This window comes from Tachyglossus aculeatus, chromosome 11 (assembly GCF_015852505.1).
Source record: "Tachyglossus aculeatus isolate mTacAcu1 chromosome 11, mTacAcu1.pri, whole genome shotgun sequence".
NCBI classification, from domain to species: domain Eukaryota; kingdom Metazoa; phylum Chordata; class Mammalia; order Monotremata; family Tachyglossidae; genus Tachyglossus; species Tachyglossus aculeatus.
This window is the reverse complement of record NC_052076.1, coordinates 60764759-60908937: the sequence shown is the minus strand read 5'-3', so window position 1 is coordinate 60908937 and position 144179 is coordinate 60764759. Positions and strand designations below refer to the sequence as shown.

The 144179-nt window shown below is 41.9% G+C and overlaps 2 protein-coding genes, 2 long non-coding RNA genes and 1 other non-coding gene across 9 annotated transcripts; 2 read left to right on the top strand and 3 right to left on the bottom strand.

Moving 5' to 3' along the window:
• Window positions 1-3972: 3972 nt before the first annotated feature.
• ZNF507 (zinc finger protein 507) lies at window positions 3973-27367 on the top strand. The gene is made up of 5 exons (XM_038753596.1): window positions 3973-6097; window positions 9750-9867; window positions 13648-13762; window positions 23245-23379; window positions 23501-27367. Exons 1-5 carry the CDS (start codon window positions 3974-3976, stop codon window positions 23859-23861), a joined length of 2853 nt encoding a protein of 950 aa, XP_038609524.1. The 5' UTR covers window position 3973; the 3' UTR covers window positions 23862-27367.
• Window positions 27368-45721: 18354 nt separating this feature from the next.
• On the top strand, window positions 45722-128679 carry DPY19L3 (dpy-19 like C-mannosyltransferase 3). Its single transcript, XM_038753347.1, has 19 exons — window positions 45722-45823; window positions 53193-53335; window positions 59425-59564; window positions 75026-75116; window positions 79211-79332; window positions 83599-83744; window positions 85990-86113; window positions 86713-86847; window positions 92729-92860; window positions 94143-94244; window positions 95736-95809; window positions 96120-96278; window positions 98228-98350; window positions 98693-98804; window positions 99210-99266; window positions 101883-101965; window positions 122821-122953; window positions 124320-124478; window positions 125673-128679. The coding sequence occupies exons 2-19, from the start codon at window positions 53233-53235 to the stop codon at window positions 125832-125834; spliced, it is 2157 nt and encodes a 718-aa protein (XP_038609275.1). The 5' UTR covers window positions 45722-45823; window positions 53193-53232; the 3' UTR covers window positions 125835-128679.
• Window positions 56241-56379, bottom strand: LOC119935342. Its single transcript, XR_005453228.1, has one exon. It is a non-coding gene; the product is annotated as a small nucleolar RNA SNORA7 (small nucleolar RNA).
• On the bottom strand, window positions 127251-134188 carry LOC119934004. Of its 5 annotated transcripts, XR_005452834.1 has the most exons (4): window positions 134141-134188; window positions 130634-130772; window positions 128463-128788; window positions 127251-127539 (listed from the first exon to the last, which is right to left on the bottom strand). It is a non-coding gene; the product is annotated as an uncharacterized LOC119934004 (long non-coding RNA). The 5 variants fall into 5 exon arrangements; XR_005452833.1 differs by lacking the exon at window positions 134141-134188 and having other exon boundaries at window positions 130634-130901; XR_005452836.1 differs by lacking the exon at window positions 134141-134188 and having other exon boundaries at window positions 128463-128785; window positions 130634-130901.
• Window positions 134189-134404: 216 nt separating this feature from the next.
• Window positions 134405-140343, bottom strand: LOC119935097. Its single transcript, XR_005453077.1, has 4 exons — window positions 140085-140343; window positions 138066-138124; window positions 137436-137592; window positions 134405-134493 (listed from the first exon to the last, which is right to left on the bottom strand). It is a non-coding gene; the product is annotated as an uncharacterized LOC119935097 (long non-coding RNA).
• Window positions 140344-144179: the final 3836 nt, after the last annotated feature.

The following is a 144179-nucleotide window of genomic DNA, read 5'->3' as shown; positions in this document are numbered from 1 at the left end:
GTTAATTATGAAAAAGGGTGCCAGTTTCTGGTTGTCTATTAGGCCCTGGCAACCATTCTGAAACGTGCGGGTCACCTGCGTAGCCACTCCTGACTATCACCTCAATGCCCTTCATCAATCATCAATCGTATTTATTGAGCGCTTACTATGTGCAGAGCACTGTAACTAAGCGCTTGGGAAGTACAAATTGGCAACATATAGAGACAGTCCCTACCCAACAGTGGGCTCACAGTCCCTTCTCTGTCCCTACCTCTTCCTAGGTAGCAGGGGCAATATTGGAGATCCAGAATAATAGAATAGGTGGCAGCTGTGTGGAACCTAACTGCCCTGATCGCACCGCCACAGCAAACCCCAAAAGCTTCCCATGTATTCCCCTAAAATTAGCACAGAGAAATAAAAATGTTGCCAAATACTTGGAGTAATGATGTGTTGAAATGAGATGGATTGATTTATTTTTATTTATTTATCGTCCCATGACTTCAACTACCATTTCTATGCAGATGGTTCCCAAATCTGCATCTCCAGTCGTGATCTTTCTCCTTCTGTCGTGGCTCAGTGGAAGGAGCACGGGCTTGGGAGTCGGAGGTCATGGGTTCAAATCCCTGCTCCGTCGCTTGTCAGCTGTGCGACTTTGGGCAAGTCACTTAACTTCCCTGTCCCTGTTACCGCATCTGTAAAATGGGGATTAAGATTGTGAGCCCCACATGGGACAACCTGATCACCTTGTATCCTCCCCAGTGCTTAGAACAGTGCTTTGCACTTAGTAAGTGCTTAACAAATACCAAAATTATTATTATTATTATTCTCTGCCATCCGGTATTTTCTCTTGCCTTCAGAACACATCTACTTGGATGTCCTGCCAGCACTTCAAATGGAACATGTCCAAAACAGAACTCCTCATCTTCCCACCCAAATCCTGCCCTCCCCTTGATTTTCCCAGCACTGTAGACAACATCCCCCATCCCATCTTCCCTGTCTCAGAAGCCCATAACCTTGCTGTTATACTCGATTCATCCCACATAGTCAATCTTGTCGGTTCAACCTCCACAACATCACTCTAATCCACCCTTTCCTCTCTATCCCAACTGCTACCACATTAATCCAAACACTTATCATCATCATCAATCGTATTTATTGAGCGCTTACTGTGTGCAGAGCACTGTACTAAGCGCTTGGGAAGTACAAGTTGGCAACATATAGAGACAGTCCCTACCCAATAGTGGGCTCACAGTCTAAAAGGAGGGAGACAGAGAACAAAACCAAACATACTAATAAATAGAATAGATGTGTACAAGTAAAATAAATAAATAAATGGAGTAATAAATATGTACAAACATATATACATATATACTTATCCTATAGACTGTAAGCTTATTATGAGCAGGAAACTGTCTGCTAATTCTGTTGTACTTAGTGCCACTGATTGATTCTGCCTTGATTACTGCATCAGCCTCCTTGCCGACCTCCCTACCTCCTGTCTCTCCCCACTTCAGTCCGTACTTCACTCTGCTGCCCAGATCGTTTTTATTCAAAACCATTCAGTCTGTGTTTCCCCACTTCTCAGGAACCTCCAGTGGTTGCCCTTCTACCTCTACCTCAAACTGAAATGCCTTACCATTGGTTATAAAGCACTCAATCATCTTAGCCCCTCGTACCGTGTCTCTCTGATTTCCTCCCATAACCCAGCCCGCACACTTCACTCCTCTAATTACCAACCCACCCACTGTACCTCAATCTCATCTGTCTCGCCACTGACCTCTCAACCACATCCTGCTTCTGGCCTGGAACTCCCTCCCCTTTCATATCCGACAGGCAATCCCTCTTCTCCCCCCCACCCCTTTTAATATGGTATTTATTAAGCGCTTACTATGTACCAGGCACTGTACTAATAAAAGTACATCTCTTCCAAGAGGTCTTCTCTGACTAAACCCTCTTTTCCTCTTCTCCCACTCCCTTCTGCATCACCCTTGCACTTGGATTTGCATCCTTTATTCACCTCTCCTTCAGCACTTATGTACATACCCATAATTTATTTATACCAATGTGTGTCTCCCCCAGTACACTTCAAGTTTGTGATGGGCAGGGAATGTTTCTGCTAATTCTCTTGTACTCTCTAAAGCACCTAGTACAGTCCTCTGCACATAGTAAGTGCTCAATAAATACCACTGATTGGTTGATAGACTGTAAGCTCCTTGTGGGTAGGGAGCATGTTCACCAGTCTTTTATACTGTATTCTCCCAAGTGCTTAATACAATGCTCTGCATACAATAAGCACTCCTGCTGTTGGGTAGGGACCATCTCTGCATGTTGCCGATTTGTACTAAGATAGGGTATGAGGGGCTAAGTCTTTTAGACTGTGAGCCCACTGTTGGGTAGGGACTGTCTCTATATGTTGCCAACTTGTACTTCCCAAGCGCTTACTTCAGTACTCTGCACACAGTAAGTGCTTAATAAATACGATTGATTGATTGATTGTACTTCCCAAGCACTTAGTATAATGCTCTGCACACAGTAAGCACTCAATAAATATGATTGAACGACTGTGAGCCTGCTGTTGGGTAGGGACCGTCTCTATATGTTGCCAACTTGTTCTTCCCAAGCACTTAGTGCAGTGCTCTGCACACAGTAAGCGCTCAATAAATACGATTGAATGAATGAATAAATATGATTGATTTGGAAAGGAGCAAAAGTGAGGGCCAATAAAGGCAGATGGGTCTTTGTCAATCAGCCACTAGTACTTATTGAACATCTAATGTGTGCAGAACATTTGGGAGAGACACGAGATTCTTGCCCTCCAGGAGTGTAAACTCTAGTTGAGAAAGAGGCACTAATATAGTTTACGTATAGGAAGGAGAGTTTGGCTTTAAAGCACTCAAAAACCTCGCCCCCTCCCACCTTACCTCACCTCCTCCAGGAGGCCTTCCCAGACTGAGCCCCTTCCTTCCTCTCCCCCTCATCCCCCTCTCCATCCCCCCCGTCTTACCTCCTTCCCTTCCCCACAGCACCTGTTTGTACATATTTATTACTCTATGTATTTATTTATTTATTTTACTTGTACATATCCTATTTTATTTTGTTAGTATGTTTGGTTTTGTTCTCTGTCTCCCCCTTTTAGACTGTGAGCCCACTGTTGGGTAGGGACTGTCTCTTTTATGTTGCCAACTTGTACTTCCCAAGCGCTTAGTACAGTGCTCTGCACACAGTAAGTGCTCAATAAATATGATTGATTGATTGATTACCTGTTTAATCTACTACGGCCCAGCCCACACATTTTGCTCCTTTAGTGCCAGCTTACTCACTGTGACCCAATCTTGTCTCTCCACCAACCCTTTCCCATGATCTCCCCCAAGCCTGTAACTCCCTCCCCCTGCATATACACCAGACCACCACTCTCCCCACCTTCAAAATCTTATTAAGATCACTTCTCCACCATGAGGCCTTTCCCAATTAAGCCCTCTTTTCCTCAGCTCCCTCTTTCTTCTGTGTCATCTGTGACCTTTGGACATCTGATATATACCCCACCCTCAACCCCACAGTGCTTATGTACATATCTATAAATCATAGATTATAAATTATTTTTTATTAATGTCTGTCTCCCTCTGTAGAGTGTAAGCTTGTTGTGGGCCAGGAACATGTCTACCAACTCTGTTGTACTCTCAAAAGTGCTTAGTACAGTGCTCTACACATAAGTGCTCAATAAATACCATTGTTATTGTTGAAATTATTTATATTGATGCCTGTCTCCTCTGAACTGTAAGCTCATTGTGGACAGGGAATGTATCTACTAACTCTGTTATACTCTCCCAGGCGCTTAGTAAAGTGCCCTTCACACAGTAAGCACTCAATAAATACCATTGATGATTATCAACATCAGCTTGCCACAAGTACTATTTTCTCTTGGGTGCAGACATACTACCGAATACTTTGTAAGTCATAATTTCATGCTAATACTTTCTTTTTCATTTTAGATATTATGGAAGAGAGCAGCAGCATTGCAGTATTAATGCCAAGTATCGGGGAGCAAGAAGCTGTCTTGATTTCCGAAACTGTCATCAACCCATCATTGGAAATTGGCGAAGCACAGAGAAAATTTAAAACAGATCCACTAATCCACGTTATCCAGAAGCTAAGCAAGATAGTAGAAAGTGAAAAGTCACAAAGATGCCTTCTAATTGGGAAAAGGCACTCACTATCCCTTGAGACACAAGACCTCTATGAGATTCCGGCCAAAACAATCAAGCTACCTGCTACTGGCACCGGAAAGATTGAGGCTTTGCAAGCAGATTATTATATTACTGACTGTCTAACACAGAGTCATAGAAAGGCCATGTGTTACCAGTGTAGCCTTTGCAAGTTTTTATCTCCCTCTTTTTCTGTGTTAAAAGACCATATCAAACAGCATGGTCAGCAGAATGAGGTGATATTAATGTGCTCTGAGTGCCATTTTGCATGTAAAAATCAAGAGGATCTTGAAGCCCATATTGGAAATTTTCATGAAAGTGATGCCAAAATCCCCATCCAGTCCAAAGTCCAACAGGGTATAAACCTTTCCAACGGTTCCGTGAATGGACAAGTGGAAGGGAATGTCAAAGCCATCCCTGAGCCCGCAGTAAGCCCAGACTGTAAAGACACACCCGTAATCCAACCTGCTTCTGTGGCAGAGATGGGTCAGAGGAAATGGTATACATATGAACAGTATGGTATGTACAGATGTCTGATCTGCAGCTATACTTGCGGCCAGCAAAGAATGTTGAAAACACACGCCTGGAAGCACGCGGGTGAGGTCGACTGCTCTTATCCGATCTTTGAAGAGGAAAATGACCCTGCCGGATTTTCAGACCCTGCTGTAACTCCCGCACCTCAAGGAGTTGAAGCCGTAGTACTCGCGATAGAAAATGGTGACCTGGGTATCCCCAGTGGGCAGTCCGTTCAAGTTCATATTTGTAGTTCCGAGCAGCTGCCGTGCAAAGTTTTTCCACTTGAACAGAATATCAGGGAGAAAGAAGATCCAGGTCATTCGGCCACTCTCAGTCCCAGTGGAGAAGACGTGCAGGAAGCGGTGTCGGATACAGACGATAGTATGACCGCCGATAGCCTCCTGTCGTCGGCGCAGAAAATCATTAGCTGCAGCCCAAATAAAAAAGGTCACGTAAATGTAATAGTGGAACGGATGCCCAGCGCTGAAGAGAGCGTTTTGCCGAAACCTTTCCTCATGAACGCCGACATCAAGGAGGAAAAAAAGCCGATCTCTGCCGACACCCAGATTGCCTGTGAAGGAGCAGGTGAGGTTTATCGAGCTGATAAGAGGGCTGTTGAAATCGAAGAAGTGATCATAGGATGGAGCAATCCTGAGAAGAAAGACTGCGAGTTGATCTCTAACAAAGGTCTGGCTGCTGATGAAAACGCCCCCCCAACCCGGAGAAGAACAAACTCAGAGTCTCTGAGGCTTCATTCGCTGGCTGCAGAAGCTCTGGTCACGATGCCCATAAGGGCTGCGGAACTGACACGAACCAGCCTGGGGACTTTCAGTGACGCGAATCCTTTAGATCCAGATACTGGTCAGAGACAAGCCGATGGTACTTTGGTAGCACATTCTAAAATGGCATCTCCACTTAAAAGCCCTTCAGAGGAGTTACCGAACTTCAACCAAAGTGACTCTGCCTTGGTAAAACTTGAGGACGAACAGCAGATCTCAGAAGTGCCAGTAAAAATGGGCATCAGCATGTCGCTGCTCACCGTTATTGAAAAGTTGAGGGAAAGGACAGACCAGAATGCTTCTGACGATGATATTTTGAAAGAGTTGCAGGATAACGCCCAGTGCCAAGCTACCGATGAAGCAAGTTGGTCCGGGAGCAACTTGGTAGAGTACATCCCCAGTGCGGAGCGACCCTATCGATGCCGCTTGTGTCACTATAGCAGTGGCAACAAGGGCTACATCAAACAGCATTTGCGAGTCCATCGTCAGAGGCAGCCCTATCAGTGTCCCATCTGTGAACATTTAGCTGACAGCAGTAAGGACTTAGAAAGTCACATGATCAACCACTGTAAAACCAGAATGTACCAGTGCAAACAGTGCGAAGTGTCTTTTCATTATAAGGTAAAGATTTCTGTTCTAGAAACCTGATTTTTCCCTGTCACCCTTCCCATTTAGTTATTGCAATATAGACATAGCCCTGGTTCCGAACGACTCCCAGTATGTAAAATCTGGCGATAGGTCTTGCATCAGTTGCGGTTGTATCCTGATATCTGAAAGCCCAGCCTGACGTTACTATCAGTCACTGCAGGGAAGTCAAGACGCTCCCCACCCTTTCTCCATAGACTCGAACCCCAGCTTGTCCATTTTGGCCCGGGTCTTCTGAGGGAGGAAACTTAGATGGGGCCGGATGGAAGGGGTAGAAGGGATAGTTGTTGTGGTTGGTTTAGGCAGATTTTGCTGCCTTCGGTTTAGGAGGCATTAACCCTGCTCAGGGCCAGGAATAGGACCTTCGGTGCACCATCCCCAGTTCCCACTTGTAAGCCCTCCCCTTCCCAGGCTGGGATGCGGGCACTGACCCTCCCCTTTCCTTTCCCCTGACCGGTTGGGATTGGGAGGTGGGGAGGAGCAGGGCAGCAAAGTTAATGAAGCATGGAGAATATAGGCGAGGAGGGGGCCGAATTTGGGATGCATGGAGTCAGGAAAACAATCGCATATGTGTGCATAGGAAAATATTCCCCACAATCCAGCAGAACATACTACATCTGTGTTTTCAAGAAATACATCCTGGCTATATCATGGGGATTGCCTGTACATAAAAATCGTATTTTTTTAAAAAAAACCAACCTACTTCTTTGGGTGAAATTGGGAAAATCATTCATCTCTCCCACTTTCCATATTCCAAGATGGAGGTATCACTGCCTTCTTACTGTACAAGCGTGTGGGAAATAAATGAGTTATAACTTCCTTCCCCAACACCAGTGACCTGCCACATCAACGATACAGAAGTCCCCAGATTTGTCTTCCTCTCGATTATCAAGATCTTGGGATCTGGATCTCAAGAGCTGAGATAGGAAGAATCCAAGAGGTAGAAGTAGATCCCTGCATGGGCTAAGAACCAAAATTGGGGGATCCGGCCCACCCCAGGCCAAGCACGCCAGACCCAGAACAGGCTTCCATAATGAGGCTTCTGAATCAAAACCGGAGGGAGACCAAAAGTCGTTCTGACTTGATTTCCAGTTCTTATGAGTTCACCAAGTCCATGTGATTGACCCCAGGGTTATTGGGAGTGGTGGTCTCAGCAGACGTTCCACAAATACAGAACTTTTTTACCCCCTCCCCTTGTCCGACCTCACCCTTACTCCTCCATCTTAAAACTCCCAAAAAGTTGGGTGAGGTGGAGGGCGTGGAGAAGCCAGAGAGAGCACATAAACCAGGGCTTCAGTGTACTATGGGATTTGACTTGGGGTTGGCCCGATTCAACCCCTCAAACTCTAGGGAGAGAAATCCAACATATTCCATTCATTTAGCCCTTATAAACTGCTCCTGCCACCAATCAGCTTGCTGTTCAGCTCCAGATTGGACATCCTTGATGCTTTCCATTACCTTGACTGACTAGATAAGTCATCACTTATGCCCCTTGGACTATGGAAGGATGACCGTAAGCACTGTAAATACGAATTATAATTACTTGTAGGGTTACAAGCTCCTCTAACCCTCTGCTATGTTCTTTTTGAGGAGTAGGGGAATAGGTTGACCCTCTTAAATGACCTCTCTACTGAAATAACTTGCCTTATCACTGCCTCCCACCCCTCAGTTGCTCTGTGGTATGGGCTACAACTTCTCCATTATCTCCTATATAACTGGATGTATTGCCTTTCCCTAGTATTAACTCTTGGCTGGAAAAAAAAATCATAAATGGGAGTAGTAGGAAGTAGCATGATTTCCTAGCCCTGGTTTCTGTTTCTGATTCTTAGAGACAAGGAGGGATAGAAGAAAACAGCATCACACACGACAAACATTTGGCATAACAACACAAGGGACAGCCTTTTTGTATGCACAGTGGGACTGTGTGTTCTCCTTTGGCTTTTTCAGTCAATAATAGTTGTGGTATTTAAGTGCTTACTATGTGCCAGGCTTTGTACTAAACACTGAGGGAAATATAATAATAATGCTGGTATTTGTTAAGTGCTTACTATAATATAAGTTGAACAAGGTCACCATTATACTCACAGGCCAACTTCCCCCATCAGTGCCATCTTAATATACGAAGGACAGCTATTCTTATTAACAGTTTCTGTAATTGAGGTACACCTGTATGAGGAAACTTTCTTTTGAATATCAGTTAATGCATTTTAGAATTAGATTTGTCCCCATTGGTTAGTACTTTTTAGAAGACAAGCCACCTTTTAAAAAGGTGAAAAGAACTACAAAGAAAACAGCAATGACACAAAACTTTTCCCCGCCAGTGACCTAAATAGGCTGTAGACCACTATCTCTTACTGTGGGAAGACAGGTGATGCTTCATTTGAGAAATATATAAAGAACTAAGCCTAAAATTTGCTACTTCTTGTAACGTCTCTGAGACAACCCTATTATTGTGACCCTGGTTAGGAAAGAGACCCTGCCCACTGTAACTGAGCTTATATCTGCACCAGTACCCTGCCCCATCGGGAAGTAGCATGGCATAGTGGAGAGACCACAGGCCTGGGAGTGTGAAGGTCATGAGTTCTGACCCCAGCCCCACCACTTGTCTGCTATGACCTTTGGCAAGTCACTTCACTTCTCTGCACCTCAATTACCTCATCTGTAAAATGGGGATTGAGCCTGTGAACCCCACATGGGACAGGGACTGTGTCCAACCGGATTTGCATGCATCCACCCCAGCGCTTAGTACAGTACCTGGCACATAGTACGTGCTTAAATGCCATCATCATTATTATTACTTAACACATAGCATGTGCATAACAAATACTGTAACTTTTGCAGCCTACAATTTCTTATTATGTGGCCTAGATGAATAAGTTTGCCCTGTCCCTGTAAAGAAAATCAGATGTGAATTTCCAAAGCTTCTGCATTCTGCCAGTGGACCAGTCCTGGACCTACTGCCAGAGGGGATCCAAGTATTAACAGATCTCAAAATTGATTTGTTCCATTTTAATTTTCTAAAACTATAAATGAAGAGTGTGCCTGGATACTTGTCTGCGTTGGCACTTTCCTTACAATGGAAATTCCTATAATCAAAATATTTCTTTTAATGGCATTTATTAAGCGCTTACTATGTGTCAGGCAGTGTACTAAGAACGGGGTAGATTCAAGCTAATAAGGTAGGACACAGTCCATGTCACACATGGGGCTCGCAGTTTTTAATCCCCATTTTACAGATGAGGTAACTGAGGCATGGAGAAGTTTTTTTAGTTTGTTTTTTTGGGGTTTTTTTTTTGGCATTTATTAAGCACTTACTATGTGCAAAGCACTGTTCTATGACTTGCCCAAGGCCACACAGCAGACAAGTCGTGGAGCGGGATTAGAACCCCTCTACTAAAAAGATCTAAGTAGAGTTCTAGATCCTTGCTCCCTTTTTATTCTACCAGTAACTTTTTCGTGGGATCTTTCATGTGTGTTTATAAGGACAGTAGCGTTCACCTTTAGGAGGACAGAGAGAAAATCTTTATAGACTATTAATGAATTATATATCAAAGCAGTATTTGAAAACTAGCTGCCATTACTATTAAAATACCTTCTGATAATTAAATCATTCCTCTTAACTTTTTAGAGTCAGCTGAGGAATCATGACAGAGAGCAACACAGTCTTCCAGATATCTTGTCAGCAGCAACGCCGCATGAACCAGTAGTTTCTAGTGATTCAGTGGAAGGAAAATGTACTCAGGAAGGTACTGTATGTAGTTTTCACATTAAGGTACACACGATGTCACACGGCATTTGCTAACGTTGTAGGAAAGTGCAAAAAGAGGAGGGTGGGCTAGCTCACCCCTAATTTAAAACATTTCATTTTATCATTCTCTGAGGGAGGAAGTGGAAGGATAACTTTCAGATCCCAGGCTGCCTTCTGTTTCTCTACTCATCATAACTAGAGAATCAAGCAAATGTGGCTACTGCCTGTTTCCTAGAGGAAAATGGAAATTGGTTCCTCACCAAAAGTGAAACAGTTCCGTACTGTGCTACTGACTTTGTGTCGTCTCACCCAGGTTTTTGGGTCACAAAGCAAGTACCAAAAGACAAGGACCAAGTCGAGTGAGGCAGGAGCCGTAAATCTAAAGCTTTTCCTCCTTTGCCGACCCATTACAAAGTCTCTCATTGAACTCTGATGTTGTAGGTGATAATGCAAGAACATTAACTGAAGCTATCTGTTCCTTATTGTACACTAATAGGGAAGTCAAATTTCATATGCATTGTTTACAAAAAGTCTAAGGATTTTTGGCAATTGTGGAGTAGTTGCCCATCAAACTAAGCGTCTGGAGTATGGCTCAGAACCAAAAAGCAAATGTAGGTTTCCGTGAAAAGATGGGTGCCATATTCAGGGAAATTAGGCTAAACTCTCATGAAGGAATGTTTTCTTTCATCAGATCGATTTCACTGATGTGCTCTAAATGTTTCAAAAAGAGTGGTACATGGTGCTTATCTGAAATGAAACGTATTAGGAAAAATGATCAAGAACTGAAATTAGAAACATTACCTCAGAGTTAAAATGCTCTATTAAAATGCTCCATTGTTATACCCTAGAAAACCTAATGGTTCTTTCGAAAGCATTTAAGATTCAAATTGTGGCACTACTGTAGTACCAAAATCCTCTCGTCGACAGATGTCATTCTTATAAAAACTACCCAAAACAAAAGGGTTTATGACATAACATCTGTTCCTGGGCTAGATGCTGGAGTTAAAACCATTTTATTTCTTGTTTATGACCTAGTCCTAAACATTTGCTTTGTTATTAATTCCCGTGGTTTGCACACCTCTTGCCTAAGAAGCCTTGGATATGATTGGACGATAAATGCCTAATGAAGGAGTAAAGTAGGATCCCACATGATAGGCCACATCTAGAGTAAAGTCTATTAACCCTAATTGTTAATTCTAGAGGGCGGGTTTGTACAGCACAACTTCTTTAAGGTACAGAAAAACAATGAATGTATAAAAACAAAATCAGATGAAATTAAAATGTTATAACTCACAGTTGAATTCAAAGGAGAAAGCAAAAATGCAAGCCCCTAGTGTAAATAATTGCTTTTAAACCTTTATGATAATGGCTTCTACTCTTCTGCAAGGCATAATTTCTTGCATTCTTTTTGCATGCTGTTTTCTTTGAAACTTACTGGGTAAATTTCCAATACCCCTTTTCTCAAAAGTAATGCCGTTTATTCTACCATATTGTAGGAAGAGGTCTGATTTTAGTTATCTAAAGCAGTCTCTGTGATAGTTTTCAATCAACCAGTGGTATTTATTGAGCGCTTACTTTGTGCAGAGCACTCTTGTGCTTAATCTACGGATTCCATACTTTCTGAAATTTAGCTGTAATACTGCAGGGCAGATCTTTCAATATGATAAAAAGATAAAAGAGTATTTATTAAAATTCTTGGTGGGCTCTTTCTGAGGACTGAAAAACTAGGCAAAATCAGTCTTTTATGGTGGTGAATCTAAAGAGAATGGCATTATAAATATTCTTATAAATTAGTTTTGAATCGTGTAAAAATAAAAAAAACTCTAGGAAATTGTGTTTAGTTACAAACACATAAACTTTTAGGCAAGAACACAGATGTTTAAATGGGCATGGACTGCTTTTAAACTTGACCCCTTAAAACAGATCTAATGGAGAAATTTGTGTTGGAGTTATTTTAACAAAGTGTATTATGGATAGAATCCCACCTGGGGAAATCTTTACAGCTTAATGACATTTTAGGGGGTTAAAGTCCCCTAAATTGGTGTTGGGGAATGAGGTAGAAATGGAAGAAAAGAAACAGAAGCTTGAATGAGCAGTCGGGTCAGCTTCTTTGTTCAGGACTGTGCACTAAGTAGATCCTCAGTAAATACCACTGATTTAGTTAAAGCAGTTGCTTAAAAGTGACACACGTTCCTTCTCTGCTATTGTAACTTTTCTCTCTGGACTGTCACTTTTATTTCTAGCTAATATCCAGCTGAAATATTCCTTATAAAGAAATCATCAGACCCTCACAATTGGTTTTTTCCTTGTACTGTACTGTATCTGAAACTGCCACTCCTAATCATGTCAAGTTTTTAACCTATAATTAAAAGCATATCTGAATAGCTATAATTATTATTACTAATAATATGAATGCTAAATTCATTCACTCATTCAATCGTATTGAACGCTTACTGTGTGCAGAGCACTGTACTACGTGCTTGGAAAGTACAATTCGGCAACAGAGACAGTCCCTACCCAACAACGGGCTCACAATCTAGAAGGGGGGACAGACAACAAAACAAAACAAGTAGACAGGCATCAGTAGCATCAAGAGATTGTTTCAGGTCAGTATGCTCAAATTAATAGTGATTATTAGCAAAAGAAAATGTAACATTTGAAATCTTAATTTTGACAAATATTTTCTCTGTCCTTTTGAAATTTCAATATGTGGATTCTTTTGTGTAATCAATTCTATTTTCACAAATCTTGTAGTAGTCTTTGACTCTAAGCCTTTTCTTTCTAAAGAGGGGTGCAGCTTTCTCTACTCTGCCCAATCGTTTTTCTTCATTCATTCATTCATTCAATCGCATTTATTGAGCGCTTACTGTGTGCAGAGCACTGTACTAAGCGCTTGGGAAGTACAAGTTGGCAACATCAGCATTCACAAAGATCGCTTCTAGAGTTGAAACAGTAATTCAGTCATTGAGCAATCTTTGGTTTCTTTGCCGAGGGTGCTAATTGTCTTGGAGAGGCATTTTAGTGTAAGGGCAAGGAACCAAAGTGAGATCAAGTCATTCAGTAAAACCATTGAATTACTTTCTGTGTGTAAAGCGATTTTCTTGGTTCTGGCTATGCTCAGTTCGAATTAGCTGATTTCTAAACTGCCTAGAGCCCTGCCTTACCATATTCAGTGAATAGTTATATTTTTTTTTATTATGTATGACCTTTGTCCCTTTACCTGTCAATTTTTTTTTTACTTGGTCTTATAAGAGGGACTGTTACTTGAAAAGAAAACCCATAGGCTGAGGAGGCTTCAGATGTCTTCATTCTGAATTTGACAGACCTGGTGTGTCCTGCCCTGGCTTAGTTGTAGTTTTTATTGGATGAATATTTTCCAGCTTTACAGAATGTGCAAGATATTTCGGTGCACTTCTGAAACTGCCTCCTCCTGTCAGATTGTGTAGTGGTAGCCATGGCCTGTCCCATTTTGAAATTCTAAATCATGCAAAGAAGCCGCGTAATGCATCTGCCCAAGCGGGTCAGGTTTTAAGTTTTATCCATAGTTTAGCTTGTGAAGACATTATCTGGATGCAGCACTATTAGCTAAACTCCCTTTTAGGATTTGAATTAAATGTTCCTTCCTGTTTTTATTCCATGATAATGAACTGCTTAAAATGTTAATTCTGTGTATTATGAATTTTCATTTGAAAATTAATATGCGCTCTCATGTTAGAAATTAGCAGTTGCCATAGATATTTCTCCAAATATGTCTCTGAAATGAAAATGTCTTGTGTAGGGACTAAGTCTTCAGTCCAGAAACTCTATAGATGTGACGTGTGTGATTATACAAGCACGACGTATGTGGGTGTCCGAAATCATAGACGGATACACAACTCAGATAAACCATACAGGTGAGTGTAAGGGTTTTTTTTTTGGGGGGGGGGGGTTACTTCAGAGGGTTGGTCATCTATTTTGAACACCGTAGTTATTCAGGTGGACAGTAGGAATTCAGAGCTCCCAGTTCTCCAAATGCATTAAGTTGGTTTAATGGTGTGCTGCATAAATTGTTTTTCTTTTTTTATGTAGTTTGTTAAGTGCTTACTGTGCTCCAGGCCCTGTACTAAGTTCTGTGGTGGGTACAAACTGGTCACATTGGACTCCATTCGTGTCCCACATAGGGCTCTCAGTCTTAATCCCCATTTTACAGATGAGGTAGCTGAGGCACAGTTAAGTGACTTGCACAAGGTCACACAGCAAACTAGTGGGAAGTAGGGAGGCCTACAGGCCTGAGAGTCAGAAGGGCCTGGGTTCTAATCTCGGTTCTGCCCTTTGTCGGCTGCGTGACCTTGGGCAAGTCACTGAACTGCTTTGTGCCTCAGTTACCTCATCTGAAAAATGGAAATTAAGACTCTGAGCCGTAGGTGGGACATGGACTGTGTCCCACCTGATTATCTTGTAGCTGCCCCAGTGCTTAGTACAGTCCCTGTCATATAGTGGTTACAAATACCATAAAAAAAATGGCAGAGCCAAGATTAGAACCCAGGTCCTTTCTCTGCTTTAAGGAGGGGGCGGGTTTGTGTGTGGGTGGGTGGGTGGGTGGGTGTAGTGTTTGTACACGTATAAAAACAGTTTAGGAAACTAAGTATTTTTTGTTCATTTTACATAGATAACGGAGTTTATGCATATGCCGTTGACTCTGGATTTGGGTTTTAAAACTGAAATATTTTCTAAATGAAATCTTGATTCCAAATATCTCAATATTTGCAGTTATGTATTAACCTTGTTCTGTTGTAAATACCATTTTTGTTGACTTTCAATGATTTTTAATCACAGGCTAGGGTATTATAATAGTAATAATAGTGGTATTTGTTAAGCGCTTACTATGTGCCAAGCACTGTTCTAAGCGCTGGGGTAGCTATAAGGTTATCAGGTTGTCCCGTGTGGGGCGCTCAGTCGTAATCTCCATTTTACAGATGAGGTAACTGAGGTACAGAGAAGTTAAGTGACTTGCCCAAAGTCACAGAGCTGACAAGTGGCAGAGCCGGGATTAGAACCCACGACCTCTGACTCCCAAGCCCGTGCTCTTTCCACTAAGCCATGCTGCTTCTCTGTATCACATCAACAGTAGAAATCTATGCATTCAGTGGACATTTTATCATTTTCATTGATTTCCCTCATTTTTACTGACCCTGTGAATCATTTTCAAAAAGCAGTTAGCTTGGGAAAGAGGGTGTCCTCCTGGAAATAGGTGACCTCAGTATATAGTGAAAGCTCTTTTTCTCATATAAACAGTGAAAGGGTATTGAACATTATTGCAAGAAACTTTGGCCAAGCCAATGGTAAGTGTATAATAACCAATAAGTCCATTATTTAGGTTACAATTTTATACAGCCTTTTTTTAGACAACAACCAAAAATTATTTGGACCACAATTAGAGATTTAGCCATTAGTTCACATGTAGGAGTGCCAAACCAACTGGTATTTATTCTTAAGGTGTGCGTCTGTGCTCATTAAGGTTAACCAGAAAGTCGTCTTAAGTTTTTAATTGCTCACAGCGGTCCAGTCATCAGTCTAACTGGAATTGAGAAGTTACCTTGTCGCTGTTAAATTCTTAGTGAAAGCCATCTGTCTTGCCAGTAAAACACATCTCATGTCCTCAGTTTGAGTCACTGCTCAAATACTTTAAGGTTTTATTTTGTAATTGCCGCCAAACAGTCTCAAGGATGGATATATATATATATATATAGCTATATATCTTGATATGTAGATATATATGTATAGATATATGTATATAGGTATAGATGTAAAGAGTGAGTAAAACCTCTTTAATTTGGAGCCCTATGTTCCAGAAATCGCCATAATTCAGACCATTCATTCATTCAGTCATATTTATTGAGCGTTTACTTTGTGCAGAGCACTGTAGTAAGCGCTTGGAAAGTACAATTCGGCAACGCATAGAGACAATCCCTACCCAACAACAAGCTCACTGTTTCCTCTCTGCAGTTGCCAAAGACAGGCTTTGATTTAAAGAACGAAGTGTTTGCTCTACCCTGTGGTTTAACAAGCTTCAGTTAAGCTGCATACAGCAGGAAATCCGCAGCACCGGAGTAGTGGGAGCGGAAAAACACCAATATCTAGCCACCTTTAGCAAAAAGAGCTGGAAAAAGAGGCATACCAGTACAAACATTGGAAACTCCATCTTAGTGGATATGCTAGAGATATGCCCACACAGTCACCCACAAATTCAAGTGAAACTGTCCCAAATTCAGACTTTTCACCAATTCCTTCCTATCATTTCCTTCCTATCCTATCATTTCCCGTCCTTCATATCGTTTCCCTTTTATCCCTTCCCCCTCCAATTTTAATTGAAATTTAGGTGGTTTTATTGTAATGCGGAATTTACTGTATCCAAAGTTGAGACATCCTGGGTGACAGTGCACCCAGGGAGTGTTCTGCACTATCTGTTCATTTATGTTGGCATGTGTACACCCAGAACCTACATTAAGTTCAGTCATGGCAGGTAAACCAATATCTTCTTTGCCCTCCCCCGTTCCCAGTGGCTTTCCTGATCTCCAGACTTGCCCTCTACCACCATTTTCCTGAATTCCCCTCCCCTCCAAACTTCAGTTTTGTATATATTTTGTTTGAACGGCATTTGAAAAGCTGTTTCCTTTATTAAAAATAAAGTAAAAAGACACACTTCTCCCTACCCCTGTGCTGGGGTAGGGAGAAGTGCCTGGGAATGCGGGGAGGGTGGAGCAAAGGGAGAAAAGTGTGGGAGAGATTTATGGCCATTACATCAGGCTGGTTCTGGAACAGATTCTAACTCATTACATGAAAATATAAGGGAAAATATTTCATGGGATATGCCTATATCTCAGTGGAGTATATATATGTATTTACACAGTCAGTAATACGAATAGTTTTCAGACCAACGCCAATCATTCTTGAAAAGTGGATAACCTGACAGGCTTATTTATTGTCTGTTGTTTTAGGGTAGGAACTTGTCTCCTGGAGGGCAACTTTTGTAGGATAATCCACCAGAGATTTGGTTTTGTGTATTCATTGTGATTTCATTAATTTTGGCTTTCCAGTTCTAACTTTAAACATTGTCTTTTCATTCAAAATAATCCACTTATAAACTGTAAACTCCATGTGGGCAGGGATCTTATCTACAGACTCTGTTTTTTCCCAAGCACTTAGTACAGTGCTCCACACACAGTAAGTGCTCAATAAATACCGTAGATTGAGGAGCAGCAGGGCATAGTGGAAAGAGCCCAGGCCTGGGGGTCAGAGGACTTAGGTTCTAATTCCAGCTCTGCCGCATGCCTGCTGTGTGACCTTAGGCAGGTTAGTTAATTTCTCTGTGCCTCAGTTACCTTCTGTAAAATAGAAGTCAGTACCTCATCTCCCTCCTACTTACTGCTTTGGAGTCAGAGGTCATGGGTTCAAATTCCGGCTCTGCCACTTGTCAGGTGTGTGACTTTGGGTCAGTCACTTCACTTCTCTGGGCCTCAGTTCCCTCATCTGTAAAATGGGGATTAAGACTGTGAGCCCCCCATGGGACAACCTCATCACCTTGCAGCCTCCCCAGCGCTTAGAACACTGCTGTGCACTTAGTAAGCGCTTACAATAATAATAATGTTGACATTTATTAAGCACTTACTATGTGCAAAGCACTGTTCTAAGCGCTGGGGAGGTTACAAGGTGGTCAGGTTGTCCCACAGGGGGCTCACAGTCTTAATCCCCATTTTACAGATGAGGTAACTGAGGCACAGGGAAGTTAAGTGACTTGCTCCAAGTCACACAGTTGACAATTGGTGGAGCCGGGACTTGAACCCATGACCTCTGACTCCAAAGCCCGTGCTCTTTCCACTGAGCCACACTGCTTCTCAAATGCTATCATTATTATTATTATTAGATTGTGGGCCCTGTTTGGGACAGGAACTGGGTCTGACCTGATTGTCTTGTAACTTCCACAATGCTTGACACATAGTAAGTGCTTAACAAATACCATTGTTATTGTGGATTGATTCCAGACAGATTAGACTGTTACACATTTTTAGAACATTCAGAAAACAAGACCCATAACTTTTTTCAGTCATCCACTACAATATTTAACAGTTATTGTCAGAAAATATTTCTGTCTCGATTCTTCATGTTTCAGTTTAATTCCTGTCTCCTTGTTTTGTCCTTTGTGACACAGAACAGCTGGTTACCATCTTTTAGAGAATGTGCTTTCCCTTCACATATTTGGAGAAGGATCAGTCCAATCAGTAATTTTTAACGAGTGCCTCCTTTTTGTCAAATACTGATCTCAGCTCTTGGAAGGGTACAAATAAATTGACAGATGTGATCCCTACCCTCAAAGCGGTTACCAAGCACTATTGGGGAAGAGTCACTAAAATAAGTTACAAGTAGGAGGAAGTAATAGAATATAAAGATAGGTATATAGTTGCTATTGGGGGTGTTGTTGGGGATGAATGAGAGAGTATGGGTACAGAGTTCGGGTACCAACTGCTCAGAAGTGAAGACGTGGCATTTGGGGGAATATAGAGTGGACAGATGAGAAATCTATCAGGGTTATGGCCTTTTGGAGAAGATGTAACTTCAGAAGGACTTTGAAGGTGAGGCGTGCAAAGATCTGCCAGCTTTGAAGGGAGACGGAGAGTTAGGTAGATGGGAGGGCGTGAACAGGAGGTGTACAGCATAGGAATTGAGAGTGAGGCCCAGGTAGTAGGTTTACTGTAAGCTCCTTTGAGGGAACCTACCAATTCTGTTGGATTGTACTCTCCCAGGTGCATAGCACAGTGCCCTGCACAAAATAAATGATCAATAAATGCCACTGATTGATTAGAAATGGAGTAGGCAAGTTGGGATTTGGTTGAGAGACGAGAGCAGATGTGCAGGAAAGAGAGAGGTGATTGAAGACTTTAAAGCCAACTGACAGGAATTTCTGCTTGATGTAGAGAAGAGTGGGCCAACCATTGGAGGTTTTTGAAGAGTGGGAAAACAGTTATTTCCAGCCTTTACTTCTCCAAGCAAACTAATCATAAGTCTTTTCATCTTTTAGGCTAGATCACATTAAAGGATAAACAATCACCTTCATTGCTGTCTCTGAAACCTAATCAAGTCATACACATTCCTCTTAAATTCTGAAATCTGGATAAAGATGCGGCACAAAGTACAAGTACACTAAGATGACTTTTAGCTGTGTAAAAAAAAACTTTAGCTAAATTAGTTGCTGCTGGAGACTCATAAATCCAGTGGGGGGTAGTTTTAATTCTGAGAGCTGAGCCAGAAGAGCACAGGGGTTTACTGCAGTCTACAGCACCAGCCCCTAGGTCTTTTATTTCTTTGTCAAGCTTGGCTTATGAAGATGACATGAGCCGAAACTTTTTTGCCTAAGGCCGGGGCACAAATCAGTTCTTGAAAGAATTTGTGCTTCACTTGTTGCTCAATTCAATCTGCGGTATCACAGCATTTTTTTCTGCATCATTTCAACCATGCTTTAGGCAGAATTGCTATCTAGCACTCTTCACAATGCCGGAGTTTGAGCTTGTTTTGACAGAATCCATTAGGCCAGTGTTTTTATTTATTTCCCCTCTTCCCAGAAAACAGCAATTATGACTTTGGGTGTCAAAATTGCCTGTCAAGGGACAATATAAGACCATATATATGTCTTAGATGACTCCAACTTCTTGAACTGGGAGTAATAGATACCTGAGGTTCATTATGAATTTGACCATGTGTGGACTTTTGTGTGGCAGAGATTGATCTGCGAGGTAAGTGATGAAATCGATGGTCTCTCTCTTCCCCTGTTAGTTTTCATTGTTCCATCAATCTTGCCCTCTTCCTAGTCTTCTTTCGACATTTGAATCTAGGTGAACCCAGTTCTCCCCTCTTGCACAGGCAGGAAGCTTGAGAAGCAGTGTGGCCTTGTGGATAGAGCACGGGCTTGGGAGTCAGAAGGATCTGGGTTCTGATCCTGGTGGCCCCACCTCTTTTCTGCTCTGTGACCTTAGGCAAATCACTTAACTTCTCTGTGCCTCATCTGTAAAAGGGGAGATAAGACTGAGCCCCATGTGGGTCACGACTGTGTCCAGCCTAATTATTGGGTATCTACCCAACACTTAGTACAGTGCCTGGCACATGGTGAGTGTTGAACAAATACCATTTAAAAAAATTATTCAACCTTGCCACCAATAAGAGCCTATAACATAATACCTAAGTGAATGATGACCACTAGGAGAAAGTATCCCTCTCCCTATTGAAATAAATCTCCTTATGGAGCCAGGGGCAAGGAGACTTGCTGTGATTGTTCACCCTTTCAGGACAGTTTAACCTCTCCCTGCCACCTTTAGGATTCTTGCCAGGCTGCACAGAATGACTACATCGTGCAGTGGGGAATGAGAGGTTCTCCACCTCTGTAGATGAGGGTCCGTTAGGAATTATTCTCTCACGCTACAGACAACACCGAAGACATTTTTTCTAACACTACAACATTAAGAAAAATCCAGAGAAGGTTCGTTCTCTGAGTTTTGTAAGTTTCCCCTTCTTAGCATAGTATTCCAGTATTTTGAGTAGAGTTAAATATTTGAACCAAGTGTTGCAATAAAGTTTAGAAGCTAGACATCCCATCAGTGGTATTTATTGAACACTTACTGTGTGCAGAGCACTGAACTAAGCACCAGGGAGAGTACAGTAAGAGAGTAGACATGATCCTTGTCCTTAAAGACCTGAGAATTTCAAGCTTATACATTACCCTGAGGGTACTTTACTAAAAATTCATTTGTCAAACGTGTGCAGGTTTTCAGGGCAGCCTCAAACCTTTGAAATTTGGAGGCTTAAGGCAATTATCTTTGATTCTGACCAGCGTTAACATTTTATAGAAATATATTTTCTCTGAGACTTAATTTATGGAACAGCTGTTGCCTCTTTCAGTGTAGCATCTCTCACTTGTTTCTTTAGATGACAAGTAATGTGACACAACAAATACAAGTAGTTTGAAATGCCATATGAACACACCAGGCAGTTCAAGAATCTTATGGAGAAATCTGGGCTATGTTTGGAGCACTAGTACAGTGCTCTGCACACCGTAAGCGCTCAATAAATATGATTGAATGAGTAGTGGTTTTCATTGTAAAAGAGCAACTCACATTGTTAGAATCCCATATTTGTATTTGTTGAGAGAGTCAGAAGTAGCCCGATTGGAAAGGCATAGCCTTGTTTATTAAAACTTTTCCCGTCAGGTATCTCTACCTCGTGTCTGTAAAGTGGGCCTTTAATTCAGAGTTAAAAGAGGTGGAATTTTCCTGCAATTTGGTATTGGTGCTGTCCTAGATTTAAAGTATTCAGAAAATTGCTTTGTGGAAGCTACAGGAAAAAATATGCTCTATATCTTCACCATTTACTAACGGGAAATAATAATAGAATGATTTCCAGACTGTGAAAATTCAAGTTTTTATCCCAAAACGTAGAAGAGGAAATAGAGAATTAAGTCCGGATTGACACAGACGTTTCACTTTAAATTGAAAGTGATTTCAGTGCTTTTAAATGAGTTTGCAACTACACTTGATCTTTACAGTTTGTGTCATAATAGCTGCCAGTCTAAAAGTACATTTTCCGTAGAAATTTGTGTATGGTTAAGTCTAGTCATTGTAAAGCTCAGTGCTAATTCTTTCTCTCTTCTACCTTACCCTTTAAGGAACATAAAGAGCTTCTTCAGGTCAAAAGAAGTTTGTTTATTAGCAGATTCAACACCTACCTGTAATTTCCTGCAAGTAGGGGATAAGGAAGGAATTGGGCAATTAAACTAGAAGATAAAAAGGCTTTATCTGTGTGAATTATTTACCCAAGTGAGCTAATGAAGAAAGTGATAGATACTGGGTCAAATTCCCACTTGTTCCAGGGTTATCTCAGTTTGAATTGCTTAGAAAGAGGCCTGTGTCTCAGATGCTACTGAATTGAAACTGTCAATCTTAGCTACTTTACTGGTCTTTAAAATGTAATTAATCTTAAATCAGTGAGGTTTGCAGAAAAGACTAAGTTGAGCATTAGGGTTTTTTTGGGAGGGGGTTTTCCCAGGAATAAACCGTACTTAACTGCACTCTTCCACTGGATTATTAGGGAGCGGCAAGGTCTAGTAGAAAGATCGAGAGCCCGGGAGTCAGTTAATCTGGGTTCTAATCCCAGGTCTGCCAGTTGATTGCTGTGTGACCTTGGGAAGATACTTAACTTGTCTGGGCCTCAATTTCCTTATCTATGAAATGAGGATTCAATCCCTGTTCTCCCTCCTAATTAACCCAGGTCCTCTGACTCACAGTCCAGTGCACTTTCCACTAGGCCAATGTGCTTACATTTGGGGGCATGAATTCTGAGTGTAATCTCTAATATAAAGAAGATAGGGTGATGAGGTGGGGTGTGATGTGTTGAGAAAGATAGATGGGGTCGAGAGCGGAGGCCTCTTTGGGGTAGCAGTATAGATTTACAGGGGGGAGAAGTGTGAGTGAGGAGGCAGGTGAGAAGGTTATGATCAGAGAGAGGGATTTCAGGAGTTGGTGAGGGTAGAGATAGTGCAGCGGTAGGAGATGATGAGGTCTAGGGTATGACCAAGTTGGTGAGTGGTCGAGGTGGGGTGGAGCAGGAGGTTGGCAGCATCAAGAAGAGATAGAGGGCGGGTGGCAGAGGAGCCACCAGGGACATCCATGTGGATGTTGAAGTCTCCGAGGATCAGAGTGGGCATGGAAAAGGAGAGAAGGAAGGTGAGAAAGGGGTCAAAATCGTTAAAAGTTGGAGGTGGGGATGGGGGGGCAGTAGATGACGGCTACTAGAATCTGGAGGAGGTGGTAGAGGCGAATGCTCTGCACACAGTAAGCACTCAATAAATACGATTGAATGAATTACAAAAGGCTTATTTATCAGTTTTCACAAGAAGCTATGGATTCATATGTATCTCTTCCATCAGCACAGTTGTAAATGTCAAGGCAAGCTTTTAAAACCGATATAAAACTACTTTTTCTGTTGTTTGAACTCAAGGAAATCTTTGTTGAAGGGAATTTATAAACTTCCTTGGAGGTTTCTTTGAAAAGTTGGAATGTAAGCCCAGGGTTCATTAGATCCTCTGAAAATCTGCCGAATGGAAATCTCAGTAGTATGAAATTTCTAGTGTGCTCTGATTCAGAACTGCTGTGCTGAATCAACAACGTGAAAAAAGCTTTGCAACACTTCCAGTCTTGAGGGATGACGGTAACTGTGTTGTCACAGAAGAAGGTAAATATGTTGTTGCAGAAGTTAAGTAGCTGTACTATATTGTTCCAGCCTGTCTCTTTTCAAAAGAGAAGCTCTAATTCAAGCTTCATGACAGTGGCTTTTTGTCAACTTCTCTTTCCAGATGTTCACTCTGTGGCTACGTGTGCAGTCATCCTCCTTCTCTAAAGTCCCATATGTGGAAACATGCAAGTGACCAAAATTACAACTATGAGCAAGTGAATAAAGCGATTAATGATGCAATTTCACAAAGTGGCAGGTAAGTGATTTTGAAAAAAGTACCCATTTCATCATTATGAGTTCCAAGCAGTTCCATTGCAGTTGAAGACTCTTGAAAATGACTGAAAATTTTCTGGTCTGTTGTCTGTTTTGGTCTCTAGATTTCAAGGACAGCTCCCCGGAAAGAGTTTATTAGAGAACACTGACGAAAGGGCAGAGCCTGTTGGGAGTTCGGAGAACTTGGGATTTTCAGAGATGGTCAGCCAGACTCCCAAAGAAGTGGTCGGTTTCAGTGAAAACCAAAAACTTAGCCCAATAAGGAATACCTCAGGCACTTCTGAAAAGAACTATAGTCAAGCTCCACCCAGTATGGAATACTGTCTTTTACTTTTCTGTTGTTGCATTTGTGGTTTTGAGTCCACCAGCAAAGACAATCTCTTGGATCATATGAAAGAGCACGAGGGTGAAATCATAAACATCATCCTAAATAAAGACCACACCTCAACTCTAAGCACAAATTAAAGAAAATTGTAATCCCTCTAGCAAAAACAATTGACGAGGATTCCTTTAGACAGGGTTCTTTGTTGTCAGCTGAGATTTTAGATGAAGAGGGAGTGGCAGGAAGAATTCTGTAGTTTTGTAAACTGAATCCCTGCTGCGACTCGTGAAAGCAGTGGAAATGAGAGATTGATCATTGGGATTAAATACTCTTATCTCGGGATATGAGGGAGGGGAAACAGTGGAGTAATCCATATTAAAACTTTGTACTTCCTTAGTGTCAAGGGTTTGGACTTCCAAATGCCCACTCACATCTGACAGCAATTTTTCAGAAAGTATTACTGTAGAAGAGTCTCATTAATTTCAAGCCAGGATTGCTTGTCTCCTTTCTTATGATGACCAAGTATAAGGTGATAGGACTCTGTACCAGAAATAGGCAAATTTGATGTAGGATGTTTTCAGTGTTAGTTGATAGGCAGTGCTGATATAAGGAAGCAAAAAAAAAAAAAACCCAACAGGTTCATTGAAAGTAGGAGTTAACTATAAGTGAAATACCTCACTTGATGGAAACCATTATCTAATCAAGCCTTATTATCAATATGGCCCTTTGCTTCTTATCACATAGAACCCTCTTGAGTTTGAGTGAAAGTTGACTTTATTTCAGGTTACAGTAAATTTGGAAGAGGGAAAATCAGGTTATCACCAGAACACATAGTTTATGAACAAGATCTCAAGTTTGCCATAAAAGTAACTACTTGAAGTTTAGTAATCTGGCTCAATTCTAAAATGGGAAAGTGCTTTTGAATGATTTTTTAAGGGGGCACTTCAAATTTGCCAGGTAACATTTTGTCCTCTTAACTTTTGTCACCAAAATAAAGCTGAACTTCTTGAATAGCAGAGTTTCAAGTTCTACTATTTACAAATAGCCTGGGTAATACAAACTAAATTTTGTTCTTTTCAGGACTTATTTAAAATATGTATTCATGGTTTAAAATGTTTTTTACGTCCAAAACAAAAGTCTGAGACAAATCCTATCATGCTTAGAATGAGCACTGATGTCAAGTTTTTTTATGATTGCAGTTTGCAAATGGATACGTTGCTACATTTGCTTGCAGAGGTAATGCAGACTGATACATTTGAGGATTGTGTCTTGAAAGGAAACAAAATTTCCTATATAAGGTTTTTAAAAAAGAACACTAGTAAGTCTTCAGTGAGATCTGATCCAAAGCAAACTATGGAAGTTTGAGAGTGTTCCATTGGGGGTGGAGTGAAAGGCTGATTCCAAATGCATTTGCACTGAACCTGTCACTGTTTCCCTACATCATTTTTCATTGATTTCAGATTTGTGTATCATGCTTGTGGTGTATTATAAGAGTGGTGGAGAAAGAGTTTCTTTGGTATTTATTATCATGTATTTATGCCTAATTTCTGATGACAGAAATCATTTTAACTATTTTGAAAGACTGAGGCGTGCCTAAAGCATTATACCATTTCTGTGCTTGTTTCCTGACATCTTCTTCAGACTGTGAAGCTGGTCAGCAGGGGGAAAAAGAGAAAACATAACACCTCTCATTTTACAAAGCAGATTAAAGCAAGATGTAGTCACACCTTTAATTACATGAAAGGGTTTATTGGACTATCTTAATGCACTGTCTGGTTCATATTCTGATAATTTGGTGGTAAGTTAGGGTGCACATGTAGAAATGTTAAAGCAAGCAAAAGACACTGTAGCAGTGTCTTCATGAAATGGAGGTGACTTCAGTACACATTTTTAGATTTAAAGTAGCATTTGTACTCAACATGAGGTTTGCTCAGTCTAGTAGTGGGGAATTTTACATATTCATAGGCTCCTATTTTAGAATCAAAATGTATTTATAACTAATTTTGAATGAGAGCGAAATATTTAAGTGGAACCATTGTCTTCCCAGGATTTGTTGCTACCAACATTGTAGGCTCGTTTTCAGAGTGAAAGGATAAGAATGTGTCTGGAGCTTTCTGGGTTTTTTGTTTTTTTCTGACTTGTGTTGAAAATATCTACAGAGGACCCTTGTGGTATTTATAATGTGGAAATTCTTGTTCATGGTTCTCGATTATTGAAATAATTATTTAAAAAACTAGCAGCCAAAAATGGTTAAATAATTCATTGTAATCTGGATTTTAAATTGCCCGTCTTCTTTCTCAAAACTCATTTCAATGATTTTCATTTAACTTCCCCAGAGGAGATCATGTATTTAAAAAGTCAGCCTAGAAGTAAAAAGATATTAAACTTCTACCTAGGTCGACAGTTGTGTCCTGCAAAAGTAAAATAACGTTGCCTGTTTTCTTGATTCAAATAGAGACTAAGTATGAGTGCTCTTTATCATCCTATAATTATATTCTGATATGCTTTAGGTTAACCATGTTCCTACCATGAAAAATTGGGGAACTTCTAAGGATGAAATTTGGGCCACACATAATTAATGGCCAAGAAATTAGAGCTTAAATGTAATCAAGCTGAGAAGATATTAGAATTCTTTTGTAAGAAGAAATTCAAAATAGGATGTTTTGGGCTTTTTGTTCCTCTACAAGGGTAAAGTAAAAGGGTGTATGTTTTGGGGCTAATAAATTGCCCTTTTCAGAGCTCCATCATTTTAGTCTTTTCCATTTTTTTTTTTTGAAAATCCAAAATGCAGTTTATATTCTAATGCCCCAAAGATACCTTCCAAAAATCTCATACTTACATTATTTGATGTGTTTTGTGCAGTCACTACAGTGACTTGAACTATGTGATATGTAAACTTTGTTCTAATCTCATTTTGTTTATCAATATGCCCAGCTCTCCTAAAAAGTGAGGATTGCATTCTTATAAGATCTCGCGTGAAAGAGAACACGCTGTACTTCTCACCCGATCTGGTGCCTCAGACATGCACACCCACCTTTCAATCTGATAACACATAATAATGCACAGCAACAACAAGATTTATGGTGGAAAGAACTATACAGAAAGCATCCATTCCAGACCATTAACATTCATTTGTGCTAGTAGCTTTACAATGTTTACATTTCCGCTTCCCCCAGGGAACTTGGTCTGAGGAGAGACTGATATCTGAAGACTTTATTGTATCTTCGATTTTCACAAGCACTTATTTAATCATTTTTTTAAATGTACAGCAGGTGCTCTGAGTGATATTCTATAAAATATATTTAATAGAAATTTGCATTTGAGTTTGATATTCATTGACATGGATACATGTATTTTTTTAAGACAGAGGTATTGTGTAACACTGACACTGCTCTTTTATAGCCAAAGTATAAAACCTTTAGAAGACTGACATGTAAAGACTCCAGTTAATTCCAACCCTTATTAAAATAGGATAAATTACATTTTATAAACTATCCAGCACATTAAGCTGCATGCCTTAAAGCCTAAAGTCCTAGGATTGTGTTCATGGTGGAACAGATCATCTGTTCCAAACAATGAAGCAAAGTCTGTAGTACTTCTTTAACTACCTTCTGAAATACTGTATGTTAGATAATTTATTTTGCTTTACAGGAGTTTGTCATGCATTGACTTTAATATTGTATTTTGGTAATAAACTTTTTGTTAAAAACATTTGCCTGTCGATCTTGCTTTTGGTCATGGAATGAAAAAGCAACCCCTGCCTCTGGGAACTTATCATTCAAATGTACAATAGGTAAGCGAGCATATTCAGTCACTCAGTAATATTTGGACATCTGCTGTGTGCAGAGCACTGAAGTGCTACTCCAGCTAGGAAGATAGATAGAAAATAATTTACAAATAAGAGAGTGAAGTGCTCAAATAGTAGACAGATGAGACAGCGAGGCTGAGGGCTTCTGGAAGAGGGTATTGTAAACTGTGATGGGAAAGTTAGGTAGGAGTGAGTTCAGGAGAGGAAGGTGAGTTCAGTTCTAGACATGCTGAATGGTGGTGGTGGGCCATCCGTGCAGAAATACCCTGGGGACAAGAGGAATAGCATCTCCCTTAAAATGCTACCTTGCACTTAGTTTGCATTTGCAGAAAACTGTGTCAGTCTATACAGCCAAAGTGAGGTGGAGGAATGACTGAGCCAGTGATTGGATTCAGGTACAGACAAATAAATCAGCCCCCAAACTGATTTTCTGTGTGCTGTCTACGTAATCGCATGTTTACTTCATTTTCCACTTCCCTCAAGAGCCATTTAAGATATGTGTGCTGGAAAGCAGGGATCATCATCTTCTAACTTAATGGATCGTACCCAAGGAGGATGGGTGCGGGAATGTCCATGTGTATGGGTGTTCGGAGGAGAAAGACTGCCTTTCCCCAAATTCCTTGCATACTAGAGATTTCACCTAAACTGCAAGAAAGAGCGGCTCCTAGAAGAAAGAGTGTGGGCCTGAGAGAGGACCTGGGTTTCAATCCCAGGTTTGCCATTTGTCTGCTGTGTTACTGGGCAACTCACTTCACTTTCCTGTGCCTCAGTTCCCTCACCAGTGTAATGGGGATTCAATACCTGTTCTCCTTCCTTGAGCCCCAAGTAGGTCAGAGACTGTGTTCGGCCTGCTTACCTTGTATCTAGCTCAGCATTTAGAACAGTGCTTGGCACATGGTAAGCACTCAACGAATTTCCTAGACTGTGAGCCTGTCACGCGGGGACGAGTTCGAGGATTGGCGCGGCGAGAGTGAAAGACCGGGATCATGCAAGATTTATTCCTGTGAGGAGGAATACACTTATTTAGTTCTTCGCACGTGGTGACTCACCTAGCTCTGCCCCACGAGCGCTACCCACTCGGGAGGAATATACTTATACGGCCAGCACAGTCCCCATCTTCAAGCAGTTGGTGGAATGGGAAGAAGCCACCGGTTGTCTCCATGGGCTACCTTTCAAATCACCCAGAGATTATTTTTCCAATCACCCAGCAATTGAGCTCCATCCCCAAGGGCATACTCACTTCTTACTCCAGTGAGGTGGTCCGTTCGGTCACTCGGCTCCACACAGTCCAACGGAGTTAGCATCCCCGACTTTGGATGTCGTCGTGACAGAGTTCCAACTTCCTACCAAGAGTTTACGGAGACCCCTCCCCGTACGTTGCTACTTCCCGATCCTCTTCCCTTCGTTTGGCCATATGTCAAAGGATCGTGTGACAAGACTCATTCTGGTCTAACCGTTAGGCCTCATTGCTCACCCGGCCCCTCCGGGGTCTGCGGCGCTGGGAGATGTGGGTTGTGTTTATTTAGCCAACTTCCTATAATAATAATGACAATAACAACTATGGTATTTGTTGAGCACTGCTTATGTGCCAAGCACTGTTCTACAACCTGATACAAGGTAAGCAGGTTGTTCCACTTAGGGCTCACGGTCTTAGTCCCCATTTTACAGATAACTGAGGCCCAGAGAAGTTAAGTGGCTTGGCAGACAAGTGGAGGAGCTGGGATTAGAACCCACAACCTCTGACTCCCAAGCCCGAGCTCTTTCCACTAAGCCACGATAGCTCCCAACCAGCCCCTCTGGCATTAGTGGACTTAAGCTTGTTAGCCTGCCCAAAGTCTTACTGGTCACAGAGCCCCATGTGGGCCAGGGACTGTGTCCAACTTATTTTGTAGCTACAGTCTAATTAAGAGGGGGAAACAGGTATTTACTTTCCAGTACAGATGAGGAAACGGGCACAGAGAAGTTAGGTGGCTTGCCCAAAGTATCACAGCGGGCTGTTGGCAAAACTGAGATTAGAATCCCGATCCCCTGGATCCAGATCCGGAGAAGCAGCGTGGCTCAGTGGAAAGAGCATGGGCTTTGGAGTCAGAGGTCAGGGGTTCAAATTCCGGCTCCACCACTTGTCAGCTGTGTGACTTCGGGCAAGTCACTTCACTTCTCTGGGCCTCAGTTCCCTCATCTGTAAAATGGGGATGAAGACTGTGAGCCCCCCGTGGGACAACCTGATCACCTTGTAACCTCCCTAGCGCTTAGAACAGTGCTTTGCACGTAGTAAGCGCTCAATAAATGCTATCATTATTATTATTATCCCCTAACTTCCAGATCCGTATTCTTTCCATTAGATCCATTGCTTCTCCTGGCAGCCGCGACCTTAAATGCCTCTTGCCACCTATGGGACGTGAGGGAGGTGGGAACAGGTGTGCGATATCTTGGGACAGGGAGACCTGCTTCTCCTGGAGGGAACACTGTTAAACAACAACCCTAGCATATACTCCTTTTCTCTGGGATTTTATAATACCGATAATAATAATTGTGGTATTTGTTAAATGCTCACTGGGTGCCAGGTGTTGTACTAAGCACTGGGATGGACACAAGCAAATCGGGTTAGACACAGTCCCTGTCCTACAAGGGGCTCATAGTCTCAATCCCCATTTTACCGATGAGGTGACTGAGGCACACAGCAGAGGAGTGGCAGGGTCAGGATTAGAACCCAGCTCCTTCTGATTTCCAGGCTTCTTAATAATTGTGGTATTAAGCACTTATTCCGGACCAGGCACTCACCACACTAAGCAATGGAGGTAGATACAGGATAATCAGTTCCCGCATGGAGCGCACAATTTGGGGAGGTGGAAAACAGGTACCGAATCCCCATTTTGCAGACGAGGGAACTGAGGCACAGAGAAGTTAAGTGATTTGCCCAAGGTTACACAGCTGGTATGTGGCAGAGCAGAGATTAGAACCCAGGTCCCCTGAGTCAGATGAGTGTGCTCTTTCCATTAGGGCATGCTGCCTCTTGACTGGGTATCAGCGATTAAAAATAAGATAATATTTGTTAAGCGCTTACTGTGTTTCAAGCACCATTCTAAGTGCTGGCGTAGTAACAAGCTAGTCAGGTTGGACACAGTCCCTGACCTACGTGGAGCTGATGGTCTTACAGATGAGGTAACTGAGGCACAGAGAAGTTAAGTGACTTGCCCAAGGTCACACAGCAGCCAAGGGTAGAATGCAGGTCCTTCGGACTCTCGGGCCCATGCTCTATCTACTAGGCCAAGCTGCTTCTAAAGTAAAGTGGGTGTTCCCAATCCCTCTTCCTTTGCCCATATGGAGCTCATTAAAAACCAAAGAGTGACCTGCGAGCTTCTGCCCATTTCAAACTTTTTGCCATTTCTTACAGATCTACCGCTATATATTTAGCAGTCAGTTATCATCAGTGGTCGTTATTGAGCACTCATTATGTGCACAGAACTCTACTAAGTGCTTGAGAGAGTACAACAGAGTAGGTAGACACGTTTCCCACCCACAAGTCTCCTACCTCTCGAGGACTGTGTTCCTGAAGAGCCTAATGTTAAAGACAAGTTATGCTGAGTCCATTTTCACAGGCTTATATTAGAGCCACCTCTTCCAGCAGCACATTGCTTCGTATCCAGACGATGATCATTGTTGGAAGAGCGTTCCCTCATTCCACAACAGCATTCTGCCTGGAAAATGCAAGGAAGCATGTGTTACGGCAGAACTGATGGTATTTGAGGTCTTTCCAGCAGCATGGCGAAGTGGATGGAGCACAGGCCTGGGAATCAGAAGGTCACGGGTTCTAATCCCAGCTCCACCACCTGTCTGCTACGTGGCCTTGGGCATTTCCCTTCACCTCTCTGTGCCTCAGTTACCTCATCTATAAAGTGGGGGTTGAAACCGTGAACCCTTCCTGGGACAGTGACTGTGTCCAATCCAATTTACTTGTATCCACCGCAGCGCACAGAACAGTTCCTGGAACGTCGCAAGTGCTTACCAGTACCACAATTACGATTATTAGCCCTGTAATTCGGGTTTCCGTCTGGAATTTAGAAACTGAATCCTAAGAAAGGCTCTGCCCTTGACTGCAAAGGGAGCTAGAAACAGCTATTTCATCTAACTAAGCTTAGGGGTTTTTACGCAGTAGGCTCACCTTCGCATAAATAATCCCGTCTCCATATTTGTTTCATCAACCGATAAACAAAGTTATTTATATATTTCTCCTACTCCAAATGGAACATGTGATCTTGTGGATTTGCAAGAAGGCAGCAGCAGTGGACTATAGTAACCAGCCTTTAACAAGGGATTTCCAAAATACTGCTAGGGCTGTTCACTTTTGCCTTTTTACGAACACTTGGTGTCCAGTAACGTAAGAAAGCAACGAATTCTATAAACCGTGTCAATGCATTGTCAGCTGCCCTATCCTCCCTCCTGCTTTTAGGGTGATTATTCTCTGCATGTGGTAGTCATTTTCATTACTTTTAGCTTTGAAGTTTCATAAATACACCATCTGCAGTTTTCTGTAATTAGTTCTGTCAATCTACAGCTTGTTCTGTTTATTAATAAAAGGCGCAGAAAAGTCTTTTTCAAGTCCATAAGGAAGCCTCAATACGGACCTAAAATCAGGACAGGGGCGGGGTTCGGGTTTTGTGTCACTTTTGTTGTGATCCTCCGGTTATTATTTTTTCACTATAGAAAGGTAACTGCAACATTATACAGTAATGAAAAATGTTAAAAGGGAGCTCTGTTAAAAAAGAGAGCTCAAAAGAGAGCTCTCATACGGTCATTGGGTCACATCCCGGCGTGGCTCAGTGGAAAGAGCACGGGCTCCGGAGTCAGAGGTCATGGGTTCAAATCCCGGCTCCGCCAATTGTCAGCTGTGTGACTCTGGGCAAGTCACTTAACTTCTCTGGGCTTCAGTTACCTCATCTGTAAAAACGGGGATTAAGACTGTGAACCCCCTGTGGGACAACCTGATCACCTTGTAACCTCCCCAGCGCTTAGAACAGGGCTTTGCACATAGTAAGCGCTTAATAAATGCCATCGTTATTATTATCATTATTATTATTATCCCCTAGGTCCGACACTGGCCAGCAAAAGAAGCTGTATTTAAAGATTCCACCTTCATAACAAATAATAATAATAATAGTGGTATTTGTTAAGTGCTTACCGTGTGCCAGGCAATTGATTTATTTGTGTATATTAAATTCTGTCTAACTCTGTTTAACTGTAAACTCTAACCGTAAGCTCGTAGGTGGCAATCTGTTTATTGTTATACGTACTCTCCCAAGTGCTTAGTACAGTGCTCTGAACACAGGAAGTGCTCAATAAATGATTGGATGAATGATGAATGAATGAAAGTACTAAGCGCTGGGGTGAATACAAGCAAATCGGATTGGACACGGTCCCTGTCCCACATGGCGCTCACAGCCTCAATCCCCGTTTTACAGATGGGCGCTGCGGCACCCGAGAAGTGAAGTGACTTACCCAAGGTCACCAAGCGGACAAGTGGTAGATCCGGGATTAGAACCCAAGTCTTTCTGACCCCCAGGCCCGTGCTCTAGCCACCAGGCAGTACTCCTTCTCAATACACTGCACCCAATAAGCGCACAAATAAATACAATTGAATGGGTACAACTGAATTATCAGTTACTGAATAGCAAAGGTTTTAGTAGGTTAGTTTTAGTCTTTGTATTTTATCCTTTTTTTTCTTCTTGGCACTCCCCAGTAACTTTTGACTTTCTATTGGATGGGCTATCTATTTTCAGGAGAGAGTAGAGTGGTGGTAAAGAGTTCTAACCCCCCACTTTAGCCACCACTTTGTAACGCTTCCATGCTTTGGAATTAGACATCCCATTCCACTTATCTTTGGACTGCTGTGTTCAGCATACAGAAAATCAATCAATCAATCAATCAATCAATCGTATTTATTGAGCGCTTACTATGTGCAGAGGACTGTACTAAGCGCTTGGGAAGTACAAATTGGCATCACATAGAGACAGTCCCTACCCACCAGTGGGCTCACAGTCTAAAAGGGGGAGACAGAGAACAGAACCAAACATACCAACAAAATAAAATAAGTAGGATAGAAATGTACAGGTAAAATAAATAAATAAATAGAGTAAATAAATAAGTAGAGAAAAGATTAGGACTGCCATACTACAACTGCAAGATCGGCTATCATGCCAACCCCAAATATGTCACCCTTCCTCTCTCATCACATTCAGTAAAAGTTTTGTTTTTTTTTGCTTTGGTGGGTTTTTTAAATTTCTGTGGCATTTTTTAAGCACTGACTATGTGCCCGGCAATATACTAAGCACTGGGGTAGACACAAGCTAATCAGGCTGGACATAGTCCCTGTCCCACTTGGGGCTCACAGTCTTAATCCCCATTTTACAGAGGAGGTAACTGAGGCCCAGAGAAGTGAAGTGACTTAGCCAAGGTCACAGAGCAGACAAGTGGCAGGGCCAGGATTAGAACCCACGTCTTTCTGACTCCTTGCTTTAACCATTAGGAAATGTTGCTTCTCGGGGGGGTGGTATTGGTTCTTTCTATTATTAGCACTTAATACAGTATTCTGCACACATTAAGTGCTCAATAAATACCATTGATTGATTATCATCACTGGGGTAATCACTGTTATCATCACTGGAGTAATCACTATTTAAAGGAAACTAGCACGTTATCTTTTGAAGACCTAGGGGTAGTCCCCTGTAAATCAAATCAAATAAAATTACATCAGATAAAATGGCATCACCCCCACGCCAGCTTCAAAATAGCCAGTATTATTGAGAGCACACTGTGTAAAATACACTGTACCAGGTACTTGATGAACATTTTAAAAAGTAGATGTCATTCCTGCCCTCAAGCATCTTACATGTTAATGGAGGAATATAAACAGAAATTACTTACAAATAGGGCGATCAGGAGGAAAAATAAGGATTTAATGGGTAGGAGTATAAGTATGTCAGTATGAAATAGCTGAGTAACTGAACAACACACGCACACTGAAATAGCTTTTGGAAAGGAAAGATTTTTTGAGGAAAGCTTTTCAGAGCAGGGCATTCCAGGCAGAGGATAGATGAGACTGTTTTTGGGTAGGGACTGTCTCTATATGTTGCCAACTTGTACTTCCCAAGTGCTTAGTACAGTGCTCTGCACACAGTAAACGCTCAATAAATACGATCGAATGAATGAGTCAAGAGCTCACATTCTGGAGACTTTTTTCAATATAAATTTAAAGAGGTGGGTTATAAATTGTGCGGCTAGCCGCTTCCAAAAATTAGTTTAACATTAGTAAGGTGTGAGAGAGAAAATGGACTCGCAGCATTATCTCTCCACCAATAGAGATCTTTGTTTTTAAAACTTAAGGAGTCACCAAGCTTGGAGCCGACATTGTAATTCGCATTTACGTAGCACCTTCCAGCTGATTTTCTCAAACGCCTTACACACATTTACTAATTAAGTCCCGGAGATGTTCTAGAGATGGCTCATGGTGAAACTCCTTCCAATGAAATTGTATTTGTGAAAAAACAGTGTTTCAATTCTTCCAGAAGGCCCATCTAGATGAGCCCACTGTTGGGTAGGGACTGTATACGTTGCCAATTTGTACTTCCCAAGTGCTTAGTACAGTGCTCTGCACACAGTAAGCGCTCAATAAATACGATTGATGATGATGATCAATATACACAGAACATAAAACTGGGAGGCTCTCCAGTCAAAGAAGCTTGGATTTGGGGGCGCCTTACAGATTAGTAGCGTTCTCCCAACTCTCCTTTCTTCACATCGACCATCTCTTGGTGAGAGTAACTTTATAACAATACTTACTGGGCTCTCGGCAACCCGGCTACCATGCCCAGGCGCTCCGGACTAGAAGCACAGCAAAGGAACGAGGCAGAAGGAAGTTTGCCTTTTTACTTTCTCTAGTCTGCTTTCTTCCAAATTTCTTCTTCCTCAGGTTTCTGTCCCTTCCAAGCCTTCCCAGGGTAAGGGAAAACAACACAGCAACAGAAGCAACGTGGAGTAATGCGGTAATGAGAAGCAGCGTGGCTCAGCGGAAAAAGCCCGGCCTTGGCAGTCAGAGGTCGTGGGTTCAAATCCCGGCTCCGCCAGTTGGCAGCTGGGTGACTTCGGGCAAGTCACTTAACTTCTCTGGGCCTCAGTTCCCTCATCTGATGGGGATTAAGACTGGGAGCCCCCCGTGGGACAACCTGATGACCTTGCAACCTCCCCAGCGCTTAGAACAGTGCTTTGCACATAGCAAGCGCTTAATAAATGCCATTATAAAAAAATGATAATGGATAGAGCACGGGCCTGCGAGTCAGAAGGTCATGAGTTCTAATGCCGCTCCACCACTTGTCTGCTATGTGGCCTTGGGCTACTCACTTCACTTCTCTGGACCTCAGTTACCCCATCTGCAAAATGGGGATTAAGACTGTGAGCCTCAAGAGGGACGGGGACTGTGTCCAACCCGATTTGCTTGTATCCACCCCAGCACTTAGTACAGTGCTTGGCACACAGTAAGAGCTTAACAAATACCACAATTATTATTATTACTTGTTTGCATCCACCCGTGTTTAATACAGTGGCTGGCACATAGTAAGCACTTAATATCATTATTATTATCATTAGAAAAATCTGGGTCTTGAACCACCCAAGATGAACTTTGATTGGGCCCAGATTCCTCTTTCCTTCCATTTGTTTTATACACTTTTCCCCCAGCTCCCTTCTCATGAATTTGTACTCAATAAAAAATGAGCTTTCAATGAAGTGAAGCACTATGTTAATATAACTGGCACTGCAAACAGTATCTAGATAACTGTGATCTTGCCCATTTTACGAAGATTGAAATGTGGCCAAGATCATACGGCGAGATTGAAACTTTCTCTTTCAGATCGTCAGCTCCTTGGGAGTAGGGAACATATGTTGGACTCCTCCAATCAATCAATCAAAGGCATTTTCCAAGTGCCTACTTAATGCTAGGTGCTGTACTAAGCATTTGGAAGTATGCAATAGCAGCAAAACCCGTCTAATGGGCAGAACAAAAATATTTTAGAAATAAGTGCATCACATTCAGTGGAGTAATTACTTCAAGTAGTCACTCCAAGTGCTCCATTCATCAGATAATACTGTCCCTCTGAAATTTTTTACCCTCCTGGGTAGTGTGGGTGAATTTATAATACCAGAAGCCCCAGGGTTTGAGTTTTTTATCACCTGATTTACATTAGTTTAAAAGATACCAAACTATCCTTCCTCAAAATTAGTGGAAGGAGTCCAAACTCGCAACAAACATGAAAAATTGATTTCCACATCAATTTTTATTGCTGACAATTACTGGGCAAACAACTGTACTAAGTGCTCCTGGTATTTTGTTGCTAAGGCTGTCTCAGAGTCCTTCTGCTCCATGACTCTAAATGGTACCTGATAACAATCGATGGACTTTATTGAGCGCTTACTGTGAGTGGAGCACTATCCTACGTGCTTCTCCTGACAGCTGCTTTGCAATGCATGCTGTGAGGCAGTTGGGTGGAGGAAAGAGATATTGGGGGTGGTGGGAATTTGAATGAAACAGAGAGAGTCAGAAAGAGGTTAGTACAAAGCATCGCCACCACTACAAAGAAACTCAAGCGTACGTCCTGCAGCTGCTAGTCTATACCTTTCCCCTCTTCATCCTTGGAATCTGAGCAAAGATCCCTCCAAATACAGAGCCTGAAAAAGTACAACATTGCATGGACACATGCTTCTCATGTGTTTGCAACACACTTAGTAGCACGTTCTTGAACTTCCTAACCACAGCAATGTCTTCTTACCAAAGGACAACTCTACGCTAAGGGAACCAGGCACAATCGTTGGCCCGCAGGATGCTCACGTCGTAAAAGGTGGAGGATGGAAGACAGACCCAAGAAGAAGGAACTAGAAAGATGCACCCTAAACAATTCAATAATGACGACAAGAAGAGAAGCACTGCAGAACTATATATAGGGTTGTGATTTTGTTTTTGTTTTATGATATTTGTTAAGCACTTGCTAGACGTCAGGCCCTATTCTAAGCGCCGGGGAAGATGCAAGTTCATCAGGCCGGATACGGTGTTCTTGAAGAACCCCAGTCATGAAATGTCATATTATACTACTCACACTGAGACTGATGCCGTGTGTGTAATAATAATCCTTATCATAATAATGGCATTTGTTAAATGCTTACTATGTAGCAAGCACTGAACTAAACACTGGATTAGGAACAACATAATCAGATTGGACCTAGTCCCCATCCCCCATGGGCTCACAGTCTAAGTAGAAGGAAAAACAGGTATTTGAGCCCCGTTTTACAGATGAGTAAACTGAGGTGCAGAGAAGTCACGAGACCCAAAGTCACACAGCAGGCAAGTGGGGGGGGGCCACGATTAGAACTCAGGGCCTCTGACAACCATGCCTGTGGTCTTTCCACTAGGTCATACTGCTTCACATTCACTAAACCATTTCCAGGCATCATCATCATCATAATAGTTGTTATTATTATGATATTTGTTAAGCGCTTACTATGTGCCAAGCACTGGGTTAGATACAAGATAATCAGGTTGGACATAGTCTCTGTCCCACATGGGGCTCACAGTCTTAATTAATCCCCATTTTACAGATGAGGTAACTGAGGCACAGAGAATAATAATTGTGGGACTGTTGAGTGCTTACTCTGTGCCGGGTACTGTACGAAGCACTGGAAAAGTGAAGAGAAGTGAAGTGACCTGCCCAAGTTTACACAGCAACTCCGCCACATGTCTGCTGTGTGACCTTGGGCAAGTCACTTAACTTCTCTGAGCCTCAGTTACCTCATCTGTAAAACGGGGATTAAGACTGTGAGCCCCATGTGGGACAACTTGATCACCTTGTATCCCCACCAGCGCTTAGAACAGTGCTCTGCACATAGTAAGCGCTTAACAAATGCCATTATTATTATTATTATTAAGTGGTGAAGCAGGATTAGAACCCATGACCTTCGGACTCCCAGCTCCATGCTCTAGCCACAAGGCCAAGCTGCTTCGAATTCCTCAACATTGTGCTCTCCAAACATGACGAGTAACAATACAGAACTGACTGTGTATCACAGAGCTACTCGTTGCTCCAGTCAGGGCCATCCCTGGTCAAAACAGTCACAAAATCATCATCATCAATCGTATTTATTGAGCGCTTACTATGTGCAGAGCACTGTACTAAGCGCTTGGGAAGTACAAATTGGCAACATATAGAGACAGTCCCTACTCAACAGTGGGCTCACAGTCTAAAAGGGGGAGACAGAGAACAAAACCAAACATACTAACAAAATAAAATAAATAGAATAGATATGTACAAGTAAAATAAATAAATAAATAAAAAATCTTCCCAGTGCCTACCCATTTAGCAGCAAATGGCAAGTGGGGAGAAGGAGGGAATTTGCAGTTTGGGGGTGGGGGAGACTTAATTCACCTTCATTTCAACAAACTCTAAACTTGACAGTAGATCTCAAATAAAACATAGTCTGCCCATTTTGAAAAGCAAAAACTAGAAGCCAAAAGTTTTCTATCAATTCACCGGGAAAATACACTGTAAGCATTCAACCGTTAACTACGCGGAGGAGTTCTGAGGAGTAAAAGGGGAAATTCCAACTTCACCCTCCCACCCCAATCTCTGATCTTTTTAACTGTTGCTGTGACAAAGGCATCAATTTATGTTGATGAAGGTAAGTATTAAAAGAAGGGTGGATTGCCTATTTCTAGGACTCCTGCTGGGTTTACAGTGCAAACATCCAACCAGAGAGCCACAGTGATAACTTTCAGGTCCAGGCACCCTGTTCAGACTTAAGAAACAAGATTTAAAGACTCACTGTCCCATCATTAATCCCCTAAGCAAGCTGATCACTTGTTATTAGCTGAAACAGGGCTATTTTAGTCAAATCATTTTACAAATCATCATCATCAATCGTATTTATTGAGCACTTACTATGTGCAGAGCACTGTACTAAGCGCTTGGGAAGTACAAATTGGCAACATATAGAGACAGTCCCTACCCAACAGTGGGCTCACAGTCTAAAAGGACTGATTACAAATATGATTAAAAGCTAATCCAGCTCAGCAGTAGATTAGCAGTAATAGCCACAATAAATGACTGGATTCTAGGGAGTTAGCAGCACAGGTATTCCTGACTGAAAGTCTCATTTCTTTTCCCATAAATGATTCTAAAAACAGGCAAGGATCCCGCTTCCAGATTGGTCAGACACCTGTTGTGTTCACGCCAGATTTATAAGGAAGAAAAATCACATTAGGAAAATCAATCTAGTTTTTCCTGACCAGTCGGAGACTTCCTGGCTGGAGAATTCAGAATTCTTGGACTGTAAGTAAATGTGTCAAGATCTCAGAATTAGGACAGTTGGCAGTGATCCAATGGCAGTGTAATTACAATCCACTTTAATTCAATCACTTATCAATCATTACTGCATTCATTCAAAAGTATAATGTGAAGCAATTAGAACATTGGCAGTGTAAGAGAGTGGTGTAGGTGGGAATTATACAAGAAGAGGTGAGAAGGGCAAAAAGATTCAAGGGAGAAGACAGACAGGTTAGTCACAATTAAATGAGGGGGAAGCAATGGGGCCTAGCAGATAAAGCACAGGCCCGGGAGCCCGAGGAGCTGGGTTCTAATTTCAGCTCCCCGACTTGCCTGCTGTGTGACCTTGGGCAAGTCATTTCAATTTTCTGTGCCTCCGTTTCCCCAACTGTTAAATGGGGATTCAATACCTGTTCCCTCTCCTACTTGACTGATTAACTTGCATCTACACCAGTGCTTAAAACAGTCCCCGGCACCTAATAAGTGCTTAACAAATTCCATGACGACATTTATATTAAGATTTCTTTTCACAGTGTCCTGGAACAGCTGATGTAATACACAGTTTAATTGGGAGGTTCCTGTTGGAATGTGTCAGCTTTGACCCCGAAGGAAAATCCACTAATAGAGACTGGAGAGTCATTGTCCTCAAAAAAGTGGGGGGAAAAGAAGCCCTGCTTGTAGTCACCTGTACCCTTTCTTGGGTAAAGATAGGAAGACCTTTTTTCTTCTTTCAGACACCCAGATGATACTGAAAAAAAAAAAACAAACCCAAATGCATTCTAGAAATCTTTCATGGGGTTTTTTCATATAACTCTCCATGTTTCATTAGTCTGACCAAACCTTCATTCATTCATTCATTCATCCAATCGTATTTATTGAGTGCCTACTGTGTGCAGAGCACTGTACTAAGTGCTTAGGAAGTACACGTTGGCAACATATAGAGACGGTCCCTACCCAACAACGGGCTCACAGTCTAGAAGAAAGCAAGTAAATGCCAGATATCCCCACTTTGTATATGGAAAAAGCAAGATACACAGGTGAAAATAACTCACTCCCAATCACCCTGAAAATCTCTATAAGCTGGCACCGCAGAGAATGAAAACTATGATAGTTACTAGACCCTACTTCTTATGCAGCTTTCAAGTCCCATGCAGGCATCTCGCTGATGCAGGGCTATATTTCAACATACAATACTGCAAAATGCAGAGTCCAACCAAATAAAGAGAACCTTCTCAGGGAGAAAAAAAATAAATCAGACCGGTCCCAAAGGATTTGCTGAACCAGTTCCTCCTGCATTCTCCTAACACTCCTTTACTCAGATGTTCTTAGTTTGTTCAGCTACACCAGGACATGAAAACTCGGCATTTTTTCCACATTCATTCACTGTTGATCAATTGATCATATTTATTAAGCACTTATCATGTGCGGAGCACTGTACTAAGCACTTGGAGGAGTACGATACAAATGAATTAGCTTACGTGTTCCCCGCCCATAAAAAGTTTACAGTCTAGATGGCAAGACGGATATTACCCTGATACAGGGAACCTGAGCCTAGACAGTAGCCCAACACCCACTCCAAAAAACACTGCCCATGATGGAAATATGTCTGCACTCTCCTTCCAATTATACCTTAGAGTGGCCTGTTTTTGCCCCAATAAATACCATTTTCTGAGCTCATGTTGTGAGGTCCATGCTAAGGTCTTGGTAGCTCATTATGGCAGGGAATATATCTGTTTATTGTTATAGTATACTCTCCCGAGAACTTAGTACAGTGCTCAATACTTAGTACTGTACTTAATACTTAATACTGTACTTAGTACAGTAAGCACTCAATAAATACAACTGAATGAATCCTATAGAATTAGCAGACATGAGTGTCTGTTATACTGTTGTATCTTAGTCTCCCAAGTGCTTAGTACAGTGCTCTGCACATAGTAAGTGCTCAATAAATATCGCTGACTACTTATCTAATGGGGGATATGTAATGGGGGATATTGTAAGTGCTCAATAAATACAATTGAATGAATCCTATGGAATTAGTAGACATGAGTGTCTGTTATACTGTTGTATCTTAGTCTCCGAAGTGCTCTGCACATAGTAAGTGCTCAATAAATATCACTGACTACTTATAATCTAACGGGGGATATGTAATGGGGGATATTGTAAGCGCTCAATAAATACAATTGAATGAATCCTATAGAATTAGTAGACATGAGTGTCTGTTATACTGTTGTATCTTAGTCTCCCAAGTGCTTAGTACAGTGCTCTGCACATAGTAAGTGCTCAATAAATATCACTGACTACTTATAATCTAATGGGGGATATTGTAAACGCTCAATAAATACAATTGAATGAATCCTATAGAATTAGTAGACATGAGTGTCTGTTATACTGTTGTATCTTAGTCTCCCAAGTGCTTAGTACAGTGCTCTGCACATAGTAAATGCTCAATAAATATCACCAACTACTCATAATCTGATGGGGGATACGTAATGGGGGATATTGTAAATGCTCAATAAATACAGTTGAGTGAATCCTATAGAATTAGTAGACATGAGTGTCTATTATATTGTTTTATTGTAGTCTCTCAGGTGCTTAGAGTGAACACAGTACTTAGTACAGTGCTCTGCACACAGTAAGCGCTCAACAAATATGAGGGAATGAAAGAATAAGCTACTTAACATTCTTCTCATTCATTCAATCGTATTTATTGAGCGCTTACTGTGTGCAAAGCACTGTACTAAGCGCTTAGCACAAACCAAGCATCCACAGGCCTACATAATCCATCCAGATTTTCCTAATATACCTAATTTTACCCCAGTAACCTATTCCACGCTAAACAACAGTCACAACAGCATGCTACGTTGAGAAGCAGCATGGCATAGCGGATTGAATGTGGGCCTGGGAGTCGGGTCATGGGTTCCAATTCCAGCTCCACCACCTGTCTGCTGTGTGACTCTGGGTAAGTCATTTAACTTCTCTGTGCCTCAGTTACCTCATCTGTAAACCGGGGATTGAAATTGTGAGCCCCATTTGCGACAAGGGCTGTGTCCAACCCGATTTGCTGGTATCCATCCCAGCGCTTAGAGCTGGGCCTGGCACATAGTAAGCGCTTAACAAATACCATAATTATTATTATTATACCCCTCTACTCTCCCATTTCCCCTCTCTGTCATTTATTTTAGCGAACCGGGATCACATTTACCAACTTTATTGTATTCTCCCAAGTGTTTAGTACAGTAAGTGCTCAATAAATACTGACTGATTTAGTACCGAGAGGAGATTGCACCTCTCCCCTTCTTCAACCCATACATACCTACACTGTGTGGCTATATTTATAGCCTGGAAAGGAATCAGCTTCTGTGGAAATTTAGCCTAAAGTTTCCCACTGCCAAGCTACTTTCCGAGGTAGATCTAGAACTTTATGCTTTTAAATGATTTTCCTTCTCTCCAGGTGCTCCCAAGACGTACCTACCTAAACCTCTTCCATCACCACTCCCTCTTCCCCTCTGTGGCTCCTGCCTGGAGGAGAAGGAGAGGCAGGGTGGATGGGGCAGTCTCAATCTCCGTCTTCTCTCCTCCCTTCTTCTCTCCCCTCCACCTTCTTCTCTCCACCTCCCCTCCTTCTTTCTCTACCCCCTTCTTCTCCCTTCCTCTCTCCTCCTTTCCCTTCTTCACTCCCCCTTCCCCTCCTTCTCTCCCTCTCCTTTCTCCCTCTCCCCGCTACTTCTCTTCCCCTCTCCCCTCCTTCTCTCCCCCTCCTTCTCTACTTCTTCCCCTCCTTCTCTACTTCTTCCCCTTCTTCTCTCCCCCTCCTTCTCTCCCCCTCCCCACTCCTTCTCTCTTCTTCTCTCCCCCTCCTTCTCTCCCTCTCCCCCCTCCTTCTCTCTTCTTCTCTCCCCCTCCTCTCTTCTTCTCTCCCTCTCCCCCCTCCTTCTCTCTTCTTCTCTCCCTCTCCCCCCTCCTTCTCTCTTCTTCTCTCCCCCCTCCTTCTCTCTTCTTCTCTCCCCCTCCCCCCTCCTTCTCTACCTCTTCCCCTCCTTAATAATAAAATAATGATGGCATTTATTAAGCACTTACTATGTGCAAATCACTGTTCTAAGCGCCGATCTCTCTCCCTCTCCCCCTTCTCCTCTCTCCCCCTCCCCCCTTCTCTATTTCTTCCCCTTCTTCTCTCCCTCTCCCTTCTTCTCTACCTCTTCCCCTTTTTCTCTCTCTCCCATCTTCTCTCCCCCTCCCCCCTCCTTCCCTACTTCTTCCCCTTCTTCCTCCTTCTCTCCCTCTCCCCCCTCCTTCTCTCCCTCTTCCCCTCCTTAATAATAAAATAACGATGGCATTTATTAAGCACTTACTACGTGCAAAGCACTGTTCTAAGCACTGATCTCTCCCCCTCTCCCCCCTCCTTCTCTACTTCTTCCCTCCGTCTCCCTTCTTCTCTACCTCTTCCCCTTTTTCTCTCTCTCCCTTCTTCTCTCCCCCTCTCCCTTCTTCTCTCCTCCTCCTCTCCCTTCTTCTCTCCCCCTCTCCCTTCTTCTCTCCTCCTCCTCTCCCCCCTCCTTCTCTACCTCTTCCCCTTCTCCTCTCCCCCTCCCCCATCTTCTCTCTCTACCCCCTTCTCCTCTCCCCCTCCTTCTCTACCTCTCCGCCTTCTTCTCTCTCTCTCCCCCCTTCTCCTCTCCCCCTCCTTCTCTACCTCTTCCCCCTCCCTTCTTCTCTCCCTCTTCCCCTTCTTCTCTCTCTCCCCCCTCCCCCCTCCCTTCTTCTCTCCTCCTCTCCCCCTCCTTCTCCCCCTCCCCCCTCCCTTCTTCTCTTCCCCTCTCCCCCTTCTTCTCTCTCTCCCCCCTCTCCCCCTCCTCCTCTCCCTCTCCCCCTTCTTCTCTCTCCTTCCTTCTCCCCTTCCCTCCCCCTCCTTCTCTCCCTCTCCCCCTTTCTCTCTCTCCCCCACCCCCTTCTTCTCTTCCCCCTCCTTCTCTACCTCTTCCCCTTCTTCTCTCTCCTTCCTTCTTCTCTTCCTCCCCCTCTCCCCCTTCTTCTCTTTCTACCCCCTCTCCACCTCTTCCCCTTCTTCTCTCTCCTCCCTTCTCCTCTTCCCCTCTCCCCCTTCTCCTCTCTGTACCCCCCTTCTCCTCTCCCCCTTCCTTCTCTCCCTCTCCCACTCCTCCTCCCTCCTCCCCCCTCCCCCCGGGCCCGGGCGCGGTGGCTTCTGGGGGCCCTGCGGGGGCGGGGCGGCCCCCCCTCCCCCGCCCCGGCCTTCTCCACGTGCCGACGCTTCGCTGCGTCCTGGCGGGCGCGCGCGTGCGCGCGGCCCGCGGGGGGAAAGGGGGCGGGGGCGGCGCGCACGCGCGCGCCACGTGAGGCGCGCGCCGGGCGGAGCGCGCGGGACGGCGGGCGGCCGTTCGGCCCACGGGCTCCTTGCTGGGTGGCGGCGGCGGCGGCGGCCCAGCCCCTTTCCCCTTCCCCTTCCCCCTCCCTCCTCCTGCTTCCTCTTTTCCCTTCCCTTTCCCTCCTCCTCCCCCCAGTTTTCCCAGCGTTGCCCAGAGCCTGCCCCTCCCCGCCCTCCCTCCCTCCCTCATCTCCTCAGTCCCCTCCCGCCATTTCATTCATTCATTCATTCCATCGTATTTATCGAGCGCCTACCGTGAGCGGAGCACTGTGATTGAGGTTGGGGGGGGGGGGGGGTCCTCCCCTGCCTTTTATCATCATCAATCGTATTGACTGAGCGCTTCCTATGTGCAGAGCACTGCGCTAAGCGTTTAGTATTATTATTATTTTCGCCCCCCCCCCCCCGAGAAACAATGTGAGGCCCTTCAGCAGGGATTCTTGCCAGGCCCCCCCCCCCTCGGCCCCCCTCCATCTGGGGGATTTATTTTATTCTTTTATTCCTTTATTTGGTGGCCGGAGGACCGACGAGGGACCGTCGCCAACTCACGACCAGGTGGGTGAGCTAAGCAGAAACCCCAACCCCCCCCCCCCAAAGATGTCACGATGCCTGTTGATTTTATTAATGCTGGCCATATCGCTCTAATTCCTTTTATCCTGACGGTATGGACGCCTGGCCCCCCCCCCTTTCTAGCCTGAGAGCCCGGGGTTGAGTAGGGGCCGTCTCCCTCTGTTGCCGATTTAATAATAATAATAATAATAATAATAGTGGCGTTTATTAAGCGCTTTCTATGTGCAAAGCACCGCTCTAAGCACTGGGGAGGTTACACTAATAATAATAATGATAGCATTTGTTAAGCGCTTACTATGTGCAAAGCACCGTTGTGAGCGCTGGGGAGGTTACAACAATAATAATAATAATAATAGTGGCATTTGTTAAGCGCTTACTATGGGCAAAGCACCGCTCTAAGCACTGGGGAGGTTACACTAATAATAATAATGATAGCATTTGTTAAGCGCTTACTATGTGCAAAGCGCCGCTCTAAGCGCTGGGGAGGTTACAATAATAATAATAGTAGCGATAATGATATTTGTTAAGCGCTTACTATGGGCAAAGCGCCGTTCTAAGCGCTGGGGAGGTTACAATAATAATAATAATAGTGGCATTTATTAAGCGCTTACTATGTGCAAAGCACCGCTCTAAGCACTGGGGAGGTTACACTAATAATAATAATGATAGCATTTGTTAAGCGCTTACTATGTGCAAAGCGCCGCTCTAAGCGCTGGGGAGGTTACAATAATAATAATAGTAGTAATAATGATATTTGTTAAGCGCTTACTATGGGCAAAGCGCCGTTCTAAGCGCTGGGGAGGTTACAATAATAATAATAGTAGTAATAATGATATTTGTTAAGCGCTTACTATGGGCAAAGCGCCGTTCTAAGCGCTGGGGAGGTTACAATAATAATAATAATGATAGCATTTGTTAAGCGCTTACTATGTGCAAAGCGCCGCTCTAAGCGCTGGGGAGGTTACAATAATAATAATAGTAGTGATAATGATATTTGTTAAGCGCTTACTATGGGCAAAGCGCCGTTCTAAGCGCTGGGGAGGTTACAATAATAATAATAGTAGTAATAATGATATTTGTTAAGCGCTTACTATGGGCAAAGCGCCGTTCTAAGCGCTGGGGAGGTTACAATAATAATAACAATGATAATGATAGCATTTGTTAAGCGCTTACTATGGGCAAAGCACCGCTCTAAGCGCTGGGGAGGTTACAATAATAATAATAATAGTAGTAATAATGATATTTGTTAAGCGCTTACTATGGGCAAAGCGCCGTTCTAAGCGCTGGGGAGGTTACAATAATAATAATAGTAGTAATAATGATATTTGTTAAGCGCTTACTATGGGCAAAGCGCCGTTCTAAGCGCTGGGGAGGTTAGAATAATAATAATAATAATGATGGTATTTGTTGAGCGCTTACTATGTGCAAAGCGCCGTTCTAAGCGCTGGGGAGGTTACAATAATAATAATAATAGTAGTAATAATGATATTTGTTAAGCGCTTACTATGGGCAAAGCGCCGTTCTAAGCGCTGGGGAGGTTACAATAATAATAATAGTAGTAATAATGATATTTGTTAAGCGCTTACTATGGGCAAAGCGCCGCTCTAAGCGCTGGGGAGGTTACAATAATAATAATAATGATGGCATTTGTTGAGCGCTTACTATGTGCAAAGCGCCGTTCTAAGCGCTGGGGAGGTTACAATAATAATAATAGTAGTAATAATGATATTTGTTAAGCGCTTACTATGGGCAAAGCGCCGTTCTAAGCGCTGGGGAGGTTACAATAATAATAATAGTAGTAATAATGATATTTGTTAAGCGCTTACTATGGGCAAAGCGCCGTTCTAAGCGCTGGGGAGGTTACAATAATAATAACAATGATAATGATAGCATTTGTTAAGCGCTTACTATGTGCAAAGCACCGCTCTAAGCGCTGGGGAGGTTACAATAATAATAATAGTAGTAATAATGATATTTGTTAAGCGCTTACTATGGGCAAAGCGCCGCTCTAAGCGCTGGGGAGGTTACAATAATAATAATAGTAGTAATAATGATATTTGTTAAGCGCTTACTATGGGCAAAGCACCGCTCTAAGCGCTGGGGAGGTTACAATAATAATAATAATAGTAATAATGATATTAAGCGCTTACTATGGGCACAGCGCCGTTCTAAGCGCTGGGGAGGTTACAATAATAATAATAATGCTGGCATTTGTTAAGTGCTTACTATGTGTAAAGCACTGTCCTAAGCACTGGGGAGGTTAAAATAATAATAATAATGATGGCATTTGTTGAGCGCTTACTATGTGCAAAGCACTGTCCGAAGCACTGGGGAGGTTACAATAATAATGATAGCATTTGTTAACTATGCAAAGCACCGTTCTAAGCGCTGGGGAGGTTACAATAATAGTAATAATAATATGGCATTTGTTAAGCACTTACTGTGTGCAAAGCACTGTCCTAAGCACTGGGGAGGTTGCAATAATAATAATAATGATGGCATTTGTTGAGCGCTTACTATGTGCAAAGCACCGTTCTAGGCGCTGGGGAGGTTACAATAATAATGATAATAATGATGACATTTGTTGAGCGCTTACTATGTGCAAAGCACCGTTCTAAGCGCTGGGGAGGTTGCAATAATAATAATGATGATGGCATTTGTTAAGCGCTTACTATGTGCAAAGCACCGTCCTAAGCGCTGCGGAGGTCACAATAATAATAATAATAATAATAATAATGATGGCAGTTGTTAAGCGCTTACTATGTGCAAAGCACCGTTCTAAGCGCTGGGGAGGTTACAGTAATAATAATAGTAGTAATAATGATATTTGTTAAGCGCTTACTATGTGCAAAGCGCCGTTCTAAGCGCTGGGGAAGTTACAATAATAATAATGATATGGCATTTGTTAAGCGCTTGCTGTGTGCAAATCACCGTTCTAAGCGCTGGGGAGGTTACAATGATAATAATAGTAGTAATAATGATATTTGTTAAGTGCTTACTATGGGCAAAGCACCGTTGTAAGCGCTGGGGAGGTTACAATAATAATAATAATGATAGCATTTGTTAAGCGCTTACTGTGTGCAAAGCACCGTTGTAAGCGCTGGGGAGGTTACAATAATAATAATAATGATGGCATTTGTTAAGCGCTTACTATGTGCAAAACGCCGTTCTAAGCGCTGGGGCGGTTACAATGATAATGATAATGATGATGGCATTTGTTAAGCGCTTACTATGTGCAAAACGCCGTTCTAAGCGCTGGGGCGGTTACAATGATAATAATAATAATAATAATAATGGTATTTGTTGAGCGCTTACTATGTGCAAAGCACCGTTCTAAGCGCTGGGGAGGTTACAATAATAATAATAATAATGATGGCATTTGTTGAGCGCTTACTATGTGCAAAGCACCGTTCTAAGCGCTGGGGAGGTTACAATAATAATAGTGATATGGCATTTGTTAAGCGCTTACTGTGTGCAAAACACCGTCCAAAGCGCTGGGGAGGTTACAATAATAATAATAATGCTGGCATTTGTTAAGCGCTTACTATGTGCAAAGCACCGTTCTAAGCGCTGGGGAGGTTACAATAATAATAATAATAATAATGACATTTGTTGAGCGCTTACTATGTGCAAAGCACCGTTCTAAGCGCCGGGGAGGTTACAATACTAATAATAATGATGATGGCATTTGTTAAGCACTTACTGTGTGAAAAGCACTGTCCTAAGCACTGGGGAGGTCACAATAATAATAATTGATAGTGATAGCATTTGTTAAGTGCTTACTATGTGCAAAGCACTGTTCTAAGCGCTGGGGAGGTTGCAAGGTGATCAGGTTGTCCCAACCGGGGGCTCACAATCGTATTCCCCATTTTACAGATGAGGTAGCTGAGGCCCAGAGAAGTGAAGTGACTTGCCCAGTCACACAGCCGACAAGTGGCGGAGCCGGCGTTTGAACCCATGACCTCTGACTCCAAAGCCCGGGCTCTTTCCACTGAGCCACGCTGATCAGGTCGTCCCACGGGGGGGCTCACAGTCTTAACCCCCATTTTACAGATGAGGGAACTGAGGCCCAGAGAAGTGAAGTGACTGGCCCAAAGTCACACAGCTGACAAGGGGAGGGGCGGGATTTGAACCCACGACCCCTGACTCCAAAGCCCGGGCCCTTTCCACTGAGCCACGCCGCTTCTCCTAGCCACGCTGCGGTCTGTACTCTCCCAGGCGCTTAGTCCAGTGCTCCGCACACCGTCAGCGCTCAGTAAATACGAATGAATGAATGATTGTCTCTGCAGGCATGGTATAGTTTCCCCAGACTCTCTAAATCCTAAGCGGCAGGGCTTACCACGGTTGTTTTGCCAACAGTTGCGGGTGTGTGGGAAGTGGGCCTGTGGCAAATTAACATTGATACAAGAGCCTTTACTTTCCCGTTCCCCGAGTGTGTTTTGTGAAGGGGAAGTGTTGACAGATTTTCAACTTGGAATTTAAGTACCAGAGGAGCTGACATCTTCCTGCCTAGGAAGATTTAGGTGCAACTGGTCCGTCGACAGCATTTGCAGCGTGCTGCAGAAATAAAGATGGGAACTGGTCGGAGTTTTCGCACGGTGGCCCGGGCCTTAGCAGCGGCCGACAAACGGACCAGAAATAATAACACGGAGAACCCAACACGCGGAGAAAAGTGAAACGACTGGGGCCGGCAGAACGGGTGGGAGGAAAATGGTTGGGCTCTTTTTCACTTTAATGCTGCATCCGTCAATCGATAGGGGCATCGATCATTCAATAGCATTTATTGAGCACTTGCGGTGTGCGTAGCACTGCATTAGTACAATAGAATTAGAAGACACAATCCCTACCCTCTAGCGTGACTCAGTGGGAAGAGCACGGGCTTCGGAGTCAGAGGTCATGGGTTCGAATCCTGACTCCGCCACATGTCTGCTGTGTGATCTTGGGCAAGTCACTCAACTTCTCTGGGCCTCAGCTACCTCATCTGTAAAATGGGGATTAAGACTGTGAGCCCCACATGGGACAACCTGAGCACCCTGTATCCTCCCCAGCGCTTAGAACAGTGCTTTGCACATAGTAAGCACTTAATAAATCCCAATTATTATTATTATTAAAGGGAACCACATTTACTACCCAGCTCAGAATGGAATTCTGCAAGTGTAAAGTAATAATATAAATAAATTAAATAGCATTACCTAGGTAAACTGTTTAGTGGATATTTCAGCCTATGTGTTGTCATGTTTCAACAATATGATCATTTTAAATTTGGCTTTACTACTCTTGTATCTTGGAATGCTATTAACCGCCCATCTTTTTAGCCAATTCTTTTCCATTTGGCAGGTGGCTTTAATCTTAATTAGGAGTTCAATGAATATTGTATTTTTCCTCCTCTCAAGTCCTAACCTGCCTATGTAGCATTTCTGCTACATTTCTTCCTAGAATGGGCACACGTCAAAGGTGGGCTATGTAATAATTGTGGTGTTGTTTTTATAGTTCTGTGTTGGAGAATACATTATTGGGCTAGAGTCTGCTGATGAGCAGATTTTTTAAAATAATAATAATAATAATGTTGGTATTTGCTAAGTGCTTACTATGTGCCAAGCACTGTTCTAAGCACTGGGATAGATGCAAGGTTAATAGGTTGTCCCACTTGGGGCTCACAGTCTTGATCCCAATTTTACAGATGAGGTAACTGAGGCACAGAGAAGTTAAGTGACTTGCCCAGAGTCACACAGCTGACAAGTGGATTTTGTGTGAATTTTGTGTGAATGCTTGTCTTTGGTCGATGAAGGAACGCTTTTAGGCCACTGGGGATATCTTCACATCATTCACATGTGGTGTACTCTCCCAAGCGTTTGTTCCTTGCTCTGAGGACATTAGTAGTAAGTGCTTAACAAGACGTACAATCAATTAGTTGATTTGTGGCTGGACTAGAGAGATGAGCAAGAGTGTTTGATGAGGGCAGTTGGGGACCTGAAGGCCTCAGAGTCCGTGGTTCATTTGATTCAGTGCAGTTGGAAGTTGGTGACGTTGCCATCGCTCCTGCCCATCCTTACATTTTTGCACTTCTGTTGGTTGGCGTAGCATCGAGGAAGGGGCTGTTACTACTTTGGTTTCCCCCAGTTAGCGTCACTACACTATATGGTACATTTCACATTCCAGTGCATTTCTTTATCAATCAATCAATCAATCAATTGTATTTATTGAGCGCTGTGTACAGAGCACTGTACTAAGCACTTGGGAAGTCCAAGTTGGCAACATCTAGAGACAGTCCCTACCCAACAGTGGGCTCACAGTCTAAAAAGGGGGAGACAGCGAACAAAACCAAAGCATACTAACAAAATAAAATAGAATAGATATCTACAAGTAAAATAAATAAATAGAGTAATAAATATGTACAAACATATATCCAGGTGCTGTGGGGAAGGGAAGGAGGTAAGATGGGGGGGAAGGAGAGGGGGACGAGGGGGAGAGGAGCACCAGTCACTGAAACAGCTTCCTACGAAGGAAAAACCTACCCACCTTTTCAGTACCTTCTTAAAAGGATCCACAAGTGAGAACATTGTTTCCAGCTGGATAAGAATATAAAATGACTGTTACGTGAGGATTATATTAGTCACTCCTTTCTTGTTCTTGCAAAATGCTTCATTCATTTGTTTGCTTACCAGATCCTTAGAGAGGAAAGATTGGGAAACCAGTTGGCTCCTTCTAAATGTACTTTAGTAATCCTCGAAAGCAAACATTGTCTCTGACCTGATTATTCATTCTGCCTTATTTATTGAGCACTTGCTGTGTGCAGAGCACTGTACGAAGTGCTTGGGAGAGTACCATATAACAGTAAACAGATTCCCTGCCCACAACGAGCTTCTCTTGATTCTACCCCAGTGCTTAGTGTCAGACTAGCACAGTAGTAAGTGCTTAACATAAAATGCTATTATTATTACTAGTAATTCCAGTAGTAGTAGTAGTAATACAAGTAGTATTACTAGTAATAATAATAATACTATAAACAAGAACCAGAGAGAAGATGGAGCCTGGGAGTTATCTTCTAGAGGAGTCATGAGTGGATGAATGGGCAGAGAGAGTGAATGTGGAGAAAATTAAGGACCCAGATAGTCTTCTTTATCTTTCTCTAGCTAACAGATTCCCAATATCCACTAAATATCTACTAAATCATATTATTCAGAAAGTGACATGTGCAGTCTTTTTTTAAAGAAAACTTTTCAGAAGGAGTCCACTGGGTATGTTGTCACTGAGTCACCTGTTTTCTAAGCTTAACTTGGGTAATGAAAGCAATAAGTGTAATGTTCAACCTTTGGATAGATGTGATTTTAATTACTGAATTGTGTATAAATAGGAATTTGTTTGCAAAGCAATGCCGAAACGCCTTTGACACCATGACAATCATTAGGCAGAGAAAAGGAATAAAAGTCACTGAAGTTGCTGAAGAGCACCTGAAACAAGAGAAAAATGTGAAGAGTGAAAATAAATTGTCATGTGGTAAGTAATTTTTTTAAAAAAATATTATTTTGGTTTGTTTACAATATGTATTAAAATGTGAACCTTCAGTGAACTAAAAATATGACGTTTAATGATGTTGATGCAGTAGAAGGGACTAGATTAGAGAAGCAGCCTAGCTTTGTAGGTAGAGCATGGGCCTGGGAATCAGAAAGACCTGGCTTCTAATCCCAGCTTCTCCACTTACCTGCTGTGTGACCTTGGGGAAGTCATTTCATTTTCTGTGCCTCAGTTTCCTCATCTGTAAAATGGGGATTAAGACTGGGAGCAGTATGTGGGTGGGACAGGGACTGCGTCCTACCCAATTACCTTGTATCGGCCCAAGACTTAGTACAGTGCCTGGCACATAGTAAGCACTTAATGAATACCATGATTATTATTATCATGCCCACCTTTTTTATGGCATTTAAGCACTTACTATGTGCCAGGCACTGTACTAAATGCTAGGGTAAATACAAGCTAATCAGGTTGGATACAGTCTATGTCCTTCATGGGGCTTACAGTCTTAATCCCCATTTTACCAATGAGATAACTGAAGCACAGAGAAGTTTTGATTTGCCCAAGGTCACACGCAGTCAAGAGGTGAATCCAGGAGTAGAACCCGGATCCTCAGACACCCATGCGGTACCCACTAGGCCATGCTGCTTCTAATACAAATGGAGGTGATATATTAGTAGTGATATTTGGAACTCGAAGTAAATTATATGTTGTTCTTTATCTTAGTAATCACTGCAACATCCCTTTGAAATAATTACTAGCCATAATGGTATTTATGGAGTACCTACTGAGTGCACCAATGTACTCAGTGCTTGGAAAAATAACAGAAGCAAGCGGCACATTCTTGTTCCACAAGGAGCTTTTACTCTAGTCATCATTTTAAAGTTGTGAGCTGAAGAGTGGAGTTGGGGAATAACTTTCCCAAGATTACATAATTTTGAGTCGACCCCCAAATTTCTCAATTTCCTTTCCGTGAATCCTTTTCATCAACTTTAGAGTGGCATACTTTCAGTTCCTAATTTAGGGTGCAGATGCAGTGGGCTCCACAGAAATCAGCTTCCTTTGCCAGTTAAATGACCACTTCATAGATAGAACTTTATTTCTGCTTGTGTGTCTTGTCTTTGCCTTACATGATTTATCCCATTTGGTATTTAGTAGCTCTGGATTCTTCTGTTTGCTAATTAAACACAGGATATGCCCACCTAAACTGGAATTTTCATTTATTTCTGAGGAGTAGAAGAGTGTACTTAAGAAGTCCATGAGTATCTGAAAATGGTAGTGGTCTCTTTCCAGTTTCTTCTTTGCGGGTAGAGTGAAGGATCCACAAGCAATTAAGACCGTGAGCCCCAAGTGGGTTATGGACTGTGTCCAACCTGATTAGCTTGTATCTATCCCAGTGCTTAGTACGGTATCGGGCACATAGTAAGTACATAACAAATACCATAAACAAAATTCTGCCCACAGTCAAATTGTAAAGCTTTTGATTTCTAGATCCCCTTCTACATTAGCTAGTTGGCGGAGTCTCCATCTTAGCCACCACTTCCCTGCTTATGAGTGGCGACTGTGTTCCAATAGAGAACCCTAGTGAGCTGGGGTGAGTGTCTCCATGCGCTTAGTACAGTGCTCTGCACACAGTAAGTGCTCAATAAATCCAATTAAATGAAGGAAAGACTCATCAGGCAGTGAACCACCTATTAATACACTTCCTGTTCTGTAGTACATGAACAGAGGCTGAACATAAGGTACTAATCTCACAGGTCTGGGACTCCCAGGACTCTGCTAGGAGAGTGAAGCCACCCTTTGAGCACCTTTTCAGGGCAGTTGTGTTATTGTTTGACAGTCACCAGTTTCTCCTGCCAAACTGGACCCACTGTTTCAGAAACCGAGATCCACTTTTGCCTCTCAATGCCTCGGGTAGGTTGCTCTTTGGCCTAGTGCATCAGCTGAAGGTACAGTCAGATATCCTCCCTCTCCACAGTTTCTGCTGTCCCTTGGATTCGGGGCAACTGGGGCTGGAAGCCCCTGACCACCTGGCTATGGGACAGGTGGCCATGGTTTGCAGGACGGAGGTTATGGGAGGGATGATTCGCTTCTCACGTGGCAGTTGGGAATCAATCAGTGGTGCTTTTTGAGCATTTACTATGTGCAGAGCACTGTCTAAGTGCTTGGGATAGTACCTTCCAAGTACACCTTCGTATACCTTCTCCCCAGCCTCAAACATAAAGTACACCCTCAAGCTTGCACATTCCCAAATTCCTTCCCAAAATTTTCAAGAAATTCTCACATATTAACAAAGAAATACTTAGCCTCCCCATGCATACATAGGAAAACTTTTTAAAAATGGTATTTATCAGGTATTTACTATATGCCAAACACTGTATTAAGCACTGGGGTAGATACAAGATAAGCAGGTTGATCACAGTCCCAGTAGGAGGGAGTACGATATCATCCCCATTTTACAAACGAGAACACTGAGGCTCAGAGAGGTTAAGTAACTTGCTCATGGTGCTGCGGCAAAGTGGCACAGCCAGGATTAGAACCCAGGTTCTCTGACTCCCAGGCCTGTGATTTTCTCCACTAAACCACAGTGCTTCCCAATCTCAAGTACACGTGAAATACAGATGCAAGGTCACAATCACTACCCATATATTCACGCTTGCTTGTCTTGTCTTACGCCGTCGAGTCGTTTCCGACCCATAGCGACACCACAGACACATCTCTCCCAGAATTTCACACTCTCCACCCGCGATCATTCCAGTGGTGTATCCATAGAGTTTTTTTGGTAAAAATACGGAAGCTGTTTACCATTGCAGCTTTCCGCGCAGTAAACGTGAGTCTCCGCCCTCGACTCTCTCCCGTGCCCCTTCTGCCCAGCCCGGGGTGAGTTTTGATTTATAGCAGTTTGCCTTCCACTCTCTGGCCACTGCCCCAAGCTAGGAATGGAATGGGTTGGCCTCTGCTTGACTCTCCCTCCCATAGCCGAGACTGGTAGAGTACTGGAAACTCTCCAGGTGCGACCCTGAGAAGGGAATTCACACTTGTACTTAGCTTAAGGACATAGATGTCTCCCTGTATATATACACACTACCTTTCCACCAAGGGCCCTATAAACATAAAGAAACTAACACAAATAACCTTACGGTTACAAAGGTTTAAGTTGGGCCTAAGTCTCTTCATATACATACGTAAAGGGATGTGAACACATACAGGCTGTTAGGTCCTGTCAATCGGTCGTATTAAACATTGTGTGCAGAGCACTGTACTAAGCACTTGGAAAAGTACAGTACAACAGATTCACTCGTAAGCAGGAAGATATGACAGAGAAAAGAAGCATGGATAGTGATAATGTGAGAACAGTAAGGGGGGAAAAAAAAGAAAGGAAAACCAAAAAGGAGGAAGAAGGAAAACTAAACTATTTAATCATTCTGAGTGTAGACCCCAGGTATTTCATTAGTTGACTAAAGGTATGTAAGGCAAAATATCCTTTCAATACAATAATATTTATTAATAATAATAATAATGACGATGATGATGGTATTTAAGTGCTTACTACGTGCCAAGCATCGTTCCAAGCACTGAGGTAGATGCAAGATTATCAGGTTGTCCCACATGGGGCTCACAGTCTTAATCCCCATTTTACAGATGAGGTAACTGAGGCACAGAGAAGTTAAGTGACTTGCCCACAGTCACACAGCAGGCAAGTGGCGCAACAGGATTAGAACCCAAGACCTCTGACTCCCAAGCCCGTGCTCTTTCCACTTAATTCCAAATTTTTAGACAGAAGTTTTAGGGACACTTCTGAAGCAGGAGATTTAGCTACTGGAGATGAATGCTAAACATTTTTAGAACTATTTGTATTACTTGTCAGCTGCGTGACTTTGGGCAAGTCACTTCTCTGCGCCTCAGTTACCTCATCTGTAAAATGGGGATGAAGACTGTGAGCCTCCTGTGGAACAACCTGATCACCTTGTATCCTCCCCAACGCTTAGAACAGTGCTTTGCACATAGTAAGTGCTCAATAAATGTTATCATTATTTGTTATTAATAATAATGGTATTTGTTAAGTGCTTACTATGTGTTAAGCACTGGCAAAGATCTCTATTCGTGTGTGAGAGTGGCAACCGTGCTTGGGTCTTTTCAAATAGTCATTCGCACTCGTGAGTCCTATAAGGATTTCCCTTTTTTGTGGTTGTAGTTGGTCTTTGCAGACCCCATTGCTACTTGTGACTGCCTCCAAGTTTTGCCATTCCATTTTTCATTTCTTGGGTACACAGATCTCATAAAATGTATTCTTCTGTACATATTTGGAGGTACTTTTATTGGCTGCCTGATATTTACGTATCAATGGAGACAAGTTGCTTTTTGAAAATCAGTCAATAGTATTTACTGAGTACTTACTGTGAATAGAACAGAAGAGTACAATTGAATAAGAGATATGTTCTCTGTCCTCAAGGTGTTAGAGTTTAATAGGCTCAGTTTATCCCGGTGGTCAAGAAAGAGCAAACTTTTAGAACTCCAACAGCAATTGTTTTCGCACCATTTCAAAACATTATTAAATCTAACCATGAGAGGAAAGATAACTAAGGCAGAATCCTGAAGATCCAACAGTGAAGATTTGAAACCATGAATAGAACCCCAGGGTTCATGACTTTTTTCAGGCTTAAACAATTTTTCCTGTTTTAACAACAGCAACAAAAAACCCCCAAAACAGAATGCTTTTTGTATATGTGTAATCTGTCTCTCTTTGTAGCTTCCCAACTCTAATCCTTCAATAGCAATACCAGCAGGGGTTAAACATCAGGGAGATGACATCATTATTAAAGGTTTCTCTGAACAAAGTTCATTCCAGGGGGTAGAAATACCCTGAAACTGTGCCACCTAAAATATTTAAAGAAACAAAATGATAAACCTGCAATCTCTTAACAGTTTAAACAGAAAATAGTTTGTGAGCTGAACTGCAGACTGCAATTTACACAGAATATTGTGCATTAATGTAATGAAAATATTTCAGATTTTTCTGGAATTTAGATTTATTTAGGTAAAGTGTTATCGAGATCCTTAACAAAAGAAAGGTCAATCTGGGCAGTGCTGTAAAGGTTCCATTTGGGCTCATTTCAATCAGTGGTACTTATTGAGTGCTTACAATGCAGAGCACTGTACTAAGTGCTTGGGAGAGTACAGTACAACAGAATTAGCAGACACATTCCTTGTCCACAACGAGCTTACAGTCTAGAGGGCATGGCGTCAGAAGCGCCAGAATCCTCAGGAACCAGTGTAGGCTGTGGACTGAACCAAAAACACAAACGCTGTACATATTGGATTACAGGGCACACCAAACTGTCTAGTGGTTTGGGTTTTTTGTTGTTGTTGTTCTTTCATTTGCTCTGTCCAAGCCAAAATGAGCGAATTGTTCTTCTAATACCCCCTTGCAGGTGGTCATCACGAGAGAAGGGAAAGAAAAACTGTGATGGTTGTGGGAAAAGGAAGAGGCAGTGTGGGAGGCAACTTCAGCTATGCCAGGAGGGGAGAGAGACCCATCATAAGGGAACTTGGGAAATGAGTGACAGAAAAACTGGAAAGAGATCCATCTCCCTCTATCTGAACTCTTTCTCCTCTTTACAGGGGGACTGGAAAATGACTTTTCTCTCATCAGCCAGCTCTCCCCTTGACCACCCTGCCGGTTTTTGGGTTTTTTTTTAGAAACTCAGGCTGGTTGATTCTCTCAGGCTCTTCTGACTTTGGATGTCAATTGACCAGAAACATATATGCCTATTCAGAACCTCCAGATAACCAGCCCCCTTGCTACGTAAAAATAGATTAATTACCCACAGCTATATAGTTTCTGTAAGCTCATTGTGGGTGGGGAATGTGCTTGCCGACTCTGTTATATGGTACTCTCCAAAGCGCCCAATAAATATGACCGTCTGAGTGATGTAGGGTAGCATATGTTTTTAAAGCCTCGAATTTTAAACAGATTATATTAAAATATATATATTTTTTTCATTCTTGAAATTCACCACAGTGTCCTGAATTAGCGTGATTAAATTCTGGTTTCTGTACGATTTTCCTTTTAGTACAACTTTGCACAGGCAGAAGATTATGGAAGATTCTCTCATTTTCATTTGGTGGAACAGTTGCACTTTCCCTTGGACTGCTTACTTCCATCTACCTAGCAACTCTACATGAGAACGATTTATGGTTTTCAAACATTAAGGTAAAGCATTCTTTTGTGTGGTTACTTTCAGTTACAAAACTTATTTATTGTATTATCCCAGTTCTAGAGGAACCTACCTTTTGATGAATCCATTTTAGCAGGAACCCAGTGGCAAGATTACTGATCCAGTGCTAGGAAAGTGGAAAGTAGGCCGTCCAGGAAGCATAACCTTTAACATTCTCAAAGAACCAAGAGCAGGGAAGCACAGGACTTCTCTAGAGGGATATCTGAGTTTCTTATCCATCCCTTGAGTGCCAAAGAAGCCCTAATATTCCTAACGAATGTTCTTCATGGGGTTCCCAGTGAATCTACCATGACCTCCGTGCCTGGCACGAACCCACTGGCTTGAATGTTCCTAAGCATCTGAGTCTCGGGGTCTGGTTTTAAAATCAGCACTGACACCTGCCTACCCAAATGCTCAACCTTCCCCTCGTCCATTTGAACCAAGATCTGTGGGTAAAATTTAGGTTTGGTACGTGCCAGTAGATAGAGCAGAGGCAATGATAAGCATGCAGACAGCACATGGGTGAGGGCAGAGCTTTGGCAATTCATTTCAAATTTTTAAGGAGCACTTGAAAAGGGAAGGGCACTTCCCTTCTGTAGCATTCCTCATAAACAATCTGTTCTGGTCTGTTCTATGTATTATAACATCTCAGACAATTACGGTACTTAAGGTATTCTGCTGCCATTCAGATTGACTCCTTGTATAAGTAGTTGTTATGGCACAGTAATAACTCTCCTCTTCTTCCAAATGCAGTAGTAGAAAGCACCTGACTAAAAAGGACACTGAACTCAGTCCTTCAATCCAGGATCTTTGTAAATAGAGCTTACGGTTTCTATTCTGCACCATCGAACAACTGTTGTGTCCAAGTAAAATAGCCCTGTAGAGAGAGTCCAAATAAAATCAGAAGATGCTGTACAGAAATTGATTTTGAAAGGAACTCACATGAAAGTGGAGCTTATTATTTTATACCAGATATCCAGTGTCACAATTTGCAGTATGTAAACAGCTCTGTGAAGGGTTTCTTAGCTGATCATAATACCCCCTCTCTTTTGGTGACAGCATATGATTCTAATGCATCCCATTGTCTTGGAAATCTTAACAGGTTTTATTTTTTTCCCTTAGGCAAATCATACTATAGGTTTCCCTCCCCCCACTCCCATCAAACCTGCCTGAAGCTGTCTAATGTGGGCAGAAACCACGCATGCATTTTACCATGTACGGTGCCCAAGCTTCCCTACATTTCCCTGAGAAACAACAATGCCAGCAGTTCTAATACCGGCTCCATCAAATGCCAGTTGTGTGTCCTTGAACAAGTCACTTAAATTCTGTGCCTCCGTTTTCTCATCGATAAAATGGGGATTAGATGCCTGTTCTCCCTCTCCCTAAGACTGGAGGCCCTGTTTGGGACAGTAACTGTTTCCAGTGTGATTATCAGCATGGCTCAGTGGAAAGAGCACGGGCTTTGGACTCAGAGGTCATGGGTTCAAATCCCGGCTCCGCCAATTGTCAGCTGTGTGACTTTGGGCAAGTTACTTCTCTGGGCCTCAGTTCCCTCATCTGTAAAATGAGGATTAAAACTGTGAGCACCCTGTGGGACAACCTGATCACCTTGTAACCTCCCCAGCGCTTGGAGTAGTGCTTTGCACATAGTAAGCGCTTAATAAATGCCATCATCATCATCTTGTATCTACTGCAGCACTTAGTAGAGTGCTTGGCACACAGCACTTAACAAATGCCAGTATAATAATAAATATCACTATTATTAGTATTATTATTGTTCACTGGTTGTACTCTGTACCCCAGTGGAATCATGACTTGTAGGGGTGAGAGAGTGCAAATGACGCTATGCAATCTAGACTGTGAGCCCACTGTTGGGTAGGGACCATCTCTATATATTGCAAACTTGTACTTCCCAAGCGCTTAGTACAGTGCTCTGCACACAGTAAGCGCTCAATAAATACTATTGAACGAATGAACAAACAACTAGCGCTGTAATCAGTTTCTTTGCACAGGTTCTCGGTCCTGAAATCTCAGGACGGAGGTTCATCCATCGTTCCTGACAGGGAGACTCCATCAGTAGAGACCCCCAAAAGCTGCCAGATGTAAACACCTCTTTTATGCTACCATGCTGGAAATATTGCTCTTACCTTTAAGCGCGAGGAAAGTGTTTGCCGTCGGTATAAGATAAAGGGGGTCAAGTCTCTTGTAATGACTTTGTAGCCTCGAGGCCTCGACGCCGTTACAGAACCTTACTGCAGCATCTCCACTGACATTCTAGCCCAGCACCAGCTTCTGACATTAGCTCTTAAAAGCAACAGACATCATTTCAGATGTGAGAGAAAGGCCTTCCGCTTAGGGAATTGTCTTTATTTGCTTTCTAGCAACCCAAAATGATTTGTTGGCACCCCTAGAGATCATACGTGAGGACCTGATGTATACCTTAGAGGCAGAAAAGGAAATCCGTATCTGTTGAGCCTTCCCGATGAAGTGTAGGCATCTAAAACAATAGGTCCTATTGGAAGCAACACATTCTAGTGCAATAAGCAGTGGCAAGGAGTTGGGAGAGTCTTAGTTCTGGTTCTTCCACTGACCGTGTTACCTTGGGCAAGCTATGTAACTTTATTTGTTCACCTATAAAATGGGGATCATATATACCCCATCCTATCTCACAGACATGTTGTAGGTTTAAATGAGAGAGAGCACTTCAGAAAATGAGACTCGGCTGAAGTTAACATATTTTTAATAATCCCATTGTACATCTTTATGCTTGACAATAAAGCAGGTCATAATAATAGTGATCACTTCAAACGTCGTTGCTAGGAAAATAGGAGTTAGCGATGCTAATCTCCTATTTTCCAAAACGAGGTTTTATGTAAATGAATAGTTTACCCACTGAACTATCAAAACTCTGTAAGGAGGTAGGGGATAAAATGATTTTTTCCGAGAAAACTTAAATGTCTCAAGAGTACCTCAAATATAGTGCTTGTTACCTGGTGTTTGAGTTGACACCAGATGGCACTAGAGAAAAAGAATAGGCATCTTATCTGTATTTTATTTCCTTAAAAGGATAGAAGTTTCTGTAATAAAATCCTTTGATTAAATGTGAACGTTTTTCTCATAATGTAAGTGCTTCCTAATACTATTTTATGCCTAATGAATCTAATGTTCTTACGTGTACTAGTACACATCTGCTGGGTGCAAAGTGAAGTGCTTTGCGTTTTAATGAACACAAAGCCTAGGTAAAGTTTATTCTGAGTGTTATCTAAAAGAAAGCTCCTGATTTCAAAAGAATGAGACAAGACTTCCTAACGGAGAAATATTCAGAAATTGTTAATTCAAGTGCTGTAAATTGATTTGTTATTAATGTGATATGAGTTAAGTGCCTTTTCAGGGAGCCCTTTGAAAATACTTATATTCGTTCATTCATTCATTCAATCGTATTTATTAAGCACTTACTCTGTGCAGAGCACTGTTCAGATGACCTAACACCTGTCCACATGTTTTGTTTTGTTGTCTGTCTCCCCCTTCTAGACTGTGAGCCAGTTGTAGGGTAGGGACCGTCTCTGTATGTTGCCAACTTGTACTTCCCAAGCGCTTAGTACAGTGCTCTGCACACAGTAAGCGCTCAATAAATATGATTGAATGAATGAATGAATGTACTAAGCGCTTGGGAAGTACAAGTCGGAAACATATAGAGACGATCCCTACCCAACAACAGGCTCACAGTCTAGAAGGGGAAGACAGACAACAAAACAGAACATGTAGACAGGTGTCAAAATCATCAGAACAAATAGAATTAAAGCTATATGCACATCATTAACAAAATAAATAGAATAGTAAATATGTACTAGTAAAATAAATAGAGTAGTAAATCTGTACAAATATATACAAGTGCTGTGGAGCGGGGAAGGACGTAGGGTTGGGGGGATGGGGATTATTTATTTTTATATTTATGTTTATTATTAACTAGTGAATTCCAGAGTACATATTAGAGGCAGGTGGAATAATATTATTTTTGATTAAAAGTCCCAAGAAAATTTTAGAAGTATTCATATTATATATTTTAATCCATATTATTTTGGAGGAAAATAATTATAGTTGCTGTGTATCATTCAAAAAATAGAAGAACTCTGATCAGTGGCTAATCCAAATACTCCATAGCATTTCTGGCTTTTATGGTATTCAATTAAGAAAACTCATCAGTTACTAGAGCTGGAAATCAACTGATACTTTTCTAAGCAGAAAATTATACAAATATATCACTCTTCTCAAGGCTTGCTATCAAAAGTGATGCTTATTTCTAAGGTTTATTAGCCATAAATGACTGCATGAGACAAAACTTCCTCCCACATTTGTATTTCTCCATCTCTGACGGCTACAATAATTTCAAATTCTGGGTTTTCTGTATACGTTTCCTGATGATTGCAGATTCTTTATTCTTCTAAGCATTGTCTGAATACTTCTTGACAAATATTTCTTTGTTCTTTTTGTGCACTGTGGATGAGTGATAATTATCCAGATGGTAAAAAAAACTTGTACATAAAGCAGGCAGCCAGTAAACTGGCATTAATTTGTTTGCAATGTTTATAAATGTCTCCTGTAATGACACTCGTAGCTGAAATGTGTGAGCTTGGAACAGAGCAACCTAGAAGGTGACTCTAGAAGGAGAGAAACAATCTTGTTCTGTTCCCTTCACTCCACTGAGACCACACTCTTCCAGGTTTCCAATGACCTCCTCCTTGGCGAATCTAATGCACTCTGCTCTTTCCTACTCCCTCACAACCTCCCATTGTGGACTACTCCCTTCTCCTGGAAATGCTGTCCAGCCTCAGGTATTCCTCTTAGTACAGTGCCTGGCACATAGTAAGCACTTACCAAATACCATAATTATTATTATACCGACACAGTTCTACCCTAGTTCTTTCCCTACCTTTCCAGCTGCCAGCTCTTCCTATGTGGGTGTCCCTCTAGGTTCTGTTCTGAGTGCCCTTCTCTGTTCATTTCCTTAAAGAGTTCATCTGCCTTTATGGGTTCAGCTACTGCTTTTATGAGAATGACTCCCAAATCTACCTCACTAGCCCTGACCGTTCCTCTTTTCTGCTGTCTCGCACTTCCTCTTGTCTCTAGAACATCTCCTATTGGATCTGTGCCAGTGCTTTAAGCTTAATATGTCTAAAACTGAATATATCTTCTCTCCTATATCCACTCCGTTCAGCATCTACAACCAGTTGAAAACACCACTGTTCTCCCCATCTCTGAGTCCCACAACCTTGACATTATTCTCAACTTCTCCATGTTTTTCAGCCTGTTGCTAGGTCCTGTCAGTTTTTCCTCCACAACCTCTTCGGGATCCTCTTCTTCAATCAGTGGTATTTATTGAATCCTTCCTCTTCATCCAAATGTGGTCAGCATGCTGGTCCATAAACTCATTTAATTAGTTTATTTAATTAAACTAGTTTAATTAGTCCTAGTTTAAGTATTGCATCAACCACCTTACCAACCCCCCTTCCTCCAGTCCATACTTGGCAGCCTGGATCATTTTTCTGAAATATCACTGCAGTTGTGTCCCTTCTCAGAAACCTTCAGTGGTTGCCCATTCCAATTCATCAAGCTGAAACTCCTGACCACTGGCACTAAATCAACTTTAAAGCACTCATTCAACTCTTGCCTTCTAATCCATTTTATTCACCCACCACATCCCAGCTCACCCTCTTCATTCCTCCCAAGCTAACTGAGCCTCACTGAGCCTCATTCTTGTCTCTCCGACTTGTATCCTCTTTCATCACCTCCTTCCCTAGCCTGAAACTCTTTCCCCCTTTAAATTTGCCAAGCCAAAGCTGTCCCCATCTTCCAAGGCTTTTTGAAATTTCATGAACAGGAAACCTTCTCTTATTAATTTCTCTTCCCCCAACAGGTTTTATTCTTCCCCAACTACCAATTCAGCACTTCACACTCGTATACTTAAATCTACCTGAGCCACTAGTATACATATCAGCTTACATTCCTTTATCTTGCATCATTAATTCATCGTACATATCCTCTTTTCCTTCTCCCTCCTACCTATGACTTATTTCAGTGTCTTCCGTGTTCTGCTAGATTCTAAACTCTTTGAGGATAAGGATCAGGTGGACTAACTATTGTACTCTCCCAAACACCTAGACTAGTAATATGCACATACCAGGCACAGATAAATGCTGTTAAGTGAGGGAAAGAGATTGAGTTTTAAGAATGCTTCCATTTATTGCTTCAGTGACTAGCTGTGGATAATAATAACAATTGTGTTGTTAAGCACTTACTATGTGTCAAGCTCTCTACTACATATTGAGGTAGATTCAAGATATTCAGATTAGACACCATCCCTATCCCACATGGGGTTTACAGTCTAACTGGGTGGGAGAACAGGTACTTAATCCCCATTTTACAGATGAGGAAATAGAGGTAAGGAGAAGTTAAGTGACTTGCCCAAGGTCTCATAACAGGGACGTGGCAGAGTCAGGATCAGCTCCCTTCTCCTGACCCCCAGGCCCTTGCTCCATCTACTAGGCCATGCTGTGTCTCATAATGTTTGGACCGTGAGCTTGTTGCGGGCAGGGAACGTGTCTACCAACTTTGTCGTCTTGTATTTTCCCAAGCATTTAGTACAGTCCTCTGCGCACACTAAATGCTCAATAAATACCATTGATGATTAATGCAGTTGTTATTTAGCTCTTTTTTTAATGCTGGTGTACTTTAAGGTTTTAATCCTTGTATTTAGCACCATAAAAATTAAATGTAAAGTACGTTAATTTCGCAGTAGTATTTTCAAATGTGAATTCTATTTTAGTGCCAGCATGAAATAGGTAAAGATCCACAGTGTCTTTAAATCTCTTTGAAATGGAAGCATTAGTATAAAAGCTCCATGTCCGGCTTTGAGCTAAATGTCTGTTTTGATAGAAAATTAACTGAACTGATATTCACAAAAAGAATATTCAGTGTCAACAAGGAACCAGAGAGACGAGCAACACCAAGTGAAGGCTCTAAAAAGGGTGATTTATGAAGTAAGATTAATATTGACTCAAGACTACTAAAAGAGATCCTTGGCCGTCTTCATGAATGTGCAAAGCAATCTTTTTGTGTTCAAAGACACCACTGTCAACACTGTGAGTTGATTTGATCCTTTGTAGGAGTGTGACCAAAATAAGCCTTTTCTACCTTGTATGCACATATTGCTTATCTCACAGGGATGTTGTGAGGGCCAAAATGAGCTAAGTAATGAGAGCACTTTGGAATGAAGTGTAATATAAAATTCAGGGTATTGTAAAATTGGCAAGGCATCTATTCTTGTCCCATGCCCACTTAGGGTGAGAAACCCATTTCTAAAAAGGGCTTCTCTAATAAATGGGGGCTTGCCAACATCCTCTAACCAAGAGGTGGATGTAGGGTTGCCTATTTACGTAGGACTTAAGGTTTACAAAAAAGGAGAGTGAAGGAGCATCTTTCCAGAGATAGGGTAAGCATTTGCTTTGCTTTCTATCTGTGGTCTTGGAATGTCATTCTAGTGCAGATGAACACTTGCTTTATGTTAGCAGTAACATGGCAATGCCATGGACTCAGTTAAATAACCCAGTTTCCTTACCTGAATTTTTACCTCTCAGCTTCTCTGTTTATATTCCATATCCCAAATACTGGTGTGTCCTGAGAAATGGTGCACTAACTGATACTTCATTAATTTGAACCATCATAGTATATATATTTGAAACTAATAGGACACAACAGCAATTCCCTGTTGAAGTAGAGTCACTTGCAGCATCAGACAGGCTTACTATAAAAAGAAGAAAGAAAAAAACCACCTCTGCTTAGTAATTATGCCCCATGTCAAGGGTCTAATCAACTTTAGAGCAGGAATCATGCCATCCTAACAGATGGGCTCAAATTTAACCAGCCAAGAAACCATGTATGTGCATTAACTGTGTTTGCTGAGGGCATAATTCCCAGTCTGGAACTTTTAAAACAGCTGTCTGTGTTGAACTATTACATGTATGGTTGAGGTGATTTGCTAATCTAATTCGGAGCTGGATTAGCTCTTCAGAGTTTAAAAAAGGAGCTTTTTGTTTTGGTCACAGCCTGCATTATGTTCTGTGATAGGAAATTCAAGGTGTAGAAACGGAAACTTGGGGCCAAATTTTACCATTTAAAACTCCCTTTTGGAAAATTAGGCTGCCCCCCCACCAAATTTAGTGTCATTGGCCGAAAGGGCTCGGAACCTCATATTACTGTCAGTAGTGTAATGTCCACAGGGAGAGCATATCGTTAATTGCAAATAGCCACTCTTAAACTGCTACATAAGCCACCTGTTATATCATTTTAGCCTTATGAAAATACGTTCTCACAGTTTTTTGGCATTCTTATCCCTTAGTACACACCTCTCTTAAAAGAAATATTTTAATCCCTTGATAAATACTGCTTTCACTGGGAAGCCCATGCAATTGAAAATGGCTGACAGTTGTTTTGTGTACATTCGGTAGGCGTTAACCTCTTTTGGTGTACATTTTTGTTGGCATGGTACATCAGGCAAAGTATAAATTGCTCTAAAACTGGAAAAGTGTTTGAATGAGTAAAGCAGATGTTCTCATAGCGTGAAGCAGATGTAAAACTTGCAAGTGTCTGTCTAATAAAGTATAGCATTTGGTTGGCTACAGCTGGTGCAGGATAACAAATTAATCATGTTTGAATGCATTTTTGCTAATTAGGTCCCCCCCCTCTGTGTTTTATGCATTCATGAAGGGTGTGTCCCATTTCCTCTTTATATTTGAAGCACTATTTTTCCAGGTTTTATGGTATGCCTAGAATCTAGGAAAATTTAGGGTCCATGCACAAAGCTCTTTGTTGGTCAACTTGACTTTCCATTCCATTTTAAGTACTAAGTGTACAGTACTCGCTCAGTTCCAAGTTAATTGTTGACAGAGGGAGACATCTGGATCACCTAGAATGACAGATAATGCCAAAATAATTTTATATTCAACTTAGAAATGCATTTCTAAATTTATTTTAAAAAGGTAATTCACAACATTTCAACCAAATGAAATAATTTTGGGGTACACTAATTTTAAATGTGTCCAACATAATTTCCCCATTACAGAGTGCCTGGTCCTTTCTGTTCCAGCTCTCCCAACCAACCTCTCCCCCTTCAAAGCATTATTAAGGTCACATCTCCAAGAGGCCTTCCCCAATTAAGCTCTCTTTTCCCCCACTTGATCTCCCTACTGCATCGTCTGTGCACCTCAATCTGTGACTTTGGACACAAGATATTCTCCCCACTCCCCGCACCAAGGCACTTACGTACATATCTTTAAATTATATGTTATAAATTACTTATTTGTTCATATTAATGTCCGTCTCACCCTCTAGACTGTAAGCTCATTATGGGCAGGGAACGCTTCTGCTAATTCTGTTGTATCGTACTCTCCCAAGTGCTTAGTACAGTGCTCTGCACATAATAAGTAAGTATGATTGATTGATTCTGTGGGCAGAGCTGAGCCTGTTCTGCTGTAACAGAGATGGGGAGCAAAGTCTCCCTAGATAATAATAATAATGATGGCATTTATTAAGCGCTTACTACGTGCAAAGCACTGTTCTAAGCGCTGGGGAGGTTATAAGGTGATCAGGTTGTCCCATAGGGGGTTCACAGTCTTAATCCCCATTTTACAGATGAGGGAGCTGAGGCATAGAGAAGTTAAGTGAATTGCCCAAAGTCACACAGCTGACAATTGGCAGAGCCAGGATTTGAACCCACGACCTCTGACTCCCAAGCCCGGGCTCTTTCCACTGAGCCACGCTGCTATGGGGTTAAACGCGAGCTAGAAGAGAAAAGGATTAGAAGGTAAAGAGGAGAGGAAAGGGTAACAGGAATCGGGAAACAGCCCAACTGGTTTTTCCTTAAACTGCTTCTGTTCATTCATCATCAGTTGTATTTATTGAGCGCTTACTATGTGCAGAGCACTGTACTAAGCACTTGGGAAGTACAAATTGGCAACATATAGAGACAGTCCCTACCCAACAGTGGGCTCACAGTCTAAAATTCATTCATTCATTCAATCAATCGCATTTATTGAGCACTTACTGTGTGCAGAGCACTGTACTAAGTGCATGGGAGAGTACAATACAACAATAGACAGACACATTCCCTGCCCACAACCAGCTTACAGTCTGAGGGGTGTGTGGGAAGACAGATTTTAATATATGTTAACGACAGATATGTACATAAGTGCTGTGGGGCTGGGACGGGGGGCAGTACAAAGGGAGAAAGTCGAGGTGGTGCAGAAGAGTGGGAGAAGAGGAAAGAGGGGCTTAGTCAGGGAAGGTCTCTTGGAGGAGATGTGTCTTCAGTAAGGATTTGAAGGTGGGGAGAGTAATTATCAGATTTGAGGAAGGAGGGGGGTTCCAGGCAAAACGTGGGCGAGAGGTCGGTTGAGGTGGAGGCACAGTGAGAAGATTGGCATCAGAGGAGCAAAGTGTGTAGGTGGGGTTGTAGTAGGAGGGGGCAAGGTGATTGAGTGCTTCGAAGCCAGTGGTGAGGAGGTTTATTTGCTTTTTTTAATGCAGAGGCGGATGGGCAACCACTGGAGTTTTTTGAGGAGTGGGAAAACATGGACTGAACTTTTTCACAGAAAAATGTTCCAGGCAGCAGAGTGAAGTATGGACTGGAGTGGGGAGCTGCAGGAGGCTGGGAGGTCAGCAGGGAGGCTGATACAGTAACCCAGGTGTGAGAGGCTGAGTGATTGTATTAATGTGGAAACAGTTTGGAGAGAAAAGGGAGGATTGTAGCGATGTTGTGAAGGTGGGACCGCCAGGATTTAGTGATGGATTGAATGAGAGAGAGGAGTCGAGGATATGCCAAGGTTACAGCTTTGTGAGTCAGGGAGAATGGTGGTACTGTCTACAGTGACTGAAGACTCAAGGAGAGTATAGGCTTTGGATGGGAAGATGAGGAGTTCTTGTTCTTTTACCTAGTTTGTCTGGCAATATATAGTCTCCCGTCTCCTCTTAAATTGTAAACATCATGATCAGGGATTATTGAATTTTGCTTCTGCTTTATACACAAAGTGCTCATTAAATGTTGATGATGGTACACTGTCCTGTGTTTTTAGGCAGTCTGCAGAATTTTTTTATAGTGAACAGTATAAGGTATGAAGTGCTACAGCAGTGGGAGAGAGGAAATTACATTGTTTTGTGATTAAACATTTTGGTTTCTTCGATTTCCTTATAAAATAAGTTAGCATTGTTCAGATAATTTCCATTCATTGCTTTTACAATTCAATGATTAGTGGACTTTATTGCTATATATTTAAACTAAGATTTTGAATGGGAAAAGTTAAGACAGCAATAATGCTACTTTAGTTTTATATTGTGCCATCAAAGAAGCAGAGGAGCATTTTTGTTTGAAGATTAGAGATAAATAGAGTAATGTCACTGAGTTAAGAAGAGCAAAGTCTTTGACGGCTGCTCTAAAAGATACTGCATTAACCTGAATGGCAAGTGTAAAAGCTGAAAAAGCCAGTATCCTCTGTATAAAAGAAGATGTGGTAATGGGATTAGTTGTAGGAATCTGGGATTTTGTATCATGCTTGAATTGCTTTCTCATGCACAAAAGACACTTATTTAGCTCTCAGCTGTAGAGGGAAAGTTCAACTTGGTTTCTTTCTCTTCTTTAAAATAGTTTACAAAAATCTTTTAGTTAGATTACCTGTTTGAAAAACAAAGTGATCATTCTTTAGCTCGAGGAATTGTTTATACTTATCCGATTTTCCAAGGAGTAAGAAACTTCTAGGTAAAAGATAATTAGAATGTCCTTAGTTTCTGTTTTTGGACAGTGTGTGATTATTTTCCTTTGAGATTTGAGGAGAGAAGAGACACCTTTTTGCCTTCATGTTCTGCGAAAACCCCATTTCCTTTTGACGCAAGTATATCTGAAGTGTACAAAAGAATTAAAAAGCAAACACTGACGGAACATTTTTAATGTTAGGTTTTCAGTAATTTTTCCTCTATGACTTTCGTTCTGCGTGTTTGCTTATTTCAGCTGTAGGGTGTATATGCATATAAGACACACGTATATAGTAGTCCTTTATAGTTGAAGAAGGCACCAGTGGTGTGGAGTATAGATACTTAACTTTAGATTGTGAGTTTTTACTGGGCAGAGCACTTGCTTTGTTGTATAGAGAAGTTGTATAGAGAAGCAGCGTGGCTCAATGGAAAAAGGCCGGGCTAGGGAGTCAGCGGTCATGAGTTCAAATACCGGCTCCGCCAATTGTCAGCTGTGTGACTTTGGGCAAGTCACTTAACTTCCTCTTGCCCTCATCCCTGTCTCCATCCCCCCGTCTTACCTCCTTCCCTTCCCCACAGCACCTGTATATATGTTTGTACATATTTATTACTCTATTTATTTATTCATTTTACTTGTACATATCTATTCTATTTATTTTATTTTGTTAATATGTTTGGTTTTGTTCTCCGTCTCCCCCTTTTAGACTGTGAGCCCACTGTTGGGTAGCGACTGTCTCTATATGTTGCCAACTTGTACTTCCCAAGCGCTTAGTACAGTGCTCTGCACACAGTAAGAGCTCAATAAATACGATTGATTGATTGATTCTCTGTGCCTCAGTTGCCTCATCTGTAAAATGGGGATGAAGACTGTGAGCCCCATGTGGGGCAATCTGATCACCTTGTATCCTCCCTAGCTCTTAGAACAGTGCTTTGCACATAGTAAGCACTTAAATGCCATCATTATTATTATTACACTGTTCACCACTGAGCAGAATATCAGTCAATCACAGAGTACTGTACTAAGTGCTTGGGAGAGTACAATGCAACAGAATTAGTAGACACCCCCTGCCCATAACGAGCTTACAGTCTAGAAGGGGAGGTAGATATTAATGTAAATAAATAAGGCAATCCCATGTAAATTTTCACCTTTTTAAATGGTATTTGTTAAACTCTTACTCTGTGCCAGGCACTTTACTAAGCACTGGGGTAGATATGAGTTAATTCGCTTGGACACATGAGGCTCAAAATCAATCCCCATTTTACAGATGAGGTAACTGAGGCACAGAGAAGTAAAGTGACTTGCCCAGGGTCACACAAGAAACGAGTGGCAGAGCCGGGATTAGATCCCAGGTCCTTCTGACCTCCAGGCCTGTGCTGTAGCCACTAAACCACACTGCTTTGAAAGCCACCTGTATGTCTGCTTCTCAGTTCCCTTAATATCATCAATCGTATTTATTGAGCGCTTACTATGTGCAGAGCACTGTACTAAGCGCTTGGGAAGTGCAAATTGGCAACATATAGAGACAGTCCCTACCCAACAGTGGGCTCACAGTCTAAAAGATGTGGAGAAGAGAGTGTCAGGCTTGAGTGGGAAGAGTTATAATGATGGTAGCCCTTTCCCCCAAATGGCCCTCATTTGTATAGCAGCGTGAGGTTGGCCCAGCATGTTGCCCTTGATATCTTTGTAGTTGCAGAGTTGCATTCTGTCTCCTCGTCCTGAATTTGCAGTGGCATCTCTCTGTTAACCTTTGACAGTCCTTTGATTTCCCCTATATCAATGGGAGGGTAATATAGTTCTCATTAATTATTAAATTTCAGTACAATATGCATCAGGCCAACCAACACAATTGTCTTGCGTTCTCCCAAGTGCCTAAGCCCAAAGTAAGCTCTCAATAAATACCCCTGATTGATCTGATTGACAGATCTCACTTTTAACACGATAGGTAGCGTTGTTATAGCATTGCTGCCATCCGCCACAGAGGAAATTTATCATCATCATCGTATTTATTGAGCACTTACTGTGTACAGAGCACTGTACTAAGCGCTTGGGAAGTACAAGTTGGGAACATATAGAGACAGTCCCTACCCAACAGCGGGCTCACAGTCTAGAAGGGGGAGACAGAGAACAAAACCAAACAAACTAACAAAATAAATAGAATAGATATGTACAAGATAAATAAATAAATAGAGTAATAAATATGTACAAACATATATACATACAATTGAATGAATGAATGAACAGTGCTTGGAAATAGAGTAATAAATATGTACAAACATATATACATACGATTGAATGAATGAGTGAACAGTGCTTGGAAATAGAGTAATAAATATGTACAAACATATATACATACGATTGAATGAATGAATGAACAGTGCTTGGCACACAGCAGGCGCTTAACAAATGCTATTATTATTATTATTAGTAGTAGTAGTAGTAGTATTAGTATTTTCCCCGCCCCCCTCCTGTCCTTTAATTTCCAGGGGTGGATGTTTGTTCCATATTTTTGTGCAAGACTGATATATGTGAAGCATATTATTTTGGCCTCGTTTGTAGATATCTAGGAAGATTACAAATTGATAGGAATATAATTTCCTTTCACTTTCCATTATTCCTTTATGTATGATCCCTAGAGGTTATAGCTGGAGCTTTGCAGAATGCTTCTCCCCTCCTTCCCCATTCCCCCCACCCCCCCCCAAATCCTGTGTTTCTTTTAGTCTGTTAAATTCTGAACAATGCAGTGTTATGTAACCAAACATGACTAATAGAGGTTATTTTTAATTTTTGACTCTTCTGGGATAAAGTATCTTATTTTAAATTTAGTATGAATAGTCCTTTGATCACTTCCCCCTTTAATGTCTGTACTAAGTTGATGCCTGTCAAAGTAAAATTCATCCTGAAAACCTCACACTCAGTAATGGCACCATGTATTATTGGGAGCCAAAAGAAAACTCCTTCAGTCATTTATGTTGTTAATACATCATTAAATGTTGTTGATTCAGACATTTTTCCTGATTTCTTACAGTTAGGTTGATGAGTCCTAAAATATTCATTTAAAATTGTTTCAGCCTAAAGAAAACTCCCTCAATCATTTATGTTGTTAATACATCATTAAATGATGTTGATGCAAACATTTTTCCTGATTTCTTGCAGTTAGGTTGATGAGTCCTAAAATATTCATTTAAAATTGTTTCAGCCTATTTCACTTCCCGCTTCATCCCACAGCGTGGCTCAGTGGAAAGAGCACGAGCCTGGGAGTCAGTGGTCATGGGTTCAAATCCCGGCTCCGCCACCTATCAGCTGTGTGACTTTGGGCAAATCACTTCACTTCTCTGTGCCTCAGTTCCCTCATCTGTAAAATGGGGATTAAGACTGTGAGCCCCACACGTGGGACAACCTGATCACCTTGTATCCTCCCCAGCACTTAGAACAGTGCTTTGCACATAGTAAGCGCTTAACAGGTGCCATCATTATTACTATTATTATTCTTTACCCTTCAAAAACTCAACTGAAACTAGTTCACAGGATCTCAAAAGAATAGTTTAGCAGAGGTTTTTATTTGGGTCTTGCCAGTGGGTCGGGTTTCTTGCATCCTTGCTATTCTGAGATAATTGCCTTTTGATCATTTTCATAAATATATTTTATAACTTGTTGCAGGAAGTGGAGAGAGAAATCTCATTCAGAACAGAATGTGGACTGTATTACTCCTACTACAAGCAAATGTTACAGGCTCCAACCATTAAGCAAGGTAATTGTAACTTGACGAGCAAGGTCATTTTTTGACCTATTAGAATAAAATGTCATTTACTTGTATATATTTGCACTCCCCTTTCAGTAATGCAGTGAAAGTATGGTGCTGTTTAAATAGTAATTTTAAAACTTCATTATATTAAAGAGTGATATTTTTAAAGGTGGCACTTATATCGACTCTGCAAAAATAAGCTTTTCCGTTGGATTTTTTTTAAAAACATGTTGCTTGATTTATATACATACACACACACACATAACATACATCTCATGTGCTCTGTTCTTTCCTCCTATCGTAATTTACTTTCAGTCTCTCTCTCTCTCTTTCTCCACTGTTAGATTTGTAAGCTTCTTGAGGGCAGGAATCATGTATTATTACTTAAATTGTACACTCTCAAGCATATGTTTTGTACACAGGCACTCAGTAAATATTGTTACTGATGGATTGTTTTCATTTAGCTCTGGTGAAAGGATTGTTGTTCAGTGCAGCATTCAAGAAAATGCAGCATTTTGAAAGTAAAAATGAATTTCACTACTTCATTTTCTCACACCCCTATCCCCCTAAAATACTACAAATGTCAGAAGAGAGTATTAATGGGCCAGTTACTCTTTGGTTCATGCACTTGTCATATTGTTAGGATCTAAGTAAGAAGTAGCTTTCTCTCTGGATCAAATTCAGGGCTGTGCTACTGTTATTTCCTAAACCAAGACCAGTGTCAGCCATCCTTTTTTTTTACAAGTTCTAAAGGAAGGCGAAGACCTAGAAAAATTCTATTCAAGATTCCATTAATAAGGCTGTGTAGGACCAGTGGCCCTAATTGTGCTATTCCTCCAAACAGGCAAAATAAATAGGATTTAATTGGGAACCCAAATAGGGAGGTACAATGCAGAATATTGATGGAAGGGTTTATAAGGTAACTATTTACAGCTCCATTAGGGGTTTTTTGTTCTTGTCTTTTTTTTTTAAGATTACCTGGCCTACCCACATAAAAGGCAGTCTAATCATCATGTGATGGCTAAGCTTAGTTTAAGTGGACATTATTCACAGATTATTCCATTGACCAGATTAACAAACACTACCCTTCCTTTTTAGCCCAGTTGTAGCTAGGAGATAAAGAAAGTTTACCATATGCATGGTTCTGGGACAGGCTCTCAGGACATGAGTCACGCCTGCTGATGCCTGCTCAGCTCAATCCCAAATTCCCATGTTCAGTTCCCACAAGAACCCAACTGTGCTCCAGGTACTGGGGAGTTTTTAACTTGATTAGCCAAGAACCAATCCCTCCCCAGACCTATCTGGTGACTTATTTTTAGGCTTTGGTATCACCAAAATTGTGATTGTGTATGATTATATCAAAGAATGGTGTTTAATGATCACTTACTGCATGCAGAACACTGTACCAAGCACTCGTGAGAGTACAGTACAGTGGGGTTGGTGAACATAAACCCTGCCTACCAGGAGCTTACAATCTAGGTGGAAAGGCAGACATTAAAATAAGTTTCAGAGAGGGGAAATGGCAGAGTGTACAGATATGTGCATAAGTGAGTTGTGTCAAAGTATTTAAGGAATACTCACCCTAGTGCAAAGGCGATGAAGAGACGATGGTGCATAGTATGGGGAAAAGAGGGGTTAGTTGGGGAAGACCTATTGGAGGTGATATGGTTTTAATAGGACTTTGAAGATGGAGGAGAGTAGTAGTCTGTCAGATTCAAAGTGGGAAGGAGTTCCAGGCAGAGGGAGGATGTGGCAAGGGGTTGGTGGGGAGACGGATAAGATAAGGCTACGTTGAGTAGGTTGGCGTTATAGTAGGAAGTTGGAGGGGGAGAGACGATTGAGTAGCTTCAAACCGACTTTAAGGCATTTCTGTTTTGTGCATGTACACACACAGCTCCATAACTTCTCTTCGAATTCACAGAAAGCACTCCTGACAGAGGTGCTCTTCTCTGGGTACATTTGTGTCGGAAAAGGACAAAGCAGGACCCATAGTCCCATCCACTTTGTGCACACGCCAAGAGTGACTTTTATGCTGATGTGATCTTGCTTGCAGCACCTTGCATTATTGTCACTTTTGCCTCTTTGTCTCATGCTCAAAAAGAACAGCTCCTTTCTCTATTACAGTTCTCCGTAACAATAATAATAATGACGGCATTTGTTAAGCGCTTACTATGTGCGAAGCACCGTTCTAAGCGCTGAGGGGGATACAAGGTGATCGGGTTGTCCCACGCGGGGCTCACAGTCTTCATCCCCATTTTACAGATGAGGTAACTGAGGCTCAGAGAAGTGAAGCGACTTGTCCGAGGTCACACAGCAGACGTGTGGCGGAGCTGGGATTCGAACCCATGACCTCTGACTCCCAAGCCCGTGCTCTTTCCACTGAGCCACGCTGCTTCTCTACTGTTTCCGTACTGCTCCATCTCTGGCCATTGACTCCCAGTATTCAGCCTCAGTGCAAGTATGTTAGGCTTAGTTTCATTGCGTCTCCCCTGTCCTCCTGCTGTCGCTCGTTCTCTTCACATGTCCCAGCTAGGGCAGTTGTGTTGCAGTGAACATATCTTCTGCTAGGAGACTGATTTATTTCCAGGACTTGACTGTTTGTGGTCTGTCTTGCCATCTGGGGTTGAGTCTCGCCCTTGAGTGATGCTGATTGAACTGCTCAAAGAGAGGTGATTTCTGTAGGAAGATCAGATTTCACAGCTTTCAAGACGTTTCGACAGCATTACTACAGCTCTCTAAAAATAAAATACATAATATGAGGTATCTGTTAAGTACTTACTGTGTACCAGACACTGCACTAAGTGCTGGGATAGATAGAAGTTAATCAAGTTGGGCACAGTCCCTGTCACACATGGGGCTCACAGTCCGAATCCCCATTTTACAGATGAGGGAACTGAGTCCCAGAGAAGTGAGGGGACCTGTGCAAGGTCACACAGCAGACAAGTGGCGGAGCCAGGATTAGAACCCAGGTCCTCCAACCTCCAGGCCCGTGCTCTATCCGCTAAGCCACGCTGCTACTGTAGAACTTCAGCTGGGTCTTGAGCCTAATTCCATGCTAATAATGTTAATCATTTGTTATTTGCTGAGCACTTAACTGTGTGCCCAAGCATTGGGCAAGATAGGAGCTAATCAGGTTGGACACAGTCCTTGTCCCTCACGGAACTCAGAGTGTAAGTAGGAAGGAGTAGAAATTAATTCCCTTTTTACAGATGAGGAAACTGTGGCACAGAGATATTAAGTGACTTGCCTAGTCACCCAGAAGTCAAGAGGTGGAGCTAGGATTAGAACCCCCAGATCCTATTTATTTTATCTATCTATAATATATCTATTTATTTTATTTTGTTAGTATGTTTGGTTTTGTCTCCCCCTTTTAGACTGTGAACCCACTGTTGCGTAGGGACTGTCTCTGTATGTTACCAGTTTGTACTTCCCAAGTGCTTAGTACAGTGCTGTGCACACAGTAAGCGCTCAATAAATACGATTGATGATGATCCTCTGTTGTGGGGCCGTATTTTGGTTTCAGGAGTGCTTGTTTGACAAAATTATTTTTCAGAGTACCCGGACTAGGATATGGCTAGGATAGGATATGGCTGGCAATGGAGAGTAATTAGATGCTTCAGTAATTATTGCAGTCTTTCACCTTTCTTCATGAAGATGGTGAGCATGATGGCACCTTTGAAATTCTGTGATATTCCTCAGTGTCGCATTTAAAGGAAGAGCTCATGTAAGTGTTTAAAGCAGGGTAACTCCTCCTGGCTTGTAGATCTCTGCAGGGATGCCATTGGATCCAGGGGCTTTGACATTTTTCATGGCTTTGCTGTGGTGATCTCTCAATAGTTGGAACAAGTGCCCTGTCTTGGCTTCTTGGAAAATTTTCAATCATTTGTAGAGCCTCGTCTTCAATCGTAGAAGGTGTGATGAGAAAGTGGTACTATCTCTTCAGATTCCATTCCCTCTACTAGCAGATGAATGCTTTCTAATAATAATCCAAATCCTTCACTTTCGGAAATATTTTAACAACTGAATAAAATTTAAGCAGTACTACAATTGGAAGGGAGGTTGAATAATTTCAAGTTCTGACTTCTGAATATTGATTGCAGGTTTTCACGGATTAATGTATGACAATAAAACAGAATCCATGAGGACGATTAACATCCTTGAGCGTATGAATGTTTATCAGGAGGTGTTTCTCAGTGTTTTATACAGAGTTCTACCTATCCAGGTAAATGTTGGTTTTTAAATTATTAAACTAACATTAGGGGATGAAAGTACAGAGTCTTTTCGCTTCAAAATGCAGCTTCTATTTCAGTCCTTTTTTATCTGCATTTGTCCCTGACTGGCTCTACTGCTTTTAAAATCCTCATTTTTCCAATGGTATTTGGTGGTGTGTAGTATAAACTCTTACATGAGGTGTGTGATATATTCTCTCTTATCTTGACTCTATGCAACAATGTCCTTCAAAATGTCATAAAACTGCTCAATAATTATGTTCTAGTTTGACATCCACAACTCTTATTCTCCCAAGTTCCTGAATTTACATCTCTTCAAATATGGCACAGTTGAGCTCACCGCATGTGAACTCAAGTGGATAGTAAGTTTAGAAAGTGGCTATGGTAATCTAGGCATATTCATTGCTCCTAATTTGCTTCTGAGGAAAAGAAACACCAATTTACAGTCCTTTCAAAACTCAGGAACCTCATGTTGATAAAGTGCCAGAGCCGTAATAAAGGCGATAGTTCAAAGCAGAAAGCAGAAAAGCAGAAAAGTTTGACATTTTCTCTTTGGGAGAAGCAGCATGGTGGTGTATATAGTGCTTAGTACAGTGCTCTGCACACAGTAAGCGCTCAATACAATTGATTGATATAGAGCCTGGGAGTCAGAAGGAACTGGGTTCTAATCCTGGCTCCGCCACCTGATGGGAGGGTGACCTTGGGCAAGTCACTTCACTTGTCTGTGCCCAAGTTACTTCATCTGTAAAATGGGGATTAATGCTGTGAGCCCCATGTGGGACATGGACTGAGTCCAACCTGATTAGCTTGTATCTTCCCCAGCGCTTAGAACTTGACACATAGTAAGCGCTTAACAAATGCCATCATTATTATTTGCCCTTGTATAATTTGAAATTTTTAATTTTTCCACATTTTTATCTAGGGTAGACATGCTTGGCATGGGCCCTATTTAGCTGATTTTAGTATAAGCGTTCTCATGAGCTATTTTAAAATAAATTGAGTAGGTGATAGTTGCTTGGCCAACACATAGTTTAAATGGGGAGAGGGAAATTGCTTCCCTTTCCCCTCTCATGTGTCCCCCCTTCTCAAAAACCTCCAATGGTTGCCCCTCCACCTCCTTATGAAACAGAAATTCCGTACCATCAGTCCTAAAGCACTTGTCACTCTGCCCCCTCCTATTTTACCTTATAGATTTCTACTACAACCCAGCATGCTCACTTCATTCCTCCAACACCAGCCAACGAAGACTACCTCAGTCTCATCTATCTTGCCTCCAACCCCTCTCCTATATCCTGCGCTGAATCCTTCCCCCTTCATATCAGACGGTCACTCTTCCCACTTTCAAAGCCTTATCAAGATCATGTCTCCTCCGAAAGGTCTTCCCCATCTGATCCCTCATTTCCCCTACTTCCTCTCCCTTCTGCGTCACCCTCGCACTTAGATTTGTACCCTTTGTTCACCTCCCCCACAGTCCTGCAGCACTTAAGAAAATATCCATAATTTATTTTATTGTCTGTCTCCCTCTAGACTATAAACCCCTTGTGGGCGGGGATCATGTCTACCAACTCTGTTATATTTTACTTCTCCAAGTGCTTAGTAGAATGCATGGCACACAGTAAGTGTTCAGTACATACCACTGATAGATTAATTGATCTCCTCTTCCCCAAGTGCTACGTTTCACTCCGGACTAAGTAAAAGCTGTGTAACTTAAAAGGGTATGTGGTGCAAGTTGGGGGTTTGTTGGTGGAACAGGCAAGGCATCCCAAGACAGGTCTCTGGGTTGTACTCACTGGCCCCAGGGCCAAAGCTCCAGATAATGACCTGATAATTCTCTGTGCAGGAGGGTTGATTCCTCTACGAGGCCCAGGATATAGATCTGTACATCTGTGCTTTACTCGGCTTAAGCTCTGGGGACCCATAGCAAAACTGTAGGTTGACTTGGGTAAAATAAACATTTTTTAGTGGGGAAAGTGAGGCTATGGGTCGATGGTTTGTGGGAGTAGAGACAGATGCAAGCTCTTTTCTTGTTAAGAAGGGAGCCATTAGACTCAAGCCTAAAAGCCGGGCTTTTTTCCACTGAGCCACGCTGCTATGTGCCGGGTACTGTACTATGTACTGGGGTAGATACAAGCTCACCAGGTTGGACACAGATCATTTAATTCTATTTGTTCTGACGATTTTGACACCTTTCTATATGTTTTGTTGTCTGTCTCCCCCTTCTAGACTGTGAGCCCGTTGTTGGGTAGGGACCGTCTCTAGATGTTGCCGACTTGTACTTCCCAAGCGCTTAGTACAGTGCTGTGCACACAGTAAGCGCTCAATAAATACGATTGAATGAACGAATGAATAATACTGAACCCTTTCTGGGTTCCATGTGTAACTGCTTTACATTGCCTCGATTTGATTTTTATGATTGAGGAACATTTGTGTGCGATTGAGGTACTTTTTTTTATGGTGTTAAGCGCTTACTGTGGGACAGGCACTGTACTAAGTGCTGGGATACAAGATAATCAGGATGGGCACAGTCTTAACCCCGTTTTTCAGATTAGATACCTGAGGCACAGAGAAATGAAATGACTTGCCCACAGTCACACAGCAGACAGTACGGCTTAGTGGAAAGAGCGTGGACTTGGGAATCAGAGGGCATGGGTTCTAATCCTGGCTCCCTCACTTTTCAGCTGGTGATTCTGGGCGAGCCACTTAACTTTTCTGTACCTCAGTTCCCTCATCTGTAAAATGGGGATTAAGACTGTGAGGCCGACATGGGACAACCCGATTACCTTGTATCTACCCCAGCACTTAGAACAGTGCTTGGCAGATAGTAAGCGTTTAATGAAAACCATAATTATTATTAAGTCGTGGAGCCAGGATTAGAACCCAGATCTGTGGTCTTTCCACTAGGACACGCTGCTTCTCAAGTAACAGGTATCAGAAGATGAATGGATTGTACCTGAAATATTTGGGGATGGTGCTGTGCTCATCGCTGCAGTCTCAGTAACATTTCCTTGTTATTCGTGAAGCGTTCCATATTTTTGGTATTGACACCTGTCCACTTGTTTTGTTGTCTGTCTCCCTCTTCTAGACTCTGAGCCCATTGTTGGGCAGAGACCGTCTTTATATGTTGCCAATTTGTACTTCTCAAGTGCTTAGTACAGTGCCGTGCAGAAAGCAAGAGCTCAATATATACGATTGATTGATATTCTTTAAGGATGACAGAGGGTGACACTGAGGATTCAAATAATAATTCCATTTAAGTGCTTACTATTGTGTCAAGCTGTGTACAGAGTGCTAGGGTAGATACAAGATAATCAGGTCCCACATGGATCTCCCACTCGAAGTAGGAGGGAGACTAGGGATTGAATGCCCATTTTGCAGATGGGGAAACTGAAGCGCAGTGAAGTTAAGTGTCTTGCCTACGGGCCCGCAGCAGACGAGAGACACAGCTGGAATTAGAACCCAGGTCCTTAGACTCCCAGGCCACTCTGCTTCTTACCTTTAATATTTGTCCCTTTCAAAAATCTAGATGTTTCTCTAACTGAAATTTGGCCCCCGGAAGCAAAATTACCCCATTTTTTTTTTTCCCCAAAGACACAGTCAAAGCAATAAAGAGGAGGTGATGATGGTGCAAATCTAGCAACTGAAAGGGGATAAAGGAATAAAGCTTACAATAATTGTTTATCATCCAGCCCAGCACTTAGTCCAGTGCTTGGCACGTGCACAGAGCTTCGTAAATATTATCAGACTGAACCCCCTTTTTCCTCTCCTCCTCCCTATCCCCCCAACCCTGCCTCCTTCCCCTCCCCACAGCACCTGTATATATATTTGTATAGATTTATTACTCTATTTTATTTGTGCATATTTACTATTCCGTTCGTTTCCCAGACTGAGCCCCCTCCTTCCTCTCCCTTTCCTCCCCCTCCCCCCTTACCTCCTTCCCCTCCCCACAGCACCTATATATATATGTTTGTACGTATTTATTACTCTATTTATTTTATTTGTACATATGCTATTTTAACATGTTTTGTTGTCTGTCTCCCCCTTCTAGACTGTGAGCCTGCTGTTGGGTAGGGACCGTCTCTCTATGTTGCCAACTTGTACTTCCCAAGCGCTTAGTACAGTGCTCTGCACACAGTAAACGCTCAATAAATACGATTGAATGAATGAATAAAATGATCTTTTATAATTTTTTTTCCTAATATGGACCTTTGGGAAATCATCTTATTCTTTTCCTTTTTTTTTTTTTTTTTTTTTTTTTACAGAAATACTTGGAGCCTGTTTATTTTTATATCTACACTTTGTTTGGACTCCAGGCTGTCTATGTCACAGCTCTTTATGTAACCAGCTGGCTTCTTAGTGGAACGTGGGTATCAGGATTATTAGCAGCCCTCTGGTATGTTACAAATCGGTAAGTTCAAAGGGATTCATTTTTCCTTTCTGGGCAGGCAGGATAGAAAAGTTCATGTTCATCCCAAACTTAATGATTTTTGTCTGTGCAAAGGAAAAATAAGAGATTTGTCACTATACATAAATACTGGTTTATCCTGCAACTTCTCTTTGGTGGGAGTATTTATGGTTTGTCTTCCAAAATTAGAAAATGCATTTGGGGAGAAAAAATGAGGTTAAATCCTCTATATCTTTCTCTTGGAAAGAGCATGGGAACTGAGGCTAGTGTTTTAGTCCCAACTCTACTTGCCTGCAGTTTGACCGTGGGCATGTCACTCAACTTGCACACTGTGTCTTGCTACGAAAGCTATGGCTTTAATGTATAAACCTATGAGAGCTCTGGTTCCGATGCACAGAGCAGTCACAGACCCTGAACAGAAGTTACTACATCCCCTTTGGTCCCACTGTCTCACCCAACCACAGGGCAGTCCGCACATACGTAGTGACCTCTGTCCCAGATGGAAGATGTCTCCCACCCCTCCGCGGCTTTCCTGTCTGGCGGGTCCTTTACAGAGCCTCGGGCCGGGCATCCCCGGGTTGCTCGAGTTCGCTCCAGGCTGTCCTAGCCTCCCTTCTGGGTTGCAAGGAGCAGCAGCCTACCCAGGTGCATGTGGACCTCTTTATGGGGGTGGTGTGGATGCGGAAGCTGGGCTTCCGTATCCCCCTTGCCAACCGGGATAGCATAATGTATCACTGCCTTAGTTTTAAAAAGATTATCTGCCTGCAGAGTGTGACATTGAGCTTCTTCTGCATGGGCCCTAATCTACATATAAGCAGTCTGTGGAAATTCCCGGCGGGGAAAGTTCTGGGGAATCGGATAAGGTGTTCAGTCACCGTCAAGCGCAACTTCGGGCCATATCTCCAAACTGCAACCTTCTTCCCGCGAACTACAGGCCCTTTGTTGTACAAAACAGTTCCCCATACTTGCACAACTCAGAGCACGTAACAGTTCTCGGAAATCAGGAGATGGCAGGCCTCCCCAAATGGAGTTGGTTTGGTTCACTCCGGTCGGGCGACTGTGGACATATCCCGTGCTGGTCTCACAGGTGGGAAGGTGGAGAGTTTAGTTTTTAGGCACACTGAGCTTGACATACTAGGGAGACATTACATGGAGGGATGTAAAGACATGCTAGAGGCAGACGGAGATGTGAGATTATGGAAGAGAGCTTAGTACAGTGCTCTGCCCACAGAAAGCAGTGTGGTCTAGCCAACAGAGCATGATCCTGGGAGCCAGAGGACCTGGTTTCTAATCCCAGCTCTGCCGCTTGCCTGCTGTGTGACCTTGGAAGTCACTTAATTTTTCTGTGCCTCATTTTCCTCAATCGTAAAATGGACACTCAATACCTGTTCTACCTCCTGCTTAGACTGTGAGCTCCATGTGGAACAAGGACTGTGCTGGAACTGGTTAACTTGTATCTGCCACAGTGCTTGACATATAGTAAGTGCTTAACAAATACCACAAAAAAGTGCTCATTAACTACCATTAATTACTAGGAGAAGGGTTAAGGTTATTGAGGTAGATTTGGGAGACATCCACTTAGGGTGAATTATGTGAAGCCATGAGAGCCAGCAAACTTCTGAAGAGAGTGGGTAGATTGAAAATAGAAAGAGATCCAGACTTGAGCTTTGAGGGACATCCATAGTTGGGGAGTGGGAGACAGAGGAAGAACCAATGAAAAAGATCAGCAAGGAGGGGCCAGAGGAGAACAACGGTGGCCATAGAAACATGGTTTTTGTTTTCCTGTCAGGTGATGTCACTTTCCATAGGTATTGTGAAGAATAACTATTAAAAATAATTTTAATAACAGTGTAACTACACAGTGGATTGAAATGAGAATTCAGACAAAATCTTGCCTAGCTATCCACTTAACCGGTTATAGTAAGGGAGGAACAACTTTCACATTAACCAAGGATGCTTGTCTGATGGTCAAACTGCACTGTCAATTTTCCATTTTAGACAGCACTTTCTTAAGCAATCATATTTAGTGAGTGCTTACTGTGGGCAGAGCACTGGGCTAAGTGCTTGGGTGAGTACAGTATAACCGAGTTGGTAGACACATTCCCTGCCCACAACAAATTTGCAGTCTAGAAGGGAAGACAGACATCAATCTAAGTAAAGAAATGGTGGATACGTACATAAGTGCTTAGTAATGAGTCTTTATTTTATTGCTATTAATGGAATTATGTGTTAATTTTGTTTTGGGCAGAATAGATACCACAAGAGTTGAGTTCACCATTCCACTGAGAGAGAATTGGGCATTGCCATTTTTTGCTGTTCAGATAGCAGCGATTACGTTTTTACTGAGACCACGGTTGCAACCTCTTTATGAAGTAAGTTTTCAGAAAACTTTTACAAGGCTATACAGACACGTATTTAAGATGTAAGATGGGAGCCTAGTAACCTCACACATTTGATTCTGGATGAATCAACAGTCAGCTATTTAACTCAGGCTACCAGGATAATGATATTTTAAATTTCTTTTGAAGTTTTTTCTTATTTTGAAAGGTAGTTTTCATCATTCATGCTAAATTGATAACAATTCCTCATTCATTCAATTGTATTTATTGAGCGCTTACTGTGTGCAGAGCACTGTCTTTAAGTGTTGTGGCAAAACCACAACAGCATTGGGTGAACTTGTCTGAATTTCAAGGCATTTCATTTTAGATTTGGTTACTGAAGAGCAGAATAGGAAGAGCAGTCGTAAGCTCTTTGGGAAAGAAAAAGGAAAGACAGCTACAAATTACTACTCTTTAAACTCTTGCTTGTTTTACTGATGCTCCATATATCCTGGTATGACTCTACTGTCAGGTACTCATGCCCTGCTTTTTTATTTCCTGAATAGAGTCATTGTCCACGTTTTAGGAGCATCTGGAAACAAAAGCTTTCGTCACTAGAGACGTGTCAATTACATGGAAATTTTCTCTTTCAGAGACTGACGCTTCTTGCAGTATTCATATCCACATTTCTCTTTAGCTTGACGTGGCAATTTAATCAATTTATGATGCTGATGCAAGCATTGGTGTTGTTCATCCTGGACTGCCTTGACATACTTCCTACAGCAAAGGTAAGCAGTGCTTTTCCCTCCTCACTCTGATCTCTACTTCCCCCAAATTGAAGACTGCTTCTCTGTTCGGTGTTCCATAGTCAGTGATAGCCTACATTCATAATCTGTGTTTACATGCAGATTACTACTAAACACAATTACAGACAGATAATCTTTGTTTACTAGACCGTAAACAGCATTAGACTAGAGTAGAAGCTCATCGTAGGCGGGGAATATGTCTGTTATATTGTACTCTCCCAAGCACTTAGTACAGTGCTCTGCACGCAATAAGCGCTCAATAAATAACATTAATAGATTACACAAGCTGGCTTGTCTTTTTAAAAAAAATTGATTTAGCATCTTTTTTAAAAAATTGGACCTGAAGGTGTGTGTTAATGTGAAATATGCTCCATTCTGAGTGATTGTTTGGGGATGACCCAAGAGTAAGAGAATACCCTGTTTTTCCCCATTGCCCGTCTTTCCAGATCTTAAAACGGTAATGCCCTTCTTTATGAAGTGAGTCGCCCTGACTCGCTCCCTTTATTCACCACCCAGCCCCACAGCACCTATGTGCATCTCTGTAATTTATTTGTTTGTATTAATACCCATCTTCCCTTCTAGACTGTAAGCTCATTGTGGACAGGGCATGTGTGTATTATATTATTGTGTTGTACTCTCCCAAGCGTGTAGTATGGTACCCTGCACGCAGTAAGTGCTCAATAAATACAATTGATTGATCGTGACTCTTTGTGAAAATATAGGTACTTTTTAACTGAGAAATGGAGGCCAAAAAAGTTAAATGAGTCTCCCCCACTAGGCCGTGAGATCCTTGACAGCAGAAAGCATGTCTTGTAATACTGTTGTACTCTTCTAAATGCTTAATATAGTGCTCGGCACACAGTAGGTGCTCAGTAAATATTGATTGACTGAGTTGCCCAGAGTTATGCAATAAACTAAATAACAGAACCAGAGAAGAATTGAATGTCGTGCCACTACACTCAATTCAGCCATAGCATATGTTTCATTAAATGTTTAGAAGCAGCGTGGCCTACTGGAAAGAGCATGGGCCTCGGAGTCAGAAGGGCCTGGGTTCTAATTCTGGCTCTGTCTGTTGTTTGCTGTGTGACCTTGGGCAAGTCACTTAACTTCTCTCTGCCTCTGTTTCCTCAACTGTAAAATGAGGCTACCTGTTCTCCCTCCTACATAAACTGTGAGCCCCATGCAGGAATGGGACTGTGTCTGACCTAATTAACGTGTATGTACCCCAGCACTTGAAACAGTGGTTGACACATAGTAAGCACATAACAAATGCCATAAAAAAAGTTTTGGTTAAATCGCATTTAGGACATTGGGAAACATCCTTCTGGCAGGGTAATAATAATAATAATGTTGGTATTTGTTAAGCTTACTATGTGCCAAGCACTGTACTAAGCACTAGGGTAGATACGGGCTAATCAGGTTGTCCCACGTGGGGCTCACAGTCTTAATCCCCATTTTACAGATGAAGGAACTGAGTCACAGAGAAGTTAAGTGACTTGTCCAGAGCCACACAGCTGATGTGAGGGAGCCGGGCTGTAAGCCTTTATTGTTCTTGCTTTTGTTTTCTCCATACATTTGAAAAGAAAACGTCTTTTTCTACATGTTTCTGCCTATACTTTTCTTAGTTGTAAACTGCCGTAGGGCTGCTGTTTTGGAGTTTCAGTACTTATTTTTTAAACAATACTTTGCTCATGAGGGCATCTAGGTCTGTCAGGTTAAAAAAAGAAATCTTTCAAATCCTTCAAATCTTTCAAATCTATTTTATAATGATAAAATAGGCCAAATCCCAATCTGTAGGCTATAGTCGCTCAGATTAAAGAAAACAACTGCTTGGGTGATTGAATTAGATTTTTCAGACACAAATTTTTACTGAAATCCAGTACAGATTTAATTTTTATATTCGCTTTGGTGTTTAGAATGTTTTTACTTTGGTACAAATTACTGGAATTTATTGAAACAAGAAACTAGTTTAAAGATATTGGTGGAAGAGGCATGTAAAAAAAACCCAATGTCAGAAGGAATTTTAATTACTTTTAAAAATTGTTTCTAATAAGTTAATAACCAGAGAAGTTATTCCCATTGGTAGGTGAAGGTGATAGGTTCAAAATGAATAGAAGGAAATATATTAACTCTGTGGGAGGTAAATATGAGTTCTGCCGATATAAAATATATGTAGGAGTTTCCATAGAAGTTCGGATACATTTGCAGACAAGGGGGTATAATTTCTCACCATAGGATGTACCTATACACATAATAATACAAATCGAATGAAGTGGAGCTAAAATATAGATGCAATCACTACATATTTTAGATGAGAATTTTGTGACATGAAAACTCAATATTTTTTTTAACTCTTGGGTAATTGTTTGTTATACTGGGAACAGTGGGAACCATCAAGAATAACTGTAGAATAAAAATGAAGCAGGCTTTAGTTTCTCTAAAATATCATGTAGGTTTATTGTCATTGTCTTATGGTGTCGTCATCTCTGACCCATAGCGACACTAGACACATTTCTCCCAGAACGCCCCACTTCCACCTGCAATTAAAAAGGTAGTGTATCCATAGAGTTTTCTTGGTAAAAATACAGAAGTGTTTTACCATTGCCTCCTTCTGCGCAGTAAAATTGAGTCTCCACCCTCAGCTCTCTCCCATACAAATGCCCCAGGACATTATTTTTTTTTTTAACTTGCCTTTCTCAGGTTTGTCGATTATAATTTTTCAGTATTTTGACCATAAAATGCTTTTTCTAAAATATGTAGATATTTTTCTTATTATTCACAGTACACAATTTGTATTCGAGTGCTAAATTCTCAGGCCAGTGATCTATTTTAACAATTACATCCTAGAATTTACAAATACGGAGGAATGAAAGTAATAACGAAGTGTCATTTGTTTTTTTCTGTTTTCATACGTGACCATTTGGTTGGCTTTCTGAGCTGTAATATTTTCCAGGAAATAGAAAATGTAGGCCTAATCTCTAATTTTGTGTGAATAGGAAAGTATATATATTGCAAGAACCTGTGTGTTTATATAAAATAGCTAGGAAAATCCCTTATTAGAGGTTAGGAAAATGGACAGGACAGTAGTTAAAGCATGCAAAGGACTGAAAGCAAAATTTTATAAGTGCCTGTCGTAATGATGAATGTGTCAGATAAACTGTCAAGCCACAATATCTGTTTGGCTAATTTTGGGACTGTATGAATGTTGTCTTGACAACGTTAGTGCCTGATATAAAAGACAGCTACAGGCACTGCACCATACATGGAGGGGAAAAAAGAACAGAACGGGCCAGATTGCTGTTGCAGCAACAAGAAAGACAAGTTTTACCCTGGAGACATTTAAGTTTACCATAGAACAGCAGTATCACCGAGTCACTGAAATAAAAACACAAAACATTGGTAAGAAAGAAAAAAAGGAGACTTTACTATTCTCCAGTGTCAACAAACAAAAAAGCATCTAAATAGATTTTTCTTTTAAAGATTAGAAGCCTGCAAATTCAGAATAAGCTGAAATATTTTCCGAATGATCCTTTCGCTTTCGAATTTACAGTGCTATAGATCAATAACTAGGAAGCTGCCAGTATTTCAGTATCAGGAAGTTCTGTCACCTTCCCTAAATACTTACTGATTACTAGCAGTGTAGGCTAGGGGATAATAATAATAATAATAATTATGTTGGTATTTGTTAAGTGCTTACTATGTGCCCAGCAGTGTTCTAAGCACTGAGGGGGATACAAGGTAATCAAGGTTGTCCCACGTGGGGCTCACAGTCTTCATCCCCATTTTACAGATGAGAGAAGTGAGGCACAGAGAAATTCTGACTTGCCCAAAGTCACACAGCCAACAAGTGGCAGAGCTGGGATTAGAACCCACAACCTCTGACTCCCAAGCCTGGGCTCTTTCCACTGAGCCACGCTACTTCGCTAGAGAACAAAGACCCTGGTTTCTTCTCTTTAACCGCATTGGAATTACTACGAGAAGGAAAGGGTCTAGGGACGTGTGAGGAACCAGTGAGCCAGTCCCCTGAGAAAGCGAGGACTGGTCTTCTGCTTGGCTTTCAGGTGGAGCCGTGGCTCCTGAAACCCAGTCCCTGTCCTCTTATTTCCTGTCCTTTTACTGTTCCCGGAAGAACCAGGAAAAGCTAGGAGTGGAGGACTCTGAAACCACCCCAGCCTCAGGAGTGACCTTCCAAGTCCGAAACGATGACAGCAGTTGTGGACTCAGAGTAGCTGTGGAAGTAGCACATTAGTATCCGTGCCCCAGTTGAATCCAGATGCCGACATGATGCCAGGCAGAATGACTTGTGCCGACCCTCTGACATATGTGCTGGGAGTTGCCTTTGTCTTTCCAGTTGATACTTGACTCTGTGGCTTGGATTATTTTTCTGGAAAAGCATTCAATCCATAGCTTCCCTACTCCTCAAAAACCTCCAATGGTGGCCCATCCACCTCTGCATCAGACATAAACCCCTTACTATGAGCTTTAAGGCACTCAATCAGATCTCTCTCTCCACAGCACATATGCCTATATCTATGTATATCTTTAATTTATTTATCTATCTATCTGTTTATATTAATGTCTGTCTACTCCTGTAGACTGTGAGCTCGTTGCAGGCAGGGATGTGTCTATATTGTACTCTCCCAAGCACCTAGTACGGAGCTTTGCACACAGAAAGTGCTCAATCAGTACAGATGAATGAATACGTTACCTCCCTGATCTATCTAATAATTGGAATAATAATTATAGGAGTTGTTAAGCACTTACTATTGGTTGAGCACTGTTCTAAGTGCTGGGAAGCGACATGTTAAATCACATCAGACACCATCTGTGTCCCACACAGGGCTCATAGTCTAGGTGGTAGAACAGGCACTGAATCCCCATTTTACAGTTTCCCCCAATTTTACTGTGAACTCGACTACATACTCCTTAACTGTTTTGACACTTTCCCTAGCCCCTAATACTTATGTAATTATCCTTATACTCTATTTCCCCTCTCCATAATATATTTTAATGTGTCTGCCCCTGTAGACTGTAAGCTCAATGTGGGCAGAGATCATTTCTACTAATTCTGTTGTATGCTCTCAAGCACTTAGTACAGTGCTGTGCACACAATGAGCAATACCATTGAGTTACTGAGTGACATGTTAAGAAAAAAAGGAAAAAGCTGCTATGACTGTGAAAGGGTTTAATTTGGAAAGAAAACAGAAGCTAAGTGGGGAAATTCCTAGCCTCAGTTTTTCAGGAATCAAGTTATAATAGTATAATAATAATAATGATGGCATTTATTAAGCGCTTACTATGTGCAAAGCACTGTTCTAAGCACTGGGGAGGTTACAAGGTAATCAGGATGTCCCACGGGGGGCTCACAGTATTAATCCCTATTTTACAGGTGAGGTAACTGAGGCACAGAGAAGTGAACTGACTTGCCCAAAGTCACACAGCTGACAAGTGGTGGAGCCAGGATTTGAACCCATGACCTCTGACTCCAAAGCCCGGGCTCCTTTCACTGAGCCACGCTGCTTCTCTATGTTATGTTTTTATATTATGAGTACATGGACAGGTCTTTGTTCTATTGGTTACCATCATCTGAATTTGCTAATTCTTAACCAAACTTCATTGATGCCACTGACCGTTACTGTCCTTTTCACTTTTTTTTTGCAGCTGTTATTTAAAGTCTGTTACTACTTCAAAGTAATTATTCATTAATCTCTCCCTGCTATCTTTAGACTGTTACCTCTCCTAGGACAGGAAGACTTTGCTATTACTTCCTTCCCAATGTCTATTATAGTATGTACACCTGGTAGATTGTAATTATTTGTTGATGATTTGACTTTGAGACTTATCTGACTTCCTTTTGTTTCAGGTTACATGGCTTTACATTATACAAGTGGCTGGTTTACTCCTGGTGTGCATATTTCAATTTTTTAATGCCATGATTCTCGGGTCATTGCTAATAAGTTTTAATCTTTCCGTGCTGATAGCAAAAAAGTTTCAGGTATGAGGGCTTTTTTTTGGGGGGGGGGGGCGGGGGGGGGGAGTCGCTTTGTTTTTTTTTTATTCTAAGTATAAACATTGTCTGAAAACTTTCCTGGCTTTTGCATGGCATATGAAAGAAAAACATAGACCATAGAGACAAATTCTCACAGATAAATCTAAGCAGTATATCAAGTGCAACTGGGTGACTAATATTGAAATTACTGGGGGGTTTGTAAATGCAGGGTTTATTATAGAAAAAAACTACCTTTTTATAGTAATACTGGTGGGCCCCATTCTCACAGGTTCATAAATTCTACCAATTCTGTAGTATTGTACTTTGCCAAGCGCTTAGTACAGTACTCTGCCACACAACACTCAATACACATCATTGTTCGATGAATGCCTGGTAGCTTTTAAATGTATTTCATTTTATTGTAATTGTTTGTCCTTATTTCCCAAGTTTTACTTTGCATTTTGTTACATAAATGTGTTTTGTTTATGTATGAGTGGGAAAAAAACAGTTAAATTTTAATATGCTATCACTCTAACCTGCTATCCAGATTGTGACTCTTTTTTAAAAAAAAGAATATTTTTGCCATATTCCCCATTTCTCACATGCAGTGAGATTCCTGGTCATTGTATATTTTTAACGTCTGCTGTGTACAAATCTTGATCTGGGACTAAATCAAGTGGAAATGTGTCCTGTGTGTGTTCTGGTCAAACTTCTTTTGTCATATACTGTATAAAATTAAATCTTTAAGAGAGATTTTCATTTCTTTACTTTTTTTATTTTTTCCTAAGAAAAATTCTCATTAGAATTTCTTAGTAGCAGCCACTATTGATAAACTGTCAGTAAAATTCAGAGTAAATTACCATTCTTTCAACTGATTACTTATTAAAGATTATGATAGTTTCAGCTTTGGGTATGGCATAGCTGCTGATAATATCTTAAATTTCCTATTCTTTCAGTTTTGGTGTATTTGCTCATATACAGCGTTTTTAACTTTGAAAGATAAGTTCCTTTGAAGATCTAGAATGAAATTCTTTAATGTACCAAAGTGTATAATTTTCAAGTCATATCGTAGTTTTATTTTTCCTGGTGCTTCAGTGCTCGAGCCAGTAGAATTGCTTGAAACATGGTATGAAAAAGCCATGTATTCCCAGTACAAATTATAAATATTCTTCCATTCATCTTATATGTACTGCACAGGAAAGTTACAAAAAGACAATATCACATTTTTGATGTTTCTAAAGCAAATATTTGATGTAAATAATTAAAATTTCATCCTTTTAATTTCTAGAAAAATCTGAAAACAGGCAGTTTTTGGGATCGACTTGGAAAACTTTTGCTCCACTTGCTTCTGGTATTAAGTTTGACACTCTTTGTCAATAATTTTATTAAGGTAAGGAAGGAAAACTACTCTTCTGTTTCAGTGACTTTATAACTAGATTGCTTCCCTTAAAATAACTGGCCTTTATCGAACTTTCTTTGGATCTCATATCACAGTGTTCAATAAGCTTTGGGGCAAATTTTAGTTTCAGCTTTTTAAAGACTTGTCCCTTCGTTTGTTATCATTTGGTGCATTCATTTTAGTATAATTAGTTGTAGAAGTAGCTCAAGTCAGAACTGGTAACCACACCAAAAAACACCTTACTACTCAATATTTAGAGAAGATAAGAAAGCAGTACTGTTGGGTCTTTTGCATATGCAGTTCCTAGTGTGTACTGATCATTGTCCCCTTGGTTCAAGGATGACATTACCGACAGATTTCATTCGTGAGTGTGTTGAACTACCCATGTGCAGGCAATATTTAGTATCTGTGCAGTGCCTGAGTGTGTCTGTGTACCCTTGTGGGCAGGGACTATGTAATATTGTTGTGATGTAATGATAATAATTATGGTACTTGTTAAGTGCCTGCTGTGTGCCAAACACTGTTTTAAGCGCTGGGCTAGAGTCAAGTTAATCAAATTGGACTTTTAGACTGTGAGCCCACTGTTGGGTAGGGACTGTCTCTATATGTTGCCAACTTGTACTTCCCAAGCGCTTAGTACAGTGCTCTGCACACAGTAAGTGCTCAATAAATACGATAGATTGATTGACACAGTCTCTGTCTTACATTGGACTCACACTTTTAATCCCCATTGTTACAGATGAGGTAACTGAGGCATAAAGAAGCTAAATGACATGCCCAAGGTCACACAACAGCCAAGTGTTGGAGCCGGGATTAGAACCCATTAGAGAAGCAGCATGGCATAGTGGATAGAGTGTGGGCCTGGGATCAGGAGGTCATGGGTTCTAATCCCGGCCCCACCACGTTTCTGCTGTATGACCTTGGGTAAGTCCACTTCTCCGGGCCGCGATACATCATCTGTAAAATGGGGATTAAGACTGTGAGCCCCATATGGGACAACCTGACTAGCTTGCATCTACCCCAGCGCTTAGAACAGTGCTTGGCACATAGTAAGCACTTAACAAATACCATAATTATTATCATTATTACCTTCTGGCTTTCAGGTCCCTGCTGTATCGACAAAACCATGCTGCTTCCCAAGTGCTTAGTGCAGTACTTTGCACACAGTAAGCACTCAGTAATTGTGATTGACTGACTCTGGTATAATTCACGGGACCTACAATTAGTCCTGTCAGCCTAGATAAAATATTTGGCTCTGTGTACCAGTTTTTTGGAAGCTTAAGTTTGCACTCTTATGGTAATTCTGTACCAAATTGGACGGCAGTCACTTGATAGTTCACCACTGAAGTGAGAAGAATCTTATCTCTGATTCCTGAGTTCCGATTGAGAGAAGTCATTATTCACTAAATGCCTGTTGCCGCATGGAAATAGTAAGAAACCGTTCCTCACATGCTAATAACAATGTTTGTTTTTCCTCAATAGAAAATTCTTAATCTTCAATCAGATGAACACATATTTAAGTTCCTCAAGGCAAAATTTGGATTTGGAGCAACAAGGTAGGAATAAAACTATGTACCCAGGCGTGATTTAAAAAATGATAAATATTTTTATTATATTAAAAAGTTCTTTGAGGGCAGGGATCATGTCTAATAACTTTATTGTATTCTCTAAGTGCTTAATGCAACGCTCCACACCCAGGAAGCGCTCAGTAATTATCATCGATTGATGAATTGAGAAAGACATTTAAAATCTTCAACCCAAATTCAGTGCTTTTGATGACTGGCTACCAATTCTGAGGAAAGCTACAATATGCTTAACGTAAAAACAACCTGCTTTGAATCTCATCACTTTACATTTTTTCTCCAGAGATTTCGATGCGAATCTGTACCTGTGTGAAGAAGCTTTTGGGCTGCTGCCATTAAATACCTTCGAAAGACTGTCAGATACTCTACTTTTTTATGCTTACCTTTTTGTCCTCTCCATTATGATGATAGCAACTGCAGTTGTTGCTTTTCAGAATCTCAGGTATACCATATTTCTTAAAAATATAATATTTCCTATTTGTGTGCATGTGTTAGAAAGCATTCTGAGATAAAAGTAGAAGTGTTTTCCTGGATGTGCAAGTAGAATACTGGGCTATAAGACTAACCTGTTTTCAAAAAATGATCTATCTTGGAAGTAGATTACTGTCAATTTTCAAATACCAGGAGGGACTGCCTGCTTTCCTTCTACTTTTACCAAATGCTTCCAGTTACCTAGCATTTTTCTGGTTTCCTGCATTTTTGAACATTGATCAGGGGCAGGGAAAGAACTGTAAATCCCAAGCCATAATAAATTTTACTTTTTGTTACTAGGTCTAATCATTTTTGCAGAGGATAAAGGTTGAGACTTGTGACTAAAATAAAGCTCTGGGATATCTGAGGGTTTTAATTCGTTGGTAGTTGGAGTGGAAAATAAGAGCTGGCTGTAAATCTACATTATACACATTAATATTTGATAGTACACTTTAAATAAACCATTATTTTATTATCTTTACAAAATAGGAAGTGTTAAGCCAGTGAGCAAGACCACTGAAAGACTGTATTTTAAACGTTTTCTTCTGTAGTTAATGGGACCTTTGAGTAAGGGGATTGCAGAAAAGCAGTATTTCCAGCTGGTCAAGATATATTTTGTATAATTAATCAATAAGCAGAAGTAAGGTTGCAATGCACCCTCTCCAATGCTGAGAATAATTGTAGAATAATGAAAACTTCTTAAAGAATCGTCTGTAATAACCACATTTTTAAATAATTGGGAATAGATTGTTTTAAGAACTGCTGCTGTTTAAAAGCATGTTACATTGCTTCATAACTGTCTCGTGTAGTGCCTGTGTAATTTATATGAAGGGACTCTTTTTGATTTGCAAGTATAGTTGTGTATATGTTAAAATGAAATTACCCTTCTGGTAATGAATGTTATTTTTTTCCCCCTTCCTTTGCCCCCTAATTATTTGTGCTGATTACTAAGGAGCTAATTATTTGTGAATATACGGGTGGTAATGAATGTTATTTTTTCCCCCTTCCTTTGCCCCCTAATTATTTGTGCTGATTACTAAGGAGCTAATTATTTGTGAATATACGGGTGTGTTTTGCTTTTTGCTGTTTTTTTATGAAAATCAGTTTGATTTATAACATACTGCAAAAAACTGACATGTTCTCAGTTTTTTGTCTCATTTTGAAATAACTATTCTTACAATTTGGGGAATTTAATTTGAACATGTACTCAAACCTTTGAAAATCAAGTTGGAAAGGAGAACAGATGTGAGAACCGTTCTTTTCTTGTCCAAGTACCCATTTTGCAGAGATGCAAAAGTGGTAAACAAACGCCTTTAATGGCTCTTTGAAGCAGGCAGAAAAAGAACCACTGCCTGGACAGAAGTGGTCTATTCCCTGCCCTGCATTTCCCCAGTTAGTTTCTTTTGGGCACCTTAAAGGGATGGATGTCATGAGGAGAGCAGAGTGACAGTCCAGCAGAGCGCAGAACGGTTAAGACTATACGCTTGCTACCGCATCCCCAGGCCCCACCATATTCTATCACTAGCCCTTCTATCAGACTGTGATTCCTAGCGTCCTTGAGAAGGGGCTCAGGAGTGGTGGAATGTATCCCTCACTTACAGCTTTCTCAATCAGTCAGTGATAATTATTGAGCACTTACTTTGTGCAGAGCACTGTACTAAGCACCTGGGAAAGTACAGTACAGCGGCGTTGGTAGTTGCGATCCCGTCCCCCCCCACTTGGACTTAAAACAACTTATTCTCTGTCTCAGCAGAGACAGAATCCTGCAGACCGCGGTTATATTTCAAGTTACATTACCTAACCAAATATCCGCTGATTTGGTTTCTGGAGGCTGATACGCTTATATATGAAAATGTGAGTTTTGCAGAGTGATGTGTTATTAATCCCTTCAATCTTGATATGTTGTATACTCATTTCCAGTGATTCCTCCGTGGAACGATCCGTCGATAAAATTGGAAAGTGCACAATCGTACTGAAGCCTGGAACTGCCTATAACTTAATTCACACCATTCTGTTTGGGTGCTTGGCTTTCAGTACAATGAGGTATTAATTTAAGTTTATATATCTGTTTTGTTTGTCCATCCTCAATCAGGGCTCTTGCTAATAACGTATGATGTCCGCGACGTCTCAGTCTTTCTGCCTTCTCCCTTTAAAAGTACAATTTCAGAGCAAGTCCCTCCCCATCACAGTGATGCTGGAAAGGAAATCCATATCTAAATCAATAGGCCTCTGACTTCAGTATTCTACGCTGGTTTGTAATTTCCATGTGCTACCAACGCACAGTGATTTGAGAAGATGGACTGTGATCACTTTTCCATTCCTGAAACTTTCAGTAGCATTACTAGTTTTGCTGTACGATCAGTACTTATATTTCTGATCTTACAGAATGAAATACCTTTGGACATCACATATGTGTGTGTTCGCTTCGTTTGGATTATGCAGCAGTGAAGTTTGGGAATTCGTTCTGAAGTTGGTCCATCTCTACACACCTAAGAGGGTCTGTATCTCTTTGCGGCTCTTCGTTTCGTGGTGGTGCGGCTCTTCATTTCGTGATGTCAAAAGACTTACTTTTTGAAAGAATTGCTGTAGTGTGTTCTGATGTTAAAATTTAAGTGAATGCCACCATGATAGTTTGCGCTGTGGCTTAGTTTAAGGTGTAGATTGCAGATACTATATTGTTTTCCATTGTTTTTTCATACAGATTCACTAGGTGGCAACATGGTAAAAGTTATGAATACCTAGAAGCCTTTCATTTCTTTAGTAGTTTGAACTGTCAAAAAAACTTGTGATATATTACGTTGTTTTTCTGTTCCACGAAAAGTAAGATGGATGAGTATTGATTAGAAGATAGAGGAAAAAGAATGCACCAAAAATATTTGTAACTTCTTTTTCTTTCCTATAGATGAAAGTGATGAGATATTCAGTGCCATTATTGATACTGCTCTATCTTTGCTATAAGGTAAGATTAGATTGTATCCTTCATGAATGTTTGTCCATTCAACAGTAAAATTCTGATTAATGGTTTTGACTGGGTGTATTATGTTGTGCGTTTTGAAAGGGAGAAGTGCTAAGCAATCTCGAGATCACCAACATGCCACTCTAAAAGATTTTGCAAATCAGTCAGCACTAAGGTAGAACTTTAGAGTACAACCAATTTCCTAAAAGAATAAGAACAACTGTCTTCTTTAATCAGTCAGTGATATTTATGGAGTGCTTACTGTGAGCAGACAGAGTTGGTAGACATGATCCCTGCCCACAGTGAGCTTTAAAATTCTACTCATGGTGGCTGGTCACTGCCTTTATGCTTCTAATCTTATCTTTTGTTTTCATTCATTCAATCATATTTATTGAGCGCTTACTGTGTGCAGAGCAGTGTACTAAGCGCTTGGGAAGTACAAGTTAGCAACATATAGAGACGGTCCCTACCCTACAGCAGGCTCACGGTCTAGAAGAGTAGTCTAGGTAGTCACAGGGTTCACAGTTTAGGGTAGGAATCTACCACATGGGGAAAGCTAGTGTAATTTCTTTTTGAAATTTCTCCTTTCCCTCAGATGCGCTGTTTTCAGAGCAGGCTATTGATATTTGGCACTTAGGGTCAGACCTTAAAGGGGCCTTAGCAAATGATTATGTCTAGCCCCCAGCCTTCAGGCAGCTGAAATTTTGAAACTAGCCAATATTTCAGAGCGAGATACTGGCCTGAGTATTTAAACACCTTTTGGGGCAGAAAGTTCTTTCATGTGCCTGACTGAACTGTGACTGTGATTAATCCCGTTTCCTGTTGTTTGGTCCTCTGTGGGCTGTAGACTGTGAGCCCACTGTTGGGTAGGGACCGTCTCTATATGTTGCCAACTTGTACTTCCCAAGTGCTTAGTACAGTGCTCCGCACACAGTAAGCGCTCAATAAATACGATTGATTGATGATTGGTTGATTCGGGGAACAACTAAATAGCACCCTCCTCATATAACCTTCATATACCTGTGGAAAACAATCTAATCACTCCTCCCCATGTCTCACACACGCCCCTTAGTTTTCCATTCCTGTTTTCTTTTTTGTTTTTTGACTCCCTTCCCTTCGTTTATGAATCTTTACCGCTTAGTTTTAAAAATGGAGACGAAACAGGGTCCATTATTGCAGTACCGCAAACCCCACTGAGCAGTTGAAACAACACCAATCTCTGAATTGTACTCAGAGTGTTCCTCATTAGACAGATCTCTTTCTGCCTAAAGTGTGCTCAACTTGTATTTCCCCATCTAGATCGTGTGTTACACATATTTGGTTCCAATATGCATTAACGTGGACTAGTCCCTAATGAAGTGTTTTTCATCTTCTGTCTTCAGTGACTTTAGCCTGAAATGAAACAGAGCCTCCCCTGGGAGAAGAGATGAAATTATCCATTCCTCTTCTCATTTTTCAGAAGGCCTTTTTCAACTGCCCATTAGCTATTGCCCCCCATGTGCCATCCTTCACTGTCATGAGATCTAACCTCCAAGCTGATCCTCACCTCAACAGTTGTTTCGATGTAGAAGGTTGTTTTAGGAACCCAATCTTCAACTATCCTTACCCATCGAAGGAGGATAGTTCGGAAAAATGCGAGACCGTCGGGAAAATTTAGATAGTGCATGCTATGAAGATGGCTTGTTTTCCCAAGAGACCTCGATGATTTTCACTGGTAGTAACAGAAACTTGTGAATGATTGATGAAATTATTAATTTCTAAGCAGGGGGTATCAGGAGAGGTCTTATTGTATTCATCACTTGCTGTGGAAGAAATGTAATCTGCAATAAAGTCTCACAACAAGACAGATGTTACTAATTGATTATATTTGGGGCATTCTAGCACAGATTCTCTATGCAGCCTCTAGCAGTGAGTTAGGTTGATGAACTGAATGCCTATACTTTATGTCCTTGAGGCTGTTTGAATTTTATCTAGCAGTTGTCAGGTTGTTTCATAATCGGTTGTAAGCAAGTCTAGTGGTTAGGTGTGCATACATCCCTCCTAAAAATAGTAGTCGAGATTATAAACTGAATCCCGATTAAGGTAATGAAAGCCTCTTTTGAGGCATGTGCCTATGACGATCTCAAATACCCTGTCTGTAAGAGTACTGAAGAGCAACTGTGATGACAACAGCCAGTGTTTATATTGTGCAACTCAAATACTTCAGAAATTTTGACAATTTCTGAATGTAGGAAACTTTGTATGATGAAGTGAATAAAATAGTGAACCCCTTTCTCTCCGGTTAGTAGTATGAATTTCCTCCTTTCCCTTCACTTCCCACTTGCATTCCACACTCTGTGCTGTGGTATTTCTCATGTCTGCAGCGTATGAACACAAACTTCTCTGACATAACTCAAATTAGACATGCCTGGCCAAAGGAGGAGAGAGTATCAACATCAGTTACTACCCCTTGAAATGAGTTTTGTTCTTCTGTTCTAAGTAAGTTTGACTTATACTTCCAGAGAGCCTCATTGACTTAACTCGTGATTGCATTTCCTGAGAATTATGGCCGCCTTTAGTTCCATTCATTTTATCTTAACTTCAAGTCTGGTGAGAATTTTGCTTTGCTTGTAATTGTAGTTTTGGCCAGGAATAATGGATGAGCTGTCAGAGTTGCGAGAATTCTACGACCCAGATACGGTGGAGCTCATGGACTGGATAAAGTAAGAACTTTTTTTTCAATTTTACTGATCTTACATACTTTTAAAACGATCCTGCATCTCTTTGCTCTTACTTGTGATTTTATTGAAGAGTATTCTTTTAGTTCCCCTGAAGTTCTAGTTGTTCCTCAGAAAATTACTGTTCATCTGCTTTTCAAAAAAGATACGGGAAGCTTATGGCTGAAGATCTATTTCCTGTAGCTGAAATGAAATAGAAGCAGAAATAGCATATTTTTCAAAAACCAGGATGTATTTAAAATAATGGACCCGAGGATATGCATCTCTAGGAATTCACCAACCCATATTGCCAAGCAATTTTTTAAAATTTTGAAACTTTACAAGGAAGTCAGGAATCTCCAGGCTTGGAAACGGGAAGGTGCTGAGCCCTTCTCTTAAAAGTAAGGAACAAGAATGACCCTAATCATTAGAACACAACATTGATATCCAGAAAGATACTGCAACAAAATAGCAAACAATCAGTTTACAACCACTCAAAGAGGCTATAGTAGTAGAAAACATCCCAAGTCTAAGGTTTAATTTCCATCCATGGTAGATATATAAACAAGCAAGGAGAAAGGATGTAATAAGCTTAGACCAGTAAGGCATTTGATCCCTCTAGACCGTCCGCTCCATATGGGCAGGAAACTCACCTACCAACTCTATTATATCATACTCTCCCAAGTGCTTTGTACAGTGTTTTGCACATGGTAAGTACTCAGTAAATACTATTGATTTTTGATTGATTCAGTCTTTCAAACATCATTGACAAGTCAGCAAACTCAAGTCTCATTTGTACAACTGCTGGTGAGTGTATAGCTGGCATCAGGAATTCACCCCAATTATATCGATCGCCGGCACTATTTCCATCTATAGGGGTGTATTAAGTGATGTTCCACAGATATCGGTCTTAGGACAAATTCCTTTAAATATCTCTATTGATACCCAGACACGTGTATACAGGGGTGCATGATACACTGAAAACCTGCACATTGAATTTGCAGGTGACACTAAGTTCAAAGTCACAGGCAAAGTGAGAAAATCTCTCTTTTGTACATCTTGATATACTTTACTGTTTTAACACTTCCTCCCCTCTGTAAATTGTTTTTTGTCTGTCTCTCCTGTTGTTCTGTAAGTTTGGATGATTCAGGATTGTGTCTTCTACACCTAAATTCTCCCGAGGGTTTAATACGTGCTCAATTAATACTGTTTTTTTGATTGGACCTACAGGGATAGGATGCAATTCAATAGAGTCAGATAAATGAAAGGAAGTTTACTTAGAAAGGCAAGACAAATGCAGGTTGGGGAGACACTGGCTAGGTACAGGTTGGGCTGAAAATGACACAGGGCCATAGTTAATCAGTTATTTAATATGGGGAAGCTCTGTGGCTTAGTGGAAAGAGCCTGGGCGTAGGAATCAGAAACTTAGGTTTTAAATCTCACTTCTGCCACTTGACTGCTATGATCTTTACTGGAGACTAGTCAAGTTTTATAGACCAGAGAAGCAGCATGGCCTGTTGAATAGAGCACGGGCTTGGGAGTCGGAAGGACCTGGGTTCTAATCCCAGCTCTGCCCCTTGTCTGCTGTGTGACCTTGGGCAAGTCACTTCATTTCTCTGTGCCTCAGTTACCTCATCTGTAAAATGGGGATTAAATCCTCCTCCCTCCAGTTTAGACTGTGAGTCCCATGCGGGACAGGGATTGTATCCAAACTGATTACCTTGCATCTATCCCAGCCTTAAGTACAGTGCCTGGTATATAGTAAGCGCTTAACAAATGTAAAAAATTCATTGGTATTTGAGTGCTTATTGTGTACGGAGCACCTTATGAAGTGCTAGTCAGAATCCAACACAACGGAGTTGCTAGATATGTTTCCTTCCCACAAGGAGCTTACAATCTAGAGGGGGAGGCCGACTTCAGTCAGCCAGTGGTATTTATTGAGCGATTAGTCTGTGCAGAGCACTGTAGTAAGGACTTGGAAACGTACAGTACAATAGAGTTGGTAGACACGTTCCCCTCCCACAACGAGCTTACTGTCTAGAGGGACATTATAATAAATTATTGATATGTACATAAGTGCTGGAGGGCTGCGAGTAGGGGTTGGCCATCAAGTGCTTAAAGGCTACAGTGAATAGGCAATCGGAAGTTCTTGGATAGTCATATTTAAGCAGAAGCCCTTCTGTGCCAGTTATGCCCCTGTGGACAAAAGTACTACAGGTGAGTGTGAGTTCATAGCCTAATCAGATACCCTAAGTAGTCCCTTATGTATCAGTCAGTAGCATTTATTGAGTGCCTGCTTCCTGCAGAGCCATATACTGTTTGGGAGAGTATGGAGAGTTTGTATTAATGATCCCTGCCATCAAGAATCTATCCACTTTCCTTCTTCCTTATACTTGAAAGTAATTTTAATATTTGTCTCTGCTAGATTATAAGCTCCTCGAGGACAGGTACTGTGTCTTCTTCTAGTTCTTTTTACTCCAAGTGCTTTGCACACAGTAGGCGCTCAGTGAACGCTGCTGATTAATTGGAGCGGCATACGGGGTAGCGATTGAATCTGGTGCTGTTAAAAATCAATTAGGATATAATCACAGGAATATGACAGGCCAGAGTAGGAGAGTAATCCTTCCACTGTACCCTTACTGATTTGGCACCCAGTTCTGATTGTCCATATTTTTTTAAAATATATAAAGAAGCTAGAGAAAGCCAGAGAAAAGCTACAGAAATGATTAACGGAATGGAAAATAAGTCCTGCAGGTAATGTTAAATTGTTGTTATTTAGAAAAGAGGAGGTAGTGGTATAACAGCTGTTCATCAGGTATATGAAGGGCTGGTAAAACACTGAAATGGGCTACCTAGGGAAGTTGAGAAATCTCTGCCCCCAGAGATCTTTAAGGAGGGCATAGAATTTGGATTGTTTAGTCAGGCAAGGTCTCTTTCAACTTTATGATTCTATATTCCTGATTTTATGGAGGATACAATTGGGGTAGATAGAGGGTGAACTGACCCAGGTATGACAGCTGTGACTGCTCTAGTTTTTATCTGTCATGAAACCTCCCAGGCCACCCTGCTATCTTCTCCTCAAACATGTAAAAAGGTATCTGTTTCTTTCTTGAATGTTTAATACAATTCAGTGAGTCCCTTAATGGGGACCTCCAACATGTTGATTTTTTCATACTGACAGTACATTCAAACCAGTCTGAAAATCTTAACTTATTAAGAAGAGTCCCTAAAAAATGTCTGATGATCCGGGTAGAATTTATCCAATTAACTCCAGTATTGAGCAGTTCATTTATTAGTCATAATATTTTAGTGCTTGTTTCGGATTGTCCAAGAAAGTCTCAGACTGTCTCAGAGAAGCAGAATGACCTAGGGAGAAGCAGTATGGCCTAGTGGGTAGAGCATGGATCTGGTTGTCTGAGCACCGACCTGGGTTCTAATCCCAGCTTCACCATTTGTCGTATGACCTTGGGCAAGTCATTTCACTTCTCTGTGTCTGTTTCCCTCATCTGTAAAATGGGGATTAAGACCGTGAGCCCTGTGTGGGACAAAGATTGTGTCCCACCTGATTAGCTCGTATCTACCCCAGCAGTTTGTACAGTCCCTGGCGTACGGTAAGCGCTTAGCAAATTCCATGAAAAAAACAACGAGGCTTAGAAAGTAATTCGGAGTACTTAAATTTCAGGGCTTTTGTCTTTTTTTAAAAAGTTGTGGAGTGGTCTCCTGAAAACAGTGTGTTCAGTATTGTTTTGTCCTCTGGTCTCCTGCTGGGTTCACTGTTCCCCAGCTGAATGAAGCTCATGTTTGTGAAAGCTGTGTGGATGAAACATGCCTTTCACCAGCAAAAATAAACACTTCCCTCCAGAACAACAGTCTTATGCTCCGTAATACTGTATTTCCCTACTTTATAACCTAAAAGCAGCGGTATAATTATTCACAAGTAAATAGATATCGCAAATCTTTTGTGGCACATTCTGAAAGCATTGGCCATGTTGTCTCCATCACTTAGAATTTTAGTAGCCATATTGACATTTCCTCATGACTAATGTCTACTAACCAGCACCATTTAGCACCACTTGTGTATTAAGAGATGGTAAATGTTTGATAGCTTAGGTCTCTTGAGTGCAATAGATGGAGTTTTATATAGATTTATATATAAAATATACATGTGGCTTTGTTCCCAACCTTGGACTGGATTTGACTGGCTGCAATGAGAATAATTTTTCACACGTTCCCAGTGCTGAGATTGCTAAACTGCTCTTTGTCTGTTTTATTTATTTATTTCATTTTAAATCATGGCAGACAATTACTGAGTAAATTTTTCTTAGAAAATTTATTGGGTAGTATGAAAGAGTATTATTCATATAAAAGAAAGCTAATTACTTTTGCATTAACTATAGTCAACAGGAAATTTATGGCAGGCACATCTGAAGGTGGGACTGATATTTTCTAATCTTAAAATTGTGCTGTTGAAGATTAATGTTATAGAGCAAGCACCACCTGGTAGGTCCTGAAGACTTAAAAGTCTGTCAGGATTCGCATTATAAACCCCCATTTTCAGAAATTAATTATTCAGTCATTAAAAATTTATCTTGGCAGGATTCCAGGTTCTCACACACACCCTCAGTCTGGAATTTCATTTTTGCTGGTGGCTGGGTTTGCATACTGTCTTCAGTGAAGAAATTCCAGAAATTTCCAAAACAGTAACCCAGGAAGTTGGTTTGATGAAAATAAAGAATAAAGGAGATTAGGAGGTGCAGCCTTAAAGATCGATAGCTCTTTGCATCTTGGCTTTTTCAAGTGTAAAACAAATATCTCCAAGGTCTTTGAAGATCCTTAGATGGATATCTGACCTATACCTTAATAAGGAGGTGGAAAAACTAAACCACCAGGAATAAATGATCAATCAATCAGTCGATTAAAGCTATTTATTGGGTGCTTACTGTGTTCAGAGCACTGTACTTTAGTGCTTGGGAGAGTACAATGCAACAGAGTTTGTAGACACATTCCCCTGCCCACAACGAGCTTACAAAGTAGATGACTGTCTGTTCTTTTCTTAAAAGTATTTGGGCAGGGAGCATGTCTATCATTTCTGTTATATCATACTCTCCCAACGCTTATTACAGTGCTCTGTACACCCTGAGTGCTCAAGAAAAACAATTGATATCCAAGGTTAAAGATTTCATGTCCTCCCTTGGCATTCCATTTCAGGACTTTTTCATCCTGATATTCAAGGAGTTCTTTCCATGTCCAACCCTTGCTTTTATTTAAAACCTTTTTTTCAGTGCTCAAAGGATGTGGAGAACAAGGTCAGTATCTTCCTCAAAAAAATTAATCAAATTCTTGTAAATGGTTTTCACCTCTTACCCTTCCTTCTGTAGGCTAAACAAACCAAATTCAAGTCAATCAATAGTGTATTTATTGAGTTGCTTACTTTGTGCCGAGCACTGTACTAAGTGCTTGGGAGGGAGGATACAGTCAGATTCAAAGAGTGGTGACCAGAACAAATGTGACTTCTGTTTTTGCTCTTCAAAACAAAAATATTAGGTCGACTCAGAGATATTAATCTTCAGTGTTTTAATCCCTTGAGGAATTCTAAAGAAAAACTGACAGAACAGTCTAAACGATCATCTTTTAATAATAGCTGCTAGCCATGTTCGAGAAATATGTTCGCGGGGTGACGAGCGTATGCCAAAATAAGGTCTGTTTAGACCCAATAAAAATGTTTCCTTCAGCATACAAATTAGCACTGTCTCATCTGCCCAGGAGGTAAAATAAATTAGACTTGGGGTTTTTAAATTTTATAATGTGCTGTGGGCAAGTGAATATTTTGTTTTTTCCAAAAATTGAATCAGTCAGTTGATGACATATTGAGTGCTGGGTACAGTGTACTACACTAAGGATAAAGGAAATGAAAGACACCCATGCCTTCAGGGATCCTACAGTCAAATGGAGGAGATAGGCCCAGACAGATTTTTACAAGTACGGGCACATTCCAGGTTTCGTTGTCCCCATAATAGATCAAATCCAGAGATGTCATGCTGTAATTGCTGATGTACCTCAGGATTTGAAAGCCGCGCACCCCATTATGTCTAATAAATCAGTTTTCTACCCGCCCTCTCCTCCCCTGTGTTGCTTTAAGCAGTTTTCCTCGAACTCAGCCCTTCCCTCTCCTGTCTCATCCCGGCCTTCCCTGACCCGCTGCCATCGCTGCCAGCAGAGGCTGGAAAATGGTACTGGCTGGGCCCTTGCATGGTCCAGACACCTGGATCCTGCCTGGCCTCCATGCCCAAGTCAAGGGGCTGACTTAGTTTTACACTCTGGCTGTTCTCTTGGCTCCGATTTTATTCCCTCTTCGACCCTCCCACTGCTCCAACCCCACTGGCTCTCCTTCAAAGCCGCAAATGCCTCTGGGCTAAAGCCATCCCCAGCCTCTGGAGAAGGGGAGAGCAGAGCAGAACAGCAGCTTGAGTAGGGACAGAAATTCAGGCAGGGGAGGTCGGAGCAGAGGGAGAGAGAAGAGAAACTGAGTCAGACGGAGCTGGCTCTGTGCCATTTGGGTCCAAGACTCAGGCAGCCAGTCATTGAAATCCCAGCTGAAACCCTATAGTAATAGCAATAATAATAATGGCATTTAATAAGCGCTTGCTATGTGCAAAGCACCGTTCTAAGCGCTGGTGAGGTTACAAGGAGATCAGGTTGTCCCACGGGGGGCTCACAGTCTTAATCCCCATTTTAAAGATGAGGGAACTGAGGCACAGAGAAGTTGTGATGTGCTGGATTCGAACCCATGACCCCTGACTCCAAACCCGTGCTCTTTCCACTGAGCCAAGCTGCTTCTCCAACGTTAACGTTTCCTGCCCCACTCCTGCTGGCACCAGAGGCTATTGAAGGCACATCTCCTCCAATGTGGAGATCACTTCTGCGTCGCCCTGACTTGCTCCCTGTATTCATCCCCCCAACCCAGCCCCACAGAACTTAGGTACATAACTGTAATTTATTTATTGATGCTAATGACTGTCTCCTCTTCTAGACTATAGGCTTGTAGGCAGGGGATGGATCTGTTATATTGTTTTATTGTTCTCAGTACAGTGCTCTGTACACAGTAAGCGTTCAGTAAATGCGACTGACTGACGGACGGAGTGGTGGCCCCACCCAGAGTGAGCAGGGACCGTGAGAGTCCCCGGTTTATAAAGCTTAATAGTAGGGTGGAGGGGGGCTCGAGAGGCAGGGGCGGAGGAGCCATGTTCAGGTTTTAAAGGGGTCAAAATTCCTTGGAATAGGGGACAGTAAGGGATGCAGGGAATGGGGTGGCAGGGAGTGATCTGCAAGATATTTTTCACTTCCCGACAGTGCTCAGTGATCACATTGGAGCTGGTTCTGTGGGAAAACATACCTCTGCATGAGACCTTCCATGATACAGCCACATATTACAGGAATATCTGTAATGTGTAATATTTATATTGTACTCTCTCGAGCGCTAAGTACATTTCTCTGCACACAGTAAGCGCTCAATAAATATCACTGATATCCTGGGGCACATCTACAGTGGGAGCCAGAGGTACCCTGTTATTATCAAGAGTATATCAAGTGGAAGAAATGGTGTAGAGAAATTTAATATATACAGAAATACTAAAGGGTATTGTATAAACCGTAAGCGCAGATGTGGAAAACCTCCTGGAGGAGGTGGGTTTTCAGGACAGCTTTGAAAATGGGGAGGGAGTTCCAGGAAAAGCGAAACCAGGGGGTCAGAGGCAGGAATATAAAGAGCATGTAATGGGAAGAGCAAAGAGCCAGGGTGTAGCGAGTGAAGAGAGAAGATATTTTTAAAAATGATAGAACTGATGGGGCATCTTGAATTCTAGTAAGTTGGTCTTTGGTTCTGCATTCAGTAGGATCCTTGGTAAATACTGTTGAAAGAATCGACACATTTATTCATGCTGCAGACTTTTACTTCTATCAGATCCATCACCTCTGACATTGGTAAGGAGGAGAAGAGTAGGTGAAAGTTTGTGGGCCGGAAAAAAAAAAAACGGGGCTGGAGATTTGTTGACTCTATCTGCCAGGCTGGTTTTAATAGTCTGAAAACAGCCGGGTATAATAGAGCCTGCGGTTCTGCCATTCACTTCCCTACTCCAACTCTGATTTATATGTGAACTTGGGAAGAGAAAGCTCTTAACCACTCTCATCCTCAGGTTATCTACAAGACAGTCAGAAAATATGGCCCACTAATTTTTATGTCGGTGGTCAGTCTTCAGCAGTAGTGCCATTAAAGTACTTGACTCCTTAACCTCTAATTCTCCATTCCTGCGGAGTGACTGCCAAATAAGCTCCAGGCTCGAGGCAGAGAGCTGGGATAATATTCCAAACTGCCAAGAGGCAAAGGCTTCTTGGTATTTACCAGCTACTGGAGAAAGGACTTAATGGCAATACTTTGCCTCTGGTTAAAGACGTAGGAGACAGAAACCATTCCCTTGGCCAGGTCACCACTTAGCTTGGTATTCGCACCCATTCTGTGGCACTGGACTCCTTTCCATCACATCTCACTTTAATTACCGAGTTGGGTGGGATATTCAAGAGTCGCTCGAGAATCAGTTTCACCAGTGGTTGAGAGCTACTGGTGCTAGAGAGCGGTGAAAAGACAAAGATAGAAAATATTACTTTCTGATACAATCAGATCTCAGTCAAAGGGGACCTCCTTGCACGGGAAATTTCTTTGAGATCTTCAGAGGTAAAAAGCATTTCATGCTGAAGACCATTTTGTAGTCATTAATGACTATGTATCATCAACAGCGGTCCTTTAAACAAAGCAACTTTGCCTTTGGTCATCCTCTTCTGCCCTCTTTAGTGAGAAGCAGCGTGGCTTAGTGGAAAGAGCCTGGGCTCTGGAGTCAGAGGTCGTGGGTTCAAATCCCGGCTCCACCACTTGTCAGCTGTGTGACTTTGGGCAAGTCACTTCACTTCTCTGGGCCTCAGTTACCTCATCTGTAAAATGGGGATGAAGACTGTGAGCCTCACGTGGGACACCCTGATCACCGTGTAACCTCCCCAGCACTTAGAACAGTGCTTTGCATATAGTAAGCACTTAATAAATGACATTATTATTATTATTAGTGGTAGTAGTAGTAGTAACTGTAGCACTACTTAGTGAGCGGATGCTTTAAGTATGGACTAAAGAAATGACATGTTCCGTGCCCTCAAAGAGTTTAAATTCTAACAGGGGAGACAAACCTACAGTATTTACAACTGGAAAGGTCAAAGATGAGTGAAGCTGCCGGAGGCTGCTGCTTCTTGCGGGATCCCAGCTGTGCCGGGCAGAGCGGTCCCGTAAAGGACCGGCCCCAGGAGCCAGAGAGGCAACGCCGTCTTTCGGCCGCGGCGAGGGTGGGGGAAAGGCCAGGAACCGTGTACTCTCCCAAGGGCCAAGTACGCTGCTCTGCACAACAGTAGGTGCTCTATAAACTTGCCATTTTGCCTCCCACCGCTCCAACACCAAGGGGCTCCGCAGTGTCCCGGATGCTGCCATCATTCATTCATTCATTAATTCAATCGGATTTATTGAGCGCTTGCTGTCTGCAGAGCACTACTAAGCGCTTGGGAAGTACAAGTTGGCAACGTATAGAGACGGTCCCTACCCAACAGCGGGCTCACAGTCTAGAAGACTGTGATAGAAGTTATCAGGCAGAAACTCCTCACCCTGGGCTTCAAGGCTGTCCATCACCTCGCCCCCTCCTACCTCATCTCCCTTCTTTCCTTCTCCAGCCCAGCCCGCACCCTCCGCTCCTCCGCTGCTAATCTCCTCACCGTACCTCGTTCTCGCCTGTCCCGCCATCGACCCCCGGCCCACGTCATCCCCCGGGCCTGGAATGCCCTCCCTCTGCCCACCCGCCAAGCTAGCTCTCTTCCTCCCTTCAAGGCCCTGCTGAGAGCTCACCTCCTCCAGGAGGCCTTCCCAGACTGAGCCCCTTCCTTCCTCTCCCCCTCGTCCCCCTCTCCATCCCCCCATCTTACCTCCTTCCCTTCCCCACAGCACCTGTATATATGTATATATGTTTGTACATATTTATTACTCTATTTTACTTGTACATATCTATTCTATTTATTTTATTTTGTTAATATGTTTGGTTTTGTTCTCTGTCTTCCCCTTTTAGACTGTGATCCCACTGTTGGGTAGGGACTGTGTTAGAGTCTCTATATGTTGCCAATTTGTACTTCCCAAGCGCTTAGTACAGTGCTCTGCACATAGTAAGCGCTCAATAAATACGATTGATGATGATGATGATAGAAGGACTGTGTCTGACGTGATTAGTGTGTATCTACCCCAGTGCTTAGAACAGTGATCGGCACATAGTAAGTGCTTAACAAGTCCAAGCGCTTAGTACAGTGCTCTGCACACAGTAAGCGCTCCATAAATACGATTGAATTGACTGAATGAAAGTACCACTAAAATAAACCACATATTATTATATTATAATATACAACCTGATCACTTCATATCCCCCCCGCAGCGCTTAAAACCAAAAAAACCATCATCCGGGTGTTGAGGCGGAGTAAGTCTCTGAATCAGACAGGCGTGCGGACCCCACCCGGTTTGATCTATGCCTCAGGGTGGGAAGCAACATGGAGCTGTGGAAAGATCATAGGGCTGTGAGTCAGAGGACCTGGGTTCTAATCCTGTCTCTATCACTTATCTGCTGTGTGACCTTGGGCAAGTCACTTAACTTTCCTGGGTCTGTTTCCTCATCTGTATAATGAGGCTTCAATACCTGTCCTCCCTCCTTAGACTGTGAGCCCCATGTGGGACAGGAACTGTGCCTGATCTGATTAACTTGTATCTACCCTGGCACTTAGAACAGTGCTTGACACCTAGTGAATGCTTAAAAATAACATTATTATTATTATTATTATTACGTGTGCTGAGAAGGGTGTAAAGTTCATGAAGGGCTGGGGTTGGCTGAAGAGATACTATGGTGCTACGTGCTGGGAAAGTAACTGGGGAGAGCTTATTGGAGGAATGCTCTGCACACAGTATGCGCTCAATAAATACGATTGACGATTGATGAAGCGGAGTTTTAAGGGGGCCTTGAATGTGGGGAGGAGCTGTGGTCTGTCTGTGGTAAGGGAGGGAATCCCGAGCCGGGAGAGCAGTGTGAATGAGGGGTTGCAGGCAAGAGAAGCGAGAGCAAGGGCCAGCTAGAAGGTTGGGTTGGAAAGAACGAAGAGAATGAGTTTGTAAATAGCAGGTGAAGCAAACAGGTAAGGGCCAGGTGGTGAAAAGTAGTGAAGCCGTTTGTGAGGTATTTTTATTTTACGTGAAAAGACGCGAGTGACACAAGGAGTGAAGGGTTTTGAGGAGAGACATGGGTCGAGCGATGGTTCAGAAAGACGATTCAGGCAGCAGCAAGTAGTACAGTTTGGAGAGAGAGAGAGACGAGGAGGCTTAATGCAGTAGTTAAGGCATGGGAACATCAGAGCTTGAACCAGGAAGGGAGCAGCTTCAGGGGAAAAGAAGATGGGCCTGGGAGATGTGTAGGAAAACCTGGCAGGATTTGGCAGTGGACTGAATGTGGAAGTTGAACGACAGTAAATATTGCACTTCCCAAGTGCTTAATACAGTGATCTGCACACAGTAAATGGTCGATGAATATAGTTGATTGATTGATGAGTTGAGGATGTGCCCCCATGGCTGTGGGCTTCTTTAATTTTTACTATTTTAAGAAACCTGCCTATGCATTGTTCAGAGAGCTGGAAGTTGTGACTCTTTTAAGGTAGGAGGTCTACATTAAATTTTAGCCATGTAGATCTCCTGCTTCTTAGATTAGTAGATATTCCATTTTGAAATGGAACATGCATAAGAAGTAAATTTCTCATCACTCTGCCCATTTTTGTACCGAAGGAGGTGAAAACCCATTTTGTTACCCCCCCAGCTAAAATGAAAGATGGAAGACCTATTTCATATATAGCAATTAAGATCCGAGTCAGATTATCGGGCTTTAGTGGTAAAACCAAAAGTATGGTATCCCTGTATCTCTTTTTGCCACTAAATTGACCAGCTGAACTTCCCAGCTCCATTGGTGAAAAGAAATATTGAATCTGGAAGAAGAAAACAGATCTAATATATTGGCCAGTTTAAATCCTGGATAATTCAGGCCACAACATGCGTACTAAAGCTCAGCTGTTCTTTGAGACAAGGAATTACGGCATGTAGAGTAGTAAAATGACACTGGGGCTCGCCACCATGAGGCACATTTAACTTGAGAGTTTCATTATTCTGGGTCTATTACTGTCAAAAGTGTGGCACTATCATTATCATGGGAATCACAAATGTTCCAGAACTCCATATACACAAATGATGGCCTGAAATTCTGATTTTAATATTTTATTGGGTTTTTATATCTCTCCTCCTTCACTGATGAGGTGGAGTTTGGCTCCCAAGGTCAACCTGACTGGGCCTCGTTGACCAGGCTTGACTAACAATTTTAGTCGAAACCTTAGTGCTTTTTATCTAGTGCTTAATGTCCGAATAAAAGTATTTCTCATTTTATTAAGGGCATTGCCATCAAATTCAGTGGTTTATGCCCCTTATCAACAGCATCTTATTTCTTCTGTGCTTCAGGAACTCATTTTTGTCAGCTGCATATTTTCCCTGACATGGTTAAAATCAAGAAAGATAGCCGTAGAGATTGGAAATTTTGGAGCCTTGCCTTTAATCCCTTGAGTTTGGTGGAATTTCATTAGAAGGAGTCACTTTGCTTTAATACAATCTACTAATCCAACATTTTCAGTTTGAATTAGATTGTAAATGAATGCACCGAGTGTTTTTTTTAGCAGCTTAGTTGGTGGGGAAGGGATTAAGCTGTGTGTTTTTAAATGATGTAGGTTAAGTTTAGACTTTAAATTCCTATAAACCTCTTTTATTTTTAATGAATCATTTGGTAGTATTTGCATATTCTACAAATTCTTGAAGTGTAGATAAAGCAAATGTTCGTATGTTAGATTATAATGCTCAGTTTACCCATTAGTTCAACAGTAATTAACTTGTTGAGGCTTAGAGCTTCAAAAATAAATGAGATTATTTGTTCAAAATGTCATCAGGTCTGCTTGGAATGACATTTAAATTATATAATGTAAATCAGTTTGACCTGTGAGTCCTTGTCATTATTTAGTGACATTTCTTATAGAATAAATTGTTTGCAGGTTGGGCAGCCTGCTATGGAGCTTGGCAGAAAGCTATAAAAACAAATTATCCTTTCATTTTATACATCATTTGTTCAGACATTTGTAAAAATTGCTTCGTTTTTCTATAATAGAGAAGTGTCATTCAGTGGTTTGAAGCACATTAGCTGTTTTTAGATACAGACCACAGCAATGAGAGCTGTATCAGGTGGAAACGTTAGCAGTGGAGACACGCGTACGCTGGTGGGGCCATCGTATTCCAAATCTAAAGGTGTCTACGAGGAATTTTTTCTTGTGCCTAAACAGTGTACTTTAGGAAATACTACTGGGAGCATTACTTGCAATAAGTCAAAATTCAAATAGTGAGAGGAAAGGAAACATTTCTCAGGTTTCCAGTGAAGTTGAGTGATAAACGCACAAGTCCTCTGTTCAGACAGATTAAAATAATTGTCATATGATGGCAGCTATTTTGTTCGATCAGGCAATCAGTGGTGTTTATTGAGCACCTGTTCAGTTCCAGGCAGGGAGCTAGGGAGAGGAGTGGCTTGATTAAGCCCCCCGGGACACAGTAGGTTAACGTAACACCGGCAATTCAGTAGTTTCTAAAAAGAAGCGACCAATACTTGAATTATTGTATGTTTGTAAGCATCTAGTTCAGTGCTCTGCACACAGTTGGGATTCAGTAAATGCAGGTTAAATTATCTAGAGTTTATCACCTTGAAGGAGGTAGTGTTGAATTTTCATGTTCCTGTTCAACCAAAGTGCTTACATAGTAATGGTAATAATAATAACATTATGCGTTACTAAGTTCTGGAGTAGGTGCAAGATAAATAGGTAAGACAGTCTCTATCCCACCTAGTCTTACAATCTAAGCAGGAGGGAGAACAGATATTTAAGCCCCATTTTACACAGGAGGAAACTGAGCAACAGAGAAGCTAAATGACTTGCACAGGGTCATACTTCAGGCAGGTGGCAGAGTTGGGATTCATTCATTCATTCAATCGTATTTATTGAGCGCTTACTGTGTGCCGAGCACTGTACTAAGCGCTTGGGAAGTACTAGTTGGCAACGTCTAGAGACAGTCCCTACCAAACAACGGGCTCACAGTCTAGAAGGGGGAGACAGACGACAAAACAAAACATATCAGAACCTAAGTCCCCTTACCTCCAATCCTGTGCTATTTCTACGGGGCCATGCTGCTTCTTAAAATTATAAGCTCCTATCTTTTAAGGTGATCTTTGCCCCCTTACCAGGGACCCAAATCAATAACCGTAGTTTCCGGACATAATTAATTACCCTATTTTGCATAATTTTTGCAACCTCTAAACAGGATGAGGCTGTTGGGGAGTTAAAGGGAAGCAGTGTGGCCTAGTGGATAGAGTACAGGCCTGGAGTCAAAAGGACTTGGGTTCTAATCCCAGCTCTGCCACTTCCCTGCTCTGTGATCGGGGCAAGTCACTTCACTTCTCTGTGCCTGTTACCTCATCTTTAAAACGTAGATTAAAACTGAGCCCCATGTGAGACATGGACTGTAATAATAATAATAATAATGGCATTTATTAAGCACTTACTGTGTGCAAAAGCACCGTTCCAAGTGCTGGGGAGGTTATAAGGTGATCAGGTTGTCCCATGGGGGGCTCACAGTCTTAATCCCCATTTTACAAATAAGGTAACTGAGGCACAGAGAAGTTAAGTGACTTGCCCAGAGTCACACAGCTGACAATTGGCAGAGCAGGGATTTGAACCCATGACCTCTGACTCCAAAGCCCGTGCTCTTTCCACTGAGCCAAGCTGTAACCAACCTGACTAGCTTGTATCTACCCCAATGCTTAGTATAGTGCATGGCACATAGTAAGTGTTCTACAAATACCTTTTTTTAAAAATTAAGCCTAGCAATAGGAGGAGAAGCAGAAGAGGAGAAAATGGAAAGGAGGGGATAAAGAAGAGAAAGGTAAAGGGTTTTGTGCTGTGTATAATAGGTACTCAATCAATTAACCCCCTCTTCTATTCCTACCCTGTAGCTTTCGTATTCTGATCTCTCTTCTTTCTGCCGGAGAAAAAAATTCCCACAGAGGAAGCCTGTTATCTGTGGTGTTAATGTGTTGTTGACCCTTCTCTTTCTACCCCAAAAAGGCAGATATCACCGATCATAAAAATTATTTATTTCCTTTTCAAGAAAGACCAGGGGGAGGTGGCATATGTGATGGAGTCAATTACGCGAATAAATACAGTATATGTATGACTATTGGTAAATGATTATCCCCTCTCAACAAAATATGTAGGATTTTTTGGGGGGAGGTGTAGCTTTATATTACAAATTGCTGCTTTTTAATTTAGCGCAGCAGCATTACTGCAGCCTTGTAGTGGATGAGAGTGGAAATCAGAAGCAGTAAGTAGAACCAAATGATTGATGTTCCTTGTTTAGCTCTCCTGATCCGCCACTTCAAGCAAAAAGTCTGTTTATCACTGTCCAGTCAGTGAAGCTGTTCAGACTGAAACCATTCATGCCATAGACTTGTTAGCTTTCACCTCATCCACAACTCCAGCATATTCTCGGTTCTGTCCACAGGTGGAACAGCCAGCCCAGAGCAGCTCATTTAATAGCTCTGTTGTTAAAGGATGAGGCCTGCTGGAGAGTCTTCTAGCAACTAGGCTCTACACTAAATACCTCTTTTTATCATAAAGCACCAGGGTTAAGATCAGGGTTGTTTCAGAAGGATCTGGTTTAGAAATTAGATCTAGGCGATAGCATCCAATCCTAACAATCTCCCGTAGTCTTCCCTCTTCCCCCTCCATTGACAAAATTTCTGAACCAGTCCATCTCTGAAAATTTTTTCTCTAGGGAAGACAAGAAGCAAAATGGTCAAGCGAGTTCTTGTTTCTTAAAATTTGACCAGCATTTTCATAAGAATTATGTGCTTAAAATATACGGTTTAAGTCTCCAGAATAAGGCCTTACTGTCTGGCTCATCTAAAGTTTGCAACAAGGGAATCCTTGGCATTAAGTAACAGAGAAGAATTGTTCTTCTTTTCAAAGATGACATTAGTGAAGGTGAGGCTGCTTCCGTGAGGATGAGTGCCGCCGAGAGCACAGCTCATCATCATCAATCGTATTTATTGAGCGCTTACTGTGTGCAGAGCACTGTACTAAGCGCTTGGGAAGTACAAATTGGCAACGTATATAGACAGTCCCTACCCAACAGTGGGCTCACAGTCTAAAAAGCTCATGAAATGCCGGAGTGCCTCCACTTCTACCCTTCTGGGTGTGATGAGTGGAATAACTGATTTTCCACTTCCATCTTCATGGAGAGAAACATAGTATTCCAAACAGCCAGTTCCTCCAAGCTAGAAGCTTCCTGCACAACATGCCCTAATGAGAAGGACCTGGGTTCTAATCCCAGCTCTGCCACTCGTCTGCTGTGTGACCTTGGGCAAGTCACTTCACTTCTCTGTCACATCTCTGTCTCAGTTACCGCATCTGTAAAATGATGACTAATATCATGAGGCCCATATGGGACATGGACTGTGTCCAACGATTGGTACAGTGCCTGGCACGTAGTAAACACTTAACAAACCACTGAAAAAAAGGTTTCCACGATTTCACTGGACTCTCTATTAAGCACCCACTTTGTTTAAGGCACCGTATTAGTTGCTTGTAAGTTCTTTCCAATGGGGACAGTCCTATTTATGAATATGTATCTTTATAGACATGTATCAGCATCCATCAGACATTCTGTTAGGATCTGAGGAAAGCAGCAGCTCTGGAGAAAGATGACATTTTTCCTCTGATTGTTAGCATCGGTCCTAATTTGTATTCTGGGGGAATTTAGAGCTCTGTGGACAGGGGTTAGACCACAGCATCCTAGGGTTATTAGGCAAATGATCTGTGGGACAATAGCAGTTGGACGGGCCTACTTCAGTCCTTGCATCAGGGTGCAGGCAATTCTTTAAACATCAGTGATGTCCTTGGAGGGGGAGAGAAGATAATTGATCTGGTAGAATATTTTCTTTAAAGGCCTACAGATTTAAAAAATAATTTCCAATAATTGTTGTAACTGGAAGTGATGACATTTCCTAAATCATTTTCCTCTGAAGGGCTCAAAGCATGTTCATCCGTATTGCCTCATGTGTCTTCATTATGTGATTTGGATAGGATGCGTTAGTAGAATAGGGGAATGTAATTACCATAATGCAGCTGTGAATTGGAATTCCTGAGGTTCGGCCAGAAACGCTGCTTCAGGAAGGTGACAAGCTTATGTGGCAACCCATTATCAGTCCTTAATTAGCATTTCAGGGGGAATCAGAAGTAAAATCAGCTTATAATTTGGGGGTTACATTCTGGATGAAATCTGAAATATGGAAAACTTGCGTTGTAGTACGTGTGACTTGACCGATTCCACTCACATAGACGAAGCAGTTTCTTTAGCCATCTCATTGCATTCTTTCCAGGCAGATGTGTTTCGTTACAGTGCTGCTTAGCACCCTCGCTGAATTGTATCCAGAACAAGCAATGGAAACACCAGCTGTGAGTGAACAGAGTGTAGCTGGGCGGTGTTGGGAGAAAAGAGAAAAAAGTAGGATCAGTATTGAGCTCTTACCGTGCGCAGAGCATTGAACTAAGCGCTTGCAAGAGTACGGTATAACAGAGCTGGTAGACATGTTCCCTGCCCACAATGAGCCTACAGTCTAGTGAGGGAGACAGATGTTAATACAGATAAATTAGACATTTCAGTGCTTAGAATAGTGCTCAGCACTTAGAACGGTGCTTGGTACATAGTAAGCACTTAACAAATACCATCATTATTATGTAAGTGCTGGGCTGAAGGAGGGATTAATAAACGGTACAAATCCAAGTGGAAGGATGACGCAGAAGGGAGTGGGAGGAGAAGAAATGAGGGCTTAGTCAGGGAAGGCCTGTTGGAGGAGATGTGTTTTTAATAAGACTCTGAATGTGGGGAGAGTGAGCGGCTGTCAAATATGGAAAGGGAGGAGTATTCCAGGCTAGATGCAGGACGTGGGCGAGGGGTTGGCAGCGAGATAGATGAGATCGAGGTACAGTGAGTTGGTTGAGGTTAGAGCAGCGAAGTGTGCGGGCTGGGTTGGGTTGTAGTAATTTAGGTAGAGCAGTGCGGGCTGTGGTAGAGAAGCAGCATGGTATAGTGGATAGAGCCCAGGCCAGGGAGACAGAAGGTCATGGGTTCTAATTCTGGCTCCACCACTTGCCTGCTGTGTGACCTTGGGCAAGTCACTTAACTTCTCTGGGCCTCAATTCCCTCATCTGTAAAATGGGGATTGAGACTGAGAACCCCCAGTGGGATTAGGGACTGTGTCTAACCTGATTTGTTTGTCTCCACTCCACCACGTAGTACAGTGTCTGGCATATAGTTAGTACTTAACAAATAGTAGTAGTAGTAGTAGTGGAGGAGGAGGAGGAGGAGGAGTTGTTGTTGTTGTTGTGGGAGATATGGTAGGAGGAGGCAAGATGATTGTGTGCTTTAAAGCCTATCGTAAGAAGTTTCTGTTTGACGTGGAGATTGATGGACAACCATTGGAGGGTCTTAAGGAGTGGGGAAACATGGACTGAATGGTTTTGATTGAGTGCTTTAAAGCTGATGGTCAGGAGTTTCTGCTTGATGCAGAAAAAAATGGTTAGCCACTGGAGGTTTTGTGAAGAGGAAAGATATTATGTGCATAGCAACATTTTAGAAAAATGATAGAGGAAGCACAATGAAGAATGGGCTGGAGAGCAGGGGAACTGGAGGCCGGCTGGTGCAGAAGTCAAGCCAGGATACGACAAAGTGCCTGGACTAGTGCGCATTCAAATGGAAGAGCATAATAGAGCGTAATACTCTTGATTGATGTAAAATTTCTTGTTTCTAGAGAGAGTTTTTCAGCAGTGCAAATTGATCACTGGCACTTCAGAGTGAACCAGTGTCAGAGAAACAACTGAAGTACAATTGTTCCAATTTTGTAAGGCTAAACCTTGCTAGGAAACCAGTTTTATAACCTTTTTTTTTGTCTTCCATCACCTTCATGTGTTTTGCCCATGAAAGATGATTTACTACCATATGTACTCAAATAATTGCCCCTCCCTGATTTTTGAGGAGAAAAGGTTGTGTTTTGTACCATATAATTAAAATAGCGATAGATGGAAGTGGAGGAGGAGCAGATGAGTGAGAGCCAACAAGACAGGTGGAATTAGTTGAATCATTAAAATGACTGCCAGAGACCAGGGAAGAAGAGCAGAGACAACAAAGTAGTTGCTGGGAGTCCAGGATGGAAATTATAGAAAGGTCAGAATGTGGACCACACAGTAGGAGTGTGGGGGTAGGTCATATATTGAGGGCCTATTATTATGCAGCATGTGGGAGAGGGCAATAGAAAAGATGCTGTACTAGGTGCCTCCTCCTCATGTTACTTGACCTATCCCTGTTGTAGTTATAAAAATGCTGCACAGAGGGGAAGTTATGCAAGTAAATGTAGTATTTCTGTTGTTTTCTAATCTTCCCCCAACCTCTTTATTTCCCTTTGAAACAGTAGTTGATATGACCCGTAGGACACAACTGCTGTTTAGAGTACTGGCCTGTTTTATCAAGATTAAATGGGCTCTCGGTATAGTACAGATCAGAATGAGATCACTCCATCCCAACCTCCGTAGATCCCCAGAGGGAGAGGCAAGGCAAGAATGTCTTGTTCCAAATCAGCCACTGCCAGAGCAGCTAATTCCCAGTCTTGCTGGTGGCAGAGTGTGGGAGTAAAGTGTAGAAAATGTTCTTCATTATTTAAGTATTAAGGTTTCACTGTTCCTTATGTCTTGTAAAACATCATTTTGAGCATCTGACATAATCAGGACTGAAAAAAAAATATCCTCTCTAAAAAGGAAAAGTGTAGCTCCCAACCCCAAATCCTTCCTCTCATTCAGTCATAGCAGGGGTGACGGGATTCTTGTGACTATTGTTTTTCCTCAGTTATTTTCACTGCCGTTGTTGTTAAAAACTCCTAGGCCCGGAGTTGGACTTCAGGACTGATATTTGTGATTTTTTTTTCTGTTTTTGAGCAAAACCTGGGAATTTGGTCTTTAAGTTCAGCTGTGGTTGCAGACCTCCAATGGGCTATCACGTCATGGCAGATACGAGTTTGTCTGCATTCCAGGCAGAGTTCCTCCTGAAATCACTTCTGAGCATTGAAAATCTCTTTGTTTTTCACTCCCTGCTATGCCTCACCAGATTGAAAGCAGAGTAGAGCCCTGTTTTCTGGAACAGATGAGCTTAATATTTCCCAGAACCAATTCATTGCTTCAGCAACTCATTAATGATCAATTAGGTGCTTTCTAGCAGTATTCTGATGAACTTTGAAAATGTGATGAGGAAGTTCCTTAGTTTATTTGATTGCCAGCCTGAAACTCCAGTAGACTCGGCTTATCTTGTGTTCTTTTTTTTCCTGACTTCAAATTGTCTTGCCATAATTGTGTACATTTCAAGGAATAAAGGGTGTTTTTCTAATGCGGTTCCTATCCCACATGGGGCTCACGCGCTGAATCCCCATTTTACCGAACAGTGTTTGCCGCATAGTAAGCACTTAACAAATACTATTGTTATTTCTATTTTCTTTTTGCTTATATTATTAAGTGGAATTTAAGTTCCTGTTCTCTGATGAGATTTCTTAAATGTCCTATGATTATCTGTTTAGGTCAAATACTCCGAGGAAAGCTGTATTTGCTGGCAGCATGCAGCTATTAGCAGGAGTCAAGCTGTGTACGGGGAGGATCTTAACCAACCATCCGCATTATGAGGATAAAGGCCTAAGAGAAAGAACGAAAGAGGTAAGTATTGTCACCTCTTTTCATTGGATTTTCATAATCATCAACAAGGCTCTTCCTGGGCCTAATGCAGCATTGTGTGTGGGATTTAATGAGGGTACTGTCACTGTGCCCAATGCTTTATGTCCAGCAGACCGCTACGCTCCCCATTTTCAAAGCTCTAGTAACATCCCATCTCTTCCAGGAAGGCTTTGACTTCTCTCATCTCTCCACTTTCCTTCCCTCCCTATTGGGTCACTTATCATCATCATCATCATCAATCGTATTTATTGAGCGCTTACTATGTGCAGAGCACCTGAGTCCATACTCCCTAGCACTTAGGGATTTGCCCTATCTCCTCTCCTCACAGCATTTATGTACGTATCCTTAAACTCTGTTGCTTCCCCTATCTGTCGTTTATTTACTGTCTCCCCCCTAGAGTGCATGCTCCTTTTTTGGGTAAATGATATTTGTTAAACACTTTACTGTGCGCTAGAGCACTGTACTAAGTGCTGGGGTAGATACAAGCTATTCAGGTTCATTCATTTTACAGATAAGGGAACTGGGGCATAGGGAAGTGAAGTGACTTGTCCAAGGTCACACAGCAGATAAGTGGCAGAGCCAGAATTAGACCCAGGCCCATGGTTTATCCATTAGGCCATGCTTCTTCTCTAAGGGCAAGATTGTGTCTCCCAACGGTGCTGTACTGTACTCTCCCGGGCGCTTAGTGCAGTGCTCTGCACACAGTAAGTACTCAATTTGTATCTTTTGTTTGATTGAATTTCTCTTTCTTCTAACTTCAGTGAGGGCGACTTCTGGCCCCAGCAGTTCCTCCCTTTAAAACTGTCCTAACCTCAGCCATCTAAATACATTCCAAAAGTGCTGGATAAACGGCAGAATGCCCTGTTGGTATAGTCTTCCTGGCTTTTCTGGGATGCCAGAAAACTAGTGGGAATGAAATTCCCAAAGCAGTTTAAACTTTGAGGTAAACAAGTGAAACCAGAAGTGAGCAGAGTTAACAGAGAAAGGCCACAGATCTACCCGGCTGAATGAGTACTTGGTTTTTTGGCAGTGGCTCTGGCTACTGCCGAAGTTTCTAGCTCTGCAGAGGAAAGCCCTTTTATTTGAAACGTACTGTGAAATTTGAAAAGAAGGAAGGGGTTTTTGTTTAGTTACAGTGCAAGAGCATTCACAGTAAAGCTCCTATTGCCTACCGTTATTTTGAGTTGTAGACACTTGGGATTCAGGTGAAGGCAAAAGAAACACCTCTGCCCTAATTCAGTACAGTAGGTTTAGTGTTTGTAGTCTATTACGGATTTTCTTTAGGGTTTTCCATTAAGTGCCAGCATTCAAAGCAAGTATTCATGTTTTCCTTTCCCGTTTTTCTTAGGTTTATCAGATATACGCCAAGAGAGCCCCCGAAGAAGTTCACAGCCTGCTGAGGTCCTTTGGCACAGACTATGTGATCTTGGAAGACAGCATCTGCTACGAAAGAAGACATAGCAGAGGTTGCCGCCTTCGGGACTTGCTGGACATAGCCAATGGACATGTAAGATTTGCACAAGGAGATAGATATTTTATGTACATAAAAATTTCAGCTACCTTTAAAGGGATCATAATTATCATTCTTGAAGGGCATTTTCTCCATGTTTTTATCTCAGCAACCCTCACCTTCATTTAAAAGTAGTTGAGAGAGAGTGTGAAAGGGGAGGATTTAGGGGTGGAAGTTGCTGCTGCTTTAATCAATCAGTGGTATTTATTGTTTGCTGTGTGCAGAGCACTGTATTAAGCATTTGGAAGTGTACAGTGCAGCAGAGTTGCTAGGTAAGATTGCTGCCCACATGTATCTGACAGATTAGATGGGAAGACATACTTCAAAATAAAGTACAGAAAGGTGAAAAGGCAGAGTGTGAGACTATGTTCATAAGTGTTTTGGGGTGTGTATCAAAGTGCTTAAGGGGTACACACTCAAGTGCATATGCAACAGAGGGAGGGCAAGTAGGGTAGGAAAATGTGTCGGTAGGTAAGGTTTCTTGGAGGGTAGATGATTTTAGTAAGGGTTTTTAAAGATGCAGAGAGTGATGATTTGTCATATGAGGGAGGAGGTAATTCAAAAACAGAGAGTACATGGACAAGGGAGTGGCAGCAAGACAGAGATCAAGGTATAGTGAGTAGGTTGGCATTAACTTCAATTCTGTACTTCCTAAGTGCCTAGTTCAGCACAGTATAAGCTTAATTAAAGGGAGTGTTTAGTATAAGCTTTTACTGTTCCTGTCAATCAATCAGTGGTGTTTATTATCATACTAAGCACTTGGGAGAGTATAATGGACTGGAGTCTATAGACATGATCGCTGCCCTCAAGGAGCTCACAATTACCCCTTCTAGGGTTAAGAGATTGACCCGTTGATAATGGTGTTTTTCTTCATTTGCTCTTCTGATGTATTTTCCTTCAGCACTTATGTTCGTATCTATAAATGAAGTTATTTATATTAATGTCTGTCTCCCCCTCTAGACTGTAAGCTCATCGTGGGCAGGGAACGGGCCTACCAACTCTGCTGTATTGTTCTCTTCCAAGCGCTTGGTACAGAGCTCTGCCCACAGTAAGTGCTCAGGTACCATGGATGATGATGACCTTGTTCCCCTGGGCCCTGGTTTCCTGTGCTTTTTCATACATCTTTGCGCTTCCGTGACTCTGACTACCACAAACCAAAGTTGCCCAAGCATGTCTTTGTCTTGCTCCTAGGTAATGGATGGTCCAGGTGAGAATGAACCCGATTTGAAACCTTCAATGCACCCTCGCTTCTGCGAAGAAATCAAAAGGAACCTGCCGTCCTACTCTGCGCATTTCATCCGAGTGTTTCAGAACAAAACATTCCACGTCTACAAGCTGTCCAGACACAAGTGATGGTACTTCCCAGCAACTGCGGATTCTGATGCAGGTGAAATTCCTTTATAACGAGCCTGTTAAAAAAAACAGTCTCTGGGTAACAAGATGACACTGAGCTCTAATGGGCTGCTTTCCACTGTTCCAATACGACCTAGTACCAACTATGGGAAGGCTCGTTCAAACTGAATTTCACCAGCAGTATAATGCTGTGACAACCTTAGCAACTGCTAAGTCAGTTTACAAAAGTATTAACATTTTAACAGGATTTCGCTTAAATTGAATTCCTTTTTTCTCATCTGTAATTCTCCGTTGGCATTCATCAGTCAGCTTGGGAACGGCAGTTTCTGTCAAGGACCCAGAGCCTGCTGGTTTGAGGGGAACGCATGTTCAGCCCGAAGCAGTTTGGGCAGGATTAATCAGAGTTCAGGCTCTGGGATGCTTCTGTCTGTTGAGGTGGAAGCGAGTGGCCTTTCAACTGTCCTATTTTCCTTCCCTTTTAACTCTGAATAGTTCTGTATTAGGTATTTCTTGAGACATTTCCATTGAAATCTGTTTATAAGGGTAAGCACTTTGGTAAGGTTATCTTGAGTTAAAAGCAGAGTTTTCAAACACTGGAGCGTAAAGATTACAACTGAAGAATGTGTAGTCCTTAGAATGGCCAAAAAAAAAAAAAATCGTTTGGTTTCATAGCGAATTTAGATGGAATTGCTTTGGCTCTTTTTAGTCATTTTGAATTTTTTTTATTCTGTTTCTAGCTTTTGTATTTTCCTTCGTAGAAATTTGCAAATTCTGGCTCCAACTCACTCACTGTTAGGGTGTTTTTAGGACAAACCTTCCGGCTTCCTACCAACTTTGACTTGCGCGGTCTCCAATCTCAGCGAGGTGCCCGCCCGTGGGTCCTCAGTCTTGGGAAGAGCTCAGAGTTAGCGAAGGTCCAACATAGAACCGAAACGCTCATGAACACGTCTAAAGCGCTGCATGAACAAAACCTATTCAAAGACTTCCTGATGATAAGTACTGTTACAGTAAATTTCGAATGATGGGACAATTTCAAAGCATATGGTGCTTTTAATTAATTGGAGATGGGTAATGAGATTAAGTTTCACCCCTGCGCTGCACTCCAATTACCAGTGATTTAACTGCTTTCCCCTTGAAGTTGCGCTGAGATAGAATTACCAAGGGGAGTGAAATGAATATGTCACCCATTCAAATAATTGTATATTCCATAAATACTCATTAAGAAGAACTCCAAATCTGCCTGCCCCTTCATGTTGAACACAAAAAGGAAAGTGAGCTTTTATCAAAACTTACTTAAATCAAACGTTGGCTGCGGTTGGGCTATTAAATTGCAACTCCTGCGCCATTTCTCTCTTCCGTCCCTTAATGAGGTTGGAGACCACTACAGTTTAACACGACAATAATAAAACATCCTAATCAGTATTAAAACTTTAATTAAGCCAGTAATGATGCATGGCTGTTTCAGCTGACAGCATGGGTCAGTACCTCCTTTAGAGAGTGCCTTACAATAATTGAAATCAAGCACACGTAAGGTACGTGATGGTAGGAATATGCTGGTTTCTTTTTAATTTTGTGTCTTTTGCGGTTACTTCCTGAAAATTCACTTTTTAGTATTCCACTTCGGGTTGTAGATACCAGGCTGGAAAATTGTATGCAGATCTTGATGTGAGACATTTAAAACATAGCTGGTGTAGAATGTTCTTTCCTAAATGACAGTAATGTTGCCAAAACATTCAGTGTAGTTCCACAACGTTCATGAACAAGATGAAGTGCCAAAAATTTTGCTAGAGCCCGTAAACTCCCACCCTGAGGGATTTTTGCTCATTTATATCTACTAAAAACACTGTGACCATGTACAGTAGAACTTTTTACTTTTTACACACCAAATCCCTTACAGGATCATATTGGGCATGCGGGGTGTAGAGGTTAGCATTTGCAGAGACTCACAGAGCTTGGCTGATGGGCAGGAGGAGGAACTAGAGAAATCAAGTCCTGGTTTCTGTTTCCATCCTTGCCCCTGGCCTGGGGCAAGTCCCTCAAGTACTGTAGGCAACAATCCCTCCTCCTAAAGACAGCATGAGGCTTTCGGAATGTTTCTGGGAATCCTTAAAATGGCAAGAGGCTTTTGTGCACAGGTCGATTTCCTGATTTTGCACCCTTTTGTAGCACGTTTTCTTAAAAAAAAAATCCTGGCTCATTTCAGCATTTCTTCCTGGAGCACCTTCGTGCTGGCAGTGAACAAGGTAGGAACGGAGCCCTTAACGGGCCCCTAAAAAAAAGTGACCCTACTGTTCATGAGAACAGTTAGACGTCTTACCACCTTCTTACACAATTTCAGGTCAGTGCGCACAATTTTTCCCTTTCAAATCTGGAATGTTCCTCTATCCCATGTAGGACAGGGACCGTGTCCAACCTAGTTATCTTGTATCTATACAGTCAGTGCTTGGCACATAGTAAGTGTTTAACAAATGCCGCAAGTATTATTGGTATTTTTCAGAAAGATGTCAACTGCAACTTATTTCTATTCCCAGTTTACCTGAATAGACTGACATAGAAATAGTTTGGACTTCCCAGGAGGTGAACAGGAACCCAAATTTCCCCGTCTTATTAACCATGCCCCTAGTTTACCTGCAGCACAACCTTTAGGCCAGGGAGACCTCAGCATCCGTCTGGTCACGGAGAGCGTTTTCTCGGTGAGAGGGGAGCCCGTCAGCTGTCCGAAGGCCGATGGTTTTCTGGTTTCAGCATCCTATGGGTGAGATCTTATAGAAAACTATTTTATAATTTGTTGTACTGAACCATGTGAATATTGTATACTAAATAAAGTCATGTCCTTTGGAAATCATGTAAGGCAAGTGTTCTTCATTTTTCGCAGGGTGGCAGACTGAGGATTATACATACTTTGAACTTTGTGCAGGAAAAACAGTCCGGGTCATGGTTCCTTTAGCAACCTGCTGAAAATAAGAATATGACGGTTGGCTAGTTGGTTAGTAGGAACTCCAAGTTAGCGATTTAGCCACTGTGCTTGTTGCAGCAGTTATCACGAGGGGTAAGTGCAATTTGCTGTGACCTTTGGGAAGCAGTTTCTGCTTTTTCGTTCATTTCTTAAGCTTTGGTAATTTTGTAAGGTGGCAAACAGCAAGAAGTCTGTGGGGAAGAAGTGCGGAAATTAAATGTATGTGACTGTCACATTATTCAGAGATCCAGGGTAAGGTGGTTAAAATTCCAGGCACAAATTCACATTAGCAAGACAGAGTTTCGTAAATTTCGGCATAGATTAGCAGTACCCCGAATCTCTCCATGTTTCTGGAAGATGACATTAACAAGGACTTGCTAAGCAAAAGCAAAGAATTCAGCCATTTGGATGAACCAGAGATTGAAGAGTAATTATCTGCTTTAAGTTCACATTTCTTTTCCTCTGCCCTTTCTTCTAGAAAACGTTTTAACCAAGCCTTTTCCAACTGCAATAAATAATCGGGAGTTTATGGTGATTCTCCAATCTCCAGGTTGAATTAAGACAATTAATGTGTTCCGGAATTTCAGGGAACTTGTCTGCCAACGTGTTTCCCAAGCACTTAGTACAGTGCTCTGCACACAGTAAGTGTTCAGTGGATGATTGATTGCATCTGAAAAGGCTACAGAGAAGCAATTAAAAAACGCATTTAAGGCTACTGCCTACTTGCTGCCCTCAACTGAGGGTTGCAAGTGTTCGTTCCTTTGAAACCGGCACGTGCCCTTGGTTAGAGCCACCCCCAATATATCTACCCTTATAGGTCCACCTTATATTAACACCCACCCCCATATCAAAACCTGACTGCCCTGACATTTTGACTCAGTGTCACCCAAACGTAAATAACCTCTCCACCTCGGCTGAAATTAAGGCAGCTGTGTTCCCAGTCTGTCCCAGATTCTCAAGCCATGACCCCCGAGCATATGGCCACAGAAAATTAAGAAACGGCTGATGCAGACGTCAGTTAACTGTGTCACATTCAGAGGAATCATTCAATAAGAAAATCGCGTCATTGCAAGATGCCGAAATAGAAAAGTCAGTCACTCCACCATCAGTTAAGTTTTGGGAATTAAGCTTTGTGTCAGTTTTCAAGAAAGCGAATATATTTATCAAAAATGGTTGTTGAGGCCTCCGATGGAGAAAGGAGATTAGCAGTGCACGGAGGAATTTAGAGTTATCCTGCTGTGGGTATTTTATGAAGGCAGGACAACACTGGACAAATGCATCACTAGAGTTGAAAAATTACTACCAGAACAGAACAAGCTTCAGATTCTGCAGCTTCTTGCAAAAATGCATGCAACTCCTCATTCACTGAACGTTGTCTTATGCTTTGAATTAAATTCCAGGTCATTATTAGATGAGAGAGTTTGCCTGCCATGCATACATCCGTAAAGAAACTATCAGAAGATTAGCAAAATTACCAGATTATGGGAAGATCTAACAGCCTAGGGATCTGCAGATTGATTTTATTTATTTATTACTGGTGTGAGTGGTTGCAGGGTTTTTGGAAGCCCCACCAGCTGTCCCTGTTCTGGGAGATGGCAGGCCCCTGCTGTGATGGGTGTTTTCATAAAAATCTAAGAGAAATGCCTGAGTGTGTGTGAGCCTGCAATGAGACAGGAGAATGAGTAAGGAAACATGATTTCAGGACTCGCACAGTAATTAGGACAACAGCGAGCTAATTAAGGCACATAAATTAAATGAAACTATTAGCATTTTCTATTGCAAGAGAAGGCAATGGCTTCCTCCGACCCCCAGGGAAATGACACCTGCAAACAATTATCAGTACCTTATTATTGCTATTAGGATTATTTACATTAAGTTGTGTTCATCTAGCATTCAGCACTGGTAAAGATTTTCCCAACACCTAGACATCACAGCATCTTCATTTGAACGGTGCTTTGGGATCCTTGAGGATGAATGCCTCACTGTAGGGAAAGTGATCATTATTAGGAGTCTTGTTTTGTTTTGTTTTAAACTGCTCGTGAGCTGACATTTTAAATTCATTCAGTGGAAGAAATCATTTTTATTTCTAACAACATGCTCTTTGGGGAAAAATGTAAAAATAGAAGGCATTTCCAGTGTGAGTCTTACAGTCATTATATTCAAGTGGCCATTACTGGGCAAGCAGAAATGTGCCCTGGTGCTTATTAGCGGGGAAATAAAAATGTTTTTAACAGTCCCCAGAGCTACATCCGCTTACAAGACCAGCAGCAGGGAACAGCGGTGGACCTAGAAGGTAGGATAGGGAGGGGAAAGGGAATCGAAAGGGACCGGTTTCAATTTGTTTTTCCACCAGCTGTGCTAACCCTCCTTGGCTCCACTCTAATATATCGTTTTCCCCAGGTCAGCCGAGGCTGAAGGGATGGGCCTCGGAGGCCGCTGGACATATGACTGCCTGCTGAGCACAGGGGAAGACCCCAGGAGGACCACAAAAGGGGTGGCCCCCAATTCCAGGCCTAATTTGGCACCCCCAATTGCTGCTCCACAATAGTAAGTGCTAGGATGGCCAGAGAGTGCGGAGCCTGCGGTCAGGGCCGTGCCGCCCTGGAGCCCCTCGCAGGTGCTATCAAGCCTCAGGGACATCGTTGAAGCCAGAAACTACCCAGTCGACTGGAAAGTGCCAATCACTTATTCAATCGGTCGTTGGTATTTGAGTGCTGGGCTTTGTGGGGAACCCACAGTTAGAGGATGGGAGGCGGAGACTGAAAACGAGCAGCCAGAGAGACAAGAGAACCAGTAGAGGATGGTGTCAGCGAAGCCAAGGTTGGATAATGTTTCCAGGAGAAGGGGGTGGTCGACAGTGTCGAAGGCAGCTGAGAGGTCGAGGAGTCTTAGGATGGAGTAGAGGCCACAGAATTTGGCAAGAAGGAAATCTTTGGTGACCTCCGAGAGTTTCAGTGGAGTGAGGTGGGGGCAGAAGCCAGATTGGAGGCGCTTGAGGAGAGGAAGTGGCAGCAGTGGATGTAGACAACTCGCTCAAGGAGTTTGGAGAGGAATGCTGTGAAGGAGGTGGGGTGATAATTGGAAGGAGCCGTGGGGGAGATGAAGGGTTTTGTTTTATTCTTGCAGGATGGGGAGGCATGACTGTGTTTGAAAGTGGTAGAGAGTGAACAGTCAAAGGTGGCGGTCAAGGAGGGAAGAAGGAAAGGAGCAAGCACTTCGATAAGATGCTAAGGGATGGAGTCTGAGGCCCAGGTGGAGGGGTTGGATTTTGAGAGATAATAATGATGGCATTTGTTAAGCACTTACTATGTACTGAGCACTGTTCTAAGTGCTGGGGGGGATACAAGGTAATCAGGTTGTCCCACGTGGGGCTCACAGTCTTAATCCCCATTTGACAGATGAGGTAACAGACACAGCGAAGTGAAGTGACTTGCCCAAAGTCACCCACCTGACAAGTGGCGGAGCCGGGATTAGAACCCATGACCTCCGACTCCCAAGCCTGTGCTCTTTCCACTGTGCCATGCTGCTTCTCTAAGAGGTGGTGGGAGACCTGTTGGGAAAGATGGGACAGTTGAGGCAGCAGCACAGAGGGACTGGAGCGGAGCAGGGGAGAGTTTAGGGAGATCACACCTGATGGCTCCAATTTTCTCAAAAATGCATGTGGCCAGTTCATTAGGTGGGGTGGAATAGGAGGTCAGTGGAGTTGAGTAATAGGAAGTGGGCAGCAGATGTGGTCGTGAGGAACATCCTCATGGATACAGAAGTCCCCAAGCATCAGTGCAGGGATGGAGAGAGAGAGAGAAGGAATGAGAGAAAATGATCAAAATGGTTCAGGAAGTTGGAGGTAGGGCCTTGGGGCAGGGGAGAGAATAGATGACCATGACTAGTAACCGGACTGGGTGGTAGAGGCAGATGATATAGGCTTCAAAAGAGAGGGATGGAGAAAGTGGATTGGTGCAAAAGTGGCATTGTGGAGTGAGTCTTGGGTAGTGGAAGATAAGCCCTCTGCCCCCAAAAGGAGAGAATGGTGGGGAGAGACAATGTTGTCTAGGGACAGCCAGGTTTCAGGGCGAGGAGGAGCAGTGATTGAATGGGAAGCTTACCCATAACTTAGCCGGGAGTCCATAGACTGTGAGCTGTGTCCTATAATCCTTGGGGGAGCTCCAGAAGACTGCAAAATCAACACCCTCATTCCTAGCCTAAAGTTTCCAATTAACCTGTTAGAGATCTTGGTTTAGAATGGTGTGGATCTGTTCTAGATTTTTCATTCCTGTTTGGTAAACCTGTCTATTCCCTTTCTTTTTAGCAGCCCATCTCTCCCCAAGACCAGATCACCGACTGTATTTCTTTTACTCCTCACTCAATTGTTACTGAAAGGTTTCTTCTCCAGCAGTGACTGGAGGGGGAAACGGACCCGTGAGAGATTTCAGAGAGCCAAGTGCAACGACAGTCAGGGCTTGGCCACCAGTTAAATGGTTTGCACCTGACTTTCCACCATTAGTCTCCCCACCCATAACTTGCTGGATTCTCTGCTCAGAAAATTGTGGAATCATTTAGGCGGCTTTCCTAAGCGTCTGTCTCCACTTTACAGCAAAAAAAAAAAAAGACTTTTGTACTTGAGGCAATTAAACATGACTTCAGATTTTGCACTTTCATTTACTAAATAATAGTTCAAATCAAAAACAGATTAGAATGGATAGTGCAGGAAGCCTCCTCTCAGATAGGGGTTTTAACATTGATTCCAGTTTTACCTAGACAATGGGAAGGATTTTAAGATGACTGATCAATTAGAAACAGAAAAAATTCTAACCGAGAGCTGTAAGTATATACTTTGCCTGAAAATGTCGGCCCACTGTGATTGCTGTCATGATTTTAGTACAAGACAATTGTGGTAATTATTTGCTGTGATGAGTTGTCAGCCAGCATTTTTGCTTTTTCCATACATTTTACAGTTAACTAAACCTTGAGGTCCGGGCCCACCCCCTGAATTAAGCTATTTTTGACTAGAAGATTCTGGAACGCTGGGGCCCTGTCAAAGAGATATTTTGTCCTCATTTTTTGCCCAAGAGAGAACAGCCTTAAGGCAACAAAATTGCAGCTCAAATTTTATTTTTCTTCTCGGGTTTAGTGTACCAGTCATCAACAGGGGTGAGTTCAAGTGCATCATATATTAAAACGGGTGGAAAACCTGACTTTGCCCCAAAAACCTGGAATTTCAGTTCAGGGGGAATGGGCCCTTTTGATTAAACTGGTAGATTGCCTTAAAAACCTAGGATTTGATTTAAGCTTAGAAGGAGATTAATTTGGGGAAAAGACACGTAAGAGTGAAATTTAAAAAAGAAAAAGTTACCTTTTCAGCAAGTACCGTAAATCTTTAATGTAAGAGAATGATGAAACCTAAGACAAAGTGGAGAAATAGCATTCACATTTTAAGGAAATGCTAAAGGGCCAGCTGCTTGCAGAATTTCAGTCCTGGTTTTCTTGGCCCTCTGTCACCTATTCCTTTAGCTGCCACTTCCTCTAGCCTCAGGAAGCTGGACATGGCAAGTGGGAGTCACTCCCCTAAAGCCTCTTTCAGAGCTCAAGAGAAAGAACCAAAAAACACTTACCGGGCAACTCGACATTCAGACCATCCCAACTAATAATATCCCTGGGAAGATGATGGTAGAGAAATCCAGGCTGGAAAACTGGCATGGAAGGGTTCTGGAAGGAGGGAAACAGACTGGGTATGAGAAGCCTCTCTTCTGTGAGTATTTCTTACATTTCTCAAAAGAATCTGAGATTTGGAGAATCTAAACTTCTGCTTCTCCTTAATGCTGTAGTGTAGAAGCAGGAATTTCATAAAAGTGTTTTCCCAAGGACGTAACTACGGTACTATGTGAAGTTCCACTGATTGCCATTTGAAACAGAAAAACAAGATTTTAAAATTACTTTTCCCTCATACGATTTGCAGTTATTTTAAGGAAAAGATTTTTAAGTATAATGAGCTACATCATCAACAATACAGAGGCCTTATATTCATTGCTAATTCAGTGTTCCCAATCACAAAATAATATATAACAATTTTCAGTTCTAGATCTTTGAAGTCTGCCATTAATCCCCAAATGTCATTTTAGTCAGTAGTTACGAGCTCCTTGTCCACCAAATAGAGTAGTTAACTAGGAATAAAATTGACTTTGCTTCATTTTCTTGCTTACCCACTGGTGGTGAAGGGCTAATGAACTCAGTTAAAGAACCAAACGGGAAAAGATGCAGCAAATGACCGGAACAGTCCACAAACTGCACCACCAGCCCCTAAAATGAATGAGAGTGTGTCATTCAGACTAGGGTGCAAAGAGCATTTATCCCATTGAACATGAGCTCCTTGCTTCTGATCTGAAGAAAATGTGAAGGAAAATATCGGGCCTTTCCCCCAGAGTTTACCTAAGTCCTTAAGAGAATCAAGAGTAAACTATTTTGTTCAGGATCTTACAAGTATTGATTGCCAGTTTCTTTGTCAGGACTCACCCATCCTCACCGGTGTGACACACAAAAAATTTCATGCCCTTTTTTTGTCTTAATGCCTACATTATAAAATATTTCCAGAAATATGGTTTGTCACTGAGATGAACATCCTAACACGTAGCAACTGACCCATTGTTTGAGAGAAGTTTGTCTCAACAACGTGCAGATAAAATGATACCACAAGAGAAGTAATTTGCTGGTTACAAATGCCTCTTTACAACATAAAGACAAAGAAGCCTTTGCTATAATCTTTGAGCTCAGTGAAATCTTGTAATCAATCATATATATTGAGGTCTTACAGTGTGCAGGACACTACTAAGCACTTGGAGGAGTACAGTACAGCAATATAACAGACATTCCCTCCCCACATTAAGCTTATTAGCTTTTGACTATATATACAGATCAGTTGGATTTTTTTCTTTTCTTGCTACTGAAAAGATCTGAAACCAGGGCAAACAGAACATTAAGGCCGTGACACAATCAGTGACACAAAAATTCGAAGTCAGATGGAGGTTTACTTAGGCTGGAAGCACCAGACAGTCCTAATTAATCTTTCCTCAGTTGATAATAGGTTTATTCTACATCTATCTTCTAGGAGAATCCCAACAGTGCATGTTTTAATATTTTCATTTCCTTCTCCCTAGGAGTCAATGTCCTATTAAGACAGGCCCACTTACATAACATTTCAATGAATATTAAAAAACTGAGTCACCGAAAAGATGCATAGTATTGCTCATATAAACTATTCTTCTGCCTCCGGGCAGGAGTCTAGAGGGACTTAGGCTCAGTGCAGATTGAGCAACTGTCCATGCATGAGCCACAGGCCAGAATTTGGTTGAACAATGTTACAATGCCCAAGTATCACTAAATCATCTATAATATTTATTTCATACCTACTAAATTGAGGCACTTGAATTATCCAGGATGCTGGCATTTCAGAATAGGGTTAGTTTGAAACACTTCAAAGTGGGGCTAGATAGTTATTTTGTAATGCTTCCACCTTCCTAGCTCTGCTGCAGAAAGCAAAGTTTTACCATTACCGCAAAATCAACTAATTTCTGGGGAAGACTGTTTGTTTTTTTTCCTTTACTGAATTATCTCTAGACTCCCCTAAAAGGAGAATACAGTGTCTGTTGAGACCACCTAAACTTCTGTAGCAGCTATAAAGGGCACAATTCCAGAGGGACTAAGTGGGGATACAGGAAGAAGGGAATCAGTGGAAAAGCTCATTTGCCTCAATTATCTACTCTATGAGAGCAGGAACACTGGTATGACACTTTTGCCCGTCGTCGAATATTTAGCTGCCTCTAAATAAAAAAGTCCAAAGACCTGAAAGTCAGAATAAATGACTTTTACTGAACTTTTTTCATCTTAATAAATCTCTAGGAAATCATGGAACATTGGAAAATTGAAAGTCTGATAGGATCCACATATAGCTTGAGAAAGAGTACTCATATTTCAAAAGTTTTTACCAAATACAGCTCAAAATGACCTCTTACTAAAATTCCCTCCAGCTCAGGTAATGATGGACTTTGTGGCTTTCTATAAGATTTTCATCTATGTTTCTTCCTCAATTTGAAAATATGCCTCCCAAAAAGCAGTGCAGTAGGCCTAAGGAAAGACGTTTAACTTCACTAAACTAACTAGAATCTGCATGCTTTTTTTAAATAGTTAAAGCAATTACTATGTTTTAAACACCGTTCTAAGCACTGGGGTAGATACAAGTTAATCAGGTCAAATACAGTCCCGTCCTACTTCATCATCATCAATCGTATTTATTGAGCGCTTACTATGTGCAGAGCACTGTACTAAGCGCTTGGGAAGTACAAATTGGCAACATATAGAGACAGTCCCTACCCAACAGTGGGCTCACAGTCTTAAAGGGGCACAGTCCACTTGGGGCTCACCGTCAAGTATGAAGGAGAACAGGTATTGAATCCCCATTTTACAGATGAGGAAACTGGCACAGAGAAGCTCAGTGACTTGACTTGTCATTTCAACAGATATAAGGCTATGTTATATCCAAGAGTAGCCTTCCACCTAATAGGATGTAAGTCAAAGAAGTGCCTTCTGAGCACTTTCTTAATTACAGTGAATTGGCAAATATCAGTGATAATAAAGGATTTCACTTAGTAGTTTACCTTACATGAAGGATAAACTGGAAACAGTGTACCCTGATTAAAATAAAGGAGCCGGCTGAATCAAATTTACTCCGGAATCCCTTTCTTCAGATGGTCATGGCAGCATCCGGGTGAGGAAAACAGGATGAGGATGGAGCAAATGTCGCTGCATAGCTACCTAGGAGAGCAGAAAAGCAAATGTGGAAGACAAACATGTAACTCAAGCTGAAACCAGCCTCCTTGTGAAAGATGATCAGAGTGCTCTCCCAGTTCCAGCCTGTTTAACCCATGGGGTAGTGGCACAAACTGGGTGGGAGACTGGGAGATAGCAGTGACCGAGGGAAGCAGCATGGCCTAGTGATTAAAGCATGGGGCTGGGAGTCAGAGGAACTGGGATCTAATTCTCCCCCTGCCACTTGTCTGCTGTGTGACCTTGGGCAAAGTCACGACTTCTCTGTGCCTCAGTTCCCTCATCGGTAAAATGGGGATTAAGACTGTGAGCCCCATGTGGGACCTGGACTGTCCAACCTGATTGGCTTGTATCTACCCCAGTGCTTAGAACCGTGTCTTTCATATTGTAAGTGCTTAATAAATACCACAAAAGGGTAAAAAAAACCCCAAAAAACCTGGTAACAGGGTCTCCGTACATACCATGTAGAAACAATTGCCTTCCTATTGCATTCTCCGTGACCGTGTGTCCTGCAGGGCAGCTATAAAACAGAATTGAAGTACAGCAATTGCATTTCTTGATTAAAAAGGCATCTCTGTCCCAGGAATTAGGACATGATGCAGTATACAAAAGCTTACACAAGGCACTTTATTCCAAAGACCCAAAGCATGCATCTGCAAACTGTATTGCAAGTTGAGAATGCCTGCTAGCCAAGGTGAATTTCACTCTACACAAAAGGACAGGTGGTTCTTTCTGCCTCTTTCAAGGAAGAGCTGCCACCTTTCTGAGGTCAGTTCATTTCCCTGTAGCATTAACTTCAACTGTAAAAAGAAGCTAACCCCATTCAGAGTCGGGAGACGATCAGGAACAGAGTATGGCTAGCATTTGAAATAGGCGGTTAACTTTGGACATGCCATTAGTTTCACTTTCAATAATTCTTTGAGATTATTTTTGTTTTGTTTTTTTACCTAACAGATCTTTCAAGCACCAGCAGGGATTTTAAACCCCGTGTTCATTCCTGAGTTTTTGGCCAGAATTTCGTGCTAAATGCATCTGACTGTGAGCCCCCCTTTTAGACTGTGAGCCCACTGTTGGGTAGGGACTGTCTCTATATGTTGCCAACTTGTACTTCCCAAGTGCTTAGTACAGTGCTCTGCACATAGTAAGCGCTCAATAAATACGATTGATGATGATGATGATCTGACATATTAAGTCACAATGGATTTTCTGATTGAGTTTTTCTGTGACCATTTGAAACTGTTCATTCTCCTATCAAATGTAGGCTCTATTTTCTTTACATCAGATGGTCAAAATGTCTCTGCAAATAATACTAGGCTTGCTCTTCCTCCGGCGTGGCTCAGTGGAAAGAGCCCGGGCTTTGGAGTCAGAGGTCACGGGTTCAAATCCCAGCTCTGCCACATATCTGCTGTGTGACCTGGGGCAAGTCACTTAACTTCTCTGAGCCTCAGTTACCTCATCTGTAAAATGGGGATTAAGACTGTGAGCCCCACGTGGGACAACTTGATCACCTTGTATCCCCTCCCAGCGCTTAGAACAGTGCTTTGCACATAGTTAGCACTTAACAAATGCCATTATTATTATTATTAGTAGTAGTAGTATGTCTGATAGAGATGACGATTCTCACCATTAAACTGTATGATAGGGTGAGAACCCAGGGCCATGCAACCCTTGACGACCTTTAAATGGGTCAAGTTAGGTTTGCCCAAGTTACAGTTACCTGCATTCACATTTCATTCTTAGGGCCTCAAAAATAAACTCTTGGTGGCAGGAATTGTTTCTACAGGCCTCTGAGGAACAGCCTCCCTTTACTTGCTGGTAAACAGCATTTCAGTGCTTATTGAACCTGACAGATTTCCCATCTCCTGAGGCAAAAATTTAACAGAGGTTTGGTTTTGAAAATCACTCTGAAGGGCCCAGAATTACAATAGCAGAGACCTGAAATACCAGTCAAGTACCAGATAAACAGAAAGCATTGTATTTCAGATGGCCACACCAGCCCCAGAGTTGCTTTTTGATCAGACCACAAAGAAAATGTTCCACGTAACTTGTAAATGAGTGTCTGCCTATGTTTTGGAGCAACTGTTCATTGATTTACAGCTTTATGTTACTGGTTGAGTGTGCCCAATCCACGTGAAGCGGCATACCGGGCAATTATCCAGGTGGTTAGTTCCATGCAATCCACAAAGTGGGTATTTTTGCCTAAATTATTCGGTTGGGTTGTCTATGTGAAACAAATCAACCAGATAACGGCTGAATCTGCCACTTCCCCTGGGCTATGCAAGGTCCAGCCTCGCTCTCCTTAAATCTTTGTCACCTATAATTGTCCTCCAATTTATTTCCTGACTGAAATAACGCTCTGTTCTGGAAGACAGATGCAGAAATAAATCTGATCCCTAAAATGCCTCTTTGACCAATGCAAGCTTCGTTCTTACAACTTATTTATAGGTACAGGTAAATCAGAGTAGCAAAAACAGCCTGACCTTTAAAACTGTGGTTCAGATTAACGGGACGAGTTTTTCCAAGGACCAGACTGCTGGGGACGATAATCTTTAGAAAAAAAAGTCCGGCTGAGGCCTGGATTTCTCTTTTCCCACCTCCATCACAGAGGCGAAGGGTGACTACATTCTCCATTTGTTCTTTGGATCCTGTGGACCATTCCCCATCGTGAGTGCCAGAGGAGGGAAGTCTGATGACATGGTCTCCATTGCCCAGGTCATAGCAGACACTCGGGAACCCCAGCACCACCATATGTGGAAAGAAGAAAATCCATAGGTACGTTAAAATTCTGTTCAGGACTGTGCCTTGGTCTGCCTTTCTAACTTGCAAGGGGCAAAATTCTGAGTTCTTCTTCAGAAATTCAGTCAAAGAAGAGGCTATAATATGGGGCTCAAAAAAATTAACCAAAAGGTATCCTGAAGGAAAATTTCCGTTAAAAAAAAAGTTAGACACTCACCCACTGCTCCTAACCCCTAGCCACCTCCACCACAAAGGGCTCGTCCAGCTTCGTCAGTTCAAGTCCAGACGTCAAGCTTCCACCCGCTAATTAAGAGTAATACTAATTTTGGTATTTGTTAAGCGCTTACTATGTGCAAAGCACTGTTCTAAGCGCTGGGGAGGATACAAGGTGATCAGGTTGTCCCATGTGGGACTCACAACCTTCATCCCCATTTTACAGATGAGGTAACTGAGGCCCAGAGAAGTGAAGTGACTTGCCCAGAGTCACACAGCTGACAAGCGATGTAGCCGGGATTTGAACCCACGGTCTTTCCACTGAGCCACGCTGCTTCTCAATAGAATAAATATGTACAAATAAAATAGAGTAATAAATCCATACAAACATATATACATCTATACAAGTACTGTGGGGAGGGGAAGGAGGGAAGGCGGGGGAAGAGGGGGAGAGGAAGGAGGGGGCTCAGTCTGAGAAGAGGCTGTGTTAACCAAAAAACAAAAGAATTTGAGAAGCAAGAGGAAGATTATAGGTGACAAGCATTTAAGGAAGGGGAGGGTGGAAACAGTGACAGCGACTGTGCCAACCCCATAATCTTGTACTTACCCCAGTGCTTACAACAGTGTCTGGCACATAGTAAGCACTTAAATACCATCATTATTAGAGAAGGAACATTGCCTGGTGGAAACAGCACGAGTCTAGGAGACAGAGAAAATGGGCTCTAATCCCACTCTGACAGTTGCTTGCTGGGTGACCTTGGGCAAGTCACTCAACTTCTCTGTGCCTCGGTTTCCTCAACTGTAAAATGGGAACTTAATACCCGCTCTCCCTCTTAAGCTGTGAGCCTCATGTGGGACTAGAACTATGCCCCACCTGATTGACTTGTATCTGCCTGTATATATATTTGACTGTATATACGTTGGTACATATTTATTACTCTATTTATTTTACTTGTACCTATCTATTCTATTTATTTTATTTTGTTAGTATGTTTGGTTTTGTTCTGTCTCCCCCTTTTAGACTGTGAGCCCACTGTTGGGTAGGGACTGTCTCTATATGTTGCCAGTTTGTACTTCCCAAGCGCTTAGCACAGTGCTCTGCACATAGTAAGCGCTCAATAAATACGATTGCTGATGATGATGATGATGATCTGCCCTGTGGGTGCAACAGAGATGGAGCATCGGAGATTGACCGGGAGAAAGGAGGCTTGTTGAACTGTGATCTTTGCTCTGCAGGATAGAGACCACTGGGGTGCCAGTAAATTGGATTTGCTCTGGACTTCCTGGTATGTTGACTCACTCACTGGGTGGCAACTCCACTGGGGCAGAGGGGCTGTGGCTCTTGCAGCTTCTCTCCCGGGGACCCCAGTACGATATTGACAGAGGGCAGTGGTCATCATCATCAATCGTATTTATTGAGCGCTTACTGTGTGCAGAGCACTGGACTAAGCGCTTGGGAAGTCCAAGTTGGCAACATATAGAGACGGTCCCTACCCAACAGTGGGCTCACAGTCTAAAAGGGGGAGACAGAGAACGAAACCAAACAAACAAAATAAAATGAATAGAATAGATATGTACAAGTAAAATAGAGTAACAAATATGTACAAACATATATACAGGTGCTGTGGGGAAGGGAAGGAGGTAAGATGGAGGGGGATGGAGAGATGGTCGGCAACAAACCTAGCTGGAGGTACAGGTCTGTGCACACTGTAAACCTTCACTAAATACCACTGATGGGTTGAAATAGTACGGTAAAAATATATTCTTCACCTTTTTCATGCCTCGCTCCGTAATACCCTTGACAAACAGTGGCAGCTGAAGGAATCCCGTTCTCCAAACCATCTCCCACGGACCCCACGGAAGGAGGCTCCCATCCTTTCTCGCTTTCATCAGTAAATACCCAGCCTGGAGAGGTGTGGACAAGCTCCACAGGACATGCAACATAGACTTTAAAAGACAGAGAATCCACATTAAAGATATTGTGGGGTAATAATCCTGTAATAATATTACAGTGATCCCTCCAGACGGTAAGCTCACCGTGGGCAGGGAACTGTCTACCAACTCTGTTATACTGTAGTCGCCCAAGTACTTAGTACAGTGCTCTGCATACAGTAAGCACCTAATAAATGATTAATAATAATAGTATTTATTATTAAGTGCTTACTATGTGCAGAGCACTGTTCTAAGCACTGGGGGGATTACAAGGTGATCAGGTTGTCCCACAGGGAGCTAACAGTCTTAATCCTCATTTTACAGATGAGGGAACTGCGGCCCAGAGAAGTTAAGTGACTTGCCCAAAGTCACACAGCTGACAAGTGGCGGAGTCGGAATTTGAACCCATGACCTCTGACTCCAAAGCCCGTGCCCTTTCCACTGAGCCACGATTAACTGACTGATCCCAATCCCACTCTGCCAAGGTAAACCCACAAGATTTGAAGTATTAAATTCTTTTAAGGGAATGATTCTGTAGAAGTACTTAGGGTCTCAGCTTGTATCATGGTACCGTGGTCAACATTTATTGGCTAATACTAATCAGCAAAAGTTTAATATGAGGAGGACTGAAATTAATAGGAAATTCCTGTAAAGTTCAAACCCTTACTTTGCCCTAACTTTCTCCTATAAATGTTTTAAATTGAACAAGGTGATAAAATGGTCACTCACCCTGTGAAGAGGCCAATTGGCAGAAACAATGGCAGTGTTGACAGTGGCTATATGCCACTCATTAGATGAAGGAGTCAAGAAGCAAAGAGGCAGAACAAAAGAGAGACCCAGAAAAGAAGAAAACAACTCCCTTCAACTCCTTTTTTAAGTTCCCAGTTCTGGGCAGGCAGGAACTATAGGCGATTTTAAGATTAAAAACTTTGTTTAGTAATAGTACTCTGCAAAGTATAGTCCTTTGTTGATTAACCTGAAGTTACTGCTGATTCAGATAAAAATGCAAGACTATTTAACCAGACTATTTAAAAAAAAACACATAGTTATGCCCCAGGCTTCATGGAAAATCCTATATTTCTGTGTCCAAAAAATGGGGCACCTGCTACATGAACTCTGAACCAAAGTTGACACTGTTGGTGAAACTGCATTCTTTCCAAGCATCAGTAAGGGAGAATGACTTGCACGTGAAAGTCAGAAGTGCACGTATTCTGGCTCCTGATGGGATGGGTATCATTCATATGCCAATGTTAAGAGGGGAAAGGCAAGTCCCACCAACAGCGGGCCTTGTACTTCAATTTTTTTGTCGTAGTAGTGATGATTTGAACTGAGCCATTCACACGCTCTTGCCTAGTCCTCCTGGGTCCAGCTGCACACATTACGAGACGGCTGGAAGGGGGAAAAATCTCTCTGAGACCTCAACAAGCAGCAGAAAGCACTGTGATGACTAATAAGTGATACAAAAAAAAAAATCCAGAGTTAACTTTTGGCAGGCAAATTGCACAGGCCACCACTTAAATATATATGTATATATGTATATATGGTTGTACATATTTATTACTCTATTTATCTATTTTACTTGTACATATCTATCCTATTTATTTTATTTTGTTGGTATGTTTGGTTTTGTTCTCTGTCTCCCCCTTTTATAATAATAATAATAATAATAATGGCATTTGTTAAGCGCTTACTAT

Coding starts and splice junctions, on each gene's coding strand:
- DPY19L3 (XM_038753347.1), top strand. CDS start 53,233: ATGACAATCATTAGGCAGAGAAAAGGAATAAAAGTCACTGAAGTTGCT. Junction 79,333..83,598: donor ACAGAGTTCTACCTATCCAG/GTAAATGTTGGT, acceptor TTTTTTTTACAG/AAATACTTGGAGCCTGTTTA. Junction 124,479..125,672: donor TGGACATAGCCAATGGACAT/GTAAGATTTGCA, acceptor TCTTGCTCCTAG/GTAATGGATGGTCCAGGTGA.
- ZNF507 (XM_038753596.1), top strand. CDS start 3,974: ATGGAAGAGAGCAGCAGCATTGCAGTATTAATGCCAAGTATCGGGGAG. Junction 9,868..13,647: donor AGGAAAATGTACTCAGGAAG/GTACTGTATGTA, acceptor TGTCTTGTGTAG/GGACTAAGTCTTCAGTCCAG. Junction 13,763..23,244: donor AACTCAGATAAACCATACAG/GTGAGTGTAAGG, acceptor TTCTCTTTCCAG/ATGTTCACTCTGTGGCTACG.